Source organism: Salvelinus fontinalis, chromosome 19 (genome assembly GCF_029448725.1).
Source record: "Salvelinus fontinalis isolate EN_2023a chromosome 19, ASM2944872v1, whole genome shotgun sequence".
Taxonomy (NCBI): Eukaryota; Metazoa; Chordata; class Actinopteri; order Salmoniformes; family Salmonidae; genus Salvelinus; species Salvelinus fontinalis.
Genome location: NC_074683.1, coordinates 33,682,455 through 33,826,633, shown reverse-complemented (window position 1 = coordinate 33,826,633; position 144,179 = coordinate 33,682,455). Strand labels below are relative to the sequence as shown.

Genomic DNA, 144,179 nt, shown 5'->3' with positions numbered 1-144,179 from the left:
AAGTCCTATATCGACATAACCTGAAAGGCCGCTCAGCAAGGAAGAAGCAACTCCTCCAAAACCGCAAATAAAAAAGCCAGACTACGATTTGCAACTGCACATGGGGACAAAGATTGTACTTTTTGGAGAAATGTCCTATTTTCTGATGAAACAAAAATAGAACTGTTTGGCCATAATGACCATCGTTATGTTTGGAGGAACAAGGTGGAGGCTTGCAAGCCGAAGAACACCATCCCAACCGTGAAACACGGGGGTGGCAGCGTCATGTTGGGGGGGTGCTTTGCTGCAGGAGGGACTGGTGCACTTCACAAAATCGATGGCATCGTGAGGACTGAAAATTATGTGGATATATTGAAGCAACATCTCAAGACATCAGTCGGGAAGTTAAAGCTTGGTCACAGATGGTTCTTCCAAATGGACAATGACCCTAAGCATACTTCCAAAGTTGTGGCAAAATGGCTTAAGGACATCAAAGTCAAGGTATTGGATTCGCCATCACAAAGCCCTGACCTCAATCATATAGAACATTTGTGGGCAGAACTGAAAAAGCATGAGCAGGCAAGGAGGCCTACAAACCTGATTCAGTTACACCAGCTCTGTCAGGAGGAATGAGTCAAAATTCACCCAACGTATTGGGGGAAGCTTGTGGAAAGCTACCCGAAACGTTTGACCCAAGTTGAACAATTAAAAGGCAATGCTACCAAATACTAATTTAGTGTATGTAAACTTCTGACCCACTGGGAATGTGATGAAATAAATAAATGGTGAAATAAATAATTCTCTCTGCTATTATTCTGACATTTCACATTCTTAAAATAAAGTGATAAGGTGATAAGGTGATCCTAACTGACCTAAGACCTAAGACAGTGAATTTTTACTCGGATTATGTCATTCCCTGACTTTAGATATCTCTGTTTTTCTATATATTTTGGTTAGGTCAGGGTCGACTAGGGTGGGTACGCTAGTTTTGTATGTCTAGGGTTTTTTTATGTCTAGGGTTATTGAATGTCTAGGGGTGTTTTATGTTTAGGGGTTTTGTATGTCTATGTTGGCCTGATATGGTTCCCAATCAGAGACAGCTGTTTATCGTTGTCTCTGATTGGGGATCATATTTAGGTAGCCCTTTTCCTCATTTGTGTTGTGGGATCTGATCTACATTGAGTTGTCTGAGTTCACACATGTAGCGGCATGTTTCCTTTGGTTGTTTTGTTCGGTGAGTTTCAGTTGATTAAAATTATGTGGAACTCTACTCACGCTGCGTCTTGGTCTCATCATTACGACGATCGTGACAGATTAAATTTCAGGAATTGTGAAAAACTGAGTTTAAATGTATTTGGCTAAGGTGTATGTAAACTTCCGACTTCAACTGTAAATGGTGTTACCATAGTCTTGAACTGGCAGGAAAGTTGACTGTACAATCTGCTTCCCGTTATTTAGAGAGAGGCAAGATCTATTTAAAAAAAAAAAAAAATTTGCTTTTTAACTAGTTCATCAGTATGTTTTTAAAACGTTAAATCCTTGTCAATCCAAATGCCCAGAAATGTATAGGTGGGAACCTGATCGATGGGACAACAATTCAATGAATAAATATGTATTCCATATGAAACATTTTTTAGAGAACAACATGTATTTAGTCTTGGCCACATTAAGTACAAGTTTTAAATCAACCTTGGTTTTCTGTAAGGCAACAAAATCAGATTTCAGCTCTAACACCTGGTATAGTTGGGTTAATGGCATACGTAAAAGTATCGTCTGCATGCAGATGAAAATTACAAGTTTTAACAGATAGACCAATATTATTTATGTAAATAGTAAAGAAAACAGATCCCAGTACTGACCCCTGCAGTACACCTTTTGTAATATCCAGGAAACTAGTCTTAACACCATCAGAAATCCCACATTGTGTCCTGTCTGACAGATCCTTCTCAAACCACTTGCAAGAAGTCTGATCCAGGCCTATTTCAGTCAACCTTTGAATGAGAATGTCATGGTCAACAGTATCGAAGGTCTTGGAAAGGTCTCTAAATAAGGCAGCACAATGCTTTTTAGGATCTAAGCAATTTAACACACCATTATAAACAAGTGTAGTAGCAGAAAAGGTGCCAGCTCTAAAACAAGACTGGTTCACATTAAGAATAGAGTGAGAAGTTTAAAAACGTTGTCCAGGAATTGTAAAACTTTGGAAAGGCAAGATCATTTGAAAATTGGACGGTAGTTATCTAAGTCAGAAGGATCTCATCCTTTATGTAGGGGGAGGACGTGCCGGTTTCCAGATCTTAGGGATAACGCCAGAAACAATTGTCAAGTTAACATCACATGTAAGGACCGGCGCTGGAGGTGAGAAGCAGGTATGGGGAGTCAACATTTAATATAGCACAGACATTGAACAGGACAGGACCAGCGTCAGCACCGGGTAACATAACGACATAAAAAAATGTATTCTAAAGCTGGCAACAGAGCTTGGGAACAGACAGATATAGGGGAGGTAATGACACAGGTGATTGAGTCCAGGTGAGTCCAATAACTGCTGATGCCCGTGTCGGGGGAAGGCAGGTGTGCGTAATGATGGTGGCAGGAGTGCGTAATGCTGGGGAACCTGGTGCCTTCGAGCGCCAGGGAGAGGGCACAGGAGCAGGCGTATCAATATAGGTCAATGGTTCAGCAATAAGTGGGGCAGAGAGCTGCATTAAAAAGGGATCAGCACTTATGGATTGTTTTAACATCAATATTTTGCAAAGCACTTAGTACATCATAGACATTTCAAATGTTTGAAATGAAAATTAAGTATGTGAGTCTGTTAGTGCATCATTCTCTACAATCTGTTTTGAGGTGATTAAAGGACTCCCCCTGGTGGAGTTAGATGCATTTTCAGAGACTATCCTTTCAAACAGGTGGCCAGCTGGAGGTTATTAAATGGTTATTAAAAGCACCACATATTTCGATTTTGTCTAGTACTGGACCAGAGACTGTCAACACCTGATGGGGCAAGGAGGGGGGTGGAGTAAAAAAAAAATATTTGACCACTTTCCATGTCCTTGGGAAAATCAAGAGTGAAGAGGAAATTCATCAACTCCTGGAGGACAGTGATCATTAATTGTTCAAAGTAAAAACAACACGTTTCGGTATTTAATCTACATCAAGATTTTTCCCGTTTCACTTCAGTTTACTCCTCAATTCGTGCATCTTGGCTGGAGAGTGAAGTAGTGACAGTGATCACATCCCATTGGGAAAATCAGGATAAAAATGTTTCATTCAAGACCTCTGACTCAAAGATTTTAACCAGTTCCCATGCATAATGTAGGGTATTTCTGGTCTACTGATAAAAAAAAGCATGACAGGTAAATGAACACCTACCAAACGTTTGCCATAAAATTACACACTATGTGTCACAACAGGTGTAAATGTATGGGCCATTATAGTGTTATGACCACATTATGACAGGTTATGACAAGTTATGTCACTTGTTATGACATGTGTTATGACACTGGGTGTCAAGTAAAGTGTTACCAAAATTAACATATAAATTCCTGCTGTATCTTTGAGTTTATACAGGCTGTGAAATCAGGCTTTGAAAACACCAAAACAAACATAAAAGTTCCCTTTAGATAGCTAATAAGCTGGAGCACAGATTTGGTGCATAATTACAGTTTTAATCAAAGTTGTACTAGTAAAAGCCAAGCAGCCCCAACGTGATAAATAGGAACATAGTCTACGTGCGAGAAGTACTTATTACAGAACTGTGACAGAGCAGTTTGCCCAGGCGACTGTAGGCGGGACTGATCAAAGCTTAACACTGCAATTATCTGGTGGGTTCTGTTGGGTTTGGGTTGTGGAGGATATAGAGGCTGTGGAGGCTGGAACAGTACAGTACACCATGTCACCTGCTAGGTGGGGAGATGAAAGTAGTAACATCAGAGGGTTGCACCATGGTTAACACCGTCTCATCCAACCATTCGATCGCGTGCATTCAGTGTGGTTGTGTGTGAGAGTGCATCAGCGTGTAAAATCTGTTTCTGCCTGCTTGAGCCAAAAGAACCAAGAAGAACATGTCCGTTTTAGAAACAGCACAGATGGCATCTGCCTGGGGTCCTTTTCTCCACCTCCACAGGATATTAGTGTTTAGCTCAGGAGGGATCAGGGCTTCTGTAGCATATGTTTCCAATGGGCCTACAATACAGAATAGAGACTAGAGTATTCCACAAATCAACATGTTTGATTTGCATGGCACAGAAACACTGCTATGTGTTTAAACAAAAAAATTGGGTGTGAAATCGAGGTAATACAACATGGTAATGTGCTCACAGACTTGTCACTTGTGTCTGGACTATTTTTCATCATTGAATGTAAGGAGCTTATCTTTCAATTTTGTATACGTTGTCACATATTTCAGTTTCTCAGCTCCGTGTGCTAGAGCTCGTTTTAGGGATGTAAATGCTACGTTGTGCTACATTTTAGCATATCATTGACAGCCATTTTGAGTCTTTGGTTATAGCTGTTTGATTTATTGCATCTTTGAGGACTAAAAGCTCATTAGCAGCTTTAATGCTAGAAAGACTTCCAAACCCCAAGGACATCTAGAAAATGTGAAAACTGTTGCTAACCGGATAGCTTTAAAAGAATATTCAAGTATGTTGTTGTCTAAACCCAAGGTTATTTAGAATCCCAAAAACCACAAATACAGGCAGGAGGTTTTCAATTCTCTTTTTAAAAAGGGGGTTTACAAAATATTAAACGACAGAACAAAACACAAGGACAGGCCCTGGAACACACTCACACCACATTCATGACAGAATTCATCTTTGGCTGGATGCCATCATGGTCCGAGAGCTGTCGTTGTCATGGTCTCGTTCATGGCTCACCGGCTGGGTTCCAGTCAAGAGAGAGAGGAGAAGCTGGATCAATAACATAATCACTCGAAAATGTAGCAGTACTTCACTCACACAAGATTTCCCAAATAGAGTATCAATAAACTGTCTATACATATGTCAGTGCATGTCTCTCTCTCTCTGCTTTCTACCTGCATCCACTACACTAGACTGCTGCTAAGCCGAGCATCACTGGGGCCAGAACACCAGGGGACCCACTGGTCAGCCAAATGCTCAATATAAATTATTATGACAACAGAGAAATAGCACAAAAGCCATTAAAAATAACTGGTCCATGGGCCTCCGGCTGTGTCATATTTCAAAAAGATATATAATTCATGTTATTATTCTTTTTTTTACATTTCAACCATCCCACCCAAATAAAAGACGGCCCGGACCTTCTGTCATTTGACAGAACTGCCAGATGGCCAATCCACCCATGAAAAGGGATGACGGCAGGGAGGATGGCTGTTTATTTCGATAATTGGATTCTCATTTTGTAAGTGCCAAGGAGCTTGCATTTGAATGAAGAGTCAACAAGGCACCATGCAATTGTGCCAGTCTAATTGTTGCTAGGCGAAAGAGAACCCTTGCCAGCCAGAGAACACAATGACAGAGGAAACCTAGGGATGTATCCCAAATGGCACCCTATTTCCTATGGGCCCTGGTCAAAAGTAGTGCACTATGTAGGCAATAGGGTACCATTTGGGATGCAATCAGGGACAATGCTAGTCAGTCACAGAGGAGTCTCTCTCTGAGATCGATAACATTTGTCTCAAAACTTGAGACATATTTTATTGTCCTCAGCACAAGGTGCACCTGTGTAATGATCATCGAATTAATGTGCCACACCTGTCAGATGGATGGATTATCTTGGCAAAGAAGAAATGCTCACTAACAGGGATGTAAGCAAATTTGTGCACAAAAGTTTAGAGAAATGTGCACAATTTTTTTTTGTGCATGTGTGTCACGCCCTGGCCTTTGTTATCTTTGTTTTCTGTAATAGTTTGGTTAGGTCAGGGTGTGACAGGGGGGGATGTTTGTGTGTTTTTGTCTCGTCTTGGGTGGTTGTATGGTATAGGGGGTTTAGGTAGAGTAGATGGGTTTGTGTTTGAGTGTAGGTGTCTATGGTTGCCTGACTGGTTCTCAATCAGAGACAGCTGTCATTCATTGTCTCTGATTGGGAGCCATATTTAAGGCAGCCATAGGCAGTAGGCTTTTGTGGGTAATTGTCTATGTTCTATGTTGCATGTGTGCACTTAGTTCGTTTTAGCTTCACGATCGTTTGTTTATGTTCGTTTAATAAGTGTTTGTTTTTCTTCATTAAAAGAAGATGTCTTTTTTCCACGCTGCGCCTTGGTCCACTCATTCGTCTCATAACGATCGTGACAGAATTACCCACCACAAAGGACCAAGCAGCGTGTTAAGCAGCAGCAGGAGCAACCTACACAGGATTTCTGGACATGGGAGGATGAATTGGATGGTAAGGGACCTTGGGCTCAACCTGGAGAATATCGCCGCCCTCGTGAAGAGCTGGAGGCAGCTAAAGCCGAGAGGCGGAAGTATGAGGCAGCACGGAGGCGAGGCTGGAAGCCTGTTAATCAAGCCCAAAAATTTCTTGGGGGGGGCTACAACGGAGTGTGGCGAAGTCAGGTAGGAGACCTGAGCCAACTCCCTGTACTTACCGTGGAGAGCGAGAGTACGGGCAGACACCGTGTTATGCGGTAGAGCGCATGGTGTCTCCTGTACGTGTGCATAGCCTGGTGCGGTACATACCAGCTCCTCGTATCGGCCGGGCTAGATTAAGTATTGAGCCAGGTGCCATGAAGCCGGCTCAACGCGTCTGGTCTCCAGTGCGTCTCCTTGGGCCGGCATACATGGCACCAGCCTTACGCATGGTGTCCCCGGTTCGCCTACACAGCCCAGTGCAGGTTATTCCACCTCCCCGCACTGGTCGGGCTACGGGAAGCATACAACCAGTTAAGGTTGGGGAGGCTCAGTGCTCAAGGGAGCCAGTACGCCTGCACGGTCCGGTATTTCCGGCGCCACCTCCCCGCCCCAGCCCAGTACCACCAGTGCCTACACCACGCACCAGGCTTCCTCCAGAGCCCTGTTCCTCCTCCACGCACTAGCCCTGTGGTGCGTGTCTCCAGCCCATTACCACCAGTGCCTACACCATGCACCAAGCCTCCTGTGCGTCTCCAGAGTCCTGTGCGTCATGTTGCTGCTCCCCGCAGTAGCCTGAAGGTGCGTGTTGTTAGCCCGGTACCTCCAGTTCCGGTACCACGCACCAGGCCTACAGTGCGCCTCAGCCGGCCAGAGTCTGCCGTCTGCCCAGCGGCGCCTGAACTGCCCGTCTGCCCAATGCCGTCTGAGCTGTCCGTCTGCCAAGCGCCGCCTGCGCTGCCCGTCTGTACTGAGCCTTCAAAGCCGCCCGTCTGTCCTGAGCCTTCAAAGCCGCCCGTCTGTCCTGAGCCTTCAAAGCCGCCCGTCTGTCCTGAGCCTTCAGAGCCGCCCGTCTGTCCTGAGCCTTCAGAGCCGCCCGTCTGTCCTGTGCCTTCAGAGCCGCCCGTCTGTCCTGAGCCTTCAGAGCCGCCCGTCTGTCCTGAGCCTTCAGACCATGACCAGCCAGAGCCGTCATCCAGCCATGACCAGCCAGAGCCGTCATCCAGCCATGACCAGCCAGAGCCGTCATCCAGCCATGACCAGCCAGAGCCGTCATCCAGCCATGACCAGCCAGAGCCGTCATCCAGCCATGACCAGCGAGAGCCGTCAGCCAGCCATGACCTGCCAGAGCCGCCAGTCAGCCATGACCTGCCAGAGCAGCCAGTCAGCCATGACCTGCCAGAGCCGCCAGTCAGCCAGGATCTACCAGAGCCCCCAGTCAGCCAGGATCTACCAGATCCACCAAAGCGGGTATTGACAATGGTGGAGTGGGGGCCACGTCCCGCACCCGAGCCGCCGCCATAATAAGGCCCACCCCGGACCCTCCCCTTCTGTGTCAGGTTTTGCGGCCGGAGTCCGCACCTTTGGGGGGGGGGGGGGGGGGGGGTACTGTCACGCCCTGGCCTTTGTTATCTTTGTTTTCTGTAATAGTTTGGTTAGGTCAGGGTGTGACAGGGGGGATGTTTGTGTGTTCTTGTCTCGTCTTGGGTGGTTGTATGGTATAGGGGGTTTAGGTAGAGTAGATGGGTTTGTGTTTGAGTGTAGGTGTCTATGGTTGCCTGACTGGTTCTCAATCAGAGACAGCTGTCATTCATTGTCTCTGATTGGGAGCCATATTTAAGGCAGCCATAGGTAGTAGGCTTTTGTAGGTAATTGTCTATGTTCTATGTTGCATGTGTGCACTTAGTTCGTTTTAGCTTCACAATCGTTTGTTTTTGTTCATTTATTAAGTGTTTGTTTTTCTTCATTAAAAGAAGATGTCTTTCTTCCACGCTGCGCCTTGGTCCACTCATTCGTCTCATAACGATTGTGACAATGTGGAACATTTCTGGGATCTTTTATTTCAGCTCATGAAACATGGGACCAACACTTTACATATTGCGTTCATATTTTTGTTCAGTGTAAATTGAGGGTTTAAAATTTCTCATACAAAACACAAATACGAATTACAAAAAAACAATACATTAATGCTTGATCCATTTAGTATTTTCTTAGGGCTTGTTCACTTTACACAGCGATCTTGGATGGCCTTGAGCTCAATGAAGAGGAGAGAAGTACAAAAATCTTTGGATGATTAAAGTGACTTTGTAGAGGACACGTGTGGAGTTACGGAGTACAGAAGCATTTCTAACACACATAGCAAATTAAACCTGTAACCTTCAGAAACACAAATGAACCTATAACAAACTATCGGTGGATGATGAAAACAGCAGTACACCGATGGTACCCTTTTCCGTTTATAATCCACTTCTTTTGACCAGGACTTCTTGAATAGGGTGTCATTTCGAAAGCAATCTATATATTAGATGCTATTGAATTTTACTACACTGCTAAATACTGTAAATTATTCTATTTAAGAACTCACAGCATATAATTTCTCTTTGAATGGAGGTATAAACGTATACAATAACACTTTCAATGCCCTTTGCTACAAAATTGCCAATGGCATCTCAAAGCATTAATTGTAGCATACGATGGAAAAGGAACAGGCATGCAACGTTATGCTATGTCATTTTCAAATCTAATTTCACGTTGTGGGTATTACAGAATTTCTATGCTTTCCATGTATGCCCATTAGTTTCAATTATGCAAATTTCTATCAAATTCTACATCAATAATATTCATGCAAGAGAATGTCTATTTAGATGGAAGGTTTCATTTGCAATTATCAGCACGTGTTCACTGTGAGCAGATCTGCAATGTGTGGATAAATTGTTGACAACAGAGCACTATTTTCATGTCATCCAACAAATGTAAACGCTTGGAGTCTGTTAAACGGCGTTGGCACTTGGATTGGAAATGGTGCTATGGTCAGATGACATGAAAATAGAAGTCTTTGGCCACGCACACCAGTGGTGGGTTTGGCGCTGAAAGAATGATGTACAATATGCACAGTAAATAACCCATACAGTGCATTCGGAAAGTTGTCAGACCTCTTCCCTTTTTCCACATTTTGTTACATTACAGCCTTATTCTAAAATTGACAAAAAAAAAGTTATCTTCAATCTACACACAATACCACATAATGACAAAGAGAAAACAGGTTTTTATAAATGTTAGCAAATGTATTACAAAAATAAAAACAGAAATACCTTATTTACATGAGTATTAAAACCCTTTACATGAGACTCAAAATTGAGGGCAGGTGCATCCTTTTTCCATTGATCATCCTTGAGATGTTTCTACAACTTGATTGTAGCCCACCTGTGGTAAATTCAATTGATCGGACATGATTTGGAAAGGCACACACCTGTCTATATAAGGTCCCACAGTTGACAGTGCATGTCAGAGCAAAAAACAAGCCATGAGATTGAAGGTATTGTCAGTAGAGCTCAGAGACAGGATTGTGTCGAGGCACAGATCTTGTACCAAAACATTTCTGTAGCATTGAAGATCCCCAACAACACAGTGGCCTCCATCATTCTTAAATGGAAGAAGTTTGGAAGCACTAAGACTCTTCCTAGAGCTGTCCGCCTGGCCAAACTGAGCAATTAGGGGAGAATGGCCTTAGTCAGGGAGGTGACCAAGAATCAAATCAAATCAAATCCAATTTATTTATATAGCCCTTCTTACATCAGCTGATATATCAAAGTGCTGTACAGAAACCCAGCCTAAAACCACAAACAGCAAGCAATGCAGGTGTAGAAGCACGGTGGCTAGGAAAAACTCCCTAGGAAGGCCAAAACCTAGGAAGAAACCTAGAGAGGAACCAGGCTATGAGGGGTGGCCAGTCCTCTCCTGGCTGTGCCGGGTGGAGATTATAACAGAACATGGCCAAGATGTTCAAATGTTCATAAATGACCAGCATAGTCAAATAATAATAATCACAGTAGTTGTCGAAGGTGCAACAAGCCAGCACCTCAGGAGAAAATGTCAGTTGGCTTATCATAGCCGATCATTGAGAGTATCTCTACCGCTCCTGTTGTCTCTAGAGAGTTGAAAACAGCAGGTCTGGGACAGGTAGCACGTCCGGTGAACAGGTCAGGGTTCCATAGCCGCAGGCAGAACAGTTGAAACTGGAGCAGCAGCACGGCCAGGTGGACTGGGGACAGCAAGGAGTCATCATGCCAGGTAGTCCTGAGGCAAAGGTCCTAGGGCTCAGGTCCTTCGTGAAAGAGAAAGAAAGAAAAAGAGAAACAGGACACTGGATAAGAGTCCTTCACACAGGACACTGGATAAGACAGGAGAAATACTCCAGATATAACAGACTGACCCTAGCCCCCCGACACATGAACTACTGCAGCATAAATACTGGAGACTGAGACAGGAGGGGTCAAGAGGCACTGTGGCCCCATCCGATGATACCCCCGGAAAGGGCTAAACAGGCAGGATATAACCCCACCCACTTTGCCAAAGCACAGCCCTCACACTGCTAGAGGGATATCTCCAACCACCAACCTACCATCCTGAGACAAGGCAGAGTATAGCCCACAAAGATCTCCGCCACGGCACAACCCAAGGGGGGGAGCCAACCCAGACAGGAAGACCACGAAAACCCGATGGTCACCCTGATAGAGCTCCAGAGTTCCTCTGTGGAGATAGGAGAACCTTCCAGAAGGACAACCATCTCTGCAGCACTCTACCAATCAGGCCTTTGTGGTAAAGTTGCCAGACGGAAGCCACTCCTCAGTAAAAAGCACATGACAGGCCGCTTGGAGTTTGCCAAAAGGCACTTAGAGGACTCTCAGACCATGAGAGACAAGATTCTCTGGTCTGATGAAACCAAGATTGAACTCTTTGGCCGGATTGCCAAGTGTCATGTCTGGAGGAAACCTGGCACCATCCCTACGGTGAAGCATGGTGGTGGAAGCATCATGCTGTGGGGATGTTTTTTAGCGGCAGGGATTGGGGAGACTAGTCAGGATCAAGGGAAAGATGAACGGAGAAAAGTACAGAGAGATCCTTGATGAAAACCTGCTCCAGAGCGTTCAATGCCTCAGACTGGGCCGAAGGTTCACCTTCTAAAAGGACAACGAGCACACAGCCAAGACAACGCAGGAGTGGCTTATAGACAAGTCTCTGAATGTCCTTGAGTGGCCCAGCCAGAGCCCGGACTTGAACCCGATCTAATATCTCTGGAGAGAGCTGAAAATAGCTGTGCGGCAATGCTCTCCATCAAACCTGACAGAGCTTGAGATGATCTGCAGAGAAGTGCACTGTACCTACTGTAAAATGTGGTGGCGGTTCTTTGATTTTGCTGGGCTATTTTGCTACCACTGATCCTATTAAGGTCAACGACATTATGAACTTTACCCAGTACCTGACATTTTGCCCAAAACCTGGTTACCTCTAACAGGAAGCTCAAACTTGGCTGCAAGGGAATCTTCCTGCAAGACAATAACCCCAAGCACACATCAAATTCCACAAATAAATTATTAATTGACCACAAAATCAACATTTTGCAATGGCCATCTCTGTAACGGTTGTCGAAGTCGTTCTCCTCCTCAGACGAGGAGGAGCATGGATCGGACCAACACGCAGAGTGGAAAGTGGTCATATTTTAATTAACGTAAACTGAACACTTACACATACAAAAACAACAAACGTGACAAAACCAAAAACAGTCCTGTGTGGTACGAACACTGACACGAGATACAAACACCCACAAAACACACGTGAATCCCAGGCTGCCTAAGATTCTCAATCAGGGACAACGATTGACAGCTGTCTCTGATTGAGAATCATACCCGGCCGAACACAAACATCCCAACATAGAAAATAACACATCGACAACCCATCCAACTCACGCCCTGACCAACTAAATAAACACAAGAAAAAGGAAAAACAGGTCAGGAACGTGACAGTCTCAGTCTCCGGACTTGAACCCTATTGAAAACCTGTGGTTTGAATTGAAGAGGACAGACCATAAATGCAGGGGAAGGATATCAAGGATCTGGGACGATTCTGTATGAAGGATTGGTGTAAAACCCCTTCCAATGTGTCCTCCAATAAAATAATTTAAAATAATCATAAAATAATTTTGAAAAAGGCTCAGTGCCGTTATTCATGCAAGGGGGAGGGTGCTAGAGTATTGAAAACAGGGGTGCCAATCACTTTGACCACTATCTTTTCGAGGAAAAAACAATTTCTCTGAGCAATTGTATTAGTATAAAATAGTATAATTTCCCAATTTTTTTATCATCATCATTTTTTATCAGTCAGAGATAATCTCTTCTGAGTGTGAATCACTGCCTTGCAGTAATGACACTGAACAAAATAACTTCTGCTTAGTGACAATAACCTATAAAAAGCTAAATTTGCACAAAATGAGAATATTACTTGGTAGTCTTCATAGGTGTAATGAAAACAGTTGACCTTGTTGGAATGGTATTAAAGAGGTCTATCTCTCTTGGACAGTGTTATAGTCATACCTGTACCCTAGCAGAAGGACTGTTGCCCATGAATGACCATAACCTTTCTGAGAACATAATTCCCAGAGCAAACATGTTTTTATTTTTCATCCCATCAGCTTTTCCTCTTATATGGCATTATACTGTTGCTCTACATGTTAAGTAATTCATTCATATCAGCCTGGCTAGTGGTGCAATATATTCCAGTGACTCTACTGGAGAATGTTCTGGAATATTTGTTGGGGGTTCTGTGAATGTATGTAACTCAGATGAATTGGCTTACAAAGTGTACCATATGGATAGATCATATTCTTCTAGTTCCTATTAGCTTCCATTGTCAGGCGTATACCAGCAGCTGGCAACAAGAGTAATTCACCATTAGGGTTGCAAAATTCCAGTAACTTTCACAGAATACGCAGGTTTTCCACCTGCTTATTCCCTTGTGATTCTGGGATTATTCCTCTTCCAACCGGGATTTCCGGAAAACCTGGGAATTTTGTCAACCCTAATGGTGGATAACTCTTAATGCCAGCTACCGGTATACACCTGACAAGGGAAGCTAATGGGAGCTAGAATAATATAGTATAGTACAGCTGAGTTACATAAGTAACCAGGAAAGTAACCTGAATTTTGAAACCCTACCCTCCATATATTAATTGTGCTTTGCCAACCTTTGATCTCACATGCACTCTTAGAAAAAAAAGGTGCTCAGTAAAACCATATAGAGTTCTACGGATTGGGTTCTATGGATATAAAGAACCCTTTTATCTTTACCTCCAATCCCGAAAATCAACCCTCAATAGAGCATAATGGGAAATATGATAATGATGGGCGTGGTTTTGAGTGTTTTACTCAACACAGAGTAAAAATGACACAAGCACCCTCAACTCTGGATAATTAACAACAACACAACAACAGCACTGGGGATCTTTTACACCACTGGGTGTTAAGTTAATTTAACTCATGAATCAACACTAGAAATGTTACACTGAAAAACCAACACTAGGCAAAACTGGCAAATTTGCAGTGTACCATTTAATGCAGTACACTGCTGGTTCATACTACCTTCTATTCTCCTGCTCTCTGCTCAATAAAATCACAAAAAATACTAGTTTGAAACACATAATTCTGCCTGCGGTTACGAAACCCCTACCTGTCCCAGACCTGCTGTTTTCAACTCTTTCAACTCTCAACTCATGATCGGCTATGAAAAGCCAACTGAGATTTATTCCTGATTATTATTTGACCATGCTTGTCATTTATGAACATTTTGAAAATCTTGGCTCTCTCTAATTTTCTCCTTCTCTCTTTCTCTCGGAGGACCTGAGCCCTAGGACCATACGTCGGGACTACCGGCCGTGGTGACTCCTTGCTGCCCCCAGTCCGCCTGGCCTTGCTGCTATTCCAGTTTCAACTCTTCTGCCTGCGGTTATGGAACCACTACCTGTCCCAGACCTGCTGTTTTCAACTCTTAATGATCGGCTATGAAAAGCCAACTGAGATTTATTCCTGATTATTATTTGACCATGCTTGTCATTTATGAACATTTTGAAAATCTTGGCTCTCTCTAATTTTCTCCTTCTCTCTTTCTTTCTCTCGGAGGACCTGGGCCCTTGGACCATGCGTCGGGACTGCCGCCCGTGGTGACTCCTTGCTGTCCCCAGTCCGCCTGGCCTTGCTGCTATTCCAGTTTCAGCTGTTCTGCCTGCGGTTATGGAACCGCCACCTGTCCCAGACCTGTTGTTTTTCAACTCTTAATGATCAGCTATGAAAAGCCAACTGAAAATTATTCATGATTATTATTTGACCATGCTTGTCACTTATGAACATTTTTGAACATCTTGGCATAGTTCTGTTATAATCTCCACCCGGCACAGCCAGAAGAGGACTGGCCACCCCTCATAGCCTGGTTCCTCTCTAGGTTTCTTCCTAGGTTTTGGCCTTTCTAGGGAGTTTTTCCTAGCCACCGTGCTTCTACACCTGCATTCTAGCTGTTTGGGGTTTTAGGCTGGGTTTCTGTACAGCACTTCGAGATATTATCTGATGTACGAAGGGCTATATAAAATAAAATTGATTGATTGATTGATTGATAATTCATGGCAAAGATACCAACTATGTCAGTATTGTATATTTACAATTACTAAGGGAATGCTAGATATACAGTGCCTTCGGAAAATATTCATAGGCATATACGGAAAGGTCACAACTTGCAGACTTGTTTACGTGCTGCTGTGCGTTTTGTTGCCAACCTTACTTTGCTACATGACAACTTTACGGTTTTTACTTTTTAATTACCGTTTATATTTTTTATTTTTCCCTCACTCAACTTTTTCACTCCAGACGTTTTATCTGGACATGGTTCGTCAGGACTTCAAACAGCCGAAGCTAAGTAGTAACATTAACATGATGCCTTCTAATTGCAGTCGCTGTACTCATAATATACAGGAGAACGATCGCCTTACGGCGAGGATAGCTGTGCTGCAAGCCCAGCTTCAGACGCAATCGTTAGGCAAGGGTAATTTCAGTGTAGGAAAGGATGAAACAGCGTCTGTGCCACCAGTAAGTACAGATAGTAACACTAGTATAAATCCCCTCGCACGGTCCCCGCAGCCGGACAACTTTCTCATGGCTTCTGGAGGGAAATGCTGTAGGAATGCTCAACCGGTGTCGCTCATTCAGCCGACAGAAACTTTCAACCGGTTCTCCCCATTAAGCAGCGAGTCGAGCCTTCTCTGGTCTCTACTCCTCCCGTTACGGGCTCCATCCTAGCTGGAGGGGTGCTCTCATCTTATCTACGAACATAGACAGGGCTCTAACTCCCCTAGCTCCACAATGAAATAGGGTGCAGGCCAGGCAGCAGGCTGTTAGCCAGCCTGCCAGCTTAGTGGAGTCTGCCACTAGCACAGTCAGTGTAGTCAGCTCAGCTATCCCCATTGAGACCGTGTCTGTGCCTCGACCTAGGTTGGGCAAAACTAAACATGGCGGTGTTCGCCTTAGCAATCTCACTAGAATAAAGACCTCCTCCATTCCTGCCATTATTGAAAGAGATCCTGATACCTCACATCTCAAAATAGAGCTACTTAATGTTAGATCCCTCACTTCCAAGGCAAATACAGTCAATGAACTAATCACTGATCATAATCTTGACGTGATTGACCTGGCTGAAACATGGCTTAAGCCTGATTAATTTACTGTGTTAAGTGAGGCCTCACCTCCTGGTTACACTAGTGACCATATCCCCCGTGCATCCCACAAAGGCGGAGGTGTTAGTAACATTTACGATAGCAAATTTCAATTCACAAAAAAAACAAACGTTTTCGTCTTTTGAGCTTCTATTCATGAAATCTATGCAGCCTACCCAATCACTTTTTATAGCTACTGTTGACAGGCCTCCTGGGCCATATACAGCATTCCTCACTGAGTTCCCTGAATTCCTATCGGACCTTGTAGTGATAGCAGATAATATTCAAATTTTTGGTGACTTTAATATTCACATGGAAAAGTCCACAGACCCACTCCAAAGGGCTTTCGGAGCAATCATCGACTCAGTGGGTTTTGTCCAACATGTCTCTGGACCTACTCACTGCCACAGTCATACTCTGGACCTAGTTTTGTCCCATGGAATAAATGTTGTGGATCTTAATGTTTTTCCTCATAACCCTGGGCTATCGGACCACCATTTTATTACGTTTGCAATCGCAACAAATAATCTGCTCAAACCCCAACCAAGGAGCATCAAAAGTCGTGCTATAAATTCTCAGACAACCCAAAGATTCCTTGATGCCCTTCCAGACTCCCTCTGCCTACCCAAGGACGTCAGAGGACAAAAATCAGTTAACCACCTAACTGAGGAACTCAATTTAACCTTGCACAATACCCTAGATGCAGTTGCACACCTAAAAACTAAAAACATTTGTCATAAGAAACTAGCTCCCTGGTATACAGAAAATACCCAAGCTCTGAAGCAAGCTTCCAGAAAATTGGAACGGAAATGGCGCCACACCAAACTGGAAGTCTTCCGACTAGCTTGGAAAGACAGTACCGTGCAGTATCAAAAAGCCCTCACTGCTGCTCGATCATCCTATTTTTCCAACTTAATTGAGGAAAATAAGAACAATCCGAAATTTCTTTTTGATACTGTCGCAAAGCTAACTAAAAAGCAGCATTCACCAAGAGAGGATGGCTTTCACTTCAGCAGTAATAAATTCATTAACTTTTTTGAGGAAAAGATCATGATCATTAGAAAGCAAATTACGGACTCCCCTTTAACCTGTTGGGGATGGGGGCGCTGTTTAGACTACTTATGCTAATTTGGCTAATTTTTTAAACGGCTTCCCACAAAATCCTTGATCGTACAATATGCATATTATTATTATTATTGGATAGAAAACAGTCTATAGTTTCTATAGGAGTTGAAATTTTGTCTCTAAGTGGAACAGAGCCCATTCTACAGCAATTTCCCTGACATGGAGTCAGATTTGAGAAATGTTGGCCACTGTTCTGAAGTCATTTAAAAGGGCACTGTCGTTGCTATGACTATACGGACACTTCTTACGTCTTCCCCTGGATGCCTTTACGTGATGACGATTCCAACGGGGTCGATTGCGCGTTCACAGGCCCTACAAATGAAAAAACCCTGAAGCTAGTCATTCTTTGGGAGCTGCGTCATGAGCCAAGAGGACACCGGCGCGCACTTGTTCCAAGCGTTAGTTTAGCCTGTTATATTTCTCCGGTCATCTTTTCACTCGTTATAGGAGTTAAAAACATCATAAGGTAGTTAATTTAAAGCGTTTTATAGCAATTTATATCCGTTTAGTGCGATTTTGGGACATTTCTTTTTGCAACGATGTGAAAAGTTGGGCACGCTTTTCAGTTCATCCCGAACGCAGTTGACATTTCCACATGGCAAGAGGACAGCTTTCCACCAAAAGGTGATTTCTCCCAAGAAAGGATCCTTTGCCCAAGATACTGATGGAAGAACAGCTCAAGGTAGGACATTTTTATTATGATAAATCGTGTTTCTGTCGAAACATTTTAGTGGCTTAGGACGCCATGTTTTTTGACGTAGCTTCGCTTGGCGCAAACTGTATTGAAAAGTAAGGATAAATTAAAAAATGTAATAACGCAATTGTATTAAGAATTAAATTGTCTATCAATCCCTGTCCACCCTGTATTTTTTAGTCACGTTTATGAGTATTTATGTATAAGAGTAGATCACTGTCTAAGTGGCGCAAGGACATTTTCTGACCAACTGAGCTACATTTCACATTGTCTAACCATGATTTTGGGGGCTAAATATAAACATTTTCGATCAAACTGTATATGCATGTTGTAATGTGATGTTACAGGAGTGTCATCGGAAGAATTCTGAGAAGGTTAGTGAAAAAATTAATATCTTTTGGCGATGTTGACTTTTATCGCTCACTTTGGCTAGAATCAATGCTGGGCTGCTAATTGCTATGTGCTAAGCTAATATAACGATTTATTGTGTTTTCGCTGTAAGACACTTAGAAAATCTGAAATATTGTCTGTATTCACAGGATCTGTGTCTTTCGATTCGTGTATGCTGTGTATTTTTACGAAATGTTTGATGATTAGTAGTTAGGTAAACACGTTGCTCATTGTAATTATTCTAGTCCATTTGTGATGGTGGGTGCAATTGTAAACTATGAAGTCTACCTGAAATATGCACTTTTTTCTAACAAAACCTATCCCATACCATAAATATGTTATCAGACTGTCATCTAATGAGTTTTTTTGTTGGTTAGGGGCTATAAATATCTTAGTTTAGCCGAATTGGTGATGGCTACTGGTGTTGGTGGACAAATAAAAGATGGTGGATTATGCTAATGTGTTTTTAGGTAATAGATGTACATCTTTACATAGTGTCTTCCCTGTAAAACATTTTAAAAATCGGAAATGTTGACTGGATTCACACGATCTGTGTCTTTCATTAGCTGTATTGGACTTTAATGTGTGAAAGTTAAATATTTTAAAAAAATATTTTTTTTGAATTTCGCGGCACTGGTTTTTCAGTGGGGGGGGGGGGGTGTGCCGCTAGCGCCACGCTGATCCTAGACAGGTTAAATCTGCGTATTCCTCCAAAGCTCAGTTGTCCTGAGTCTGCACAACTCTGCCAGGACCTAGGATCAAGGGAGACACTCAAGTGTTTTAGTACTATATCTCTTGACACAATGATGAAAATAATCATGGCCTCTAAACCTTTAAGCTGCATACTGGACCCTATTCCAAATAAACTACTGAAAGAGCTGCTTCCTGTGCTTGGCCCTCCTATGTTGAACAGAATAATCGGCTCTCTATCCACCGGATGTGTACCAAACTCACGAAAAGTGGCAGTAATAAAGCCTCTCTTGAAAAAGCCAAACCTTGACCCAGAAAATATAAAAACTATCGGCCTACATCGAATCTACATCGAATCTTCCATTCCTCTCAATTTTTTTTGAAAAAGCTGTTGCGTAGCAACTCACTGCCTTCCTGAAGACAAACAATGTATACGAAAGACTGCACTTGTGAAGGTGGTAAATGACCTTTTAATGGCGTCAGACCGAGGCTCTGCATCTGTCCTCGTGCTCCTAGACCTTAGTGCTGCTTTTGATACCATCGATCACCACATTCTTTTGGAGAGATTGGAAACCCAAATTGGTCTACACGGACAAGTTCTGGCCTGGTTTAGATCTTATCTGTCGGAAAGATATCAGTTTGTCTCTGTGAATGGTTTGTCCTCTGACAAATCAACTGTACATTTCGGTGTTCCTCAAGGTTCCGTTTTAGGACCACTATTGTTTTCACTATATATTTTACCTCTTTGGGATGTCATTCGAAAACATAATGTTAACTTTCACTGCTATGCGGATGACACACAGCTGTAAATTTCAATGAAACATGATGTTTCAAAATTGCCCTCGCTAGAAGCTTGTGTTTCAGACATAAGGAAGTGGATGGCTGCAAACTTTCTACTTTAAATTCGGACAAACAGAGATGCTTGTTCTAGGCCCAAAGGAACAAAGAGATCTTCTGTTGAATCTGACAATTCATCTTGATGGTTGTACAGTCGTCTCAAATAAAACTGTGAAGGGCCTCAGCGTATTTATGCTGCAGTATTTATGCTGCAGTAGTTTATTTGTCGGGGGCTAGGGTCAGTCTGTTATATCTGGAGTACTTCTCCTGTCTTATCCAGTGTCCTGTGTGAATTTAAGTATGCTCTCTCTAATTCTCTCTCTCTCTCTTTCTCTCTTTCTTTCTTTCTCTCTTTCTTTCTTTCTCTCTCGGAGGACCTGAGCCCTAGGACCATTGCCTCAGGACTACCTGGCATGATGACTCCTTGCTCTCCCCAGTCCACCTGGCCGTGCTGCCACTCCAGTTTCAACTGTTCTGCCTGCGGCTATGGAACCCTGACCTGTTCACTGGACGTGCTACCTGTCCCAGACCTGCTGTTTTCAACTCTCTAGAGACAACAGGAGCGGTAGAGATACTCTCAATGATCGGCTATGATAAGCCAACTGACATTTACTCCTGAGGTGCTGACTTGTTTCACCCTCGACAACTACTGTGATTATTATTATTTGACCATGCTGGTCATTTATGAACATTTGAACATCTTGGCCATGTTCTGTTATAATCTCCACCCGGCACAGCCAGAAGAGGACTGGCCACCCCTCATAGCCTGGTTCCTCTCTAGGTTTCTTCCTAGGTTTTGGCCTTTCTAGGGAGTTTTTCCTAGCCACCGTGCTTCTACACCTGCATTGCTTGCTGTTTGGGTTTTTTGGCTGGGTTTCTGTACAGCACTTTGATATATCAGCTGATGTAAGAAGGGCTATAAAATGAAATTTAAATACATTTGATTCGATTTGATATTCAGACCCGTTTGCTTTTTCCACATTTTGTTACGTTACTGCCTTATTCTAAAATGGATTAAATTGTTACTTCCCCTCATCAATCTACGCACAATACCCCATAATGACAAAGCAAAAACAGGTTTTTAGAAATTTATGCTAATTTATATATATAATAAAAACTGAAATAGCACATTTACATATTCAGACCCTTTACTCAGTACTTTGTTCAAGCACCTTTGGCATTGATTACAGCCTCGAGTCTTCTTGGGTATGACGCTACAAGCTTGGCACACCTATATTTGGGGAGTTTCTCCCATTCTTCTCTGCATATCCTCTCAAGTTCTGTGAGGTTGAATGGGGAGCATTGCCGCACAGCTATTTTCAGGTTTCTCCAGAGATGTTCGATTGGGTTTAAGTCCAGGCTCTGGCTTGGTCACTCAAGGACATTCAGAAACTTATCCCGAAGCCACTCCAGTGTTGTTTTGGCTGTGTGCTTAGGGTCGGTGTCCTGTTGGAAGGCAAACCTTCGGCCCCAGTCTGAGGTACTGAGCACTCTGTAACAGATTTTGATCTTTGCCTCGATCCTAACTAGTCTCCCAGTCCCTGCCGTTGGAAAACATCCTCACAGCATGATGCTGTCACCACCATGCTTCACCATAGGGATGGTGCCAGGTTTCCTCCAGACGTGACAATTGGCATTAAGGCCAAAGATTTCAATCTTGGTTTCATCAGACCAAAGAAACTTGTTTCTCATGGTCTGAGAGTCTTTAGGTGCCTTTTGGTAAACTCCAAACAGGCTGTCATGTGCCTTTTACTGAGGAGTGGCTTCTGTCTGGCCACTCCACCATAAAGGCCTGATTGGTGAAGTGCTGCAGAGATGGTTGTCCTTCTGGAAGTTTCTCCCATCTCCACAGAGGAATTTGCTCAGTTTGGCCAGGCGGCCAGCTCTACGAAGAGTCTTAGGGGTTCCAAACTTCTTCCATTTAAGAATGATGGAGGCCACTGTGTTCTTTGGGACCTTCAATGTTGCAGACATTTTTTGGTACCCTCCCCAGATCTGTGCCTCGACACAATCCTGTCTCTGAGCTCTATAGACAATTCCTTCAACCTCTTGGCTTGGTTTTTGCTATGACATGCACTGTCAACTGTGGGACCTTATATAGACAGGTGTGTGCCTTTTCAAATCACGCCCAATCAATTGCATTTACCACAGGTGAACTCCAATCAAGTTGTAGAAACGTCTCCAAGGATGATCAATGGAAACAGGATGCACATGAGCACAATTTCGAGTCTCATAGCAAAGATATTTCTGTTTAAAATGTTTAATACATTTGCAAGAATTTCTAAAACCCTGTTTTTACTTCGTCATTATGGGGTGTAGATTGCTGGGAAAAAAACGTAATCAATTTTTAGAATAAAGCTGTAACGTAACAAAATGTGGGAAAATTAATGGGGTCTGAATACTTTCCGAAGGCACTGTATGTACAAATATTCCCATATAAGTTCAAAACTATCGCACACCTGTCTTTTTAAAGTAATCAGATTACTCAAACTCCTGATGTTGAAGTTTAAACATTATTTAAAAGAAATAAAAATATTAAAACAATTAAAAGCTGATTCACAAGGGATCTATGTAGAACCCTTCTTGTCTTCCAAACAATTATCAAATAACCCTTTATTCTAAACACGTTTCTCAGGATGTAACTTTTCTAGGTAGACCTCTTTGCCTTACAAAGAACTCTTGTTTTCCAATAATTTTTCTGATAATTAATCTGATAATCTTGGTCCCTCTGCAAAGAACCCTCTTACATTGAGCATTGGACACAAAGCATTGTATATACTGTAGCCGGCAGTAGCAATCTGTTGTAAGAGCAAAACATCTTACATTGCTCATAAGGGACTTTGGACTTAATTATAGTACTGAATATATATTGTAGCCTACAGTGGAAATGTGTTGTGTGAGCTAACTGAGAATTACAGTGAGGTGGACAATAAGGCAAGCACTCTCTAAGTATAAGGACTCACAGTTATAGCTGCTGCCATATTGCACAAAGGCATACTAAGCAACAATACAAAGGCAAGAACACCTGTTGTCCATGCCTGCATGTACCAATAGCATGTTGAGTAAAATCAATGGAAGCTGACAAGTTATTTTTTAACTCCACACAAGCTAATGAGTACAACCTGTGTTGGTGACTTTTAATGACTTAAATGTAAATGTAAATGTAATGAATATGATTGGGTCAAACTGCCCACACATACACAGACTGGGCAAGGAGTGAGGAGCTAGAGAAGGAGGGAGAGGGATGTTTTCACTTTGGCAGTGTAAGCACGTTTACCCCTTTGAATGTAATTGAATTGAGAGAGGGAGAGAGAGGGGTGGGAGAGAAAGAGAGAGAGAAGAGAGGGAGAGAGAGAGAAGACAGGGTATATGCACACTGCCCATAAAAAGAGGTGGAAACTGAGCTGCACTTCCTAACTTCCTGCCCAATGTATGACCATATTAGAGACACATATTTCCCTCAGATTACAGATCCACAAAGATTTCAAAAACAAACCCAATTTTGATGAACTCCCATATCTATTGGGTGAAATTCCACAGTGTGCCATCACAGCAGCAAGATTTGTGACCTGTTGCCACAACAAAAGGGCAACCAGTGAAGAGCAAACACCATTCTAAATACAACCCATATTTATTTTCTTTTTTGTACTTTAACTATTTTCATATCATTACAACACTGTATATAGACATATGAAATATCTTTATTCTTTTGGAACTTCTGTGAGTGTAATGTTTACTGTTCATTTTTTTTGTTTATTATCTACTTCACTTGCTTTGGCAATGTTAACATATGTGTAACGATGAGCGAAGGGGGGGAACCCAAGAGCGGATTAAGAAGAGGAAGCCGGGATGAACGCACCAAAATGTTTATTGAACACAGAGAAACGGGGAGTGCAGAACCGGGGTAGCTCAGATTAGTTGCAAAAACCAGGAGTGTAGAGTGAGGTTTGGTTGGCTGAGTAGAACAGGAGAACAGATCCTAAAGGAAATCCAGGTAGTGGTGGTGAGAAAATCCAGAGCAAGGTGGTTGGTGGCGAGATGTGGAACAGGAGACAGGAGCCAAAGACAGAGACAGAGACTTTTACCCTCCACAACGTAACCTTCACTCCAAATCAAAACTCCAAACCAAAACCTGATTTTGGACTAAATTACCTGGAAAGATTCTGGAATGATTTTTATTACCAACGATTCTTACTGCCAAGGACCATCCCACAAACTTTCTGACAACCAGCAACCAGGAAAAGAAGTACAACAGAAACCCGAAGATATCATCCAACCTGGAACTGAGTAAGTCATTTTCAGTCTGAAGCTACCTTGAGACACCGTATGTCAACCTGTACAAGAATGGAACAGTCGTGGTGCAAGGCAACTTCATACATTTCCAAAAGGACTTCCACAGAATCAAAGCGAGAGCACAGCAGGAGGAGCTTTCTCTTGGTGACGACTTCCCCACCCCTAGCGAGTCTCATCACACCTCTTCAAACTGTCCTGCAGATGAATATAGGTCCAACAACACACCCAGGTCCAACAACTTCACTGCTCCTCCATCATTGAGAGGGATAAATTCACAGAGCTGGAGAGAGACATCGTGGAGCTCAGAGAGCTAGTCCACACACTCCAGACAGCACAGACACACAAAACAGACCAGACAACACCTCTCCCGCTACAGTACCCAGAGAGCTGAAGGTGGAGATAGACGGCTGTCTGAGAGAGTTGGCTGCCCTCCGATCTGAAGTGAGAGAACTTAAGGAGGAGAGCGAGGAACACATGGCACAGCTGCAGGAGGAGGTGAGATAGCTGAGGTGTGACAATCAACCACTCATGAGAGAGCTAGCCATCCCCCCAGAGAAGCCTACAGAACAGCCCATTTCAGACCTCGACCACATCCTTAACACCACAGCAGGACAGACAAGGAAGAATCCACCAACCCAGGAGAGTCCCCCTCCTTTCACCCCCCATCAGCCCACAGGATAGTCTCCTGACAACACCCCCACACTCACTGAGGACACAAAAGCCAGAGATTGTGCTCCTCATTGACTCAAATGGGAAATACATTGATGAGAGGAAACATTTTCCAAAACTGCAAGTGGGTAAACTCAGGTGTACGAACACCTGGCATCCCCCAGCCACATCATAATACACACAGGCACAAACGACCTGAGAGCCCAGCAGGAAAGGGTGGCCACAGCACTCAGCGGAGTGATTCAAAAAATCTCTTCCACTTTCCCCACGCACAAGTGGTTATCTCCACCTTGCTACCATGAAAATGTGTTCACCCTGCCACCATACAGCGGGTGAATGCAAGCATTTCCCGGGACTATGCCTCAAAACCAAATGTTAACCTGGCCCACCACTCCACATTGGACTCGAACAGCCTTTATGACCAGGTCCACCTCTACAAGGCAGCAGTCCCCACCTTTCCCAGGACCCTGAAGGATATCACCCTCAACCACAGCCCCTCAAACAGGAGCAACAGAGAAACGAGCACCCAGCCCAGACAAGCGAGACACCCTCCCAGACCAGCGAGACACCCTCCCAGACCAGCGAGACACCCTCCCAGACCAGCAAGACACCCTCCCAGACCAGCGAGACATCCTCCCAGAACTGCGAGACCCCCCCCCGGAGGATCTGCACCGAGAGGATGCACATCAAGAGGACCTACACCAAGACCACAGCACCACCAGCCACATTCCCACCCCAACCAGTCGACCCATCCCCCAACAAACTCTAGCCACACCCTATATAGGCCACCCCAGATCAGACATATGCCCCTTCTGCCCCCCTTCTGCCCCCCGCCCCTGCAGCAAGGACCTCAACATGACAGCCGCACAAATGCCCAGGCTGTGAGCAGACCAGCAGGACCAACCCGCACTAATACACCCGCCCAAGCACCATCCTGCGACCTAAGAGGTATGTATCAGATTCTCTATATGCTCTGCTCACACCTACTGTAATGGTCCGAGTCTAAACCACAGGAAAACAACACTAGACACTAAGGAACACAAAGCTTTTACTATCTCATCTTGGAAAATACAAGGTCTGAGGTCATCTGCCTTTGGACTAAAGAGCAGGAACCCAGACTTCATCAAATAATTTGGAAATACAGACATTGTCATCCTACAAGAAACATGGTATAGAGGAGATGGACCTGATTTCTCTCTAGGTTACAGAGAGCTGGTAGTCCCGTCCACCAAACTACCAGGTGTGAAACAGGGAAGAGACTATGCTAATTCGCTAATGAGTAGACCACTCTATTAAACTAGTCAAAACAGGAACATTTTACATCTGGCTAGAAATGAATAAGGAAATTATCTCTACAGAGAAAAATGTCCTCATGTGTGCTACCTATATTCCCCCAATAGAATCTCCATACTTTAATGATGACAGCTTCTCCATCCTATCAGGGGTGATCAACCATTTCCAGGCCCAGAGACATGTACTAGTCTGTGGCGACCTAAATGCCAGAAGTGGACAAGAACTTGACACTCTTAGCACACAGGGGGGACAAACACCTACCTGGAGGTGACAGCATTCCCTCCTCCATACGTCCCCCTAGACACAACTATGACAAAACAACCAACAAAAAAGGTTCACAACTCCTGCAGCTCTGTCACACGCGCGCGGGGTCTGTACATAGTCAATGGTAGGCTTTGATGGGACTCTTTCGGTAGGTACACTTACAGCTCATCCCTTGGCAGTGGTACTGTAGATTACTTTATCACTGACCTCCATAAAGAGTCTCTCAGAGCGTTCACAGTCAGTCCACTGACACCTCTATCAGATCACAGCAAAATCACAGTCTACTTGAACAGAGCAATACTCAATCTTGAGGCATCAAAGCCAGAGGAACTGCATAATGTTAAGGAATGCTATAGATGCAAGGAAAGTAGTGTAGAAAACTACCCCAAAAACAATTACCCAACAACTAATTCAATCCCTTTTAGACAACTTCCTTAGATTAAACATTTCTGTATATAGACATATGCCATTTGAAATGTTTTAATGTAATTTTTTGTTGTTGTTTATTTCACTTTTGTTTATTATCCACTTCACTTGCTTTGGCAAAGTTAACATATGTTCCCCATGCCAATAAAGCCCTTTGAATTGAAGTGAGAAAGACAGAGAGAGCATTTATCTTTGTTCAAACGAGTCAGTGGACATTGATGATATTGTAGCCTACAGTGGCAATCTCTTGTGTGAGCTACCTGAGAATTACAGTGAGGTGGACAATAAGGCAAGCATAATGTAAGTATAATGACTCACAGGTATAGCTTCTGCCATATTGCACAGAGGCATACTAAGCAACAAGACAAAGGCAAGAACACATGGTATAAAACTGCAGTGTTGGGGAGTAGTGGTGGTAGTTGAACTCAATTCAAATCTTGGTAGTGTTTTTAAGGGTGGAAAAGGGTGGTGGTTGGGTAGCGGGCATATGCTTTTTTCCAAAATTGTTATATTGTTATACAAGCAAAGAATCCTTACTTTACGAGGCCTTTATTCCAAAATATATATTTTTTGCCAACTACTGGAACTACACACTACTTTTGTGCAAAATTAAGATACGGGTGAAGTAGGCCAGAACATCGTTTTTGTATTTAATATGCTAAATTACACCTTCTGTTACCATATGATGCCAAAGTGACCTGTTCTTGCTATTCTGTGTCTATGACATTACAGATTTAACTAAGATAATTTTTCACGAAGTAGTTTGCATATAGTGAACTACTATTTCAGTTATTTTAGCTAAATAAACTATATTTTTATTAAGGGTGTTTTTAGCGTATCTTAACTTTTTCCAGTGTGATGTTATATTGGCTTGCTAAACTCCATTTTCAGCGTAGCTTCCCCAAAACTGTGAGTTGAGCTCAACCCAATGGAATGGACGGTTCTGATCTGACAAGCCTCACAGTAGGCTTTGAATTCAATGTGCTCAGGATCGGAAAATGAGAAATATTACATTGCTCAGTGGTGGAAAAAGTACCCAATTTTCATAATTGAGTAAAAGTAAAGATACCTTAACAGAAAATGACTGAAGTAAAAGTGAAAGTCACCCAGTAAAATACTACTTGAGTAAAAGTCTAACAGTATTTGGTTTTAAATATACTTAAGTATCAAAAATACATGTAATTGCTAAAATATACAAAAATATCAAAAGTAAAAGTATAAATAATTTCACATTCCTTATATTAGGGAAATCAGACACCACAATTTTTAAAAATATTTTATTTTATTTAAGGATAGCCAGGGGCACACACCAACACTTAGACATAATTTACAAACAAAGCACTTGTGTTTGGTGAGTCCACCAGATCAGAGGCAGTAGGGATGTTCTCTTGATAAGTGTGTGAATTGGACCATTTTTCTGTCCTGCTAAGCATTCGAAATGTAACAAGTACTTTTGGGTTTCAGGGAAAATGTATGAGGTAAAAAGTACAGTATTTTCATTAGGAATGTAGTGGAGTAAAAGTAAAAGTTGTCAAAAATATAAATAATAAAGTCAAGTACAGATACCCCCAAAACGACTTAAGTAGTACTTTAAATAATTTTTACTTAAGTGCATTACACCACTGACAATGCTAGGGATTACCATTGTGTAATTGTATGTAAGTACATATATTGTCCAGAATAGAATATGAAGTGAAGTGCAGTTGCATTGATTGAGTTGAGAGGATTGATGATTAGAGCTTTAGGGTGACTGATGCTTTAGCGGGTATTCTCAAACTGGGGTACGCGCAATGCTGTCGGGGGTACGCCAAATATGTGATTCACATTTTTTTATATATATTTAAAAAATACATTTACCATTTTTTATTTTTTTTACTTTCAAATTTTCAAACAGTCCATTTAGATTTTCCAACGGGGCTACACATATGAATTAGTTTTTTTTCTTGCCTGAGTAGCCTCGTTTCACTGCCAAAAATCTAATTTGAACATCTAGTGTTCAGCGAAATAACAACACAATGTCAAATACAGTTAGCCTAGTCAAATAATTAACATCCAATCACATTAACCGTTACTCTCTCGCGGGAATTCCACTAACGGTCCGTATGTAGCCAAACGTAGCTGCTGCTCATTCCGTTTGCTCAAAAATGTATTAACGGTTAAAGAAAGTAAGGCCCGGCATCTAGGATTACAGGGAATCTCCGTAACTATATTCAATGTGCGGGACAAAATTGAGGCTATGATTAAGAAGTTGGAGCTCTTCTCTGTCTGCATTATTAACAAGGACAACACACAGGTCTTTCCATCATTGTATGAATTTTTTTTGTGTGCAAATGAATTCAAGCTTACGCACAATGTCAAATGTGATATTGCGAAGCACCTGAGTGAGTTGGGTGTGCAATTACCCAGGTACTTTCCCGAAACGGATGACACAAAAAACTGGATTCATTATCCCTTTCATTCCCTGCCTCCAGCCCACTTACTGATATCTGAACTGATATCTGAAATTGCAACAAGTGGTTCTGTGAAAATTGAATTTAATCAGAAGCTACTGCCAGATTTCTGGATTGGGCTGCGCTCAGAGTATCCTGCCTTGGCAAATCACTCTGTTATTAAGATACTGATGTCCTTTGCAACCACATACCTATGTGAGAGTGGATTCTCGGCCCCCACTAGCATGAAAACTAAATACAGGCGCAGACTGTGTGTGGAAAATGATTTAAGACTGAGACTCTCTCCAATACAACCCAACATTGCAGAGTTATGGGCATCCTTTCAAGCACACCCTTCTCATTACCCTGTGGTGAGTTATTCACAATTTTAAATATGTAAGATGGCTAAATAAAGAGCAAAATTATTGATTATTATTATATTATTATTTGTGCCCTGGTCCTATAAGAGCTCTTTGTCACTTCCCACGAGTCGGGTTGTGACAAAAACTCACATTTATACTTATGTTGAATAAATGTATCGCATAGTGTGTGTGTGTGTGGTAGGCTTCCAATGATGGAAAAAAAACTATATTTGAGACTGCGCTGACCCTGGTGCTAGAGTGGGTACGCAGCTGGAGGTGTGGCAACTACTGGGGGAACTGATGCTTTAGGGTGACTGATGCTTTAGGGTGACTGATGCTTTAGGGTGACTGATGCTTTAGGGTGACTGATGCTTTGGGTGACTGATGCTTTAGGGTGACTGATGCTTTAGGGTGACTGATGCTTTAGGGTGACTGATGCTTTAGGGTGACTGATGCTTTAGGGTGACTGATGCTTTAGGGTGACTGATGCTTTTGGGTGACTGATGCTTTAGGGTGACTGATGCTTTAGGGTGACTGATGCTTTAGGGTGACTGATGCTTTAGGGTGACTGATGCTTTAGGGTGACTGATGCTTGTGCTTTCACACTCACACTGTGCTGATGATAAACGTCTTACAGACAACATCTGTGGATTTCAGGACAAGTTTATTCTGTTCTTTTACCATCAGATGGAAGATGGAACAGAATCAAAAGAGAACCCCCTCTCACACACCCTTTGGAGACAGCAGTAACACAGACTGTGTGTTTTCCTGTGCGATTATTGATGTTTCACTTTCCTCTTCTTATCCTGCCTCCAACCCAGGTCATGAATAGGTTCCCGACTTCCTGCTCTGCACATTATGTTTCTGAAGAAACAAGTAGTGGTGCCAAGTGTTATATTTGAATTAGAATTGATAATTGGATGCTGGGAGGGCGCCATGACAACAAGATCTCATAGTTTCCCCTTAGGAATTAGACATATTATGAATGACGTCTATTTTCTGACACATTCATTCGCATGAACAACTCAAAGGTTAAAAGAGTTTAGGCATCCATTCCCAGTGGTTAAGGTTAGGGCTATGGTTTGGTAGAGGCTTTGAAAACCAACCGACCTCATACCATCAAGCATCATCAAGTATTCTCACAGCTTGCTAGAGCATTGTGAACTGTGGTGGCACAGTAGTCTGAGCAACGCGCTTTGGATCCAAGAATCCTGAGTTTTGCGCCCAGTGCTGGTCAATCTTTTTTATAAAATGTTTTGTTAAGTGCCGAGGAATCGGAAATATTTACGTTCTCTGAACCAAATGTCAAATGTCCAAAATCGACCAGGAAAAGGATGGTTTAGTACGATGCGCACACATACACATGCATGTATGGAAGCACTCAACTGCACACATGCACACACACCACACACAGAAGCTCACACACAAGTGTGCACACACACAGTTCAACGATTGAGTAGCTTCTGTTCAGAGTCTGCTTGCACTAATTACCACCTGTTGTACATGCCTGCAGTGAGGAGCTAGATGGGGAGGGAGAGGAATGTTTTTGTTCTGGCAATGTTAGCACATGTTTACCCCTTTGAATTTTATTTAATTGAGAGGGGGGGGGGGAGAGAGAGAGAGGTGGGGGTAAGAGAGAGAGTGAGCGAAAGAGAGGTGAGGGAGAGCGAGAGAAAGAGGGGGGGGAGAGAGAGTTGGGGTGAGAGAGAGTGGGGGAGAGAGAGAGGGGTGTAGAGAAAGATAGAGAGAGAGCGAGATAGGGAAAGAGATAGTGGGGGAGAGAGAGTGAGGGAGAGAGAGGGGGAGGGGAGAGAGGTCATCTTGTCATGACATCGGGCGTGTTTCCCCCACTCGGTTGAAGAATTATATTTTTTTCTGTATTTCTAGGGCACCATCGTCCAAATGTCGTGTCTGTCCTTCTAACGAAGTTTCAGCACCATGGATAGCTCCTCACCCTCTTCAGCAGTGCAAAACGAGGACAGAGAAGAAAAGTACGCAACGCAAACGGTCCTTGAAAATAAAAGTTTCTGAACTATTTCCTTAGTCAAGACTTGCTATAAAGTGTGTTTCTACTTATGATAAATTATAAAAGAGTGACAAAATCTCAACTTCTGTGCAGTCAAACCTGGAGAGTGATTAGTGTATTAGGTGGAGTTTCGTGTCAGGCTGTGTAGCGCTGTTGGTTTCCTGTTCAATAATTTGAATGCTGAAATAACTGTGTGCACTGAACGGACAAGGGCTGACTGTGGAAATGAAAGAAGAGAAACTGGTATTTTCCCGAACCACCAAAAGATCCCCGCGCTCTATAGTTTAGTTGTATCAACAGCACGTACCTTTTCAAGTCTTCACCGAGCTTGGCGAGGACCGGGAATTCGCGCCCTTCTCTCTAAAAGTGTAGACATTCGGATACAGACACAGCAACTGGAATGGGTGTTTAAACTTGTTCTGAGACGTCGTGGCAGGGTGTATATGCTATGTAGCCTACTGTATGGAAGAAGAAATGTGTGTTATGGATAAGGAATACTTTTTCATGTGTTTGCAGGCGCTCTCTGGACCTTTTCCTAGTTTTGCGCTTGTGTCACCTGCGCGGGAAATTGATATTTTATGAACCTTTTAACTTAAAAAAAAGAAAAAGATTTTACAGTCATAATCGAAACAAGTCTGATATTTAACATGTTTATTAATACGGGAATGGTGAACCTGATGACGACCATGCAAGTCGGAATGGCAAATCATTTTTAACCTAAGTACTAATATTGAGTTTCAAACACCAGATAGCCAACGCTTTTTTTACCAACAGCTATGAGAAAAACTGCCATGTTTGGAGGTATGGTGAAGTGGATCTTATGGAACTTGGTCTCATTCCTCCTGTGGTGGACTTTTGTTGACGCACAGGTAAGAAACAAAGCTTAGGCCAAATTGTTCAGCGGTGTTGGAAATATGACATAACATTTTGTTTTAGCAGCAGGGGTGGAGGGTTCTGTACTATCCCCAGAATCTTTATTTTTTTATCACAAAAGTATTACACCGGGCCTTTACTAGTAATGTATTAGTGGAACAATATAGCCATTTGTAGCTTTGTTGTTTAGATTTTGTTTTGATGAGTGCATTATGTTTAAAATAGTATAAATTACCAAAGTTGAACATTGAGTAAAAAATAAAATCAGCTGTGGGAAATCATATTTAGACTTTCATAATGAATCGATTATTTAACCCTGTGAGACCCAAGCATAGATCCAAATGAAGGGGGGAATGAATTACCCTTCAGAAATACTTATTATAGGACTCTGAATATGACAATTCTGGAAACATTGCAAAAATGCCACATTGGGCTTCAATGGTCCTGTAGGGATAATATGTGGTAAGAAAACTGTGCAATTCTATTAAAATCACATCAAAATGGATGAAAAGCATTTACATATGATGGAAAATATTGTCTGTTGGTATATAAATCTGAAATGAAGTTTTGTTGTGCCTGAAATGTCCAAATTGATCAACACGACCAATACTTATTTTGTATTTTGCAATCAAAAGCATATATTTTTAAAAGGTTAAACTATTTTGTAGGTTTTCTATATTTAATTGTAGTAATATTTGGTTGTCCTTCTGGCTGAATTTGTAGAGTTAACCTCCTATCTTACTTCTTTGCTATTAAAGGAATGTTCGTCAATGGAGGTATTCTGACCTCCTAAACCACACCTTTAAACTGTAAATAAACATATATATATACACTACCGTTCAAAAGTTTGGGGTCACTTAGAAATGTCCTTGTTTTTGAAAGAAAATCTATTTTTTTGTCCATTAAATTAACATCAAATTGATCAGAAATACAGTGCAGACATTGTTAATGTTGAAAATGACTATTGTAGCTCGAAATGGCAGATATTTTATGGAATGTCTACATAGGCGTACAGAGGCAAATTATCGGCAAACCATCACTCCTATGTTCCAATGGCACGTTGTGTTAGCTAATCCAAGTTTATCATTTTAAAAGGCTAATTGATCATTAGAAAACCCTTTTGCAATTATGTTAGCACAGCTGAACATTTTTGTGCTGATTAAAGAAGCAATAAAACTGGCCTTCTTTAGACTAGTTGAGTATCTGGAGCATCAGCATTTGTGGGTTTGATTACAGGCTCAAAATGGCCAGAAACAAAGAACTTTCTTCTGAAACACGTCGGCCTATTCTTGTTCTGAGAAATGAAGGCTATTCCATGCGAGAAATTGCCAAGAAACGGAAGATCTCGTACCACGCTCTGTGCTACTCCCTTCAGTATTGGTTTCTCAGGGGGGATGTTTTTACCCAGTTTACAGTACCTGCATGTGCAGCAGATCTAAATCACTGACATGCCGTGACTAACATTTTCCCCTTCCCTGAGACCTAGAAAATGTTGTTCTTAGCCCGCATCCACTGATGACAGATTTCGTATTGTATAAATGAGATGACAAATGGACTGAATTCATCATTTTAATCCTGTGAGACTCAATGTTGTAAAAATGCAACATTTCCTAAACTGCATCCTGTACATGTCCGAAACTCAAAAATCATGCCGAACACTACATAGTTCATCTCTAGATGTACCTGTTAGTAGTATTTGTTCTGTGTCAGTATTATTATTGTGGCGTCAGTAGGAAGCTTCTAAAACATTACAGACCTGTCCACATATCAAAGACCACGCTGGTCCCAAACACAGGCATATGGTGTAAGTCATTCATGCAAGTACATGACTTGAAATAAACCAAGTAGAAAAAAAGAAATTGAGAAAGAAACATTTTGAGCCAGAGCTAGAGATAGTTTTGTAAGTGTTGCAAAAACTTAACATTGGGCTTAAAGGGTTGAGAAACTGAGACACTGGGACACATTCGTATTAATAGACAAATTAGAGAGATTGTTTTCCTTCTAAATTCTGCAAATATGGATAACCAAGTACTTCAAGAGTAACTTTGAAGCCCCCTCTACACATCAAAAGAACAAATATTCATAACATGACCATTGTGACGCCCTGGCTATAGAGAGGGTTTTTTATTCTCTATTTTGGTCAGGCCAGGGTGTGACTAGGGTGGGCAGTCTATGTTCTTTTTTCTAGGTTATTGGTTTTCTATGTGTTTGGCCTGGTGTGGTTTCCAATCAGAGGCAATTGTCTATCTTTGTCTCTGATTGGGAGCCATATTTAGGTAGCCTGTTTTCCATCGTGTGTTGTGGGTGATTGTTTTCTGTTTAGTGTATGTTCACCTGGCAGAACTGTTTCATTTTCATTTTTTCATCGTTGTTGTTTTGTGCAGTGTTCAGTTTTAATTAAATATGACGAACACTTACCACGCTGCATTTTGGTCCTCTTCTCCTTCCACCAATGAGAATCGTTACAACCAGGTGAATTGTTAAATCCAGGAAACAGGTTAAAGAAGGATTTTTAAACCTTGATCAAATTGAGATTGTGTATGGGTGCCAGAGCGTGAACGGGCAAGACAAAGTAATACTAAAATCATTCCATTCAATCTGCTCATCAATGGAGGTTCTTGGTCCCCATGCTCCCCCATGCCCCCCCACCCCCCCAATTCAGCTCCAGGCATTGATGGACAAATATCAGTTAAATTTTTCATGAATCGGTTTGCAATTCAAAGGAATACAGTACGTAAGTTATGCATGTGGACCATGTAATATTGAAAAATGTTGTTCTGTGCAAGGACATGCACCGTCTAAATATTGATTCACATGGCAACGTGAAGCACATTCATAATCTTACTTTGAAAAGATATACAACCAGGAACTAAAATGTAAAAGTTTTCAACTCCTTCCTGTACTTTAGGCTACTTCAGGATTGCAACAGGGCTGACACATAGACAAACTTAGAAGAGGTTTGTTTTTCCGTAAGGGACAAATATAACAACAGACCGAGCTAATAATAAAAAAAAGTTAATATCCTTAACAATGTTTAGTATTTTCAGTGGGATTTGAAAGGGAAGCATTAATTCAACTGAACAACATTACATTCTCCTCCTCTTCCTCCTCCTCCTAGTTCTCTGGTCTCAAGTTCTTCACCATAATACACAGCATGTTTCTTATCAACAGGAAGATAAGGGGGAAAGAAACGCACAAACAACAACATCATTAAACTCTTCTGTGGAATCCTCATTAGGTAGTTCAATGTGCACTACTTACTTATTTGTTAATCAGAGCTAAGATCTACAATAACACTCTATAGTCCATGAAGAAGACTATTTGAAGAACCATCTGAAAATAATTGCTTGCTCTTCTGGCCTGCAGTCTGGTAATTTACTTTGGAAGTGCTGAAATTCTGCGGCAACTATGATAGAAATAATGCATATCGTCACTGGCTGATGTCCAAAACTGAACATTTTCAGGAATTTGAAAAAAATGACCATATTTTCCCATGAATGAACATGAAACATTTTTGAATACATTTTCTTGGTCCTAGAGTCATGAAATGTTCAGAGTACACTTAGGAGACTTACTGTTACTGTTTTTAGTAAAAAAATGTTTGCTATGAGGTTTTCATCAGACAACAACGATATGCATTATTCACAGTTCCTCAGGTGTGATGTGGGTGCATTATTCACAGTTCCTCAGGTGTGATGTGGGTGCATTATTCACAGTTCCTCAGGTGTGATGTGGGTGCATTATTCACAGTTCCTCAGCTGTGATGTGGGTGCATTATTCACAGTTCCTCAGGTGTGATGTGGGTGCATTATTCACAGTTCCTCAGCTGTGATGTGGGTGCATTATTCACAGTTCCTCAGGTGTGATGTGGGTGCATTATTCACAGTTCCTCAGGTGTGATGTGGGTGCATTATTCACAGTTCCTCAGGTGTGATGTGGGTGCATTATTCACAGTTCCTCAGGTGTGATGTGGGTGCATTATTCACAGTTCCTCAGGTGTGATGTGGGTGCATTATTCACAGTTCCTCAGGTGTGATGTGGGTGCATTATTCACAGTTCCTCAGGTGTGATGTGGGTGCATTATTCACAGTTCCTCAGGTGTGATGTGGGTGCATTATTCACAGTTCCTCAGGTGTGATGTGGGTGCATTATTCACAGTTCCTCAGGTGTGATGTGGGTGCATTATTCACAGTTCCTCAGGTGTGATGTGGGTGCATTATTCACAGTTCCTCAGGTGTGATGTGGGTGCATTATTCACAGTTCCTCAGGTGTGATGTGGGTGCATTATTCACAGTTCCTCAGGTGTGATGTGGGTGCATTATTCACAGTTCCTCAGGTTTGATGTGGGTGCATTATTCACAGTTCCTCAGGTGTGATGTGGGTGCATTATTCACAGTTCCTCAGGTGTGATGTGGGTGCATTATTCACAGTTCCTCAGGTGTGATGTGGGTGCATTATTCACAGTTCCTCAGGTGTGATGTGGGTGCATTATTCACAGTTCCTCAGCTGTGATGTGGGTGCATTATTCACAGTTCCACAGCTGTGATGTGGGTGCATTATTCTTCATGAAGCTTGCATAAAAACATTTTTATTTTTAATGTGTAGCATTTGTTATCTCTTTACATTGTGATATGTCTTTCATTACTTGTAAATCAGGTTAGAAAAAATATGTGACAAATCTTCAAGTCTCTGTGTGAAATAAGATGGTAATCAGATCATAGCAGATAAAAGTTATCACTCCTGAACTCTAGCATAGCCTGTAATGTATTGACCTGTTTAAAGAGCGATTCCATTTCAGTGGCTGAATTCAACCTTTCCCCACCCAAGCTAGGAGTGCTATGATGCAATAATTAGGTTGAGTTTTGACACAAGTGACCTCTACCAAGACACAAAGTTGTTGTTTTGCTAAAATTCCTCTTTAAACTGTTAAACTCCCACTGCTTGTTGCCTGCAGGGTGGATCTGAGGAGAGCCTGACAGCAGAGGAGCAGATGTACATTCTTTATGACATTAAACTCCAGTGCCACCAGAACCTCTCCACCCGCAACCCAGCCGGTAATACAACATCAAACATGCCCTAACATGCCCTATGTCTGTGACACTGTATTGCTTCCGCTACTGTATAGGCAAACATACAGCAAAGTAAGTAAGTGTGAAGTAAGTATGAATTGCTGTTGATAAGAGCGTCTGCTAGATTACTAAAATGTTAAAATTAAATAAAAAGATACTTCATACTCCAGTGTAACCAGAATCTCTGCATCCACAAACCTGCAGGTAATGACAACATAAAGACTGGCACCTCAGACATGTCATGATACTTGTTACTTTTATCTCTTATTCTTATCCATATTTTTTGAAACTGCACTGTCGGTTGGGGCTCGTAAGTAAGCATTTCACCTGTTGTATTCGGCGCATGTGACTAATAACATTTGATTTGATTTGACTCTGTGGTACTGCCTAAGATATAGCTAGGTAGACCTCTGTAAGTAGCCGTACAAGTGTGATAAACTTTCCTGAAGGTGTGGGGGACTCAGATCACTTCCTGCATTTCAACACATGTTGCTACGGCGCAGAAAGAAACATTTGCAGTTTTATCATTCTACTCTACACATTTTGTCATGAGGCTGAGAGAAACATTTGCAGTTTTATCATTCTACTCTACACATTTTGTCATGAGGCTGAGAGAAAATGTTGCAGTTTTAAGGCAAATTTCTTGCAATTCTACACTTTTTGACAATTGGCAGGGGGAAAAAATGCTGTTTTATAGCGCATCAAATCAAATGTTATTTGTCACATGCGCCGAATACAACAGGTGTAGACCTTCCCGTGAAATGCTTACTTACAAGCCCTTAACCAACAATGTAGTTCAAGAAAGAGTTAAGAAAATATTTTCTAAATAAACTAAAGTAAAAAATAATATAAAGTAACACAATAAAATAACAATAACGAGGCTATATACAGGGGGTAACGGTACAGAGTCAATGTGCGGTGGTAAAGGTTAGTCGAGGTAATTTGTACAGTTGAAGTCGGAAGTTTACATGCACCTTAGCAAAATACATTTAAACTCCTGACATTCCTGACATTTAATCCTAGTAAAAATTCCCTGTCTTAGGTCAGTTAGGATCACCACTTTATTTTAAGAATGTGAAATGTCAGAATAATAGTAGAGAGAGTGATTTCTTTTCGCTTTTTTTTCTTTCATCACATTCCCAGTGTGGGTCAGAAGTTTACATACACTCAATTAGTATTTGGTAATATTGCCTTTATATTGTTTATCTTGGGTCAAACATTTCAGGTAGCCTTCCACAAGCTTCCCACAATAAGTTGGGTGAATTTTGACCCATTCCTCCTGACAGAGCTGGTGTAACTGAATCAGGTTTGTAGGCCTCCTTGCTCGCACACGCTTTTTCAGTTCTGCCCACACATTTTCTATGGGATTGAGGTCAGGGCTTTGTGATGGCCACTCCAATACCCTGACTTTGTTGTCCTTAAGCCATTTTGCCAAAACTTTGGAAGTATGCTTGGGGTCATTGTCCATTTGGAAGACCCATTTGCAACCAAGCTTTAACTTCCTGACTGATGTCTTGAGATGTTGCTTCAATATATCCACATAATTTTCCTACCTCAAGATGCCATCTATTTTGTGAAGTGCACCAGTCACTCCTACAGCAAAGCACCCCCACAAAATGACGCTGCCAGCCCCGTGCTTCACGGTTGGGATGGTGTTCTTCAGCTTGCAAGCCTCCCCCTCTTTTCCTCCAAACATAAGGATGGCCATTATGGTCAAACAGTTCTATTTTTGTTTCATCAGACCAGAGGACACTTCCCCTGTCACGTTCCTGACCTGTTTTCCTTTGTTATGTATTTGTTTTAGTTGGTCAGGGCGTGAGTTGGGTGGGTTGGTCTAGGTTTGTTTTTCTATGTTGGGATTTTTGTGTTTGGCCTGGTATGATTCTCAATCCGAGACAGGTGTGTATCGTTTGTCCCTGATTGAGAGTCATACTAAGGCAGCCAGGGTTTCACTGGTGTTTTGTGGGTGTTTGTTTCCTGTGTCAGTGTTTGGGCCACACAGGACTGTTTTCATGTTAGTCACGTTTGTAGAGTTTCGTAATTTGTAGTGTTTGTTGTTTGTTCATTAAAGCATGAATACCTACTACTCCGCATCTTGGTCCAATCCATGCTTCTCCTCGTCTGAGGAGGAGAACGACTACGACAGCCTTAACATCCCCAAAAAGTACGATCTTTATCCCCATGTGCAGTTGCAAACCGTGGTCTGGCTTTTTTATGGCGGTTTTGGAGCAGTGGCTTCTTCCTTGCTGAGCGGACTTTCAGGTTATGTCGATATAGGGACTCGTTTTACTGTGGATACAGATACTTTTGTACCTGTTTCCTCCAGCAACTTCACAAGGTCCTTTGCTGTTGTTCTGGGATTGATTTGCACTTCTCGCACCAAAGTACATTCATCTCAAGGAGACAGAACGCGTCTTTTTCCTGAACGGAACGACGGCTGCATGGTCCCATGTGTTTATACTTGCATACTATTGTTTGTTCAGATGAACGTGGCGTTTGGAAATTGCTCCCAAGGATGAACCAGACTTGTGGAGGTCTACCATTTTTTTCTGAGGTCTTGGCTGATTTCTTTTGATTTTCCCATGTTGTCAGAGGCACTGAGTGTGAAGGTAGACCTTGAAATATATCCACAGGTACACCTCCAATTGACTCAAATGATGTCATTTAGCCTATCAGAAGCTTCTAAAGCCATGACATCATTGTAACGTTCGTCGTCTAAAGATGAGGAATCATCGGACCAAAGCGTGTTCATGTTAATTTGTTCAAACAGAACAGTAAACAAAATAACAAAGAGAACGAATGAAACGAAACAGTCCTGTCTGGTGCAGCAACACAAAACAGAAAACAACTACCCACAAAACACAGGTGGGAAAAGGCTACCTAAGTATGGTTCTCAATCAGAGACAACGATAGACAGCTGCCTCTGATTGAGAACCACACCCGGGCAAACACACAGAAATAGAAACCTAGAACACAAAACATAGAATGCCCACCCCAACTCATGCCCTGACCAAACCAAAAGAGAGACATAAAAAGGATCTCTAAGGTCAGGGCGTGACAATCATTTTCTATAATTTTCCAAGCTGTTTAAAGGCACAGTGTATGTAAACTTCTGACCCACTGGAATTGTGATACACTGAATTATAAGTGAAATAATCTGTCTGAAAACAATTGTTGGAAAAATTACTTGCGTCATGCACAAAGTATATGTCCTAACCGACTTGCCAAAACTACAGTTTGTTAACAAGAAATTTGTGGACTGGTTGAAAAACGAGTTTTAATGACTCCAACCTAAGTGCATGTACATTTCCGACTTCAACTGTAGGTCTGGGTAAAATTACTATGCATAGATAATAGACAGTGCGTAGCAGCAATGTTAAAACAATTGGGGGGGGTGTCAATGTAAATAGTCCTGGTGGCCATTTTATTAATTGTTCAGCAGTCTTATTGCTTGGGGGTAGAAGCTGTTAAGGAGCATTTTGGTCCCAGACTTGGCAGAGAGAACAATCTATGACTTGGGTGACTGGAGTCCTTGACAATTTTTTGGGACTTCCTCAAACACCGCCTGGTATATAGGTCCTAGATGGCAGGAAGCTTGGCCCCAGTGATGTACTGGGCCGTAAGCACTACGATCTGTAGCGCCTTAAAACCTGTTTGGGGTGCAAGCCCGACCTCGGACCGAAAATGACACCCCTGCAGAGCGCGAAATTCAAAATCTATTTTTTAAAAATATTTAACTTTTACACATTAACAAGTCCAATACAGCATTTGAAAGATAAACATCTTGTCAAACCAGCCAACATGTCCGATTTTTTAAATGTTTTACAGAGAAAACACCACATATATTTATGTTAGCTCACCACCAAATACAAAAGTGGACAGACACGTATGAATTATGATTATGAAGTATGAATTATGATTGAAGTAGCATGCACAACCAACCGAAATAAACTAAAACCAACCTAAAGAGCCCAGAAAAAACGACCTCAGATGACAGTCATATAACATGTTACACAATAAATCTATGTTTTGTTCATAAAAAGTGCATATTTTAGCTATAAATCAGTTTTACATTGATGCTACCCAAAAATGCTAATACATAGCTACAGTCTGAATCCAGCCGGGAGTAGCCAGAGAAAATACATACACCAACGTCGGCTACTAATTACACCTCATAAAACATTTCAGAAAAACATATGGTGGATAACTAATGAAAGACAGATATCTTGTGAATACAGACAACATTTCCGATTTTTGAAGTGTTTTACAGCGAAAACACAATATATCGTTATATTAGCTAACATCATAAGCTAGCATAAGGCAGCATTGATTCTAGTCAAGCGCTAGCCTAGCATAGTTAGCAGAGTTAGCATTCAACAGTTCGACATATATATGAAAAAGCATCCCAAATTGGGTCTTATCTTTCTTGGTACTCCATCAGAATGTTGTAACGGGGTCCAATGTCCAGTAGAGTCTTTAGTTGGGTTCCAGAACGAATGATTTCCCTCTTTGGTTAGCTAGCACGGTAGCATTGCTGCGCCAGAAAGCGTTTCTTCAAAAAATTCTTCCGTCGTTTCACATCTAAAGTCCAGAATAAATTGCAATAATATAATTAAAGTATATTGAAAAAACATACTTTAGGATGATTTTGTGACATGTAGCAAATAATATCGTAGTCAGGCATCATATTCAACGTTATCTACCTTGTTCCAGAAGCCGAGATCAAATTATCCTTCGCGCCCGGATTTTTATTTTAACTGCGCAGGTCTCACAAGAAGTTCTGTTATTCAGTCCAGGGACGAGATATTCGACCCCTTTCAATTCTCACTTCCGCATTACAGTCTGAAGAACGCCTCTGACGTGTTTATATGGTCCCAAGTCAAATGGCCTTTTATAGAGAAGGTCTTAAAGAGACACATCGCATTTTGGGAAACTCAATTCGGCTGGGAAAATGGCTGTAAAAATATTTCTGTTCGACTTAGAGAAACAATTCAAACCTTTTTAGAAACTACAGACTGTTATCTATCCAACAGTAGTAAATATATGCATATTGGAAAATAAAAAGTTTCTTAGGAGGCCGTTTGAAAATGTGCACACATTTTCCAGTTTTTTCAATATTCAGCGTGCAGCCATAACAGGTTTAAGGTCAGATGGCCAGTCGCCATACCAGGCAATAATGCAACCGGTCAGGATACTCTCGATGGTGCAGCTGTAGAACTTTTTGAGGATCTGGGGACTCATGCCAAATCTTTTCAGTCTCCTGAGGGGGAAAATGTGTTGTCATGCCTTCTTCACGGCTGTCTTGGTGTTTGGACCATGATAGTTCGTTGGTGATGTGGACACCAAGGAACTTGGAACTCTTGACCCACTCCACTATAGCCCCGTCGATGTTAATGGGGGCCTGTTCAGCCCGCCTTTTCCTGTAGTGCACGATCAGTTCTTTTGTCTTGCTCACATTGAGGGAGAGGTTGTTGTCCTGGCACCACACTGCCAGGTCTCTTACCTTCTCCCTATAGGCTGTCTCATCGTTGTCAGTGATCAGGCCTACCACTGTGGTGTCATCAGCAAACTTAATGATGGTGTTGGAGTCGTGTTTGGACACGTAGTCATAGGTGTTCCTATTGTCGAGGTGGGGAAGGGCAGTGTGGGATGCGATTGAGATTACCACGGCTATGGATCTTTTGGGGCAGTATGGGTCTAGGGTTTCTGGGATGATGGTGTTGATGTGAGCCGTAGCACATGTGAGCGCTACGGGGTTGTAATCATCAGGTTACCTTCTCTTCCTTAGTTAAATAAAAAATAAAAAATTATGTTGACCTGTTTAGAGGTCTTGCGCGCATCGGCTACGGAGAGTGTGATCACAGAGTCGTCCGGAACAGCTGGTGCTGTCATGCATGCTTCAGTGTTGCTTGCATCGAAGCGAGCATAAAAGGCATTTAGCTCTTCTGGTAGGCTCGCGTCACTGGGCAGCTCGCGGCTGGGTTTCCCTTTGTAGTTCGTAATAGTTTTCAAGCCCTGCCACATCCGACGAGTGTCGGAGCCGGTGTAGCAGGATTCAATCTTAAAACTTCTTATGGCTGCAGCCCGACACCGGTACACTTATGACAACATCCAGCTCAAGCGCAGGGCGCGAAATTCAAAAAATATTTTTTTTAAAATATTTAACTTTCACACATTAACAAGTCCAAGACACCAGATGAAAGGTGCACATCTTGTGAATCAAGCCAACATGTCCGATTTTTAAAACGTTTTACAGGGAAGACACAATATGTAAATCTAATAGCTAATCACGTTAGCAAAAGACACCAATATTCTTACTCCATCAGTTTATGACTCCATCAGTAGCTATCACAAATTCGGCCAAATAAAGATAAAAATAGCCACTAACCAAGAAACAACCTCATCAGATGACAGTCTGATAACGTACTCAAGAATTGAGTACGACGCCGTTTGAAATGGGCACATATAATCTGGCTACTCAATACGCCCCCTGCAGCCATAACAGGTTAATCCTGTATTGACACCTTTCCTGTTTGATGGTTCGTCTGAGGGCATAGCTGGATTTCTTATAAGCGTTCGTATTAGTGTCCCGTTCCTTGAAAGAGGCAGCTCTTGCCTTTAGCTCAATGCAGATGTTGCCTATAATCCAGGGCTTCTGGTTGGGATATGTACGTATGGTCACTGTGGGGACGACGTCGGTGATGCATTTATTGATGAAGCCGGTGACTGAGGTGAAATACTCCTCAATGCCATTGGATGAATCCCAGAACATATTCCAGTCTGTGCTACCAAAACAGTCCTGTAGCATAGCATCTGACCACTTCCGTATTGAGCTAGTCACTGGTACTTCCTGCTTTAGTTTTTGCTTGTAAGCAGGGATCAGGCGGAGAGAATTATGGTCAGATTTGCCAAATGCAGGGCGAGGGAGAGCTTTGTATGCGTCTCTGTTTGTGGAGTAAAGGTGGTCTAGAGTTTTTTTTCCTCTGGTTGCACATGTGAAAAGCTGGTAGAAATGAGGTAAAATGGATTTAAGTTTGCTTGCATTAAATTCCCCGGCCACTAGCAGTGTCGCTTCTGGATGAGCATTTTATTGTTTGCTTATGGCCTTATAGAGCTCGTTGAGTGTGGTCTTGGTTCCAGAATCTGTTTGTGGTGGTAAATAGATGGCTACAAATAATATAGATGAGAACTCTCTTGGTAGATAGTGTTCTACAGCTGCACCATCGAGAGCATCCTGACTGGTTGCATCACCGCCTGGTGTGGCAACTTCTCAGCATCCAGCTACAAGACGCTACAGAGAGTCGTGCGTATGGCCCAGTACATCACTGAGGCCAAGCTTCCTGTCAGCCAGGACCTCTATATCAGGAAGTGTCAGAGGAAGGCCCTAAAATGTGTTAAAGACTCAAGCCACCCGTGTCATAGACTGTTCTCTCTGCTACCACACGGCAAGCGGTACTAGAGTGACAAGTCTTGGTCCAAAGCGCTCCTTAACAGCTTCTACCTCCAAGCCATAAGACTGCTGAACAATTAATCAAATGACCACCCGGACTATTTACATTAACACCCCCTGCTCCATTTGTTTTTACACTGCTGCTACGCGTTGTCTATTATCTATGCATAGTCACCGTACCCGTATCTGCATGTACATATTTCTTCAATTACCTCAACTAACCTGTACCCCCGCACATTGACACGGTACGGGTACCCCCTGTATATAGCCTCGTTATTGTTATTTTGTTGTGTTACTTTCTTTTTACATGAGTATATTTTGTAAATATTTTCTCAATGGTTATTTTTCTTAAAACTGAGTTGTTGGTTAAGGGCTTGTAAGTAAGCATTTCACAGTAAGGTTGTATTCGGCGCATGTGACAAATAGCATTTTATTTGATTATGTTCCAGAATTAGAATACAAGTAAAGGACATAATAAATCAGTCTGTACACGCAAATTAGAGTGATGACAACGTAGTGAATGCAATTCGAATCATACAGATGACAGAGAATCCTCGCACTACGGTCTTAATCATGCTTGAGGGGAGGCATAGTTCCTAGATGAAACCCACTGACCCTCAGCCTTAGCCCATCCCAATTCCTGCATCATCTTGGTCTTATTGCCTTGTTGATTCATCAGCACTCATTTCTGTAGCTTTCCTCAGTGTAAATTTGTGCGAGATTAGAGCTACAGAATGTTGCTGCAGAATGGGAACAACAAGGTGAAACTCTCTGAATAGTTTCCCTGGCAGCCTCTAATGGGTTGACCTGGCAACCCAAAACTGTAGTTGGCACACCATTGTCTGGCTGCCCGGAAGGACAATTTGGATTGGTTTGACTCACTTTGACACACTTCCATGGATTCTCTGCTGATGACAGAACAGAACAAATAGACTCAGTTGACAGCTGCTAGAATTAAGATAATGTTACAATGTTATATTCATAATTCATTTCATTCAATATGAAAAGTTATTCGTAGTGGCATATTTAAAACAACAGATTTTTTTTTTAACTCTCAGGAAACCAAGACATGTTTCTTTGAATCTGTTCCTGTGTTTTCAGGGGCCAGTGGATCAGGCAATTTAACAGTTCAGAAATCAGTGACAGTAGAGGACATATCTCTGAACTCAAACTCTCCAAATTTACAATGTTTTATTACATATTTCTCCTCCTCTCTCCTACCCTCCCCTCCCTTCCTCTGGCTTTTTTTCATTCACTCAGCCGAAGGTCATACTACATTTTGTTTCATTAATGATTGATGAACCTGTGAGGTAATGAATGTAGACACATGCTATCCCGGTTTGAATCTAAGATGAGTCTCACCTTCACCTATGTATCAATGCCTGTCTGCTGGTGGGATGTAAGGGAAATTCATAGAGGAGCACTAGGTTCTCTTAAAGGCATGCACGTCACTTCTGCTAATGTAAGGTCAAGGTGAAGAAGACATAGTGTACTGGGAATAAACTGTACATGCTCTGGATGTACTGTAACCTAACATCCCACTGACTTCATTAATTGGGATATTCACGTGATAATGCCTGAGAAGCCGGTGTTTGGAGGATATATTGGCATGAGTGTTGTCAGGCCCTGGACGAAGTAGACGGCCGGAAAACCGTGCCAGTATATCCTCCAAACACCGGCTTCGAGGGCATTATCACTTTTATACAAATGGTTACCAACATATTCAAATAATGATTGACCAATTTTCATGAAAACTTTATTTTTATGAATTTATTCATACTATTTCATCCTTCCACAAGATACAGCCCCGACACAAATCTAGAGATGCTACCCAAGCCGGCTGGTCGTTCGTTTTATCGATTCGGTTGCCAGAGATGTGACCCAGTAGTTCGTTGTAAATGTTCCATTGCCATACTAGCTGACAACATTCTTATCCCTTGGTTGCTAGCTAGCCGACTACGGCTAACTTACAGTCAAGGTCAAACAGTGCAGCCAGAATAACAGCAAAGTAGCTGCATTTGCATTTGTTTAAGTTGTTTTCTAGTGACATTTATTGGGATACATCCATAACAATGAGCTACTGATACACAATTTCACCTGGCATGGAAAATGTGCCCACTCGTCAGGACACTATTGTTTAGAGAAGAGGAGCTAGCCAACAACACAGCTAACACAATCACTTCAAACTGAACCTGGAAAGACTGCAAACTAGCTGCATTTAGTTTCATTTTACCTGTTTTCTATTACATTTCTTTGTATACTGTATATCAATAACAATGAATCCGCTTTCATGATTTCGACTGACTGAGAAAGTTGCCTATGATCAAGCTATAAAATTATCCAAAGTGTAAAATGCTGTCTTCAAGTGTCAATATAGTAGAACCTCAAAGTTAGGAACATTTCAATATTCGAACATCCTCCATTCCCAACGTATTCCTACTGTATCTCTGAGGTCCTGCACCGGTCACACACTGTAGTTGAAAAGAGTGTTCTGCCTCTCCTCTAGATGACCTCTGCCCCCCTGGTTGGGATGGCCTTCTCTGCTGGCCTCAGGGTTACCCAGCAGCTGTCACCAAGGTCCCCTGCCCCAGCTACATCTTCGACTTCAACCACAAAGGTAGGTGACAGCCCACTCTGTATGCATGGCAGAACAGGTTCCAGGTTCCCCATAGAAATATCATTTGAACACAACATCTCTGTGTTGTTCTCTTTTACCTGTGTATGGTTGATACATAGCTAGTTTATATTAATACTTGGATGATGTATTGTCTAATCCAAGTACACAGATAAAGTATTATGACAAACAACTCTGTCTGCATGGGAGAATGGGTTCCCGTTTACCAATGTAGGATTGATATAGTGCATTTTTAGTGGATTTATAGTGACTTTAGAAATGTGAATTATGTACTGCCTCACTTGAGGTGCCAAGTGAAACCAAGTAAGCTACAGAGATACAGTATGTTGATTTGTTGATATATATTACAGGTCATGCCTACAGGAAGTGTGACATCAATGGGTCGTGGGTGTTTGTGGAGAGCCTGAACAGGACGTGGCCTAACTACTCAGAGTGTCTGGGCCCTGGGTTCTTGAAGCCAAGCAACGAGAGGGTAAAAGTGAGTACTGTTCTGTAGCTACGGCAGCTGCCTTATCCCCACATATACAGGAAACCCTACAATGCCACTGTATATATTGTATTGTCTTTTAGCAGATGGTTTTATCCAAAGCCAGTTATCCATACAGTATATGATATATTTAGCATATGTGGATCAACCCTGATGTTGTCATTCTCACTCCCACTGAGCAACTGGGTCAATTACATGGCTGTTTCAGCTAGTAACATCTGTTAGGGAAGCTTTACAGTAATACAGATGTAGGATCTTAATTTGAGCCAGTTTGCTGCACCAGGAAATGAATCCTGCAACAACAGGAAATGTGAATTATTATATGTATTATAATTAATGGACATTTTCTATTAGGGCAAATCAAGTCTGTGGAAAAGTGGAAATTACAAGTGGAAATTACAAACTTTAGAAGCCTTTATAAAAGTCAAATACACTACAAGTTAGCATTTCCTGCTGTGCAAGAAAATTCTCAGCAACAAAAGAGTGATCCAATTAAGATCCTACATCTGTACCTACAGTACCTCTATCCTTCTCCCAGCAGGACTTCTTTGAGCGTCTGTATGTCATGTACACCGTAGGCTACGCTGTGTCCTTCAGCTCTCTACTAGTGGCTATCTTCATCATCGGATACTTTAGGTGAGTGTGTGTGTGTGTGTGTGTGTGTGTGTGTGTGTGTGTGTGTGTGTGTGTGTGTGTGTGTGTGTGTGTGTGTGTGTGTGTGTGTGTGTGTGTGTGTGTGTGTGTGTGTGTGTGTGTGTGTGTGTGTGTGTGTGTGTGTGTGTGTGTGTGTGTGTGTGTGTGTGTGTGTGTGTGTGTGTGTGTGTGTGTGTGTGTGTGTGTGCGCCTGCCTGTGTGCATACTTGCGTGCGTGCATGCGCATGTCTTTCTGAAGGAGTGTGAGAGGCTTCCAGTAATAATCAATAGATGAAAACAGACATAGGCCTAATGGGAGTTTGGCTCAGGCAAATGAGAACTAGGAAAGCCAGTGTGGAAATAGCAGTTTCCTGGCTGTGCACTGCAGAGTGTGAAAATACATTTGGCAACATGGAAATGCAGAGTAATCTGAAATGAAAGCAAATGAGTTGAAAAAAAAACAAATACTCCAAACATTGAGAGGAGGGATATTAAAGTAAAGAATAAAGATTTTAAGCTTAGTCAATAAGTCTTTTCGATAGGGTTTCTGAGAAAGTGAGTATGTTTCAAGGCCAACAAACAATAAGCAAAATAGAAAGACCTGGCAGCAGTACTGGATAAGCTTTAGTCCGTCATTAAATTGTCTCATCAGGCATATTGAATGATGCAGAAATGACGGGTTGGTTGTTTAGCAACAAAAACAAGTCTGATGAAACCACGATTGAACTCTATGGCCTGAATGCCAAGAGTCACGTCTAGAGAAAACCTGGCACCATCCCTACGGTGAGGCATGGTGGTGGCAGCATCATGCTGTGGGGATGTTTTTCAGCGGCAGGGACTGGGGAGACTAGTCAGGATCAAGGGAAAGATGAACGGAGCAAAGTACAGAGAGATCCTTGATGAAAACCTGCTCCAGAGCGCTAAGTACCTCAGACTGGGGCGAAGATTCACCTCAAACAGGACAATGACCCTAAGCACACAGCCAAGACAACGTAGGAGTGGCTTTGGGACAAGTCTCCGAATGTCCTTGAGTGGCCCAGCAAGAGCCCGGACTTGAACCCGATCGAACATCTCTGGAGAGACGTAAAAATAGCTTAGCAGTGACGCTCCCCATCCAACCTGACAGAGCTTGAGAGCATCTGCAGAGTAGAATGGGAGAAACTCCTCAAATACAGGTGTGCCAAGCTTGTAGTATCATCCCCAAGAAGACTCAAGGCTGTAAACGTAAAGAGTCTGAATACTTATGTAAATGTAATATTTCAGTTGTTTTTTCTAAAATTCTAAACCCTGTTTATGATTTGTCATTATGGGTTATTGTTTGTAGATTGATGAGGGGAAAAAAACAATTTAGAATAAGACTGTAATATAACAAAATGTGGGAAAAGTCAAGGGGTCTAAATTCTTTCCGGATACACTGTATATTTCAACTCCAAATGTTTATTGACGCATAAATACATTCGCACAATGAGCACTTGTTGTCTCTCAAATATATTGTTACAGCTGTTGGTTAACTAGCTAGTAAATTTTTGCCATATTAGCATAGACATGACATCAGTCAAAACACCTCAAAGCAAGACATGGTATAAATAACAAGATACAACGAGCTGAAACGAGCCACCTACGATTCCCCACATGGCAGCTTCTTGTCACTGTTGCTATCTATCTGACCGTTCAGAATCATAACAACGCAGGCCTTCTGGCTACATCGAGGCGTGGGGATCATTTTTGTGATGTTATCAGATAAATATGAAACTCTCTGGATGAACAGACTCAAGAGAAATAGTATATAATGATAATAATATTAGTCATCGACCCTGTGCTTCAAAACAAGACCATGTTTACTCCTCCAGAAGTTGATGTTTTCTACTCCAAGCAGAAACCACCACAACATTCACTTCAATGTGTTCCTTATGGGTAGGTCTTGTTCCCACTCCAAACCCAAACAGAGAGGAAGCAGTGAGCATCAGAGGATTTATGTTACATTTGGCTGAGTAGGAAGAAGAATTTTATTTGACGTATTTAACTAGGCAAGTCAGTTGAGAACATGTTCTTATTTACAATGACGGTCTACACCACCCAAACAACGCTGGGCCACTTGTGCACCGCCCTATGGGACTCCCAATCACGGCCGGTTGTGATACAGCCTGGATTCGAACCAGGGTGTCTGTAGTGACACCTCAAGCACTGAAATGCAGTGCCTTAGACCGCTGCACCACTCGGGAGCCCAAGGATACTTTGGTCAAGTGCAGTTGAAGAATATTCATCTCCGATGTACTGGTGTTGTCAACTCTCTCTCTCCTCTTAAATCAAATCAAGTTGCAAATGAGAACTTGTTCTCAACTAGCCTACCTGGTTAAATAAACTTTTTTTTTAAATAAAAAAAAAATGGTCGCGTACATAGTTTATCAGATGCTATAGTGGGTGCAGCAAAATGCTTATGTTACTAGCTCCTAACAATGCTGTCACGTTCCTGACCTTATTTCCTTGGTTTAGTCTGTGTTTAGTTGGTCAGGACGTAAGCTGGGTGGGCATTCTATGTTTGTGTTTCTATGTTGGGTTTGTTGTTTGGCCTAATATGGTTCTCAATCAGAGGCAGGTGTTTGTCATTGTCTCTGATTGGGAACCATATTAAGGTAGCCTGTTTGCACTGTTGGGTTGTGGGTGATTGTTTCCTGTATTTGTGTTCTGCACCAGATAGGACTGTTTTCGGTTTTCACATTTTATTGTTTTGTTGCTTGTAGTGTTCACGTTATTATCTTTATTAAATCATGTTGAACACTAGCCACGTTGCGTTTTGGTCCTCTCCTTCATCCCAGGAAGAAAGCCGTTACAGAATCACCAACCACAAAAGGAGCAGCGTGGTAACGGGCAGCAGCAGCGTACTCAGGACTTCTGGACATGGGAGGAAATTCTGGACAGTAAGGGACCCCGGGTTCAAGCTGGAGAGTATCGCCGCCCTCGTGTAGAGCTGGAGGCAGCTAAAGCCGAGAGGCGGTGGTATGAGGAGGCAGCACGGAAGCGAGGCTGGAAGCCTGAGAGTCAGACCCAAAAATGTCTTGGGGGGCGGGTAAAGGGGAGTGTGGCGAAGTCAGGTAGGAGACCTGCCCCAACTTCCCGGGCTTACCGTGGAGAGCGAGAGTACGGGCAGACACCGTGGTATGCAGAAGAGCGCACGGTGTCTCCTGTACGTGTGCATAGCCCGGTGCGGTACATCCCAGCTCCACGTATCGGCCGGGCTAGAGTGGGCATCGAGCCAGGTGCCATGAAGCCGGCTCAACGCATCTGGTCTCCAGTCCGTCTCCTCGGGCCGGTGTACATGGCACCAGCCTTACGCATGGTGTCCCCGGTTCGCCAGCACAGCCCAGTGCGGGCTATTCCACCTCGCGGCACTGGCCTGGCTACGGGGAGCATTCAACCAGGTAAGGTTGGGCAAGCTCGGTGCTCAAGTGCTCCAGTACGCCTTCACGGTCCGATATATCCGGTGCCACCTCCTCGCCCCAGCCCAGTACCACCGGTGCCAACACCACGCACCAGGCTTCCTGTGCGTCTCCAGAGCCCTGTTCCTCCTCCACGCACTCGCCCTGTGGTGCGTGTCTCCAGCCCGGTACCACCAGTTCCGGCATCACGCACCAAGCCTCCTGTGCGTCTCCAGAGGCCAGAGTCTGCTGTCTGCCCAGCGCCGTCTGCCCAGCGGGTCAGACGGGCAGTGCAGGTCTTTTGCCAAATGGTCTTTTGGTCTTTTGCCAAATGAAATCAAATATTTTGCCAATAAGCTCATGTAACCCAATATTTCAAGCTGTGAAACCAGGACTAAGAAGATGTATTGTTTGTTTGCCACATGCCATGTGATTCGCTATGTAGCTACTGTTAGCCTGCTACTGCTTTGGTCTTCCATGACACTTTCTACTACACCCCATTTATTGCCATTAATTGTTAACTGCTGCTACACTATGTTTATGCAGAGCTTTATTCATTCATAGGCTTATCAAATTTGCATATTATCATTGAATATTGTCTGTTGTTATTTGTACTTTGTATCCCTTTAGAGAAACCAAACGTACCTGTTACGTATCCTACATAACCAACCAGCTGGTTACTGAGCCATGTCACTGTTTACACATCAAGACACTTCAAGATTGTAATCAAACCCATCTGAATGATATGTTCTATGCGCTGTATCACCTTTCTCCTCTGAGTACACAAAGACTCTTAACTGAACTACATCTCTGCCTCTGGTCCTGCTCTTATTGGAGTCCCACTGAAGATGAGCACCACCATAAACCGTCATTCAGTTACATTGGTCCTTTGAGCCTTCTGTGACATGGCAGAGCAGCAAAGAAACACAGCAACATTCTCATCGTCAGATGATCCCATTACAGGACGTGATCTCAGAAACCCATGGATACGATATCATTACAATATCAACAACAACCTGTGGCAGCACATGCCTAACCTCTACAACCAGCATCCACAGTTTACCTGACTCCCCAAGCAAGAGAGCAGGTGCAGAGTACCAGCACCATGGAGCTGCAGCCCATTGAAGAGCAGGTCGAGCCTGCAGCCCCCCCTCGACCAACTATCCCCTTTGCTCAGGTCCTCTGCCCCCACGCTGCACAGGCAAAGAAAATTCACTACCCTCGATTACATTGTATCACGCGTAGGGAACCTAATTGCCCAGACCACTGCCGTGGCCTCCCAACTCGGTGAGGCGGTTGGGTCCATGCACCCGTATCAAGCCTGTTCAGTAAGGTCCAGGTCCCCACAGTTCTACCCCAACCTCCTCACAACACACCCAGTACAACGAACTATCCCACACCCAGCTCATGGATAGGACAAATGACACTGCTGCCCAAGTTTCAGTCCCTCTACCGCTAACATAACGCCATGGAAAGCCGCTACAGAGGCCACCATGACCACGCAGACCTACACTGCCACAATCCCTGCCGCAGACAGTAGTTTCAAGTAGGCAGTCAGCCGAAAGTCTCTACCAGCAGGATGGAGATGTGACCACGCACTCTCCCTTGATGCTGTTAACTCCACCAAACCAGCCATGGACTGGAGGGAACACCCGGAGCAACCAGTTTTCCAACTACCGACTCAGGCTCAGTCTGCATCACAACAGTCATTATCCACTGTTCCGGGCTATTCTGGTCTACCAACTGTTCAGACTCAGTCCTCCGACCAACCCTCCATCAGCTGCTCTATCCTATTTAACTGACCAAACGTGGACTGCACCTGCCCAGCCAGGTTATCCTCCATGGACCTCTCCTCTCCAGCCGACTTATCAGCTGCCACCTGCTGCACCTCTCCGTCCAGCTCACCTGCCTGAATCTGCTGCACCGTCAGCCTATCCACCAGCCTATTCGCTCCAGCAACCGTACCTGCAACCAGTACCAAGGCTTCCCAATCTAGTCCACAACAGTGAAGTGAGTTCACAGACCTCAAGATGACACTGGACTACCTCTTGAATCCTCATATAGAACTCTCAGAACTCTACAAGCACAGCGTCCTCATGGAGCACCTGATACTGGATGAGGCCAAGCTGATAACCCAAGCATGTTGACACTACCAGCAGCCTTACACTGCAGCTATGCAGGCTTTGCAGATACAATACGGACAACCACACCAACTGGCACAGAGGGAGTTCACTGCGATCCTCAACGCCCCTGATGTTAGTGGAGATTCCAAGGCCTTCCAGAGCTTCACCCTCAGAGTAGACCTCCTGGTAAGCCTGTTGAAATCCCTTGAAGGTCCCCAAGAAATGGAGCTGTTATGGACAGGCCACATAGACCGAGTGCTGCTCCCGAGGCAGGCACTACAGGGAAAGCTTTGTGGAGCACCTACCTGCAACCTGACAGACCTCTCTGACTGGCTCAAGACCAAGGCCGAAGCACAGCTGCTCTCCTCCAAGATGGCACAGCCTCACCAAACAAAAAGCCACAAAGCCCTCAAAGGGAACGATCATCACATCCAAGGCCAAAAAGTCAACCTGTCACCACCATTTAGCATTGCTCTGTCCAGTCCAGAGCTAGAGACAGCCAGGTTGGCAATACTCCCAACATCCAGACATCCACTGTCTCAAGGAACCACTTCAAATGTCTGTGCCTCTTTTCCCAGTGTCAAGCACTATTATTCTCAGTGCACATAGATAGTGAAGCAGACGCCAGAACAGATCGAAAACCCGGATCGAAAACGGAAAGCTTTGCCTGAAGTATGGTCATAACAACCATGGGCCCAATGCATGCACCCTGAGGAAGCCATGTGGGAAAGCCATGTGGGAAAGTACATCTCAACGTCCTTCAAGTTGTAGCCAAGCCAAGCCCCAGTGTCCTGTTTGTCACCCCTCTAGACAGAGTCTACCTTACCCACTCCAATCAGAACGAACGAGCATGTCACTCATGCTAAGGAGTGGCCAGAAGTCCCTGAGTATGTACACCATTTTAGATGACGGAGCAGAGTGGACAATCATCCTCCCCGCAGCGGTTAGACCCCTCGACCTCGAAGGCCAGGAAGAGTCATTAGCCCTGCGGACAAATCGCCACGACGCTGCACATCTTACTGGTTCCTCAGTAGACTTCCAAGTACAATGCTCTCAAAGCTCTCAAAGTATTCACCCCCCTTGCCGTTTTTCCATTACAACCTGTCATTTAAATTTATTTTTATTTGGATTTCATGTAATAGACATACACAAAATAGTTAAAATTGGTGAAGTGAAATAAAACTTGTTTAAAAATGTAATTAAAAAAAATAAAAACGGAAAAGTGGTGCATTCATGTGTATTCACCCCCTTTGCTATGAAGCCCCTAAATAAGATCTGGTGCAACCAATTACCTTCAGAAGTCACATAATTAGTTAAATAAAGTCCACCTGTGTGCAATCTAAGTGTCACATGATCTGTCACATGATCTCAGTATACAGTTGAAGTCGGAAGTTTACATATACTTAGGTTGGAGTCATTAAAACTCATTTTTCAACCACTCCACTTAACATTTTAGTCATTTAGCAGACGCTCTTATCCAGAGCGGCTTACAGTAGAGTGCATACGTTTATAATTATTTTTTTTATTTTTTTTTTTACATTTCATTACATTTTTTTACATACTGAGACAAGGATATCCCTACCGGCCAAACCCTCCCTAACCCGGACGACGCTACGCCAATTGTGTGTCGCCCCACGGACCTCCTGGTTGCGGCCAGCTGCGACAGAGCCTGGGCGCAAACCCAGAGACTCTGGTGGCGCAGCTAGCACTGCGATGCAGTGCCCTAGACCACTGCCCCACCCGGGAGGCAAACTGTAGTTAACAAACTGTAGTTTTGGCAAGTCGGTTAGGACATCTACTTTGTGCATGACACAAGTCATTTTTCCAACAATTGTTTTACAGACATTATTTCACTTGTAATTCACTGCATCACAATTCCAGTAGGTGAGAAGTTTACATACACTAAGTTGACTGTGCCTTTAAACAGCTTGGAAAATTCCAGAAAATGATGTCATGGCTTTAGAAGCTTCTGATAGGCTAATTGACATCATTTGAATCAATTGGAGATTTACCTGTGGAAGTATTTCAAGGCCTACCTTCAAACTCACTGCCTCTTTGCTTGACATCATGGGAAAATAAAAAGAAATCAGCCAAGACCTCAGAAAAAGAAGTGTAGACCTCCACAAGTCTGGTTCATCCTTGGGAGCAATTTTCAAACGCCTGAAGGTACCACGTTCATCTGTACAAACAATAGTACGCAAGTATAAACACCATGGGACCACACAGCCGTCATGCCGCTCAGGAAGGAGACACGTTCTGTCTCCTAGAGATGAACATACTTTGGTGCGAGAAGTGCAAATCAATCCCAGAACAACAGCAAAGAACCTTGTGAAGATGCTGGAGGAAACAGGTACAAAAGTATCTATATCCACAGTAAAACGAGTCCTATATCGACATAACCTGAAAGTCCGCTCAGCAAGGGAGAAGCCACTGCTCCAAAACCGCAATAAAAAAGCCAGACTATGGTTTACAACTGCACATGGGGACAAAGATCATACTTTTTGGAGAAATGTCATCTGGCCTGATGAAACAAAAATAGAACTGTTTGGCCATAATGACCATTGTTATGTTTGGAGGAAAAAGGGGGAAGCTTGCAAGCCGAAGAACACCATCCCAACCGTGAAGCACGGGGGTGGCAGCATGTTGTGAGGTTGCTTTTCTGCAGGAGGAACAGGTGCACTTCACAAAATAGATGATATCATGAGGCAGGAAAATTATGTGGATATATTGAAGCAACATCTCAAGACATCAGTCGGAAAGTTAAAGCTTGATCGCAAATTGGTCTTCCAAATGGACAATGACACCAAGCATACTTCCAAAGTTGTGACAAAATGGCTTAAGGACCACAAAGTCAAGCTATTGGAGTGGCCATCACAAAGCCCTGACCTCAATCGTATAGAAAATGTGTGGGCAGAACTGATAAAGCGTGTGCGAGCAAGGAGGCCTACAAACCTGACTCAGTTATACCAGCTCTGTCAGGAGGAATGGGCCAAAATTCCCCCAACTTATTGTGGGAAGCTCGTGGAAGGCTACCCGAAATGTTTGACCCAAGTTAAACAATCTAAAGGCAATGCTACCAAATACTAAATGGGTGTATGTAAACTTCTGACCCACTGGGAATGTGATGAAAGAAGTAAAGGCTGAAATAAATCATTCTCTCTACTATTATTCTAACATTTCAAATTCTTAAAATAAATGTATTTGGCTAAGTTGTATGTAACATCCCTGTTTTGCATGTTATTTTGACATTAATGTGTCACATATCAGTTTGCAAACTGTGTAAAAGAAACATCTGACACTCCTGAACGTATAGCACTACCGCCATCGCTAAGATTCAGAGTCCTAGGTATACCAAGGGATTTATGAAGCCATTTTAAAGACAGAATAACACAATACAAAATGAACATGTGCTACTTACAGCATATGCAGGCGAAGGTGTTTTAGTGTAATCATTAGAGCCATATTTCATTCAGAATCCAATTGATTCACAAGAACAGTCTTTACATGCATTAATGTTGTACACAATTCGGGAAAAACTTCCTTTCATTTACAAAATTCAAATTTACAGCTGATTTAACATCCTTTTTTAAAACCATTTTATTTCACATCCATCAAATGATATGGCAGCCATATTGGATTTTGTACGCCATATTGGATTTGCGGCAAAATAGAAAGATCATTTGTGATGCCACCCTGACTATGCATTTTTGTCAGGCGGGACCATACAGCACTGCATAAAAATACATTTGACTTAAAAGTTGTCTATTGGACAGCTACTAAAAAGTGAAGTTTACATTCATCATAAATACTCATAGTTTATATTTCCGTATTTTGTATCTGTGGGTTTACAGGTCTATATTTTCAAGTTGCATGACAATCTCCTAATGCTATTTGTTTGTGTATGTTGGGCAGACAATTGACTACTTGTATTCCACATTTTAGCAACATGGTTGTGTTTTGTTATACCTCGGCTAGGGATGTCTTAAAATGTTTGTGGCCTTGTCATTAGCCTATTAGCTTTGTCTGATGTGTAAGGCCAGTGCTTTAGCCCTGAGTACACTAGAGAGAGGGAGCACACAGCGTGGGAGACGTCTCTTTATTAAGAGCCGTTTCAGAGGAATGAATAGACTCTTTCTCCAGTTAATGTATTAATGGAGCTTTTGAACAGAGAACACTCAGGGATTGACTCTACAGTCCCCAGAATCATTGTGAGTGGGTGGCTTGGAAAGAGTATCTTGACAACTTCAGAGTAAATTTGTAATGTTCTCCTCATCTAGCCTAATAGTCCTCCAAGCTCAAATAACGGGCACTTAGCAGTTGTTTTTTAATAGATAATTAGATTTTCACCAACACATTTTGTAATTAAGGAAATTTGATTCCCTTGGGCAAAGCGTAACCAATTTGGTCTAATATCCAGCTAAATTGTGTGAGACTTCTGGAGATGGTTAGAGTCTATGAGAGCAGCCTGTCCTAGAGTCAATCCTCAAAGAAGGACACTAACATGCTGACCGAACCGCATGCGTGCGTGCGTCATCGTGCGCATATTGATTTTGTCCCCCCACACCAGATGCGATCAGGTCACACAGGTTGAAAAGTCAAAGCAAACTCTGAACCAACTATATTCATTTGGGGACAGATCGAAAAATATTAGACATTTATGGCAATAGCTAGCTAGCTTGCTGTTGCTAGCAAATTTTTATTGGGATGTAAACATTGGGTTGTTATTTTACCTGAAATGCACAAGGTCCTCTACTCCGACAAATAATCCACAGATAAAAGGGTAACGTTAAACCGAGTTAGTTTCTAGTAATCTCTCCTCCTTCTAGCTTCTTCTTTGGACTTTATATGGCGGTTGGCAACCAACTTTAAGGTGCATTACCACAACCAACTGGAGTGTGGACTTCAGTTCCTCTTTCAATCACTCACTTGGGTATGTGCTCCTAAAAACCAATGAGGAGATGGCACGTGGGTACCTGCTCCCAAAAACCAATGAGGAGATGGGAGAGGCAGGACTTGCAGTGCGTTGGGCGTCACTGTAATGATGGAGAGAGTCAGAAGCAGGTGCGTTTTAAAACAACGAAACCAAGAACATGACCCTAACATAAGGCAGAACGCCGATACACAAGAACAATATCAACTGGTGAGTGAACATGGGAGAGTGATGTATAAAGGGGAGGAGATGATGAAGGTAAGGAAGTCCAGGTGTGAATCATAATGATTAACAGGTGGACGTAATATGAGTGCCAGGTGTACGTAATGACGAATCCCAGGACCGGTTTTTAGTACTCTGGTGACGTTGTACGCCGGAGGGGAAGAGTAGGAGTAGACGTGACAGTCACAAATAGAACCAAGTTCTATTTTAGCGCCTTGACGCGCACGAGCAGTGTGGGTGCAATGATTGAATAACATGTATGTGTATATTTGTTTAGCAACGCTCGAGCACATGACACGAGCGGTGTGGTCAGCATCTTATGGGTGTTTTTGATTGGTTACTTAGTTGCAAATTGGAGTTTTCAGCAAAACTGCAGAACATTGTGCACAATAGGAAATGTGATTGCCCTGGGCAAAAAGTAAGCGATTTGGTCTTACACAGTTGTGTGGAAGACCATTATGCCCCGTTCATATCTAACAGCCAAGACGATGGTTTAAAATCTCGGCCTTAAGAAATGAGACAAACTACTAAACGATGTCCGCTCACACGTGGAAATTCTGTTAACATCATTTAAAAAATCCCCATTAAAAAAAACGTCAGTTTAAGATAGAGATATCTTTTGCATTGGATGCTTCTCAATCCACCGCATCACCCTATGTTGCACTTCCGCATATGCAGTGAATGGTGACAAAGATAAAGCGATGTTTGTCAGTTCATGAGTCATCCTGAAAATCAGTCTATTCACAAAATCGTTTGTAACGTCTGAAACTATTAAAACCCCTCAATGGAAAGATTAGACTCTCGCGAACACGACAGTGTTCTATGTTTTGCTCTATGACTCCCACAAGCTTCTTGGGACTTGTCTGTAGTCAGTACAGCCGATCTGCCAATTTCTGTCTGTAGCGTCTGAACAGTTTGGGCTACACACTAATATGACGCCTCTGTTGAAAGGTGAGACTCTCTAAGACGCCCACAGGCCTCACAGGATTCGTCTGAAGTTCCCCCGGTAGCAGCTGAATAAGTGAATGGAAGTATACATGCAGACTGTTTAGTGGGAAAAATAAGGGGTTAAATACATGTCCCCAATTTTTTTTCTCCTGATCTTCTTCTGGTAAGATTGCGCCAACAGATATGGCAGCTCTGCTTTTAGCTCCTAAGCATCTTTGCAGTATTTTGTTTTTGGGTGTGTTATTTCTTGCATTATTAGCCCAGAAATCTTTTCGTATTACTACATACACCCGGAAAGAACCTTTGGATATCAGAGCGGCGGTAACTCACCAGCATTACGACCAGGATTATGACTTTCCCGAATTGGATCCTGTGTTGTACCCCCCAGGACAATTTAACTTATTCCAGAGGCTGCTCCAAAACACCGCCGGCGGAGAAGCGGTATTTGGAGTGGACTTCTAGTCCGACTCAGGTGTGCACACCATCCACCGCTTCCGAGTGTATTACTTTCTAATGTTCAGTCTCTGGATAATAAAGTAGACGAGTTCAGGGTGAGGATCTCCTTCCAAAGATACATCAAATCAAATCAAATCAAATGTATTTCAAATAAATTTACAATCAGGGATTGTAACGTACTCTGTTTCACGGAAACATGGCTCTAATGGGATATATTGTGCCGTCTATTCAGCCATCTGGGTTCTCAGTACATTGCACAGACAGGGATAAAGAACTCTCCGGGAAGAAGAAAGGTGGGGATGTATGTTTGATGATTAACCACTCATGGTGTGATTATGATAGCATACAGAAATTCAAGTCCTTTTGTTCACCCGACCTAAAATACCGACCTATTACCTCCCAAGATAAATCTTTTTGGTTATAGTCACAGCCATGTATAATCCACCTCAAGCCGATACCACGATGGCCCTCAAAGAACTACACTGGAATTTATGCAAACTGGAAAAAACAAATCCTTTATTGTAGTTGGGGATTTTAACAAAGCAAATTTGAGGAATACGCTACCGAAGTTCTACCAACACTGACCGTACAGTAGTACTCGAGTTGGTAAAACATTGGACCACTGCTACTCAACTTTTTTTAAATGCCTACAAGGCCCTCCCCCGCCCTCCATTCGGAAAATCTGATCACGACTCCATTTTGCTCCTCCCTTCCTATAGGCAGAAACTCAAACAGGAAGTACCCGTGCTAAGGTCTATTCAACGCTGGTCTGACCTATCGGAATCCATGCTTTGAGATTGTTTTGATCATGCGGACTGGATATGTTCCAGGTATCCTCAGAAGAACAACGACGAATACATGGATACGGTGACTGAGTTCATCAGGAAGTGTATAGGAGATGTTGTACCCACTGTGACTATTAAAACCTACCCATACCAGAAACCGTGGGTAAATGGCAGCATTCGCGCAAAACTGAAAGCGCGAACCACCGCATTTAACCATGGCAAGGTGACTGGGAATATGACCTTATACAAACAGTCTAATTATTCCCTCCGTAAGGAAATCAAACAGGCAAAACATCAGTACAGAGACAAAGTGGGGGACGAGACCCGTAATACACAATATACAAAACACACAGCACAGAAGCTGAAACAACGCATAGGTACTCACACGACCAACGGACATGGGAACAATAACCGACAAGGACAATGAGGAATAGAGGGGGAAAACTACCTGCCCTCCAGGACACCTACAGCACCCGATGTCACAGGAAGGCCAAAAAGGTAATCAAGGACTGTTAAGCGGAGCAAGAGCAGACTCTGATGAGCAAACAGGGATGAATGAACCAAAATATTTATTGTTACACAGAGAGATATGGAGTACAGATCCCAGGAAGCTCAGATGAGTTGCAGAAAAGCCAGATGTGGAGACTGAGGTTGGAGTTAGCTGAGTAGAACAGGGTAAACAGGTCCTGAGGGGAATCCAAGGTAGTGGTGGTGAGACAATCCAGAGTAAGGTGGTTGGGTGGTGAGATGTGGAACAGGAGACAGGAGCCAGAGACAGAGCGGTAACTGCAATGAGAGGATAAAAGGTGTCAGGCATGGAAACAGGCACAGGATCTTGAATAATCATAAATGGCTAAAATAATGAACTGACTGAGCAGAGATTACGATCTGGGAGAGTGGAAGTGGCATGACTGAGTATTTGTAGAGGTCTTGATTATGGAACGAGTTGCAGCTGGTAGGGATCTGCTCTGACTCCAGCACACCTGTCTCCAACCACACAATCACACAGAGAGGGAGAGGGAGAGAGAGAGATGTACAGGGGGAGTAACTGCAGGTCAAGAAGACACCGGATGAACACTAGAGGGCGTAGCAGGAGCAGATGTGACAAGGAAGTCAACAACCCGAGCCACGGCCTGTTCACCCCGCTATCATCCAGAAGACGAGGCCAGTACAGGTGCATCAAAGCTGGGACTGAGAGACTGAAAAACAGCTTTTATCTTAAGGTCATCGGACTGTTAAATAGCCATCACTAGCCGGCTTCCACCCGGTTACGCAACCCTGCACCTTGGAGGCTGCTGCCTTATATACATAGACTTGGAATCACTGGCCACTTTAATAATGGAACACTAGTCACTTTAATCTCATATGTATGTATATACTGTATTCTATTCTAGTGTATTTTAGTCACTCCAACATTGCTCGGTCTAATAACTATATATATTTTTTAAATTCCATTATTTTACTTTTAGATTTGTGTGTATTGTTGTGAATCATGTTTAGATACTACTGCACTGTTACAGCTAGGAACACAAGCATTTCGCTACACCCGCAATAACATCTGCTAAATATGTATATGTGATCAATAAAATTCGATTTAATTTGATTTGATTATCTTTCAGACATAGGACAGACACTTCAGAACAAACTTTTTGCGGGGCTATCTGTTCCATGTAGTGAATCTGTTATTCAATGTGGGTTTTTTTTATACTTCAATGAGTTTTACAATTCAAGATCAAATAGCAAAATGATCCTTGGTATAACCTTCTTAAAACAATTCCACATAGCTTAGCAGACCACCCCTCCCCTTCCCCCAGCCTAGACAGGGCTTAGACTGTAGAGGGGTCATAACATGGTTATAACAGAATCTTATGGTTTAAAACCAGCGCGCCTCTGATCAGAATATCGGCCACCTGCTGGGTGTGTTAGTGCTCACACAGCAGGTGGTTGCTAACACAACGCGGCCACATGCTGCTTATAGAAGTTTATATTTTCAGTGTGTCTCAGCTATTAGAGATGTTAACATTTCCTGGTCCTCTGTTTCCTGTCAGGCGTCTCCACTGTACCAGGAACTACATCCACATCCACCTGTTTGTCTCCTTCATGCTCCGAGCTGTCAGCATCTTCGTCAAGGACCGGGTGGTGCACACCAGCGCCGGCCTGCAGGAGTTTGATGCCGTGCTCATGGATAACGTCAAGACTGTGGCCATGGCACCGCTGGATAACTCTCAGTATGTGAGTAGTAGTAGCGCTGCACCTCTTGCCTGCACCTCCCACTCTTGCTCTCCTCCACTTCTCTGTGCCTCTACTCCTTCACTCCTGCCCTCCTTCACTCCTTCTCCCCAAGAATCCCAATAATCCCTGCTCTTCCATGAATAAATAAAACAGTGACCTGCACACACAATTGCTCCATTAGACACCTTGAATTAGGCTAGTGAATGCAACTGTGTGTGCGGGTCCTACTTCATTTCTACACATTTTCTTCGGTCCAGCACCCCTGTGATGTGCCCTTGAAAAATACAGATTAGACTTCCATGACTCATGGAAGCTCTTGGGAGAGGCTGAGGATGCCCTCTCATTTTTGGGGTTCTGTTTGCACGTTTTGACACTTTCTTCCCCTGTGATGGGAGTAGTACTGGTTTCAAGCTTCTTGTTGCCAGGCATCTTTATGACAAGCGTCCTTTTGCATCATGGTGGACACATAATTGTCCACGCTCGGATCCCCTTTTACCTTTATTTAAGTAGGCAAATCAGTTAAGAACAATTTTTTTTTTTTTACAATGATGGCCTACCCTCCCTTATTTGTTCCCCACTAATTGGTCTTTTGACCAATCGCAGCAGAACTTTTCACATCAGAACATTTTCAGAGCTGATCTGTTCAAAAGATCAATTAGTGAAAAAATATGATAATTGGGCTGCCTGTCTAAACGCAGCCAAAGCCATGCATGCTGATGCACTGGAAAAGCTCATTAGACTGGCTGAGCTCAGTATCCCGAGGCTATAGTCTCCACTCACATGTCTGTGGTTTCCATTCAATATCAAGCTAAATTTCAACTCTATAACTAGAGCCGCGTCCAGCTCTGAAAAAGCTCTGTAAGTCTGACTGTTCCCTTACTGCAACCTCCTCTGCTCTGTAATGACTGAATAATCAGAGATACACACACTGAACATGTGAGGGAGGATAGACCACTGGGAGCACTAGATTAGCACTATAGCCTGCTAGCCAGCGGAAATAGGCTTCACAGGCATCACACAGAAAATGTATTTTTTTTATCAGGGAAAGCTGGTTCAAATAATTCAAAGCTATGCAGACTGGAATGTTTTACTTTAAAGGGATAGTTCGAGATTTTGGTAACTAAGCCTTTTATCTACTAGAGTCAGATGGATACCATTCGTGGATACCATTTTTATGCTACCTGTTCCTAGCTGTTCCTACCAGTCATTGTGCTAACGCTAGTTAGCGTTGGCTCACCAAACTAAGTTCCTTCATACTGGACGCAGAGACATAAAAAAAGGTATCCACAAGTTCCTCTGACTCTGGGGAAGTAGATAAAGGGCTTCGCTGCCAAAACCTCGAACCATCCCTTTAACCTCTTCCCTTTTTATGTAGTTGTTCCTCAGGAACATTTAGAATGGTTTGTGCTTCTTACTGTACTGTCTTTTGTTTTCTGTTTTGCTTTAAAGAGGGGCTAAACTGATCCTCGGTTTCAATCCTCCTCATTAGGAAATGCCACTGAAACTGAGATTTTGGTCTTGGACGTGTGCTTTGATGTGGGTATACATTCACTCTGCCAAAATGGTATACAGTTAGTCACTCACCTTTCTAGTTCATTTGAAACAGTCTAACTAGGTCTGGAAGTAGCTTAGGTTTGCTAGCAAGCTAGCAAACTTAATTCGCCAATTACTGTAGCTTCAGCCGGCCTGTGTACAGTACTACCATGGCAAAGTTGGCTTGGCTATGGATCAGTGGGGTTAGTTAGGGACCGTCAGCAAATGACACAATGTAAATTTGAAAACATTTTCATGTTGCATATCTTTTAATTCTCTTTTTGCTGCTTTCAATATTTGCATATAGATTTCTACAATTTATAGTTGGTTTGAAATTTATTAGAAAGTACTTAAAATTTTAAAATGTGAAAATATGGTCCTATATTGTGTCAATGAATTTACTTAATTTACTGATGGTCCCAAACTAGCCCCAAAGGAATATCCAAAGTCAAATCAAATGTACCACAGTCAGTCTGCATTCTGCAGCTACGGGCATTACGTTCAGGTTTCATGCAGCTGCGCTCTGAAGGTATGATTACTTGGGGGCTGACAGCTCTGGGCATATGGGCAGGATTGAAATAAATCCAACCCAAGGAAAACTGTTACATATCCTAGATTCCTTATGTCTTGCAAATCTTTATTTTGGACGATACTGACTTTAGGACCAAAATTATCCTATTTACACTTTGTAGTACATTTTGGCACTAGAATAAATGCTTCTGACTCATATAGATGACACATATGCCTTAAGGCTTTAAGACAGCCTTAAGACAGCCTTAAGGCTGTCTGTTACATGCTTACTGAGAGCTGCCACAGAACAAGACGTATGTACACAGTCGTTGGTCTCTCAGGTGCGAGACACCAGCTGAACCTTTATGGTTCAGGTCGCAGTGCTTTTGCTCAGAGCTTGCCCCAAAAAAGTAGTGCCAATGCGATGTGCATCTTTTTTTTAAATACTTGTATGCTTTTTGTTTTATGAGTGATTTAATGTGCAATGCTGCAGCCCTCTTGAGATAAGATGATGTTTTCAGTGAATTAGCTGCGTGATTTAATCTCTGACTGAATTGTGAGTGGGCTTCTGCCTGTGAGACTTCAAAGTAGGAAGTTCGTCAAAGCATACTGACTGACCTGATGATCAGAATCCGCTAAATCTAGCCAATTAGTTACAGCTCACCAAATGTGAGTGTTCTTCCTCCTGCCTCTTCTCTTCATCCTGATCCTTCTCTTCCTTCTTCTCTTCCTCCTCTTCATACCCTGTTTTCCACTTCAAGGCTCCTGGATGGGTTGCAAAATATATATATATTTTCTCCTTCAGATGCCATGTGCGATGTTCACCTGATTGGTGAGGAGAGAGTTGACTGAAAGCTTTAAACATACTGTAGCTTTAGGGTTCTTTCAAAGGTGGATGGATGACTATGTGGACACAAACTAAATGGAACATACTATTATTGGAACATATTATACAGTATAATGCAGTATAGTGCATTCGAAAGTATTCAGACGCCTTGACTTTTTCCAAATGTTATTACGTTCCAGCCATATTCTAAAATGGATTAAATTGTTTTTTTCTCTCATCAATCTACACACAGTACCCCATAATGACAAAGCAAAAATAGATTTTTTGAATTTTTTGCTAATTTATACAAAAATAATAAAGGGAAATATAATTTGCATAAGTATTCAGTATAAGAGTGGGACACACAAAGTGGGAGGGCAGAGACAATAAATATCTTAATCTTGCGTTTCACTGTTGGGAGTAACCTGAGGATGTCCTTCGAACTGATCTTCAGTACAATGGGGCAAATTCCTCATTCCCCATAGCTAAATGTGGTGATGAAAGAGGTGCCAGAGCTTCAAAGTCAGGGTTTCGGGATATTATAACATGGTCTCTAGTAGCACTTTCAGCAGATACAGAGGGAACAGAGAAAAGAAGCAAGAGAAAGGGAGTAAGAGAGTCAGTCACAGAAAGAGAGGGAGATGGTGACTGAGTGATCCAGTGGTGGCAAAAGTACCCAATTGTCATACTTGAGTAAAAGTAAAGATGCCTTAATAGAAAATGACTCAAGTGAAAGTCAGTAAAATAAAATACTACTTGAGTAAAAGTAAAAAACTATACATCATTTAAAATTCCTTATATTAAGCAAACCAGATGGCGCCATTTTGTAGTTTTTATTTTATTTATGGATAGACAGGGGCACACTCCATCCCTCAGACATCATTTACAAACGAAGCATGTGTGTTTAGTGAGTCTGCCAGATCAGAGGCAGTAGGGATGACCAGGGAAATTCTCTTGATAAGTGTGTGAGTTGGACCATTTTTATGTCCCGCTAACCATTCAAAATGTAACGAGTACTTTTGGGTGTCAAGGAAAATGTATGTCGTAAAAAGTAAATGATTTTCTTTAGGAATGTAGTGAAGTAAAATTAAAAGTTGTCAAAAATATAAATGGTAAAGTAAAGTACAGATACCCCAAAAAACAACGTATGTAGTACATCAAAGTATTTTTACTTAAGGGCTTTACGCCACTGGGTTCTATTGTGTGAGTGGAGGCAGGGTTACTCCCAAAGGCGCTGTGTCACCTTGTGGACTGACTGCACCACTATATATATATACAGTACCAGTCATTAGTTTGGACACACCTACTCATTCAAGGGTTTTTCTTTATTTTTACTATTTTATACATTATAGAATAATAGTGAAGACATCAAAACTATGAAATAACACATATGGAATCATGTAGTAACCAAAAAAGTGTTAAACAATATATTTTATATTTGAGATTAGCCACGCTTTGCCTTGATGACAGCTTTGCACACTGTTGGTATTATCTCATCCAGCTTCATGAGGAATGCTTTTCCAACAGTCTTGAAGGAGCACTTGTTGGCTGATTTTCCTTCACTCTGTGGTCCAACTCATCCCAAACCATCTCAATTTGGTTGAGTTCAGGTGATTGTGGAGGCCAGCTCATCTGATGCAGCACTTCATCACTCTCCTTCTTGGTCAAATAGCCCTTACACAGCCTGAAGGTGTGTTTTGGGTCATTGTCCTGTTGAAAAACAAATTATAGTCCCACTAAGTGCAAACCAGATGGGGTGGAGTATCACTGCAGAATGCTGTGGAAGCCATGCTGGTTAAGTGCGCCTTCAATTCCAAATAAATCACAGACAGTGTTACCAGCAAAGCACCATCACACCTCCTCCTCTATGCTTCAAGGTGGGAACCACACATGCAGAGATCATCCATTCACCTACTCTGTGTCTCAAAAAGCTACGGCGGTTGGAACCAAAAATCTCAAATTTGGACTCATCAGGCCTTTGGACAGATTTCCACCAGTCTAATGTCCATTGCTTGTGTTTCTTGGCCCAAGCAAGTCTCATCTTCTTAGTTAGTGCTTTATTTCCAGCAATTTGGCCATGAAGGCCTGATTCATGCAGTCTCCTTTGAACAGTTGATGTTGGGATGAGTCTGTTACTTGAATTCTGTGAAGCATTTATTTGGGCTGCAATTTCTGAGGCTGGTAACTCTAATGAACTTATCCTCTACAGAAGAGGTAGCTCTGTGTCTTCCTTTCCTGTGGCGGTCCTCATGAGAGCCAATTTAATAATATCGCTTGATGGTTTTTGCAACTGCACTTGAAGAACCCCTCAAAGTTATTGAAATGTTCCAGATTGACTGACCTTCATGTCTTAGAGTAATGATGGACTGTCGTTTCTCTTTGCTTATTTGAGCTGTTCTTGCCATAATATGGACTTGGTCGTTTACCAAATAGGGCCATCTTCTGTACACCAACCCTACCTTGTCACAACACAACTGATTGGCTCAAACTCATTAAGAAGGAAAGAAATTCCACAAATTAACTTTTAACAAGGCACACCTGTTAATTGAAATACATTCCAGGTGACTACCTCATGAAGCTGTTTGAGAGAATGACAAGGGTTTGCAAAGCTGTCATCAAGGCAAAGGGTGGCTACTTTGAAGAATCTCAAATATAAAATATATTTTGTTTAACACTTTTTTGGTTACTACATGATTCCATATGTGTTATTTCATAGTTTTGATGTCTTCACTATTATTCTACAATGTAGAAAATAGTATAAAGAAAGAAAAACCCTTGAATGAGCAGGTGTGTGCAAACCTTTGATTTGTACTGTATAAATATAGTTAATATATATGTGTGTGTGTGTATATTTGTATGTGGGTGTGTATATACATATTCTTCTATTTTTTTTCTATATCATTCATTTACTCTTCAACATCATATGCATAATAGCTGTGTAAAAGGTTAGCTAATGCATAGCTTTCAACTGGTCTACATGTAAGTGACATAGCTTTCAACTGTTCTACATGTAGGTGACATAGCTTTCAACTGTTCTACATGTAGGTGACATATGTCTCAACTGTTCTACATGTAAGTGACATAGCTTTCAACTGTTCTATATGTAGGTGACATAGCTTTCAACTGTTCTACACGTAGGTGACATAGGTCTCAATTGTTTTACATGTTAGTGACATAGCTTCAACTGTTCTACATACATTTACATTTACATTTAAGTCATTTAGCAGACGCTCTTATCCAGAGCGACTTACAAATTGGTGCATTCACCTTATGACATCCAGTGGAACAGCCACTTTACAATAGTGCATCTAAATCTTTTAAGGGGGGGGGGGGGCAGAAGGATTGCTTTATCTTATCCTATCCTAGGTATTCCTTGAAGAGGTGGGGTTTCAGGTGTCTCCGGAAGGTGGTGATTGACTCCGCTGTCCTGGCGTCGTGAGGGAGTTTGTTCCACCATTGGGGTGCCAGAGCAGCGAACAGTTTTGACTGGGCTGAGCGGGAACTGTACTTCCTCAGTGGTAGGGAGGCGAGCAGGCCAGAGGTGGATGAACGCAGTGCCCTTGTTTGGGTGTAGGGCCTGATCAGAGCCTGAAGGTACTGAGGTGCCGTTCCCCTCACAGCTCCGTAGGCAAGCACCATGGTCTTGTAGCGGATGCGAGCTTCAACTGGAAGCCAGTGGAGAGAGCGGAGGAGCGGGGTGACGTGAGAGAACTTGGGAAGGTTGAACACCAGACGGGCTGCGGCGTTCTGGATGAGTTGTAGGGGTTTAATGGCACAGGCAGGGAGCCCAGCCAACAGCGAGTTGCAGTAATCCAGACGGGAGATGACAAGTGCCTGGATTAGGACCTGCGCCGCTTCCTGTGTGAGGCAGGGTCGTACTCTGCGGATGTTGTGGAGCATGAACCTACAGGAACGGGCCACCGCCTTGATGTTAGTTGAGAACGACAGGGTGTTGTCCAGGATCACGCCAAGGTTCTTAGCGCTCTGGGAGGAGGACACAATGGAGTTGTCAACCGTGATGGCGAGATCATGGAACGGGCAGTCCTTCCCCGGGAGGAAGAGCAGCTCCGTCTTGCCGAGGTTCAGCTTGAGGTGGTGATCCGTCATCCACACTGATATGTCTGCCAGACATGCAGAGATGCGATTCGCCACCTGGTCATCAGAAGGGGGAAAGGAGAAGATTAATTGTGTGTCGTCTGCATAGCAATGATAGGAGAGACCATGTGAGGTTATGACAGAGCCAAGTGACTTGGTGTATAGCGAGAATAGGAGAGGGCCTAGAACAGAGCCCTGGGGGACACCAGTGGTGAGAGCGCGTGGTGAGGAGACAGATTCTCGCCACGCCACCTGGTAGGAGCGACCTGTCAGGTAGGACGCAATCCAAGCGTGGGCCGCGCCGGAGATGCCCAACTCGGAGAGGGTGGAGAGGAGGATCTGATGGTTCACAGTATCGAAGGCAGCCGATAGGTCTAGAAGGATGAGAGCAGAGGAGAGAGAGTTAGCTTTAGCAGTGCGGAGCGCCTCCGTGATACAGAGAAGAGCAGTCTCAGTTGAGTGACTAGTCTTGAAACCTGACTGATTTGGATCAAGAAGGTCATTCTGAGAGAGATAGCAGGAGAGCTGGCCAAGGATGGCACGTTCAAGAGTTTTGGAGAGAAAAGAAAGAAGGGATACTGGTCTGTAGTTGTTGACATCGGAGGGATCGAGTGTAGGTTTTTTCAGAAGGGGTGCAACTCTCGCTCTCTTGAAGACAGAAGGGACGTAGCCAGCGGTCAAGGATGAGTTGATGAGCGAGGTGAGGTAAGGGAGAAGGTCTCCGGAAATGGTCTGGAGAAGAGAGGAGGGGATAGGGTCAAGCGGGCAGGTTGTTGGGCGGCCGGCCGTCACAAGACGCGAGATTTCATCTGGAGAGAGAGGGGAGAAAGAGGTCAGAGCACAGGGTAGGGCAGTGTGAGCAGAACCAGCGGTGTCGTTTGACTTAGCAAACGAGGATCGGATGTCGTCGACCTTCTTTTCGAAATGGTTGACGAAGGTGACATGTACATGTAGGTGACATAGGTCTCAACTGTTTTACATGTTAGTGACATAGCTTCAACTGTTCTACATGTAGGTAACATAGCTTTCAACTGTTCTACATGTAGGTGACATAGGTCTCAACTGTTCTACATGTAGGTGACATAGGTCTCAACTGTTTTACATGTTAGTGACATAGATCTCAACTGTTTTACATGTTAGTGACATAGCTTTCAACTGTTCTACATGTAGGTGACATAGGTCTCAACTGTTCTACATGTAGGTGACATAGGTCGCAACTGTTCTACATGTAGGTGACATAGGTCTCAACTGTTCTACATGTAGGTGACATAGCTGAACACAGTATGGAGCCTCCTGTTCTTTGAGCTGCTGTAGTGTTGATCACCTCAAGTTTAGCTAATAGGCTGATTAAAACACCCCGAGTGCATCTTACAGCATGGAGTTAAGATCAATATGACTAGTGCTTGTCAAGGCTTCTGGGAATCCCCTGGCACATTTGATCTACTCAACCACATCCAATACACACCCATGCTGATGTGTGAACGTCTACAGAAGGTAAATTGTTTCATGAGTCTCCTAATGCAAATGGATAATACCATCTAATTGGTCAAAGCAGCTCCTTTTAATATGAGAGTTAAAAGTATCACTAAGACCTAAGGTTCGCATCACATCAATGCTCTCTGTTGTGTTGTAAATAGCCAATAAGGTTATCAACCTCAGTCATTGCAAGTTTACACAGCATTTTTTTTTCTCTCAGTTTGAAGATACACTGTGTAAAGTTTACACTTCACAGTGTAAAGTTGGTAAACAAGGACCTTGGTTCAGCATCACAAAGGGATCCAGAGTTCATTATTAAAGGGGAGTAGCCTGCAATTCAAATCATGAACAGTTATTTACAAATCAGATCCCCAAAGCCAGTAGTGTAGAAAGAAACTCAGTCAAAGCTTGGCAATAATGAGCAATACTAATGTCTCTCTTTCTTTTCTAATGGCTTGGCATGACTAAATGTGGACTAGAAGGGAAGCCGTTTAGAGAAATATCACATTGTAAAGTCGTTGTCTCAAGCTGTGATGGATGTGTCTACAGTGTTTCTTGGATGCTGTTATTTCCATTTCGACTCCCATTTCCACTTAGGCTGGAAATGGGAGTGTTGTGTCCCCATAATTATTTGTCGTCAGTTATGAAAAGCATCTGCTATCTCCCTCCCGCTTGTCTCTCAACATCTGAGATAGCATGGGTCTCCCTGGAACCAGAACCACTTACCTCTTTAGAAAGACAAGAACTTGAACAGAGACTTTGATTAAATACCTGCTGTGAGAATAAATCATTTGGGGGGGTGGGGGGGGGGGGGGGGGTGATTGTGAAAGACAGTGAAACCCTGGGGCAATTCCGAAGCTTTAACAAGGTTCTATATTGTCATTTTCTTACTAATCAATATTTTTTCTCGCTTGTTTTTGATTTCTCTCCCTTCCCCCTCTCTCTCCTCTCCCCTCCCCCTTTCTCCCTTCTCTCTCTCTCTCTATTTCACTCTCTCTTGCTCTCTCTCTCTCCAGATTGGGTGTAAGGTGACAGTGTTGCTGTTCATCTACTTCCTGGCCACTAATTACTACTGGATCCTGGTAGAGGGCCTGTACCTCCACAGCCTCATCTTCATGGCCTTCCTCTCAGACACCAAGTACCTGTGGGGCTTCACCCTCATCGGATGGGGTGAGTGTGTGTGTCGAGATTTCCATTTTCATTTCACTACAGATTATTTTCATTGAGATTAAAACTATTTGGTTACAAAGACCTGTGTGTGATGATGTCATTATAGGGCCGCAGACTTTATGGGATTGGATTGGGCTGGTGTGCATTCTAAAAACAAATTTAGTGTCCAAATCGTTGTTTATTTCATCAAGAGCTTTGGTAATAATGCTATCAATATTTATAAAGGTGGCCAAAGTACATGTTTGTTATCTAAATTAGATTTTCATCCATGTTTGCTGTGCTAGCAGCCAGTACACAATGATAATGCACTGATACCTGGGGTGTTTCTCAATATGCATGCTACCGGGCTCCACACTCTCATGCTCCAAGAGCATTCTCCGAGGGCGTTCTTGTGAGGACGCGAGTGTGGAAAACGTATAAAACATTACATTTGAGAAGCTCTCGCACTTCCCCTACTGTATTACCTCCCACTCCCCCTACTGTATTACCTCACGCTGCATCTCCCCATTCACTGAACCTTCTTCCAGTCAGGACAATGGCAACAATATAGACAAAAAAAGCAAACATTTTACTTCTTAATTATCAGCTAGATATATGTGAATCCTTATACTCTAGCTAGCTAGTTAAACAGGCAAACATTACCTAAAACAAATGTTATGCAAGGTACAGTAGATGTCAATTCTACTTAGGTAGCTAGCTAACAATTCTTCGTGGCTAGCTAGCTAGACAGTTACCCATTTACTGAACCTTTCTATTTCTAGCCAGGACAATGTTGACAGAGACAAAACAGGATAAACACTCCATAATTATTTGCTAGCTATTTGTGAATCGTAATAATGTAGCTAACCAGATAGTTTAACAGTCAAAAATGACCTAAATCCAATGTTATCCAATGTAGATTTCAATTCTTCGTTGGTAGCTAGCTAACAATTATTCGTGGCTGTCTGGCTAGCTAACCGTAGTAAGTAGCTAGCCAGTTAGCTCTATTGACTTACTATTGGCTTGCGACCTACAGTGGAAATTATAGGCAGGTAACCATGCCAAAATTAACACGAGTATTTGTTAACGTATCAAGATAAAATATTGTAGTCAGGCAACATATTAGATGTGAATGGGCAACATTTCAATTCAAAGGGCGGGGTGTGTTTTCTCACGCTTCAGCTCAAATAATGGCCGCCATTAATTTCAATTTTAAAAGTGGTTGTGTCATTTCTTTGCATACTTTTCTTTGAAGCTTACATCGATACATGCTTCAAAACACGTACAAATGGAGTACTTATTCGAGAAGTGCCCTCCATGCTCCATTTCGCATATTTTGATTTGGACTTATACTCTGACCCTCGAAGCACGGTAGTATGCATTTTGAGAAACACCCCTGCTCTGTCCAGCACAAACAATTTATCAACGACAGCAGGCTTTAGACCAGGGGTCTCTAACAGGTCAATCGTAAGCTACCAGTAGCTCGCAGCCCACATGTGAGTAGCCTCCAAACAATTCTGAAAGTTCATGCAATTTTCACGTGTTCCACCACAAACTGTCATTAACAAATCTCACAAGTATCAGACACAGCAAGCTCCCAGCTACTATGTAATCAACACACCATTGACATAATCCCACCCCTGGTTAGCCACTATCGGCTTAAAAAGCCAAACCTAAACAATATCTGCCAATTAATTTCCAGCAATATTTCCCCTGTCTGTCTGTGTGGTCCGCGCGTTTGTCTATCACTCTTTGTGTAGCCATTTGATATGATAACCTTCTTGTTGTTTGAAATAAATACTTTACCCCAAACCTTATCAATTACATTTTAACTGCAAAGTAGGCTTACCTGACAGAAGTACACTACCGGTCGAAGGTTTTACAACACCTACTCATTCAAGGGTTTTTCTTTATTTTTACTATTTTCTACGTTGTAGAATAATAGTGAAGACATCAAAACTATGAAATAACACATATGGAATCATGTAGTAACCAAAAAAGTGTTAAACAAATCAAAATATATTTATATTTGAGATTCTTCAAAGTAGCCAGCCTTTGTCTTGATGACAGCTTTGCACACTCTTGACATTCTCTCAACCAGCTGCATGAGGTTGTCACCTGGAATGCACTTCAATTAAAAGGTGTGCCTTCCTAAAAGTTAATTTGTGGAATTTCTTTCCTCTTAATGAGTTTGAACTAATCAGTTGTGTTGTGACAAGGTAGAGGTGGTATACAGAAGATAGCCCTATTTGGTAAAAGACCAAGTCCATAATATGAAAAGAACAGTTCAAATAAGCAAAGAGAAATGACAGTCCAGGGCCTCCCGGGTGGCGCAGTGGTCTAGAGCACTGTATCACAGTGCTAGCTGCGCCACCAGAGTCTCTGGGTTCGCGCCCAGGCTCTGTCGCAGCCGGCCGTGACCGGGAGGTCCATGGGGCGACGCACAATTGGCTTAGCGTCGTCCGGGTTAGGGAGGGTTTGGCCGGTAGGGATATCCTTGTCTCATCGCGCTCCAGCGACTCCTGTGGCGGGCCGGGCGCAGTGCGCGCTAACCAAGGGGGCCAGGTACACGGTGTTTCCTCCGACACATTGGTGCGGCTGGCTTCCGGGTTGGAGGCGCTCTGTGTTAAGAAGCAGTGCGGCTTGGTTGGGTTGTGCTTCGGAGGACGCATGGCTTTCGACCTTCGTCTCTCCCGAGCCCGTACGGGAGTTGTAGCGATGAGACAAGATAGTAATTACTAGCGATTGGATACCACGAAAATTGGGTGGGGATACAGAAAAGGGGATACAATTTAAAAATAAATAAAAAAAATAAAATAAAAATAAATGACAGTCCATCATTGCTATAAGACATGAAGGTCAGTCAATATGGAAAATGTAAATAACTTTGGAAGTTTCTTCAAGTGCAGTCGCAAAAACCCTCAAGCACTATGATGAAACTGGCTTTCATGAGGACCACCACAAGAAAAGAAGACCCAGAGTTACCTCTGCTGCAGAGGATAAGTTCATTAAAGTTACCAGCCCAAATCAATGCTTCACAGAGTTCAAGTAGCAGACACATCTTAACATCAACTGTTTAGAGGAGACTGTGTGATTCAGGGTTTCATTGTCGATTTGCTGCAAAGATACAACTACTAAGGACATCAATAATAAGAAGAGACTTGCTTTGGTCAAGAGACACGAGCAATGGACATTAGACCGGTAGAAATTTGTTCTTTGGTCTGGAGTCCAAATATGAGATTTTTGGTTCCAACTGCCGTGTCTTTGTGAGGGTGAACGGAAGATATCCACATGTTTATTTCCCACCGTAAAGCATGGAGGAGGAAGTGTTATGGTGTGGGGGTGCTTTGCTGGTGAGACTGTCTGTGATTTATTTAGAATTCAAGGCACACTTAACCAGGATGGCTACCACAGCATTCCGCAGCAATACACCATCCCATCTGGTTTGCGCTTAGTGGGACTATCATTTGTTTTTCAACATGACAATGACCCAAAACACACCACCAGGCTGTGTAAGGGCTAAGTTACCAAGAAGGAGAGTGATGGAGTGCTGCATCAGATGACCTGGCCTCCACAATCCCCCAACCGCAACTAAATTCAGATGGTTTGGGATGAGTTGGACCACAGAGTGAAGGAAAATCAACCAACAAGTGCTCAGAATATGTGGGGACTCCTTCAAGACTGTTGGAATGGCATTCCAGGTGAAGCTGGTTGAGTGAATGCCAAGAGTGTGCAAAGCTGTCATCAAGGCTATCAGCCTATTTCTTTATTAAAAGAAGATGCATTCAAATCACGCTGCGCTTTGGTCTCATCGCTTTAACGAACGTGACAAAGGCAAATGGTGGCTATTTGAAGAATCTTAAATATAAAATATATTTTGATTTGTTTAACACTTTTTTGGTTACTACATGATTCCATATGCGTTATTTTATAGTTATGATGTCTTCACTATTATTCTACAATGTAGAAAATAGTAAAAAATAAAGAAAATCCCTTGAATGAGTAGGTGTTTTAAAACTTTTGACCGGTAGTGTATATCATTAGTAAGTATATTATTTCTGTCAATTATTTGTTATTTGCAAACGTTGCCATGAAAGACTGGCACATTAGACAGCACATTCCTCATGCACTAGATGCGCAATGAAAGGGTCAGATGCACAATTAAAGACAAATTACACTCAAAAATCTAAATGTGTTAGTTTTCTTCCAGACCCCCCATAAATGTGGTTTCAGCTTTGACATGGACTCAGAACATACAATTTCATTGTTTCTCTATCCTAATTTGGGAAAATATCACAGAATTTGGTGGAAAAAATCACAGATTTCATAGGGCCCCTCTTAGAGTTGTTTATTTACCATTATTTTTACCATATTGACATAAAACATACTGCACTACTTTCTCTAGTACACTAAGGACCTGGGAAAGAGCTGCGGTGAAGAGTTGCAGTGGAGAAGAAAAGAATGCGCCTATTTAATGTCTAGAAAAAAATTGTAGCTCACGACATGTTTCATTGTTTTTTTAAAGTAGCTCTCATGCAAGAAAAAGTTGGGGACCCCTGCTTCAGACAGAGTTAATTGAACCACACTTGAACCACACAGCCCACCATGATGTCCAGTTATCAAACAACCCTGCAAAGAACGTGTGTATGTTTGCCACCTGCTGATGATACGTACTCATTCCATAGATTCCAAATGAGTCCCCAGTACTATAGGATCACCAACCATTATCTCCTCTATTGGTGTAAAGGTCTGACTCCATTTTAAGGGCTAAAACCATACTGGGTAGAGTTCATTGAGACAGCACGATAGTGGTTCTACCACAGGGTTTCAGGTGTGTTGCTCAGGTAGGTGTGTTGTGGGGGCAGGAACTGGCATCTACAGGTGGCAACAGTGATGTTTGTTATTTGGCTTGACCTCCCTTTCCGTCTGTCTCCCGTTGCTGATTGAATACGAGACTAGGACATTTGTTGGACGTTGTCTGGTTCTTCTTAAGAACTAATATTAATTTATATTTCTTTAAAACATGTATTAAATCATTATTTGGTTCTTCATCAGAACAAATGTTCCTTTTGTCCTTTGAACCACTTTACTGTAAGACCCACAGGGTAGATGTAAAAATAAAAATAAACACTAAGCCATTGAGACGGTGGCCAATATGTAATCCTTACTTTCATGATCCTAGAAACCACTTAACTGTATGACCCAAAAGGAGACATTATATGACACTTCAATGCTGTTCTTAACCCCTTTAGTCAGGTGACATGATCGAAACTCAAGGTATGCCACTGTCCCTGCAGGGAGACAAATCTACCGCCACCGTAAAACAAAGCAGTGTCCCCGCAAGGAGACACATCTACCATCACCGTACAACAATAAACTGTGTCCGCAGGTAGACAAATCTACCATCACCGTACAACAGTAAACTGTGTCCGCAGGTAGACAAATCTACCATCACTGTATTATAGTAGTCTCTGCTCACAGCCACTGTATTATAGTAGCCTCTTCTCACAGCAGCTGTATTATAGTAGCCTCTGCTCACAGCCGCTGTATTAGAGTAGTCTCTTCTCACAGCAGCTGTATTATAGTAGTATCTTCTCACAGCAGCTGTATTATAGTAGTATCTTCTCACAGCCGCTGTATTATAGTAGTATCTTCTCACAGCCGCTGTATTAGAGTAGTCTCTTCTCACAGCAGCTGTATTATAGTAGTATCTTCTCACAGCAGCTGTATTATAGTAGTATCTTCTCACAGCCGCTGTATTATAGTAGTATCTTCTCACAGCCACTGTATTAGAGTAGTCTCTTCTCACAGCAGCTGTATTATAGTAGTATCTTCTCACAGCAGCTGTATTATAGTAGTATCTTCTCACAGCCGCTGTATTATAGTAGTATCTTCTCACAGCCACTGTATTGGAGTAGTCTCTTCTCACAGCCGCTGTATTAGAGTAGTCTCTGCTCACAGCCACTGTATTATAGTAGTCTCTTCTCACAGCAGCTGTATTATAGAAGTCTCTGCTCACAGCCACTGTATTATAGTAGTCTCTTCTCACAGCAGCTGTATTATAGTAGTCTCTGCTCACAGCCACTGTATTATAGTAGTATCTTCTCACAGCCGCTGTATTATAGTAGCCTCTGCTCAGAGCAGCTGTATTATAGTAGTCTCTTCTCACAGCCGCTGTATTGGAGTAGTCTCTTCTCACAGCCACTGTATTGGAGTAGTATCTTCTCACAGCCGCTGTATTATAGTAGTATCTTCTCACAGCCGCTGTATTGGAGTAGTATCTTCTCACAGCCGCTGTATTGGAGTAGTCTCTTCTCACAGCCACTGTATTATAGTAGTCTCTGCTCACAGCCGCTGTATTGGAGTAGTCTCTTCTCACAGCCGCTGTATTATAGTAGTCTCTTCTCACAGCCACTGTATTATAGTAGTATCTTCTCACAGCCACTGTATTGGAGTAGTCTCTTCTCACAGCCGCTGTATTATAGTAGTATCTTCTCACAGCCGCTGTATTGGAGTAGTCTCTTCTCACAGCCGCTGTATTATAGTAGTATCTTCTCACAGCCGCTGTATTATAGTAGTATCTTCTCACAGCCACTGTATTGGAGTAGTCTCTTCTCACAGCCGCTGTATTGGAGTAGTCTCTTCTCACAGCCGCTGTATTATAGTAGTATCTTCTCACAGCCGCTGTATTATAGTAGTATCTTCTCACAGCCACTGTATTGGAGTAGTCTCTGCTCACAGCCACTGTATTATAGTAGCCTCTTCTCACAGCCGCTGTATTAGAGTAGTCTCTGCTCACAGCCACTGTATTAGAGTAGTCTCTTCTCACAGCCGCTGTATTGGAGTAGTCTCTGCTCACAGCCGCTGTATTAGAGTAGTCTCTTCTCACAGCCGCTGTATTGGAGTAGTCTCTTCTCACAGCCACTGTATTATAGTAGTATCTTCTCACAGCCACTGTATTGGAGTAGTCTCTTCTCACAGCCGCTGTATTATAGTAGTATCTTCTCACAGCCGCTGTATTGGAGTAGTCTCTTCTCACAGCCGCTGTATTAGAGTAGTCTCTGCTCACAGCCACTGTATTAGAGTAGTCTCTTCTCACAGCCGCTGTATTGGAGTAGTCTCTGCTCACAGCCGCTGTATTAGAGTAGTCTCTTCTCACAGCCGCTGTATTGGAGTAGTCTCTTCTCACAGCCGCTGTATTGGAGTAGTCTCTTCTCACAGCCACTGTATTAGAGTAGTATCTTCTCACAGCCACTGTATTAGAGTAGTCTCTTCTCACAGCCGCTGTATTGGAGTAGTCTCTTCTCACAGCCACTGTATTAGAGTAGTCTCTTCTCACAGCCACTGTATTAGAGTAGTCTCTCCTCACAGCCACTGTATTAGAGGCACATTCAGAGAACAATCATCAATAGCATCTGCCCCAATCCTCTTACAATCACTTCTCTTCCCCACTCGGCCTCACAGTGACTCTTGCTTGTATGTTTTGATACTTCCTCTCCCTCTTATGGTAAATTTTTTTTTTTTCATGCCCCATCCTCGTTTGATGTGTTCTCCCTGTTAGGGAGCAGGGCCCACAACAGAAATGTTTGAAATGTAGATGTAAAAATAACTATTTTTTCTCAGACGAAAGGAGCTGTTTGTTGACGAGCGCAGGCATGCTGGCAAGCAGACAGGCACACACACACACACACACACACACACACACACACACACACACACACACACACACACACACACACACACACACACACACACACACACACACACACACTTACTTAGACACAAACCATCATTTCTATCACAGTCAATCAATGTGATTTTGTCTCTTTGGTTAAGCCACTCAGCCGAGACAGAAAATTACAACTGCGATCCATGTCAATCCAGAGAACCATGTAATTACATTTATGTGAATTAAATATGAGTATGTCGGAGTAAACAGGTTGTTATGTTGGAACTGTCATATTCAGCAGAGTGGTTTGTTTTCTTGTTTAAAGTAAAAACATGCAAATGTGTTTTCTTATGCAGTATACCAACATTAAAGTTGTCCTCTGAAAATGTTATCTCCCTTATGTGCAATGGTTTTACACCCGCAAACACAGTAAAATATATATATATATATGTATATACAGTTGAAGTCGGAAGTTTACATACACCTTTGCCAAATACATTTAAACTCAGTTTTAAATGTATTTGGCAAAGGTGTGAATTATAAATGAAATAATCTGTCTGTCAACAATTGTTGGAAAAATTACTTGTGTCATGCACAAAGTAGATGTCCTAACTGACTTCCCAAAACCACAGTTTGTTAACAAGAAATTTGTGGAGTGGTTGAAAAATGAGTTTTAATGACTCCAACCTAAGTGTATGTAAACTTCCAACTTCAACTGTATATATCACAGTAATATATAATTTATGGACAACAAACATTGCAAATTTTTATACTGCTCAGCTATCAATTTGTGCTTTGTTTTTGTACACCAATCTATGATGACTAATGTGTATACAAGTATATATAAATAGATATACACTGCTCAAAAAAATAAAGGGAACACTTACACAACACAATGTAACTCCAAGTCAATCACACTTCTGTGAAATCAAACTGTCCACTTAGGAAGCAACACTGATTGACAATAAATTTCACATGCTGTTGTGCAAATGGAATAGACAAAAGGTGGAAATTATAGGCAATTAGCAAGACACCCCCAATAAAGGAATGGTTCTGCAGGTGGTGACCACAGACCACTTCTCAGTTCCTATGCTTCCTGGCTGATGTTTTGGTCACTTTTGAATGCTGGCGGTGCTCTCACTCTAGTGGTAGCATGAGACGGAGTCTACAACCCACACAAGTGGCTCAGGTAGTGCAGCTCATCCAGGATGGCACATCAATGCCAACTGTGGCAAAAAGGTTTGCTGTGTCTGTCAGCGTAGTGTCCAGAGCATGCAGGCGCTACCAGGTGACAGGCCAGTACATCAGGAGACGTGGAGGAGGCCGTAGGAGGGCAACAACCCAGCAGCAGGACCGCTACCTCCGCCTTTGTGCAAGGAGGTGCACTGCCAGCGCCCTGCAAAATGACCTCCAGCAGGCCACAAATGTGCAAGTGTTCCCATTATTTTTTTGAGCAGTGTATATATATATTATACAGTACCAGTCAAAAGTTTGGACACTAATCATTCAAGGGTTTTTCTTTATTTTTACTATTTTATACATTATTGAATAATAGTGAAGACATCAAAACTATGAAATAACACATATGGAATCATGTAGTAACCAAAAAAGTGTTAAACAAATCAAAATATATTTTAGATTCTTCAAAGTAGCCACCCTTTGCCTTGATGAAAGCTTTGCACACTCTTGGCATTCTCTCAACCAGCTTCATGAGGTAGTCACCTGGAATTCATTTTAATGAACAGGTGTGCCTTGTTAGAAGTTAATTTGTGGAATTTATTTTCTTCTTAATGCGTTTAAGCCAATCAGTTGTGACAAGGTAGGGGTTGTATACAGAAGATGGCCCTATTTGGTAAAATACCAAGGCCATATTATGGCGAGAACAGCTCAAATAAGCAAAGAGAAACGACAGTCCATCATTACCTTAAGACATGAAGGTCAGTCAATCCGAAACATTTCAAGAACTTTGAAAGTTTCTTCAAGTGCAGTCGCAAAAAACCTCAAGCGCTATGATGAAACTGAATCTCATGAGGACCGCCACAGGAAAGGAAGACCCAGAGTTACCTCTGCTGCAGAGGATAAGTTCATTAGAGTTAACTGCACCTCAGATTGCAGCCCAAATAAATGCTTCACAGAGTTAAAGTAACAGACACATCATCTCAACATCAACTGTTCAGAGGAGACTGCGTGAATCAGGACTTCTTCGTCAAATTACTGCAAAGATACCGCTACTAAAGGACACCAATAAGAAGAAGAGACTTGCTTGGGCCAAGAAACACGAGCAATGGACATTAGGGCGGTGGAAATCTGTCCTTTTGATCTAATTTAAAATGTTTGGTTCCAACAGCCGTGTCTTTGTGAGACACAGAGTAGATGATCGCAGCATGTGTGGTTCCTACCGTAAAGCATGGAGGAAGTGTGATGGTGTCAAATCAAATCAAATTTTTTGTCACATACACATGGTTAGCAGATGTTAATGCGAGTGTAGCAAAATGCTTGTGCTTCTAGTTCCGACAGTGCAGTAATACCTAACAAGTAATCTAACACATTCACAACGACTACCTTATACAGACAATGTAACGGGGTAGAATAAATACAGATATTTGTACATATAAATATATGGATGCGCGATGGCCGTGTGGCATAGGCAAAATACAATAGATGGTATAAAATACTGTATATACAGTACATATGAGATGAGTAATGTAGGATATGTAAACATTATTAAAGTGCCATTATTTAAAGTGATGAGAATCTATTTATTAAAGTGGCCAGTGATTTGAGTCTGTATGTTGGCAGCAGCCTCTCTATGTTAGTGGTGGCTGTTTAACAGTCTGATGACCTTGAGATAGAAGCTGTTTTTCTGTCTTTCCGTCCCAGCTTTGATGCACCTGTACTGACCTCGCCTTCTGGATGATAGCAGGGTGAACAGGCAGTGGCTCAGATCGTTGCTATTTTTGGCCTTCCTGTGACATCGGGTGGTGTAGGTGTCCTGGAGGGCAGGTAGTTTGCCCCCGTTGATGCGTTGTGCAGACCGCACAACCTTCTGGAGAGCCTTGCGTTTGAGGGCGGAGCAGTTGCCGTACCAGGCGGTGATACAGCCCGACAGGATGCTCTCGATTGTGCATCTGTAGAGGTTTATGCATCAAGCCAAATTTCTTTAGCCTCCTGAGTTTGAAGAGGCGCTGTTGTGCCTTCTTCACCACGCTGTATGTGTGGGTGGACCATTTCAGTTTGTCCGTGATGTGTACGCCGAGGAACTTAAAACTTTCCACCTTCTCCACTACTGTCCCGTTGATGTGGATGGTGGGTGCTCCCTCTGCTGTTTCCTGAAGTCCACGATCATCTCCTTTGTTTTGTTGATGTTGAGTGAGAGGTTATTTTCCTGACACCACACTCCGAGTTTAGAGTTGAGTTTCTTCACTCATATTTTCAGCTCTATTGGGGAGAGAGCCACGTCTGTTGATTACGATTCACAACTTCCTGCTTTGTAGCTAGCTGACTCTTAAAAACACCTTTTAGCAAAAGTAAATCAACCCACTCAATTATCCTGCTTTCAAAGTTCATGCTGTCTCAGAGAGCTATTTCTGGATTGAACAACTCATGTTTTGTCTAACTAGCCTGTTCCTGTGCTATTGCAGCTCTTATTAGTGGGGTGTTACATAGGAACAGACAAATGCAACAACATAGTTCTGAAAAAAGGAATAACAAAAATAACACCAATTCAATAGAAAACAAGCAATTAAGTCATTGCGTTATGTTAGGGCCTGGTGCTCTATTTAATTAGTGTTTAGAACATTTGTAGGAAGCTGCTGTTCTTTTCATCATTCCAATTCCAGGTGTTCCAGCTCTGTTCGTGGCAGCATGGGCAGTTGTCCGGGCAACACTAGCAGACGGAAGGTGAGTGAGAACCTAGTCCATATTCAATATGCAGATGCTTTATGTATAAATATCTAATAGCTATCCCCAATTATCTGCTCACCAGATGGAATCCTCCAGCTATGGCCCTCTCAAGCACCTTGTCATGCCTCCTTTATCACCCCCTGCTCTTCATAATTATGCTCAGTATAAATATGGATTTATGTAGAATGACCGTATCAAGAGCACCATCTCTCCTCCTCCAGTTAATTGGGATTCAAAACATTAAGCTATTCAACATCATGAATACATTTAAATTAGGCTGTGGCTGCGGATCCAATTTTTCCTGGACTTTTTTTCTCCAGACTAAAGATCCCGAAGCTCCTGAGCATGTGCGGATCACGTTCTGCGCATGTGTTTCTTTACCTCTACTTAACTTTACTCACATATTTCTACATGAAGCAATTTAAAATAACATAACCATAGTGAATAGATTTAAGCTACCTCCGTTTCATAGCTTATTAGATCATTATATGGGTCTGAGCAATTTTACCAGCATAATCTTTTGGATCAATCAAAAGACTGTTGATTTTATGATGTTCAGTGCCTTCGGAAAGTGTTCAGACCCCTTGACTTTTCCCAAATTTTATTACGTTACAGCCTTACTCTAAAATGGATTAAAAAATAAATAAATCCTCAGCAATCTACACACAATACCCCATAATGACAAAGCAAAAACACATTTTAGAAAATGTTTCAAATGTATTAACATATTAAACAGAAATTCCTTATTTATAATAGTATTCAGACCCTTTGCTATGAGACTTGAAATTGAGCTCAGGTGCATCCTGTTTCCATTAATCATCCTTGATCTACAACTTGATTGGAGTCCACCTGTGGTAAATTCAATTGATTGGACATGATTTGGAAAGGCGCACACCTGTCTATACAAGGTCCCACAGTTGACAGTGCATGTCAGAGCAAAAACCAAGCCATGAGGTCAAAGGAATTGTCCGTAGAGCTCAGAGACAGGATTGTGTTGATGCACAGATCTGGGAAAGGGTACCAAAAAATGTCTGCAGCATTGAAGGTCCCCAAGAACACAGTGGTCTCCATCATTCTTAAATGAAACAAGTTTGGAACCACCAAGGCTCTTCCTAGAGCTGGCCGCCCGGCCAAACTGAGCAATCGGTTGAGAAGGGCCTTGGTCAGGGAGGTGACCATGAACCCAATGGTCACTCTGACAGAGCTCTAGAGTTCCTCTGTGGAGATGGGAGAAACTTCCAGAAGGACAACCATCTCTGCAGCACTCCACCAGTCAGGCCTTTATGGTAGAGTGGCCAGACAGAAGACACTCCTCAGTAAAATGCACATGACAGCCCTCTAAAGACTCTCAGACCATGAGAAACAAGATTCTCTGGTGTGATTAAACCAAGATTGAACTATATGGCCTGAATGCCAAGCGTCACGTTTGGAGGAAACCTGGCACCATCACTGCGGTAAAGAATGATGGGGGCAGCATCATGGTGTGGAGATGTTTTTCAGCGGCAGGCACTGAGAGACTAGTCAGGATCGAAGCAAAAATGAACGGAGAAAAGTATAGAGAGATCCTTGATGAAAACCTGCTCAAGAGAGCTCAGGACCTCAGACTGGGGCGAAGGTTCACCTTCCAACAGGACAACGACCCTAAGCACACAGCCAAGACGATGCAGGAGTGGTTTCGGGACAAGTCTCTGAATGTCCTTGAGTGGCCCAGCCAGAGCCCGGACTTGAACCCGATCTAACATCTCTGGAGAGACCAGAAAATAGCTGTGCAGCAACGCTCCCCATCCAACCTGACAGAGCTTGAGAGGATCTGCAGAGAAGAATGTGAGAAACTCCCCAAATACAGTTGTGCCAAGCTTGTAGTGTCATACCCAAGAAGACTCAATGCTGCAATCAGGTCTGAATACTTATGTAAATGTGATATTTCAGTTTTTTATTCGTAATACATTTGCAAAAATATCTAAAAACCTATTTTGGCTTTGTCATTATGGGTTATTATGTGTAAATTGATCAGGGGGGGAAAACAATTTAATCAATTTTAGAATAAGGTTGTAACCTAACAAAATGTGGAAAAAGTCAAGGGGTCTGAATACTCTGGAGGAATTGTAAGTCATCACATGTACAGTACCAGACCAATCTGCTGGCTAGGTAACATGGTTATTTTGAATATGGGTATTAAGTACTTGGTAATGGTAGTGACTTGACTTCCTATTAGTGTCTTGTACTATGCACTGGAGGCAGCAGCTGGTCTCTCATGCACCAAAACACTGTACGGATAAACAAAGGTAGACGGGGGACACTTACTCTCCTCTCAGGGATGATTTGGTGGGTTGCCTTGTGATGATTTTGGGGATGATTTGGTCGGTTGCCTGTTGAATCTGGTGCTGAATAGTTGTTCCCAGGGTTTCTTTCATCAGGTATTCAGGATGGGTACACTGTGTGAAAGCCTGAATGGTGAGACCCTGTGCTTGCTTGCAGCTCTCTCTTTTCTCTCTCTCTCTCTTTCTATTGGGCCTTCTCTACAGTATTCCATTAAGCTACCTTTAAGTGTTTTTCCTCAATTATCCTCTCACCTTAAGAGAGAGCCAGCATTTGTAGAAAGAGCCAGCATTTGTAGAAAGAGCCAGCATTTGTAGAAAGAGCCAGAGTTTGGAGAAAGAGCCAGAGTTTGGAGAAAGAGCCAGAGTTTGGAGAAAGAGCCAGAGTTTGGAGAAAGAGCCAGCGGTTGGAGAAAGAGACAGAGTTTGGAGAAAGAGACAGCTTTGTCAGATGTAGCATTTATCAGATGTAGCATTTATCAGATGTAGCATTTGTCAGATGTAGCATTGTCAGATGTAGCATTATCAGATGTAGCATTATCAGATGTAGCAATATCAGATGTAGCATTATCAGATGTAGTCAGATGTAGCATTATCAGATGTAGTCAGATGTAGCATTATGTACATAACAAGTTTTAACACTACATTAAGGAATCATCAGTCATGGACAACTCCCTCCATGGTAAACTCTCTCCATTTGGGACACACTGCTGTGCAAATCACACACTTCTTAAAGACTAGTGCATAAAACACATTATATGCAAGCACTGAATACTGACCTCCATTGCCTGCACATTCAAATTATGGCTAGCTGTCATACCTAAATGTGGCAGATCCTTGGAGGGAAAATGTGACTATTGCAGACTCTCTTTCCTCCAACGGGTTCCTATCTAACCTCCCAAATCATGTTAACAGAATCTCCATCCAGAATCTCCCTCGGTTCCCAGGAGGAATCCGTCTCTTTGGATGGGTATTCTATTTTCAGAGCTGCTCGCTTTGCAAAGCATGAAATAAACACCCATAACTGGATTAAGTGTGCTCAAATAGAGGGTAACAAATCTTGCTCAAATACTGACTGAATAAACAAAACAAATTCACACAATGAATGGGTAGGCAGGCATAGCCTTTGCCATTGGCCCTGATGGACCTCAGTGGATGTTGCTTTCGCTGCCCTGTCTGCCACTGTAATGAATAGGGAGGATCTCTCTTTCGCTGCCCTGTCTGTCACTGTAATGAATAGGGAGGGTCTCTCTTTCGCTGCCCTGTCTGTCACTGTAATGAATAGGGAGAGAGCATCTCTTTCGCTGCCCTGTCTGTCACTGTAATGAATAGGGAGGGTCTCTCTTTCGCTGCCCTGTCTGTCACTGTAATGAATAGGGAGGGTCTCTCTTTAGCTGCCCTGTCTGTCACTGTAATGAATAGGGAGGGTCTCTCTTTAGCTGCCCTGTCTGTCACTGTAATGAATAGGGAGAGAGTAACTCTTTAGCTGCCCTGTCTGTCACTGTAATGAATAGGGAGGGTCTCTCTTTTGCTGCCCTGTCTGTCACTGTAATGAATAGGGAGAGAGTATCTCTTTCGCTGCCCTGTCTGTCACTGTAATGAATAGGGAGGGTCTCTCTTTAGCTGCCCTGTCTGTCACTGTAATGAATAGGGAGAGAGTATCTCTTCCGCTGCCCTGTCTGTCACTGTAATGAATAGGGAGGGTCTCTCTTTAGCTGCCCTGTCTGTCACTGTAATGAATAGGGAGAGAGTATCTCTTCCGCTGCCCTGTCTGTCACTGTAATGAATAGGGAGGGTCTCTCTTTAGCTGCCCTGTCTGTCACTGTAATGAATAGGGAGAGAGTATCTCTTCCGCTGCCCTGTCTGTCACTGTAATGAATAGGGAGGGTCTCTCTTTAGCTGCCCTGTCTGTCACTGTAATGAATAGGGAGAGAGTATCTCTTCCGCTGCCCTGTCTGTCACTGTAATGAATAGGGAGGGTCTCTCTTTCGCTGCCCTGTCTGTCACTGTAATGAATAGGGAGAGAGCATCTCTTTCGCTGCCCTGTCTGTCACTGTAATGAATAGGGAGGGTCTCTCTTTAGCTGCCCTGTCTGTCACTGTAATGAATAGGGAGGGTCTCTCTTTAGCTGCCCTGTCTGTCACTGTAATGAATAGGGAGGGTCTCTCTTTAGCTGCCCTGTCTGTCACTGTAATGAATAGGGAGGATCTCTCTTTCGCTGCCCTCTCTGTCACTGTAATGAATAGGGAGAGTCTCTCTTTAGCTGCCCTGTCTGTCACTGTCATGAATAGGGAGGGTCTCTCTTTTGCTGCCCTGTCTGTCACTGTAATGAATAGGGAGAGAGTATCTCTTTCGCTGCCTTGTCTGTCACTGTAATGAATAGGGAGGATCTCTCTTTAGCTGCCCTGTCTGTCACTGTAATGAATAGGGAGAGAGTATCTCTTCCGCTGCCCTGTCTGTCACTGTAATGAATAGGGAGGATCTCTCTTTAGCTGCCCTGTCTGTCACTGTAATGAATAGGGAGAGAGTATCTCTTCCGCTGCCCTGTCTGTCACTGTAATGAATAGGGAGGGTCTCTCTTTAGCTGCCCTGTCTGTCACTGTAATGAATAGGGAGAGAGTATCTCTTAAGCTGCCCTGTCTGTCACTGTAATGAATAGGGAGGGTCTCTCTTTAGCTGCCCTGTCTGTCACTGTAATGAATAGGGAGAGAGCATCTCTTCCGCTGCCCTGTCTGTCACTGTAATGAATAGGGAGGATCTCTCTTTCGCTGCCCTCTCTGTCACTGTAATGAATAGGGAGAGAGCATCTCTTTCGCTGCCCTGTCTGTCACTGTAATGAATAGGGAGGGTCTCTCTTTAGCTGCCCTGTCTGTCACTGTAATGAATAGGGAGGATCTCTTTAGCTGCCCTGTCTGTCACTGTAATGAATAGGGAGGGTCTCTCTTTAGCTGCCCTGTCTGTCACTGTAATGAATAGGGAGAGTCTCTCTTTAGCTGCCCTGTCTGTCACTGTAATGAATAGGGAGAGAGTATCTCTTTAGCTGCCCTGTCTGTCACTGTAATGAATAGGGAGGGTCTCTCTTTAGCTGCCCTGTCTGTCACTGTAATGAATAGGGAGAGAGTATCTCTTTAGCTGCCCTGTCTGTCACTGTAATGAATAGGGAGGGTCTCTCTTTAGCTGCCCTGTCTGTCACTGTAATGAATAGGGAGAGAGTATCTCTTTAGCTGCCCTGTCTGTCACTGTAATGAATAGGGAGGATCTCTCTTTAGCTGCCCTGTCTGTCACTGTAATGAATAGGGAGAGAGCATCTCTTTTGCTGCCCTGTCTGTCACTGTAATGAATAGGGAGGGTCTCTCTTTAGCTGCCCTGTCTGTCACTGTAATGAATAGGGAGGGTCTCTCTTTTGCTGCCCTGTCTGTCACTGTAATGAATAGGGAGGGTCTCTCTTTAGCTGCCCTGTCTGTCACTGTAATGAATAGGGAGGATCTCTCTTTCGCTGCCCTGTCTGTCACTGTAATGAATGGGGAGAGAGTATCTCTTTAGCTGCCCTGTCTGTCACTGTAATGAATAGGGAGAGTCTCTCTTTAGCTGCCCTGTCTGTCACTGAAATGAATAGGGAGAGAGTATCTCTTCCGCTGCCCTGTCTGTCACTGTAATGAATAGGGAGGGTCTCTCTTTAGCTGCCCTGTCTGTCACTGTAATGAATAGGGAGGGTCTCTCTTTTGCTGCCCTGTCTGTCACTGTAATGAATAGGGAGGGTCTCTCTTTTGCTGCCCTGTCTGTCACTGTAATTAATAGGGAGGATCTCTCTTTTGCTGCCCTGTCTGTCACTGTAATGAATAGGGAGGATCTCTCTTTCGCTGCCCTGTCTGTCACTGTAATGAATAGGGAGAGAGTATCTCTTTAGCTGCCCTGTCTGTCACTGTAATGAATAGGGAGGATCTCTCTTTAGCTGCCCTGTCTGTCACTGTAATGAATAGGGAGGGTCTCTCTTTTGCTGCCCTGTCTGTCACTGTAATGAATAGGGAGGGTCACTCTTTAGCTGCCCTGTCTGTCACTGTAATGAATAGGGAGAGAGCATCTCTTTCGCTGCCCTGTCTGTCACTGTAATGAATAGGGAGAGAGCATCTCTTTCGCTGCCTTGTCTGTCACTGTAATGAATAGGGAGAGAGTATCTCTTTAGCTGCCCTGTCTGTCACTGTAATGAATAGGGAGAGTCTCTCTTTAGCTGCCCTGTCTGTCACTGTAATGAATAGGGAGAGAGTATCTCTTTAGCTGCCCTGTCTGTCACTGTAATGAATAGGGAGAGTCTCTCTTTAGCTGCCCTGTCTGTCACTGTAATGAATAGGGAGAGTCTCTCTTTAGCTGCCCTGTCTGTCACTGTAATGAATAGGGAGAGAGTATCTCTTTAGCTGCCCTGTCTGTCACTGTAATGAATAGGGAGAGAGTATCTCTTTAGCTGCCCTGTCTGTCACTGTAATGAATAGGGAGGGTCTCTCTTTAGCTGCCCTGTCTGTCACTGTAATGAATAGGGAGGATCTCTCTTTCGCTGCCCTGTCTGTCACTGTAATGAATAGGGAGAGAGTATCTCTTTAGCTGCCCTGTCTGTCACTGTAATGAATAGGGAGAGTCTCTCTTTAGCTGCCCTGTCTGTCACTGTAATGAATAGGGAGAGAGTATCTCTTCCGCTGCCCTGTCTGTCACTGTAATGAATAGGGAGGGTCTCTCTTTAGCTGCCCTGTCTGTCACTGTAATGAATAGGGAGGGTCTCTCTTTTGCTGCCCTGTCTGTCACTGTAATGAATAGGGAGGGTCTCTCTTTTGCTGCCCTGTCTGTCACTGTAATTAATAGGGAGGATCTCTCTTTTGCTGCCCTGTCTGTCACTGTAATGAATAGGGAGGATCTCTCTTTCGCTGCCCTGTCTGTCACTGTAATGAATAGGGAGAGAGTATCTCTTTAGCTGCCCTGTCTGTCACTGTAATGAATAGGGAGGATCTCTCTTTAGCTGCCCTGTCTGTCACTGTAATGAATAGGGAGGGTCTCTCTTTTGCTGCCCTGTCTGTCACTGTAATGAATAGGGAGGGTCACTCTTTAGCTGCCCTGTCTGTCACTGTAATGAATAGGGAGAGAGCATCTCTTTCGCTGCCCTGTCTGTCACTGTAATGAATAGGGAGAGAGCATCTCTTTCGCTGCCTTGTCTGTCACTGTAATGAATAGGGAGAGAGTATCTCTTTAGCTGCCCTGTCTGTCACTGTAATGAATAGGGAGAGTCTCTCTTTAGCTGCCCTGTCTGTCACTGTAATGAATAGGGAGAGAGTATCTCTTTAGCTGCCCTGTCTGTCACTGTAATGAATAGGGAGAGTCTCTCTTTAGCTGCCCTGTCTGTCACTGTAATGAATAGGGAGAGTCTCTCTTTAGCTGCCCTGTCTGTCACTGTAATGAATAGGGAGAGAGTATCTCTTTAGCTGCCCTGTCTGTCACTGTAATGAATAGGGAGAGAGTATCTCTTTAGCTGCCCTGTCTGTCACTGTAATGAATAGGGAGAGTCTCTCTTTAGCTGCCCTGTCTGTCACTGTAATGAATAGGGAGAGAGTATCTCTTTAGCTGCCCTGTCTGTCACTGTAATGAATAGGGAGAGAGTATCTCTTAAGCTGCCCTGTCTGTCACTGTAATGAATAGGGAGAGAGTATCTCTTTAGCTGCCCTGTCTGTCACTGTAATGAATAGGGAGAGTCTCTCTTTAGCTGCCCTGTCTGTCACTGTAATGAATAGGGAGAGTCTCTCTTTAGCTGCCCTGTCTGTCACTGTAATGAATAGGGAGAGAGTATCTCTTTAGCTGCCCTGTCTGTCACTGTAATGAATAGGGAGGGTCTCTCTTTAGCTGCCCTGTCTGTCACTGTAATGAATAGGGAGAGAGCATCTCTTTTGCTGCCCTGTCTGTCACTGTAATGAATAGGGAGGGTCTCTCTTTAGCTGCCCTGTCTGTCACTGTAATGAATAGGGAGGGTCTCTCTTTTGCTGCCCTGTCTGTCACTGTAATGAATAGGGAGGGTCTCTCTTTAGCTGCCCTGTCTGTCACTGTAATGAATAGGGAGGGTCTCTCTTTAGCTGCCCTGTCTGTCACTGTAATGAATAGGGAGGATCTCTCTTTCGCTGCCCTGTCTGTCACTGTAATGAATAGGGAGGATCTCTCTTTAGCTGCCCTGTCTGTCACTGTAATGAATAGGGAGAGAGTATCTCTTTAGCTGCCCTCTCTGTCACTGTAATGAATAGGGAGGATCTCTCTTTAGCTGCCCTGTCTGTCACTGTAATGAATAGGGAGGGTCTCTCTTTCGCTGCCCTGTCTGTCACTGTAATGAATAGGGAGGATCTCTCTTTAGCTGCCCTGTCTGTCACTGTAATGAATAGGGAGGATCTCTCTTTCGCTGCCCTGTCTGTCACTGTAATGAATAGGGAGGGTCTCTCTTTAGCTGCCCTGTCTGTCACTGTAATGAATAGGGAGAGAGCATCTCTTTCGCTGCCCTGTCTGTCACTGTAATGAATAGGGAGAGAGCATCTCTTTCGCTGCCCTGTCTGTCACTGTAATGAATAGGGAGGGTCTCTCTTTAGCTGCCCTGTCTGTCACTGTAATGAATAGGGAGGGTCTCTCTTTCGCTGCCCTGTCTGTCACTGTAATGAATAGGGAGAGAGTATCTCTTTAGCTGCCCTGTCTGTCACTGTAATGAATAGGGAGAGTCTCTCTTTAGCTGCCCTGTCTGTCACTGTAATGAATAGGGAGAGAGTATCTCTTCCGCTGCCCTGTCTGTCACTGTAATGAATAGGGAGGGTCTCTCTTTAGCTGCCCTGTCTGTCACTGTAATGAATAGGGAGGGTCTCTCTTTTGCTGCCCTGTCTGTCACTGTAATGAATAGGGAGGGTCTCTCTTTTGCTGCCCTGTCTGTCACTGTAATTAATAGGGAGGATCTCTCTTTTGCTGCCCTGTCTGTCACTGTAATGAATAGGGAGGATCTCTCTTTCGCTGCCCTGTCTGTCACTGTAATGAATAGGGAGAGAGTATCTCTTTAGCTGCCCTGTCTGTCACTGTAATGAATAGGGAGAGTCTCTCTTTAGCTGCCCTGTCTGTCACTGTAATGAATAGGGAGGGTCTCTCTTTTGCTGCCCTGTCTGTCACTGTAATGAATAGGGAGGGTCTCTCTTTAGCTGCCCTGTCTGTCACTGTAATGAATAGGGAGAGAGCATCTCTTTCGCTGCCCTGTCTGTCACTGTAATGAATAGGGAGAGAGCATCTCTTTTGCTGCCCTGTCTGTCACTGTAATGAATAGGGAGAGTCTCTCTTTAGCTGCCTTGTCTGTCACTGTAATGAATAGGGAGAGTCTCTCTTTCGCTGCCCTGTCTGTCACTGTAATGAATAGGGAGGATCTCTCTTTAGCTGCCCTGTCTGTCACTGTAATGAATAGGGAGGATCTCTCTTTAGCTGCCCTGTCTGTCACTGTAATGAATAGGGAGAGAGTATCTCTTTAGCTGCCCTGTCTGTCACTGTAATGAATAGGGAGGGTCTCTCTTTCGCTGCCCTGTCTGTCACTGTAATGAATAGGGAGAGAGTATCTCTTTAGCTGCCCTGTCTGTCACTGTAATGAATAGGGAGAGTCTCTCTTTAGCTGCCCTGTCTGTCACTGTAATGAATAGGGAGAGAGTATCTCTTCCGCTGCCCTGTCTGTCACTGTAATGAATAGGGAGGGTCTCTCTTTAGCTGCCCTGTCTGTCACTGTAATGAATAGGGAGAGAGTATCTCTTAAGCTGCCCTGTCTGTCACTGTAATGAATAGGGAGGGTCTCTCTTTAGCTGCCCTGTCTGTCACTGTAATGAATAGGGAGAGAGCATCTCTTCCGCTGCCCTGTCTGTCACTGTAATGAATAGGGAGGATCTCTCTTTCGCTGCCCTCTCTGTCACTGTAATGAATAGGGAGAGAGCATCTCTTTCGCTGCCCTGTCTGTCACTGTAATGAATAGGGAGGGTCTCTCTTTAGCTGCCCTGTCTGTCACTGTAATGAATAGGGAGGATCTCTTTAGCTGCCCTGTCTGTCACTGTAATGAATAGGGAGGGTCTCTCTTTAGCTGCCCTGTCTGTCACTGTAATGAATAGGGAGAGTCTCTCTTTAGCTGCCCTGTCTGTCACTGTAATGAATAGGGAGAGAGTATCTCTTTAGCTGCCCTGTCTGTCACTGTAATGAATAGGGAGGGTCTCTCTTTAGCTGCCCTGTCTGTCACTGTAATGAATAGGGAGAGAGTATCTCTTTAGCTGCCCTGTCTGTCACTGTAATGAATAGGGAGGGTCTCTCTTTAGCTGCCCTGTCTGTCACTGTAATGAATAGGGAGAGAGTATCTCTTTAGCTGCCCTGTCTGTCACTGTAATGAATAGGGAGGATCTCTCTTTAGCTGCCCTGTCTGTCACTGTAATGAATAGGGAGAGAGCATCTCTTTTGCTGCCCTGTCTGTCACTGTAATGAATAGGGAGGGTCTCTCTTTAGCTGCCCTGTCTGTCACTGTAATGAATAGGGAGGGTCTCTCTTTTGCTGCCCTGTCTGTCACTGTAATGAATAGGGAGGGTCTCTCTTTAGCTGCCCTGTCTGTCACTGTAATGAATAGGGAGGATCTCTCTTTCGCTGCCCTGTCTGTCACTGTAATGAATGGGGAGAGAGTATCTCTTTAGCTGCCCTGTCTGTCACTGTAATGAATAGGGAGAGTCTCTCTTTAGCTGCCCTGTCTGTCACTGTAATGAATAGGGAGAGAGTATCTCTTCCGCTGCCCTGTCTGTCACTGTAATGAATAGGGAGGGTCTCTCTTTAGCTGCCCTGTCTGTCACTGTAATGAATAGGGAGGGTCTCTCTTTTGCTGCCCTGTCTGTCACTGTAATGAATAGGGAGGGTCTCTCTTTTGCTGCCCTGTCTGTCACTGTAATTAATAGGGAGGATCTCTCTTTTGCTGCCCTGTCTGTCACTGTAATGAATAGGGAGGATCTCTCTTTCGCTGCCCTGTCTGTCACTGTAATGAATAGGGAGAGAGTATCTCTTTAGCTGCCCTGTCTGTCACTGTAATGAATAGGGAGGATCTCTCTTTAGCTGCCCTGTCTGTCACTGTAATGAATAGGGAGGGTCTCTCTTTTGCTGCCCTGTCTGTCACTGTAATGAATAGGGAGGGTCACTCTTTAGCTGCCCTGTCTGTCACTGTAATGAATAGGGAGAGAGCATCTCTTTCGCTGCCCTGTCTGTCACTGTAATGAATAGGGAGAGAGCATCTCTTTCGCTGCCTTGTCTGTCACTGTAATGAATAGGGAGAGAGTATCTCTTTAGCTGCCCTGTCTGTCACTGTAATGAATAGGGAGAGTCTCTCTTTAGCTGCCCTGTCTGTCACTGTAATGAATAGGGAGAGAGTATCTCTTTAGCTGCCCTGTCTGTCACTGTAATGAATAGGGAGAGTCTCTCTTTAGCTGCCCTGTCTGTCACTGTAATGAATAGGGAGAGTCTCTCTTTAGCTGCCCTGTCTGTCACTGTAATGAATAGGGAGAGAGTATCTCTTTAGCTGCCCTGTCTGTCACTGTAATGAATAGGGAGAGAGTATCTCTTTAGCTGCCCTGTCTGTCACTGTAATGAATAGGGAGGGTCTCTCTTTAGCTGCCCTGTCTGTCACTGTAATGAATAGGGAGGATCTCTCTTTCGCTGCCCTGTCTGTCACTGTAATGAATAGGGAGAGAGTATCTCTTTAGCTGCCCTGTCTGTCACTGTAATGAATAGGGAGAGTCTCTCTTTAGCTGCCCTGTCTGTCACTGTAATGAATAGGGAGAGAGTATCTCTTCCGCTGCCCTGTCTGTCACTGTAATGAATAGGGAGGGTCTCTCTTTAGCTGCCCTGTCTGTCACTGTAATGAATAGGGAGGGTCTCTCTTTTGCTGCCCTGTCTGTCACTGTAATGAATAGGGAGGGTCTCTCTTTTGCTGCCCTGTCTGTCACTGTAATTAATAGGGAGGATCTCTCTTTTGCTGCCCTGTCTGTCACTGTAATGAATAGGGAGGATCTCTCTTTCGCTGCCCTGTCTGTCACTGTAATGAATAGGGAGAGAGTATCTCTTTAGCTGCCCTGTCTGTCACTGTAATGAATAGGGAGGATCTCTCTTTAGCTGCCCTGTCTGTCACTGTAATGAATAGGGAGGGTCTCTCTTTTGCTGCCCTGTCTGTCACTGTAATGAATAGGGAGGGTCACTCTTTAGCTGCCCTGTCTGTCACTGTAATGAATAGGGAGAGAGCATCTCTTTCGCTGCCCTGTCTGTCACTGTAATGAATAGGGAGAGAGCATCTCTTTCGCTGCCTTGTCTGTCACTGTAATGAATAGGGAGAGAGTATCTCTTTAGCTGCCCTGTCTGTCACTGTAACGAATAGGGAGAGTCTCTCTTTAGCTGCCCTGTCTGTCACTGTAATGAATAGGGAGAGAGTATCTCTTTAGCTGCCCTGTCTGTCACTGTAATGAATAGGGAGAGTCTCTCTTTAGCTGCCCTGTCTGTCACTGTAATGAATAGGGAGAGTCTCTCTTTAGCTGCCCTGTCTGTCACTGTAATGAATAGGGAGAGAGTATCTCTTTAGCTGCCCTGTCTGTCACTGTAATGAATAGGGAGAGAGTATCTCTTTAGCTGCCCTGTCTGTCACTGTAATGAATAGGGAGAGTCTCTCTTTAGCTGCCCTGTCTGTCACTGTAATGAATAGGGAGAGAGTATCTCTTTAGCTGCCCTGTCTGTCACTGTAATGAATAGGGAGAGAGTATCTCTTAAGCTGCCCTGTCTGTCACTGTAATGAATAGGGAGAGAGTATCTCTTTAGCTGCCCTGTCTGTCACTGTAATGAATAGGGAGAGTCTCTCTTTAGCTGCCCTGTCTGTCACTGTAATGAATAGGGAGAGTCTCTCTTTAGCTGCCCTGTCTGTCACTGTAATGAATAGGGAGAGAGTATCTCTTTAGCTGCCCTGTCTGTCACTGTAATGAATAGGGAGGGTCTCTCTTTAGCTGCCCTGTCTGTCACTGTAATGAATAGGGAGAGAGCATCTCTTTTGCTGCCCTGTCTGTCACTGTAATGAATAGGGAGGGTCTCTCTTTAGCTGCCCTGTCTGTCACTGTAATGAATAGGGAGGGTCTCTCTTTTGCTGCCCTGTCTGTCACTGTAATGAATAGGGAGGGTCTCTCTTTAGCTGCCCTGTCTGTCACTGTAATGAATAGGGAGGGTCTCTCTTTAGCTGCCCTGTCTGTCACTGTAATGAATAGGGAGGATCTCTCTTTCGCTGCCCTGTCTGTCACTGTAATGAATAGGGAGGATCTCTCTTTAGCTGCCCTGTCTGTCACTGTAATGAATAGGGAGAGAGTATCTCTTTAGCTGCCCTCTCTGTCACTGTAATGAATAGGGAGGATCTCTCTTTAGCTGCCCTGTCTGTCACTGTAATGAATAGGGAGGGTCTCTCTTTCGCTGCCCTGTCTGTCACTGTAATGAATAGGGAGGATCTCTCTTTAGCTGCCCTGTCTGTCACTGTAATGAATAGGGAGGATCTCTCTTTCGCTGCCCTGTCTGTCACTGTAATGAATAGGGAGGGTCTCTCTTTAGCTGCCCTGTCTGTCACTGTAATGAATAGGGAGAGAGCATCTCTTTCGCTGCCCTGTCTGTCACTGTAATGAATAGGGAGAGAGCATCTCTTTCGCTGCCCTGTCTGTCACTGTAATGAATAGGGAGGGTCTCTCTTTAGCTGCCCTGTCTGTCACTGTAATGAATAGGGAGGGTCTCTCTTTCGCTGCCCTGTCTGTCACTGTAATGAATAGGGAGAGAGTATCTCTTTAGCTGCCCTGTCTGTCACTGTAATGAATAGGGAGAGTCTCTCTTTAGCTGCCCTGTCTGTCACTGTAATGAATAGGGAGAGAGTATCTCTTCCGCTGCCCTGTCTGTCACTGTAATGAATAGGGAGGGTCTCTCTTTAGCTGCCCTGTCTGTCACTGTAATGAATAGGGAGGGTCTCTCTTTTGCTGCCCTGTCTGTCACTGTAATGAATAGGGAGGGTCTCTCTTTTGCTGCCCTGTCTGTCACTGTAATTAATAGGGAGGATCTCTCTTTTGCTGCCCTGTCTGTCACTGTAATGAATAGGGAGGATCTCTCTTTCGCTGCCCTGTCTGTCACTGTAATGAATAGGGAGAGAGTATCTCTTTAGCTGCCCTGTCTGTCACTGTAATGAATAGGGAGAGTCTCTCTTTAGCTGCCCTGTCTGTCACTGTAATGAATAGGGAGGGTCTCTCTTTTGCTGCCCTGTCTGTCACTGTAATGAATAGGGAGGGTCTCTCTTTAGCTGCCCTGTCTGTCACTGTAATGAATAGGGAGAGAGCATCTCTTTCGCTGCCCTGTCTGTCACTGTAATGAATAGGGAGAGAGCATCTCTTTTGCTGCCCTGTCTGTCACTGTAATGAATAGGGAGAGTCTCTCTTTAGCTGCCTTGTCTGTCACTGTAATGAATAGGGAGAGTCTCTCTTTCGCTGCCCTGTCTGTCACTGTAATGAATAGGGAGGATCTCTCTTTAGCTGCCCTGTCTGTCACTGTAATGAATAGGGAGGATCTCTCTTTAGCTGCCCTGTCTGTCACTGTAATGAATAGGGAGAGAGTATCTCTTTAGCTGCCCTGTCTGTCACTGTAATGAATAGGGAGGGTCTCTCTTTCGCTGCCCTGTCTGTCACTGTAATGAATAGGGAGAGAGTATCTCTTTAGCTGCCCTGTCTGTCACTGTAATGAATAGGGAGAGTCTCTCTTTAGCTGCCCTGTCTGTCACTGTAATGAATAGGGAGAGAGTATCTCTTCCGCTGCCCTGTCTGTCACTGTAATGAATAGGGAGGGTCTCTCTTTAGCTGCCCTGTCTGTCACTGTAATGAATAGGGAGAGAGTATCTCTTCCGCTGCCCTGTCTGTCACTGTAATGAATAGGGAGGGTCTCTCTTTAGCTGCCCTGTCTGTCACTGTAATGAATAGGGAGGGTCTCTCTTTAGCTGCCCTGTCTGTCACTGTAATGAATAGGGAGGGTCTCTCTTTTGCTGCCCTGTCTGTCACTGTAATGAATAGGGAGGGTCTCTCTTTAGCTGCCCTGTCTGTCACTGTAATGAATAGGGAGAGAGTATCTCTTCCGCTGCCCTGTCTGTCACTGTAATGAATAGGGAGGGTCTCTCTTTAGCTGCCCTGTCTGTCACTGTAATGAATAGGGAGGGTCTCTCTTTAGCTGCCCTGTCTGTCACTGTAATGAATAGGGAGGGTCTCTCTTTTGCTGCCCTGTCTGTCACTGTAATGAATAGGGAGGGTCTCTCTTTTGCTGCCCTGTCTGTCACTGTAATTAATAGGGAGGATCTCTCTTTTGCTGCCCTGTCTGTCACTGTAATGAATAGGGAGGATCTCTCTTTCGCTGCCCTGTCTGTCACTGTAATGAATAGGGAGAGAGTATCTCTTTAGCTGCCCTGTCTGTCACTGTAATGAATAGGGAGAGTCTCTCTTTAGCTGCCCTGTCTGTCACTGTAATGAATAGGGAGGGTCTCTCTTTTGCTGCCCTGTCTGTCACTGTAATGAATAGGGAGGGTCTCTCTTTAGCTGCCCTGTCTGTCACTGTAATGAATAGGGAGAGAGTATCTCTTTAGCTGCCCTGTCTGTCACTGTAATGAATAGGGAGGGTCTCTCTTTTGCTGCCCTGTCTGTCACTGTAATGAATAGGGAGAGATCATCTCTTTTGCTGCCCTGTCTGTCACTGTAATGAATAGGGAGAGAGTATCTCTTTAGCTGCCCTGTCTGTCACTGTAATGAATAGGGAGAGTCTCTCTTTAGCTGCCCTGTCTGTCACTGTAATGAATAGGGAGGGTCTCTCTTTAGCTGCTCTGTCTGTCACTGTAATGAATAGGGAGAGTCTCTCTTTCGCTGCCCTGTCTGTCACTGTCATGCATAGGGAGGGTCTCTCTTTAGCTGCTCTGTCTGTCACTGTAATGAATAGGGAGAGTCTCTAAATGGAGTTCATTATCCTGTCCAGGGAATGATCGACTCTCTCTCTCTCTCTCTCTCTCTCTCTCTCTCTCTCTCTCTCTCTCTCTCTCTCTCTCTCTCTCTCTCTCTCTCTCTCTCTCTCTCTCTCACTGCATTTCTCTTCCTTCACCTCTTTTGCTCCCTCCGTCCATCCACTTCTCTTTCCATGTCTTTGTTTTGATACTTCACACCCTCCAACTTTATTCCTCCTTGTTTGCCTTTCTTCAACCATCTATTTTCCTCTTCTTCTTTTCTCTCAATTATTCTAGGTGCTGGGAGTTAAGTGCTGGGAACATTAAGTGGATATACCAAGTCCCCATTCTGACAGCCATTGGGGTAAGGCAGAGTAATGCTTTGCTTGCTGCCTCCAGTCTGTCTGTGTCTCAGAGTTGGTGTAGGATGATACGCTGCCTCACAGAAAAATAGATCAAGTTTTCCCCTTCACTTTAAGCTGTTTCATAACACAGCTGATCACTTCTGTGGCAGGGACACAGACAGATATCAGAGCAGGAAAGGAAAACTCAATTCATATGATAATTGCTCTTTGTCTCTCTCTCCTACTCATATGTGCATGTGCGTGTGCTTGTGCATGCATGTGTCTGTGTATGTATGTTTGTGCGTGAATATGCTTATCTGAGGATTCCATGAATTATGTACCAGTCAACACCCACAATCGAAGGTTTAATAATATCATTACCGGAAAAATAGCAACAACATTTTCACTAATATGTACAGTACCAGTCAAAGTTTTGGACACACCTACTCATTCAAGGGTAGAGTGTTCAAAGCTGTCATCATGGCAAAGGGTGACTACTTTGAAGATTCTCAAATATAAAATATATTTTGATTTGTTTAACAGTTTTTTGGTTACTACATGACTCCATATGTGTTGTTTCATAGTAATGATGGCTTCACTATTATTCTACAATGTAGAAAATTGTAAAGAAATAATGATAAGCCCTTGAATGAGTAGGTGTGTCCAAACGTTTGGCTGGTTCTGTACATCCAGAGTGTTAAGCAGCATCTAATGAAAGACAGGGACAACATGAGTTCAGAAGTCTTCTAATGGCCTTGGTTACCATGTTACCATGGCGAACACCAGAGGCCAGAGAGGCGGGAGATGTAGTACGAGGATGGAAAGTGTGCAACTCAATATTAGGAAGGTGTTACTAATGTTTTGTACACTCTGTGTATTACGATAGGTTACTGAAGGCATGTGCATATCATAATGATTAGTTACTGAAGGCATGTGCATATCATGATGATTAGTTACTGAAGGCATGTGCATATCATGATGATTAGTTACTGAAGGCATGTGCATATCATGATGATTAGTTACTGAAGGCATGTGCATATCATGATGATTAGTTACTGAAGGCATGTGCATATCATGATGATTAGTTACTGAAGGCATGTGCATATCATAATGATTAGTTACTGAAGGAATGTGCATATCATGATGATTAGTTACTGAAGGCATGTGTGTATCATGATGATTAGTTACTGAAGGCATGTGCGTATCATGATGGTTAGTTACTGAAGGCATGTGCATATCATGATGATTAGTTACTGAAGGCATGTGCATATCATGATGATTAGTTACTGAAGGCATGTGCATATCATGATGATTAGTTACTGAAGGCATGTGCATATCATGATGATGATTAGTTACTGAAGGCATGTGCATATCATAATGATTAGTTACTGAAGGCATGTGCATATCATGATGATTAGTAAGTGTTGTCTGTTCATTTGATTCACGGATCCATTACTGATCCATTACTCTGTTATTACTACCATATGATGTTACCACTACTGTATACACAAATCCTTGGGAGAAAATATTGACACCCGACGACGTCTATCCACTGCCTCATTATTATCTAGTTCAGATGACCTACTTTTTTGTCAGTGATGTGATTTAAGATTTGACGTGAACTCAGAGCATCCATTTTAGTTGTTTATGAGTAATTGTTATACTGAGAGTAAAAAAACTATCTAAACCAGGAAAAATAAAACTGATAAAACAAAATTTGGAAAAATACAAAATATAATTTTATCAGGCCTGTCATGCCAAATACTGTTTATTAACCATAATATTACCAGGTACAGTATATTGACAGAAAACACATCTCTTCTATACCAAGGACCCGGGGAAGAGTTTCAGGGTAGAGGAGAATAATGTGCCTATTTGAAAGACATAAATAAAATGTGCAGCTGGCGACGTTTAATTTCTTTTCATGCTAGAAAAGGTTGTAGACCCCTGCTCTAGATCTTAGAGGGACCCATTTTAGCATTCATCATTTTATGAAACCGCTCAGCGTGTGGGTTTTTGGGAGCTTTAAAGATTAGACACACAGACCCGCCTACTGAGACCCATCACCAAGCTAAGTTTTCAGAAGCTGATGGAAGACAGACAGTATGAATGTCTGCTTCTTATTGTTTATGGGTTTCTGTTGCATGACTGAAATCAGATAATGTTGTGGACAATAGTAGAAAATTGCACGGTGTCAAAATATTTTGATTGAGATTAAATATTCAACTCTGCCCCCAGCTGCCTTTGTGTGTGTGTTAACTCTGGAAATGTGAGAGATAGCAACTGGTATGGAAGCACACTTATCTTGGGTCGTTCCACCAATTCGGCGCCTTTTGAGAAGTGTAACTTGATTTCACCTAATTTTAACATCCTGTCATAAATAGCACATGTTCAACTTCATAAACACATTTTCCCACCTTGAGGTTAAGTAGAAAATGTTATAGTAAGTGCCTATTAAGTGCTGGGTTGACTGTAACAGGATTGACCATAAATGGGTTGACCATAACAGGATGATTTCATATTAAATCAGTCATAAATCTGCTTGTGACAGGGGAATGGAAGCTTATTGTGTGGCTCAAGGAGCACAATTGAATGCAAAAAAAGACAACTGTTAAAACATTTCTAGCCTGTTGGCAGTTTATTTTTGCATGGGCTATGTCTCAATCCTGGGCATCCACCTCTGTCGGCTTTCCGCATCTGCAGTGGAAGGTGGCCAAGCTACAGTGGTGTTTGTCACACCATGAGACACCCGGAAAATCGGTCTTCTCACGAAGACAGTTTGACCACACCATGGACAGCTGACTCTCATGAACAACATCGTCCAAACATTTTGGGCTACAAACTAATCAACTCGGTCGCAGAGCATTTCGTATTATTCTGTATGTAAATCCGAGACACTACATTTAAGATGATATGTTAAGTTTCATATGGTATGTATTCATTTGTGGATATCCATCACCCCTTTTATATGATAAGTTATGAATTACAATTTGTATTATATGTTATGTTACAATATGTTCCGAATTTAGTAAAATTTTAGCTAGGTGGCTAACGAAAGCTAGCTGGCTAAAGTTAGCTAGGCTAGAGGTTAGGGTTAGGAGTTAGGGTTAAGCTTAGGGCCAGCAGAAGGGTTAGGGCTAGGGGAGGGGTTAGCTAACATGCTAAGTAGTTACAAAGTAGCTAAAAGGTAGTTGAAAAGTTGCAAATTGTCTAAAAATCTAAAGTTGTCCCTGATGAGATTCGAACTTCCAACCACCCTACTGTCTTTTTTCTTTATCCCCAATTTTGTGGTATCCAATTGGTAGTTACAGTCTTGTCCCATCGCTACAACTCCCGTACAGACTCGGGAGAGGCAAAGGTCCAGAGCCGTGCGTCCTCAAAAACACAACCCAGCCAATTCACACTGCTTCTAAACCCGGAAGCCAGCCGCACCAATGTGTTGGAGGAAACACCGTACACCTGGCGACTTGCCAAACTCTCTCCTAACCCGGACGACGCTGGGCCAATTGTGCGCCTCCCCATGTGTCTCCCAGTCACGAACCAGGATCTCTAGTGGCACAGCTAGCAACTGTGATGCAGTGCATTAGACCACTGCGCCACTCAGGAGGCCACTACTTCTGTTTTTGCCTTAAATAACCATCTGTCTTAACCACTTCAAATGTAACATATCATACTAATTTGAGTGTCCCGGATTTATACAGTATGTACTATGTTACGTCTAGTCTATGAGACCAGGCTGAACTAATATGACCCTGTAAAAAGGGAAGGCTCTCACGAACACAATGGTGTTCTCCGTTTTGCTCTACGACCCCCCACAAGTATCACGACCCCCACAAGTGTCACGGGGCTCATCTGAAGGTAACCCACACAAATGAATGGAAGTATGGAGGTAGTCTTGTGCCAACAAAAACAAGAAGTTAAATGTGTCCAAAAAAAACAAAAATACTTCCTGATCTTTCTTATGTCTCCTAGATGTAGGACACACACTTCAAAACCTTACTCCTTATGATTTTTGGGACTGTCTTTTTGCCCTTTATGAATGTGTTATTGAGTACATTTCTATGGGCTATAGTAGTAAAGGCCAAATTTATAATTTTTTTATATACATAAAGTCTTCTTAAAATTCAAAATCAAATAGCTAAATGATCCCTGGTATGAGTGACTATCTTAAAACAAGGAGCTTTCCTCTCCTCAGCTCTGTTCCTTTTGGGTCAGAGCCTTGAGGGAATGTGTATAATTACACTGATTTGGGTCTGAGACCGCAAGAAAATTGGAGGGAATGTGTACAATAACACTGATTTCATATGGAGGAGTATGATGAAGTCATTGGGATCTGAGGAGGATCTGAATCCATAAGTTAGGTGGGATGAATAAGATGTGAGGGTTGAGTCGCAATTGGCACCCTATTCCCTTTTAAATAGGGTGCCATTTAAGGATGCACCCAGAAACTCTGGCTAGAAGGTTAGAAGGAACTCTGAGGTTGAGATTGGTAGTAAGATCATATCTGTTTTGATAGACGTCTGGGTCTGTAAGATTTCCATCCAACGATGCAGTTAGGCTAATCAGCAGATTTACGCTCATTTAATTATGGTCCATAGAGAAGACTTAGTTGAATATTTAGTAAAATATTTGGATGAGTTGAATATTTGAATGAAAGTCAGTTACCTACTGGCCAGCTCTCCAGAATGGGATTTGGAAAACCTTGTTCCAGAATCTGAAGACTGTCGTGGTTTTGTGAGAATGGGCTTTCAAAGACTTATCATTGAGCTTATCATTGAGTTTTCTTGTCAGATGTCACAAGTCACATATTTACTCCTCATGAATGGGATGTCTTTCAGTGATATGGTTGAGATTACAAAATTAAAATACCATCCATAGCAATTCTGTTCCCACTGCAATGGATGGCACAATAACCAATCACTCTGAGGTGAGACTACCTTTTTTTAACGTATTCTGCATTCATATTGATGGGGTGGCAGGTAGCCTAGTGGTTAGAGCATTGGGCCAGTAACCGAAAGGTTGCTGGATCGAATCCCTGAACTGACAAGGTAAAAATCTGTGGTTCTGCCCCTGAGCAAGGCAGTTAACCCACTGTTCCTCGGGCGCCGAAGACGTGGATATTAATTATGGCAGCCCCTGCACCTCTCTGATTCAGAGGGGTTGGGTTAAATGCGGAAGGCGTTCAGTTGTGTAACTGACTATTGATGTGTTTTTTTGTGTTCATATTGTTGTGGTTTTAATGTATTCATATTGTCATGGTTTTAATGTATTCTGTATTCATCGTCATGGTTTTAATCTATTCTGTATTCACTGTCATGGTTTTAATGTATTCCGTATTCATTGTCATGGTTTTAATGAATTCTGTATTCATTGTCATGGTTTTAATGTATTCTGTATTCATTGTCATGGTTTTAATGTATTCCGTATTCATTGTCATGGTTTTAATTAATTCTGTATTCATGTTGTCATGGTTTCCTCATACAAAATGTCAGGTTGTTTAATGGATGTTGAGTTCCATTAGGAGCCCCATTCTAAGAGCCCTCTGTCAGAATGAAAGCCTAAATACGTAAACGTTCAATTTGCATTTTTCTAATTAATTCATTATACTGAGGCAAAAGGCATTCAACTGATTGCCACACGTTTCAAAATTAATACTTTTCATCATGCCATTTTCACCTGTCGCTGAGGTGTTCCTCAGAGAGAATCGATCATTCATCATGAACGGAACAATGACCTGATTCTGTATATGAGTCAGGCAAAATGATGAGTTTGGAATCGAATACTCTCTCAATATGCGGAACCCTCCTTGTACCCTATTTCAAAGCCTGTAATCTCTTATTTATTTATTATATTATATTTGGAGTTCTTTAACTCGTACTTGTACTGAATTGCTTGATGCACTGATATACCATGGTAGATAGAACCTGTGTTTTCATATGTTCAGGCACTGTATGGTCTATCATCAGGGTTCGTGAGTAACTGATTACATGTAATGGATTACTTTCTTTCTTAACCGTAATCAGTTATGTTACCAGTGAAAAATATTGTAATAAGAATACAGATACCTTCGAAAAACTAGATGATTACTTCTTGGATTACTTTTAATTAAGAAATAATTTTTGCAGAAAAATATGTTAAGAAACATTTCTAATGACATTCAATTCAACATTTAAATAAGGTGCAAATGTAAGTTTGTTCCATCATGACACAGCAAATGCATTTTATGGATCGTTTTTGTCCTCTTCTTATGCCTCTTAAGGGGAAAGTAACTGAAAGTAATCAGATTACATTACTGAATTTTGATTACAGTTATGGACAGGTTACTGGTTGCAATTTTGGACATGTAACTGTAACTGATTACATTTAGAAAGTAACCTACCCAACGCTATATCATGTATCAACATGCTTCAATGCCCCCTGACAGTCAAGCCCATGTTATCTCTCAATGGATTGTAAAGAGATATTAAGTGCTAAGAAGATGGGCTTTTGAGATAGAATTGAGAGGAGATTAGAGAAGTGACGAGATTAAAGAAATGAGGGAATATGTTTCAAGCAGAGGGCTTGTACTCTCTGCAATCAAGTGTCTATTATCTCTGGTTCAGCTAATTAGAATTTTTTCCAATTGTCTTCTCAGCTGAATTTTATCCTTTTTGTGAACATTGTACGAGTGCTGGCAACAAAGATCAGGGAGACCAACGCAGGGAGATACGACACAAGAAAACAGTACAGGTGGGTAAAAAGATGGCAAAAGATTTCTGTGAGGACCCACTAGTTATTTGAATGTCTATTGATCACGCGGAAAGTCAACTGTAGTAAGGCATTTTACCTTTTTTTCTGCTGTAGAGTTGAACACTGTTGATTAGAAAGCACTCATAATTTCAGAAGGTTATAGACAAACTATATTCACAACTATATTCAGACTGCTTTGCCTCTTGTGCTGTTACCTTCTGTACTTCCTTTAATGTTCCCTTTTAACAATGACTTGATATGGGTGTACATTTTGTCTTGAGTGTGAAATCTCTTGCCACTAGCTTAGAATTTATGTTCGGTCTGAAATCTCCTCTGCTTCGTTATCGTTCCAAAGTGGGATGAAACATCATAAAACATACACAAAAGCACATATTAGTTGCTATTATTTTCTATCTGCAATTACCCATGATGCTACTGAACAACATCCATAGTGGATGTTGAAAGCCTCTGTAATGATAGGGCTGCGTGTTGGGGAGGTTAGAGTTCTTCCGAGGTTCATTCAGAGGGTGCGTCTCAAATCTCACCCCTAGTGTTCCCTATATAGTGCACTACTTTTGAATACGGCCCATAGGGCTCTGGTCTAAAGTAGTGCACTATAATGTGAATAGAGTGCCATAAGGGACTGATCCAGAGTGTTTCCACCAGGGTCGAAGCCCCACGTCACTCTGCTAGGCTTAATAACAGTTATACAACGCATACACACACACACACACAGGCACACACATGCACATTCGTACACACACACACACCGGCATCTGAGTCACCTTACAGACACCAGTGTCTGAGTCACCTTACAGACCAGGAGAACATTACCCTGCAGGAGACTGTCAACCCTGCTGTGGGCATCAGTCGTGTTCACTGGACTGTAGCATGAATGATGATGACAGATATGAGGGAGGCACGCTCCCATCTTAACTAAATGTGCCATTTACACACCATTTACACCATTTCTGACGTCTGCCTACAGGCCTTTTATAAATGCTTTATAATTACCGGCAGGTTTCGTTGCTTATTGGCATTTTCACTGGTGGATCGGGAGATTGTTTAGATAGATAATTAATACAGATCAGATCTGAGGGGAAGAACCACAGACCCCTTTGGCGAGGAAAGCAGCATTTTGCAAATGTGGCATGACTAATGGCCATCTGTGACATGTGAGACCCTGTTTACTAAACAGGGAGTTGTTGGTAAGTGTCGATGTCATGGCTGAATCCACTGCGACCTTCAGTCTTTCTGTGTGTGACAAAAACAACTACATTGAAGTCTGACTGCGCAGAATTACTGATCACCTTCCATCCCAAATAACGACCTATTATGAGATAAAGATTCAGCATCTTGTCTTGTCTTGCTCAAACTGATCCTCTCCAACCTGTTGCTTGTGTCTGTACCCACAGGAAGTTGGCTAAGTCCACCCTGGTGCTGGTGCTGGTGTTTGGGGTCCACTACATTGTGTTTGTGGGGATGCCTCACACCTTCCAGGGCCTCAGCTGGGAGGTCAGGATGTACTTCGAGCTCTTCTTCAACTCCTTCCAGGTAACTGGTTATTCATACCATCTTTTTGAAAATTAGGTACAGATGTAGAACCTTCATTTGAGCCAGTTTCCTATAGCAGGGAAATAGTCCTGCAGCAACAGGAAATGTGAATTATTATGTGGATTATAATTACATTTACATTTTTGTAGGGATTGATAGATTTTTCATTAAGGCAAATCAAGATAGAATTTTCATAGTGGAAATTACCAACTTTAGAAGCCTTTTTAAAACTCAAATAGACTGCAAGTTTTACATTCTCAGCAACAAAAGAGTGATCCAATTAAGATGCTACATCTGCAGTCATTTCTTCGCAACTTGAGGGAGAACTTTACTTTCCAACACTGTTTGAACTTTATCCCCTAAACATCATGTCTCACCTGAGGGAAGTTAGGCTCTTTGTGGCCATAGTCCCACCAACATCCATCAAAAAAACAAGCAATGAAATTACGATTTGCTTCATCAATCTTACCTTTATCTATCTCCACAGACCAGTGACATTATTAGCCTATTCAAAACTCTGACATAAGCTTTGGGAGAGATGGTCAATACAACTGATTGCTACTGTACTTCCTACATTATCATTTTCCTCCTCATTATCATCTTCCTCCTTAGCACAAACTGTCCCCCACAGTCTAAACCTGGATACAGTACCTGCAGGAAAATTTGGAAAATGAGCCAAATTTTGCCTCCAGAAAACATCTCTACTAGAGATCCTTCTACTGAGAAGGTCATAGCAATAGATGACCCTTACTCCCTGGAGAGAGGAGAGCAATCTACTAGGAACAATAACAGAGAGGCTGCTATAGTGCACTCCAGTAGCAACACTTCCAATGACCCTGGCCCACAGGTAATGGGAAGGGCTGCTCTTAATGTGCTCTGAATCATACAATCAGTTGTAACAGTGGTGCCAATACCATATGTGTCCCACTCTCTTTTGGAGCCCATAGTCACATACTATACTGTTGATTATTTTCACATCAAATCAACTTTTATTTGTCACATGCGCTGAATACAACAGGTGTAGACCTTACCGTGAAATGCTTACTCACAAGCCCTCAACCAACAATGCTGTTCAAGAAATAAAGTTAAGAAAATATTTACTAGATTTTTTATATTTTTTATAAATCAAATCAATCAAAAAGTAACACAAGAAATGTACATAACAATATCGAGGCTTTATACAGGGGGTACAGGTTAGTCAAGGTCATTTGCAAAGTGACTATGTACAGTAGGGCTGCCCAACGCTCTTCCTGGAGATCTACCGTCCTGTGGGTTTTCAGTCCAACCCTCTTCCTGAAGATCTACTGTCGTGTGGGTTTTCAGTCCAACCCTCTTCCTGGAGATTTGCCGTCCTTTGGGTTTTCAGTCCAACCAACTTCCTGGAGATCTACCGTCCTTTTGGGTTTTAGTCCAACCCTCTTCCTGGAGATCTACCGTCCTCTGGGTTTTCAGTCCAACCCTCTACCTAGAGATCTACCGTCCTGTGGGTTTTCAGTCCAACCCTCTTCCTGGAGATCTACCGTCCTCTGGGTTTTCAGTCCAACCCTCTTCCTGGAGATCTACCGTCCTGTGGGTTTTCAGTCCAACGCTCTTCCTGGAGATCTACCGTCCTGTGGGTTTTCAGTCCAATCCTCTTCCTGGAGATCTGCCGTCCTTTTGGTTTTTCAGTCCAACCAACTTCCTGGAGATCTACTGTCATTTTGGGTTTTAGTCCAACCCTCTTCCTGGATATCTACCGTCCTCTGGGTTTTCAGTCCAACCCTCTACCTAGAGATCTACCGTCCTGTGGGTTTTCAGTCCAACCCTCTTCCTAGAGATCTACCGTCCTCTGGGTTTTCAGTCCAACCCTCTACCTAGAGATCTACTGTCCTGTGGGTTTTCAGTCCAACCCTCTTCCTGGAGATCTACTGTCCTGTGGGTTTTCAGTTACAACCCTCTTCCTGGAGATCTACCGTCCTGTGGGGTTTCAGTCCAACCCTCTTCCTGGAGATCTGTCGTCCTTTTGGTTTTTAGTCCAATCCTCTTCCTGGAGATCTACCGTCCTGTGGGTTTTCAGTCCAACCCTCTTCCTGGAGATCTACCGTCCTGTGGGTTTTCAGTCCAACCAACTTCCTGGAAGATCTACTGTCCTGTGGGTTTTCAGTCCAACCCTCTACCTAGAGATCTACCGTCCTGTGGGTTTTCAGTTCAACTCTCTTCCTGGAGATCTACCGTCCTGTGGGTTTTCAGTCCAACCAACTTCCTGGAGATCTACCGTCCTGTGGGTTTTCAGTCCAACCAACTTCCTGTTGATCTACCGTCTTTTTGGGTTTTCAGTCCAACCCTCTTCCTGGAGATCTACCGTCCTGTGGGTTTTCAGTCCAATCCTCTTCCTGGAGATCTGCCGTCCTTTTGGTTTTCAGTCCAACCCTCTTCCTGGAGAGCTACCATCCTGTGGTTTTTCAGTCCAAACCTAATTTAACACACCTGATTCTACTAATTACCTGCTCAACAAGACTTTAACTAGCTGAATCAGATATGCTAAATTAGGGTTAGATCTCCAGGAAGAGTGTTGGGCAGCCCGGATGTACAGCATAGATAACAAACAGTATCCACTGTAAAGGGATGGTGTTTACTATGTTCGGTAGGCCTAGCTCATAATAGTTAGTAAAATCAAGGTTAGTGCATGTGACCCATCATTACCTTTATAACTGTGTTCTATGCTGTTTTCCTAATGAATTAACTGATGTGGCAGAATAAGCCACTATATTCTGAAAGAGGTACCCCACCCGTTGAAGCCAAATCGTTAAATTGAATGAGGTTTTTGGGGGGGAGGGGATGTACACAATTTGAATTCCACATGAGAACCCTCTCACCCCTCAAAATTGAAAGTGTCTCTGAAAGCTGATAAAACAGTATTCAATGAAATGAAGTAGGATCCAGTTTTAAAATAAAGCTTTAAAGTAGTAACAAATAAAAAGACTTTGGGACAGGAGTTAAGCAGTGAAAGCTACTTTGCTCTGTAGAATTCGCTCTGTAGCGTTCACTCTGTACAGTTCACTCAGACTGGTGTGGTTTGACAGGGTCTGCTACAGTTCAGAGACTGAGCCTCAGGCAGGTTGGAAGATTCCCTGCATCCTGGCACTTTCCCTTCATCTCCCTGTCTAACTGAGTCTAGCCGAGGCCAATAAAGACAGGGAAGGTCCTTCTCCGGACCAAGGGCTTGTGACAGATCATGTTCACTCTCAGTCAGTCATGAGAGCCTTTTGTTTAGTCAGTTGATCATAGCTGAGCCAGACAGTGTAATAGTGTGTAGGACACCGTGTTAGTAGATCACCACCAAACAATTTATTATCATTCTACTAATATAACATTTCAGCTTCAAATCAGATTTTTATCATTTTGAATTGATTGATTAAAGGGGATAGAGACAACCAACTGTTATTCAAAAGAGCTACTCTGACTGACAGCTGGCCTATCAGAAACCTCTTATAAGCTGATCATCGTATCTTAGACTCGTTGTTGTTGCTTTAATAGTTGTTCTGACAGAAATAACAAAGATTTTTCTTACGAAGTTTGACTAGCCACGCAAAATGCATCACTGTGTTGACTACAATAGTGGTTGTAATGTATCGAACTTTCATCTGTGGTGTTTAATTGTCTTCCTATGGAATTACCCAGAGGACAACAGCTTTCCTCGTGGTTTGTGTTTCCACGTTTGTTTCAAATGCGTTTTGTAATGTGTTTGCCTCCCGTTGTCTCCAGTTAGCAAAAGGAATTCCTTCATATTCTGTCTGTTTCTGCACGTACATCATGGTTGTATTCCTCCAAGGCATTATTCAGTTTCTACATGTACATCATTGCTGTATTCCCCCAAGATATTATTCTGTTTCTACATGTACATCATAGCTGTATTCCCCCAAGGCATTATTCTGTTTCTACATGTACATCATAGCTGTATTCCCCCAAGGCATTATTCAGTTTCTACATGTACATCATAGCTGTATTCCTCCAAGGCATCATTCAGTTTCTACATGTACATCATAGCTGTATTCCCCCAAGGCATTATTCAGTTTCTACATGTCCATCATAGCTGTATTCCCCCAAGGCATCATTAATTTTCTACATGTACATCATAGCTGTATTCCCCCAAGGCATTATTCAGTTTCTACATGTACATCCTAGCTGTATTCCCCCAAGGCATTATTCAGTTTCTACATATCCATCATAACTGTATTCCCCTAAGGCATTATTCAGTTTCTACATGTCCATCATAGCTGTATTCCCCCAAGGCCTTATTCAGTTTCTACATGTACATCATAGCTGTATTCCTCCAAGGCATTATTCAGTTTCTACATGTACATCATAGCTGTATTCCCCCAAGGCATTATTCAGTTTCTACATGTACATCCTAGCTGTATTCCCCCAAGGCATCATTCAGTTTATACATGTACATCATAGCTGTATTCCCCCAAGGCATTATTCAGTTTCTAAATGTACATCATAGCTGTATTCCCCCAAGGCATTATTCAGTTTCTAAATGTACATCATAGCTGTATTCCTCCAAGGCATTATTCAGTTTCTACATGTACATCATAGCTGTATTCCCCCAAGGCATTATTCAGTTTCTACATGTACATCCTAGCTGTATTCCCCCAAGGCATCATTCAGTTTATACATGTACATCATAGCTGTATTCCCCCAAGGCATTATTCAGTTTCTACATGTACATCATAGCTGTATTCCCCCAAGGCATTATTCAGTTTCTACATGTACATCATAGCTGTATTCCCCCAAGGAGTTATTCAGTTTCTACATGTACATCCTAGTTGTATTCCTCCAAGGAGTTATTCTTCATATAGCACAGTGTATAGTGGGGATAATTTTCATACAAACATTATAGCTATGTGTTTTATGTACACAGTTTACATCTCCACTTTTTTGCGTGAACATATGAGTCACCATCACTGAATAATATGACAGTTTGACTCATTGTGTATCTTTGTTTGCCAGCTGAAGGAGGTGATACGATAAAGGAGTGAGAACAACACCATGTCTAGTCACATGCCTGATTTAGCTCAGTCAAAGAGAGTCAGCACCATAGATCTGCAACCTTTCCATAGTGCAACAGGGTGCTGCTGCTTGCACAAAGACAGGCAGGAGTGGATGAATGGGGAATATTTGAAAGAGAGAAGAACAGATATAATGGTCTGTAAGATATAGCTGAAGTGATGCCAATCAATGCATGACCTTTTCATATAGAGTAATAAGGATTTGAGGAATAAAGGTTGAAAAATGAATATGAATTATATCAAAACAGACATTCATAAGCCATATCAGTAAATATGTGTTACGTTGAAGAGACAGAGAATGAAGGAGAGAAGGGTACAGATGTAGGATCTTAATTTGAGCCAGTTTGCTACAGAATGGAAATTATCCTGCAGAAAAAGGAAATGTTAATTATTATGTGGATTATAATTAATGAACATTTTTGTTGGGGTTGATATATTTTTTGTTAGGCTAAATCAAGTCTGATGTTTTAATGTGGAAATTACAAACTTTAGAAGCCTTTTTAAACCATTAATAAACTACAATCTGTACTTTTTCCCCCTGGGATATGTCACCAGATTGACAAAGTTTTCGCAATGCTATAAACCTTCCACTGCTTTAGAGTATGAATTGGAATTGAATAGCATCTGCAACACAAAAATAAACTCCTCTTTTCTATTACACTGGTTCTCAACTCTTCTGTCTCTTCCAGGGCTTCTTTGTATCCATCATCTACTGCTACTGCAATGGAGAGGTGAGTGTGGATGATTCTACACTCTCTGTAAGTTGTCTAACTTCAACCAGAGAGGATGAGGCTAAGCAAGAGGGCTGAATCTGCCCCAAAATCTATCTGTTCGAAAATAAAGGGAAAGGGAAAGGGGGATACCTAGTCAGTTGTACAACTGAATGTATTCAACTGAAATTAGTCTTCCGCATTTAACCCAACCCCTCTGAATCAGAGAGGTGCGAGGGACTGCCTTAATCGTTGTCCACGTCATCGGCGCCTAAAGCATTTTGTATGAAGGTGATTGGGAAAGTGTAACGCTCATTCCTTCGACGATAAACGCGAATCCGACCATCACCCCCGGTGAGACAAAACCGTGACTCGTCAGAGAAGAGCACTTTTTGCCTGTCCTGTCTGTTCCAGCGACGGTGGGTCTGTGCCCATAGGCGACGTTCTGTACCTGTCCCGCAGGTGTGATGTTCGGATGTACCAATCCTGTGCAGGTGTTGTTACACGTGGTCTGCCACTGCGAGGACGATCAGCTGTCCGTCCTGTCTCCCTGTAGCGCTGTCTTAGGCATCTCACATTACGGACATTGCAATTTATTGCCCTGGCCACATCTGCAGTCCTCATGCCTCCTTGCAGCATGCCTAAGGCACGTTCACTCATGAGCAGGGACCCTGGGCATCTCTCTTCTGGTGTTTTTCAGAGTCAGTAGAAAGGCCTCTTTAGTGTCCTAAGATTTCATAACTGTGACCTTAATTGCCTACCGTCTGTAAGCTGTTAGTGTCTTAATGACCGTTCCACAGGTGCATGTTCATTAATTGTTTATGGTTCATTGAACAAGCATGGGAAACAGTGTTTAAACTCTTTACAATGAAGATCTGTGAAGTTATTTGGGTTTTTACGAATTATCTTTGAAAGACAGGGTCCTAAAAAAGGGAAGTTTCTTTTTTGCTGAGTTTATATAGCAACTAATGAGTGTGTGACTGTGACCAATGCTAACTACTACCACTGTGGTGGGTGTAGGCAGACAGGAAGTGAAGCGAAACGAGATGCTTGACTCCACCCCAAAATCTGACCCTGCGAAAAATACAGTGAGAAGCAGACCAAGTAGGGATTTGTTTTGGTATGGAGTGGCTGCGGATTTTACTTTTCTGGAACTTCCCGATAGCTAAAGGTCCCGAAGCTTCTGCTCTGCTAGTAGAGAACAGGCTACTCTGGCAAATGGCACTCAATAAATTTAGATCAAAGCTGAATCAATGTCTGCAATCAATGTCTGTCAATGAAAGTGTTCAACATAAAATAATCGAATATCTTAGCATAGTAGAACATTATTGTAAGACATTTCTTATGACATTTTAGGATTGTTGTGCGAATGGTCACATTTTTCTGTCATGTGGCCAAAACTCAACAGCGCGTTTCGTGGAAGTTTCGTAATGTTTAGGTTGTTACGAGTGTACTGATATACGGTGCATTCAGAAAGTACTCAGACCCCTTGACTTTTTACACATTTTGTTACATTACAACCTTATTCTAAAATTGATTAAATTATTTATTTTCCCCCTCATCAATCTACACATAATACCCTATAATGACAAAATGTGTAAAATAATAAATACTGAAATATCACATTTACATAAATATTCAGACACTTTACTCAGTACTCTTTTGAAACAGCTTTGGCAGCGATTACAGCCTTGAGTCTTCTTGGGTATGACGCTACAAGCTTGGCACACCTGTATTTGGGGCGTTTCTCCCATTCTTCTCTGCAGATCCTCTCAAGCTCTGTCAGGTTGGATGGGGAGCATCGCTGCACAGCTATTTTCAGGTCTCTCCAGAAATGTTATATCGGGTTCAAGTCCGGGCTCTGGCTGGGCCACTCAAGACATTCAGAGACTTGGCCCGAAACCACGCCTGCGTTGTCTTGGCTGTGTGCTTAGGTTCATTGTCCTGTTGGAAGGTGATCCTTCGCCCCAGTCTGAGGTCCTGAGCACTCTGGAGCAGGTTTTCATCAATGATCTCTCTGTACTTTGCTCCGTTCATCTTTCCCTCGATCATGACTAGTCTCCCAGTCATTGCCGCTGAAAAACATCCCCACAGCATGATGCTGCCACCACCATGCTTCACCGTAGGAATGGTGCCAGGTTTCCTCCAGATGCGACACTTGGCATTGTCCTTCTGGAAGGTTCTCCCATCTCCACAGAGGAACTCTGGAGCTCTGTCAGAAAGTCTTGGTGGTTCCCAACTTCTTCCATTCCAGAATGTTGGAGGCCACTGTGTTCTTGGGGACTGTCAATGCTGCAGAAATGTTTTTGTTTCCTCTTCCCTCGACACTATCATGTCTCGGAGCTCTACGGACAATTCCTTTGACCTCATGGCTTGGTTTTTTCTCTGACATGCACTGTCAACTGTGGGACCTTGTATAGGCAGTTGTGTGCCTTTCCAAATCATGTCCAACCAATTGAATTTACCACAGGTGGACTCCAATCAAGTTGTAAAAACATCTCAAGGATGATCAATGGAAACAGGATCCACCTGAGCTCAATTTCGAGTCTCTTAGCGAAGGGTCTGAATACTTATGTAGAGTAAATAAGGTATTTCTGTTTTTTGTCTTTATGGGTATTGTGTGTAGATTGATGAGGAAGAACATTTATTTAATATGTTTTAGAATAAGTCTGTAACGTAACAAAATGTGGAAAAGGGGAAGTGGTTTGAATAATTTCCGAAAGCACTGTAAGTGGACACATGTGTCAATCTGGCAACTTTGAATAAAGGTTGTGCCTGTTGTTCACACGCGTATCTGCCCCCTCTACATTTTTTCCCGTTGTAACAGCAGTCAGTCCAGTATCTTCTCAGTATACAGAATAGATGGTCTTTCCTTCAGCACAAGACACTTCAGGTTGAGAGTCTGTAACGAATATGAATAGAAAAACATTCTTTTTAATGGGCATCAGTATTTGGCATCTTTCAGAATCTACCATTAGCACCAGTGCCATCAGTTGTCAGTTTCATTTACCTTGCTCACTACACCAAAGGCCTCCTTTCACCCTTAGTTGTTCCCCTCTTTTCTGCTCCATGCGCCTCTGTAATGTACTGTAACTGACTAGCCTATGCAAAAAAACAAACCCATTGATATATATGCTGCAATAACTCTTCTGTGTGGTTGCCAGTACAAGCAATATTACTCTCAGTACATGTCGCAAGTGTACCTCAGTTTATATTTTGTTTTTATTGCTACTATGGTGTGTTTCGTGTGAATGCTTTGAAAGTAAATGTGTATATCTACATGTTACCTCTTGGTGTGTTGGGGGAGAAAAGATAAGCCATTCTAGTTAAATTTGTCTTTTGTTTCTGTTAGTCTTTAGTGACATGGATAGAAGTACAGTCTGCTGTCATTCTGATCTAAGAATATTACTCCTGCTTATTATGAAGAAAAAATACATCTGTTTAACTTTAAACTAAAGGTGTGTTTAGAATGATTTTTGTTGTATTAATGCTATTTAATCTCTCCTCAGACTAATATTATTCTGTTTGTCCTGTGGCTACCTTTGCCACTGTTCCACCCCTTGTGTATTGCGCTGTCATGGTGTATTTGTAGAAATACAGTGTTTTCAGGAAAGCATTAAAATAGAAAGTCCATTATCCGGTAAAATAACAGTAACAAACAAGAAATAGGTCATCCAGAATATTTCAAATAATCATCATCAGAAAGCCACAAAAATCACCTGAAAACGTTCCAGTATTGGATTGCTAAGGTATCCATGGAAACATACAGAATGAGCTAGAGGTTATGCTGTTCTGTGTGTTGGCCATAGGCTCCTACAAGGCTTAGATGTCTGTTATTTTGACATAAGAAAAACCAGGGCTAAGATTCACCCTTTTCCTCTTTTCTCTCTTTCTCACCATCATCCTCCCCCAACCACCTGACCTCAACCCTCTTCCTCCCCCAACCACCCCACCTCAACCCTCTTCCTCCACCAACCACCCCACCTCAACCCTCTTCCTCCCTCAACCTCCCCACCCTACCTCAACCCTCTTCTTCCCCCAACCACCCCACCTCAACCCTCAACCACCCCACCTTCCTCCCTCAACCGCCCCACTCTACCTCAACCCTCTTCTTCCCCCGACTACCCCACCTCAACCCTCTTCCTCCCCTAACAACCTCCTCTCCACCTCTCCTCATCTCCTCCAAAGGTCCAAACAGAGATCAAAAATACATGGACTCGTTGGAACCTGGCGTTGGACTGGAAGGTTCCGGTGGTGTGTGGCCGTTACCGCTACGGCTCAGTGCTCACCGGGCTCAACAACAGCACCAGCAGCCAGTCTCAGATGGCTGGGGGCGGCCCCGCCATCCGATCAACCACCCTCTTCTCCAGCCGTGTCTACCGTAGCAACGGACCCCCGACTCTGTCCACCCACGCCACCCTGCCTGGCTACGTCATCAGTAACTCAGACCCAGACAGCGTCCACCCCTCCATCCCTGAGGAACCAGAGGAGGACAGTGCCAAGCAGGTGGATGACATCTCTCTGAAGGAGACGATGCCTGTCCTCAATAATAGTACGACCGCAGATGATGATGAGGAGACGTTGTAGACATGGGGAGAGACGGGAGGTTTTTCTGAATGTGACTGAGCTGGGAAAAACAACAGGCCTTTGGGATAGAGACCAAAGACTACTGGTCCCTAGACATGGGACCACATGTACATTCATACAGATTATTGGCACAGGTACATGTAAAGACACACACACACACACAAATGCCACATAAAAAACTGACAAATAAGAAAAGATACGTCTCATCTTTGTACGTCTCATCTTTGTACATACATGCCAATTGATTGACATTTTCTTGCAAAAAAAAAGCATTGCTTTGTCTATAAACAATCTCGGGCCAAGGATCCATGTTTTCTGCCAAACTCTCCCCAGCCATTGACACTCAGACATCCATCCTCCAGGGGAGGTCTACAGTCAGTTCTAAGGGCTATAGGAGCTGGACGGCATCATGTGTTGGTCTGTGCAAAGTACTTTTTCTTTCAATCCAAAATGATATGTGACTGACTGACAGATGTCTAAATGCCAAAAGTATTGTGATTGCCCCCTTAAGCTGAGGTTTATCCAGTCTAGAAAAATACATTAAAAAAGCTCATTTCTATCAGTGACTGGCTTGTTTGTTGGCTTAAAATGATATTACAGTCACGTCTCAGTGATATTTGTTGTTCGCTTATCTGTTTACTTGTGATAAATGTTATTTCACTGCTCCCCGTTCCCGACTCTTTCTGTCTTTTAGAGTTACTGTCACTCATACAGAGGGAGGATACAGATGTAGGATCTTAATTTGATCACCCTGTGGCAGGAGAACATTCCTGAAATATAGGACATTTTACACTTGTAGTGTATTTGAGGTTTAAAAAGGCTTATGAATTTTGTACTTTCCACTTTGGAATGTCTGACTTAATTTTCCCTTACGAGATTTTTTTAAAATTATAATCCACATAATTAATCCACATAATTCACATTTCCTGTTGCTGCAGGATTGTTTTTATACTGTAGCAAACTGGCTCAAATTAAGACCCTACATCTGTAATTCAGTCCACATTGTAGACAGCTCTTCTCCCTTAGGTCTGCATTTACTGTCATTCTGTCAGACAAGGGTCTAATCTAATCAAACCGTTACTGTATTTCTACAGTTTAGGCTATTCAAGTCTAGTTCTTGGATGCTCTTTTAGTGATGGTTGAGTCCAGAGGAGGCTGATGTAAGGAGCTAAAGGAAGGCAGACTCATTGTAATGGCTGGAATGGAATAAATGGAACACTATCATAAAAATCAAACATATGGAAACCACATGTTTGACTCCATTCCATTGATTGCGTTCCAGACATTACAATGAGCCCGTCCTCCTACTGCTCATTCCTACTGTCCTCCACTGGTTGATTCCTATATGCAGAAGATGGCGCCGACCGAGATGGCTGCCTCGCTTCGCGTTCCTTGGAAAATATGCAGTATTTTGTTTTTTTATGTGTTATTTCTTACATCGGTACCCCAGGTAATCTTAGGTTTCATTACATACAGTCGGGAGGAACTACTGAATATACGATTAACGTCAACTCACCATCGTTATAACCAGGAATATGACTTTACCGAAACGGATCCAGTGTTTTGCCTTCCACCCAATACAATGGATCTGATCCCAGCCGGGGACCCTATGCGACGCCGTAAAAGGGGCAAACGTAGCGGTCTCCTGGTCAGGCTTCGGAGACGGGCACATCGCGCTCCACTCCCTAGCATACTACTCGCCAATGTCCAGTCTCTTGACAATAAGGTTGATGAAATCCGAGCACGGGTAGCATTCCAGAGAGACATCAGGGATTGCAACGTGCTCTGCTTCACGGAAACATGGCTAACTCAAGAGACGCTAACGGAGTCGGTGCAGCCAGCTGGTTTCTTCATGCATCGCGCCGACAGAAACAAACATCTTTCTGGTAAGAAGAGGGGCGGGGGGGTATGCCTTATGATTAACGAGACGTGGTGTGATCATCATAACAACACACAGGAACTCAAGTCATTCTGTTCACCTGATCTAGAACTCCTCACAATCAAATGTCGACCGCATTATCTACCAAGGGAATTCTCTTCGATCATAATCACAGCCGTATATATTCCCCCCCAAGCAGACACATCGATGGCCCTGAAGGAACTCTATCTGACTCTTTGTAAACTGGAAACCACACACCCTGAGGCTGCATTCATCGTAGCTGGGGATTTTAACAAGGCTAATCTAAAAACAAAACTCAAAACAAAACCGAAATTCTATCAGCACATCGATTGTGCTACCAGGGCTGGAAAAACCCTAGATCATTGTTATACTAATTTCCGCGACGCATATAAGGACCTCCCCCGCCCCCCTTTCGGAAAAGCTGACCACGACTCCATTTTGTTGATTCCAGCCTACAAACAGAAACTAAAACAACAAGCTCCAGCGCTCAGGTTTGTTCAACGCTGGTCCGACCAATCTGATTCCACGCTTCAAGACTGCTTCGATCACGCGGATTGGAATATGTTCCGCATTGCGTCCAACAACAATATTGACGAATATGCTGATTCGGTGAGCGAGTTCATTAGGAAGTGCATTGACAATGTCGTACCCACAGCAACGATTAAAACATTCCCAAACCAGAAACCGTGGATTGACGGCAGCATTCGCGTGAAACTGAAAGCGCGAACCACTGCTTTTAACCAGGGCAAGGTGACCGGAAGCATGACCGAATACAAACAGTGTAGCTATTCTCTCCGCAAGGCAATCAAACAGGCTAAGTCCCAGTACAGAGACAAAATCGAGTCGCAATTCAACAGCTCAGACACAAGAGGTATGTGGCAGGGTCTACAGTCAATCACGGATTACAAAAAGAAAACCAGCCCCGTCGCGGACCAGGATGTCTTGCTCCCAGACAGGCTAAACAACTTTTTTGCCCGCTTTGAGGACAATACAGTGCCACTGACACGGCCCCCTACCAAAACCTGCGGGCTCTCCTTCACTGCAGCCGAGGTGAGTAAAACATTTAAACGTGTTAACCCTCGCAAGGCTGCAGGCCCAGACGGCATTCCCAGCCGCGTCCTCAGAGCATGCGCAGACCAGCTGGCTGGTGTGTTTACGGACATATTCAATCAATCCTTATCCCAGTCTGCTGTTCCCACATGCTTCAAGAGGGGCACCATTGTTCCTGTTCCCAAGAAAGCTAAGGTAACTGAGCTAAACGACTACCGCCCCGTAGCACTCACTTCCGTCATCATGAAGTGCTTTGAGAGACTAGTCAAGGACCATATCACCTCCACCCTACCGGACACCCTAGACCCACTCCAATTTGCTTACCGACCCAATAGGTCCACAGACGACGCAATCGCAACCACACTGCACACTGCCCTAACCCATCTGGACAAGAGGAATACCCATGTGAGAATGCTGTTCATCGATTACAGCTCAGCATTTAACACCATAGTACCCTCCAAACTCGTCATCAAGCTCGAGACCCTGGGTCTCGACCCCGCCCTGTGCAACTGGGTCCTGGACTTCCTGATGGGCCGCCCCCAGGTGGTGAGGGTAGGTAACAACATCTCCACCCCGCTGATCCTCAACACTGGGGCCCCACAAGGGTGCGTTCTGAGCCCTCTCCTGTACTCCCTGTTCACCCACGACTGCGTGGCCATGCACGCCTCCAACTCAATCATCAAGTTTGCGGATGACACTACAGTGGTAGGCTTGATTACCAACAACGACGAGACAGCCTACAGGGAGGAGGTGAGGGCCCTCGGAGTGTGGTGTCAGGAAAATAACCTCACACTCAACGTCAACAAAACAAAGGAGATGATTGTGGACTTCAGGAAACAGCAGAGGGAGCACCCCCCTATCCACATCGACGGGTCAGTAGTGGAGAAGGTGGAACGTTTTAAGTTCCTCGGTGTACACATCACGGACAAACTGAATTGGTCCACCCACACAGACAGCGTCGTGAAGAAGGCGCAGCAGCGCCTCTTCAACCTCAGGAGGCTGAAGAAATTCGGCTTGTCACCAAAAGCACTCACAAACTTCTACAGATGCACAATCGAGAGCACCGCCTGGTACGGCAACTGCTCCGCCCACAACCGTAAGGCTCTCCAGAGGGTAGTGAGGTCTGCAGAACGCATCACCGGGGGCAAACTACCTGCCCTCCAGGACACCTACACCACCCGATGTCACAGGAAGGCCATAAAGATCATCAAGGACAACAACCACCCAAGCCACTGCCTGTTCACCCCGCTATCATCCAGAAGGCGAGGTCAGTACAGGTGCATCAAAGCAGGGACCGAGAGACTGAAAAACAGCTTCTATCTCAAGGCCATCAGACTGTTAAACAGCCACCACTAACATTTAGCGGCCGCTGCCAACATACTGACTCAACTCCAGCCACTTTAAAAATGGGAATTGATGGAAATTATGTAAAAATGTACCACTAGCCACTTTAAACAATGCCACTTAATATAATGTTTACATACCCTACATTACCCATCTCATATGTATATACTGTACTCTATATCATCTACTGCATCTTGCCATCTTTATGTAATACATGTACCACTAGCCACTTTAAACTATGCCACTTTATGTTTGCATACCCTACAGTACTCATCTCATATGTATATACCGTACTCTATACCATCTACTGCATCTTGCCTATGCCGTTCTGTACCACCACTCATTCATATATCTTTATGTACATATTCTTTATCCCTTTACACTTGTGTGTGTATAAGGTAGTAGTTGTGGAATTGTTAGGTTAGATTACTTGTTGGTTATTACTGCATTGTCGGAACTAGAAGCACAAGCATTTTGCTACACTCGCATTAACATCTGCTAACCATGTGTATGTGACTAATAAAATTTGATTTGATTTGATTTGAAATATAGATATGATCCTAAATTCTACTGTCATGTTTGTTAGTCTATATATGCATGGGCACATCCCCATGTATCTTCCGTTTAGTCAACCAAAAACTATTCTAGTTCTTGTAAAGCCATTTTAGTCGAAGTTTAGTCAAATAAATATGGCCCTCAATGTAACAGAGGGCCAGGAGAACCCCAAAGGATCAATACTGGTAGTTAGGTAAAGGCCTGTTGAGGCCATACATCCTGACAGAATCAAAAGGTTAAACATAACAGGTGAGAAAATGGAAAAAGATGAATGAAAGGACATTTTATCCTAGTTTTCATTTAACACTGACATTAATCTTATGGGAAAAAAACATGTGAATTTCACGTGAACACGTCAAGTGTTCCAAAAATGTTCTTCATGTGTTCACGTGATCCTATGTGAAGTTAATGTGATAACGTGACAACATGTAAAGCAACGTGATAACATGAATTTCAAATATGAAATTTCATGTTAAATTATGTGATTTTCCACATGTGAAATCATATGTTTATTATGTAAGGCTAGGTATGCCACATCCACAAATGTCTCGTAATTTTTTATATATGCAGTGAATTAGTCCACAAATCCTGAAAAATAGGCTGCGATCAGCTGGATAAAAATATATTTAAAGTGTATGCACTTGGGTATAATCAGGTAGGGGTGATGTTGAATAGGGTAGAGGGCGAGAACTGGATCCAGAGTAGAGGACCATTAACAAGCCATGCTCCATTCAAATTGCTCTTATAATGGCCTGTATTTCTGTGCCAGGCTGCCAGCGCATTTAGCCAAACCCTCCCTACCCCATTGATCCAGCACCACTGTGGCACCTCTAACATCATGGGTTGTGGTGGTGAAATAGTAATGTCCCAGCCCCCAAGAGGTGTGATTAGTGGGACAATGGATGGAGTCCTCTATAGAAAGTTACAGGTTCCGGTTGGAATTAATTGCATGGAATTAACGGAAAGACTAAAAAGCCAAACAGCTCTGACTTTATGGAAAAATACATCTGAAAGAGCACCTTTTACCTCTAAGCTTAAACGTTGTTCAGTTTGTTAAATGTTCAGGGGTAAAATGAGAATAGTGAATAAGTCTGATTGGGACAAAAAGCAGAGTGAGGTCTTGTTAAGACAAGTTCCCTTTGATCAAGAAAGAATCCATACTACCTAACATTTGGCAAAAAGCTGTCAAAAGTATGGGAAAAGATGAGCAGCAAAATATGTGTTTAAAATATGTATATAATTTACATATACAGTGGGGCAAAAAAGTATTTAGTCAGCCACCAATTGTGCAAGTTCTCCCACTTAAAAAGATGAGAGAGGCCTGTAATTTTCATCATAGGCACACTTCAACTATGACAGACAAAATGAGAAAAAAAAATCCAGAAAATCACATTGTAGGATTCTTAATGAATTTATTTGCAAATTATGGTGGAAAATAAGTATTTGGTCAATAACAAAAGTTTATCTCAATACTTTGTTTTATACCCTTTGTTGGCAATGACAGAGGTCAAACGTTTTCTGTAAGTCTTCACAAGGCTTTCACACACTGTTGCTGGTATTTTGGCCCATTCCTCCATGCAGATCTCCTCTAGAGCAGTGATGTTTTGGGGCTGTTGCTGGGCAACACGGACTTTCAACTCCCTCCAAAGATTTTCTATGGGGTTGAGATCTGGAGACTGGCTAGGCCCCTCCAGGACCTTGAAATGCTTCTTACGAAGCCACTCCTTCGTTGCCCGGGCGGTGTGTTTGGGATCATTGTCATGCTGAAAGACCCAGCCACGTTTCATATTCAATGCCCTTGCTGATGGAAGGAGGTTTTCACTCAAAATCTCACGATACATGGCCCCATTCATTCTTTCCTTTACACGGATCAGTCGTCCTGGTCCCTTTGCAGAAAAACAGCCCCAAAGCATGATGTTTCCACCCCCATGCTTCACAGTAGGTATGGGGTTCTTTGGATGCAACTCAGCATTCTTTGTCCTCCAAACACGACGAGTTGAGTTTTTACCAAAAAGTTACATTTTGGTTTCATCTGTCCATATGACATTCTCCCAATCTTCTTCTGGATCATCCAAATGCTCTCTAGCAAACTTCAGACGGGCCTGGACATGCACTGGCTTAAGCAGGGGGACACGTCTGGCACTGCAGGATTTGAGTCCCTGGCGGGGTAGTGTGTTACTGATGGTAGGCTTTGTTACTTTGGTCCCAGCTCTCTGCAGGTCATTCACTAGGTCCCCCCGTGTGGTTCTGGGATTTTTGCTCACTGTTCTTGTGATCATTTTGACCCCACGGGGTGAGATCTTGCGTGGAGCCCCAGATCGAGGGAGATTATCAGTGGTCTTGTATGTCTTCCATTTCCTAATAATTGTTCCCACAGTTGATTTCTTCAAACCAAGCTGCTTACCTATTGCAGATTCAGTCTTCCCAGCCTGGTGCAGGACTACAATTTGTTTCTGGTGTCCTTTGACAGCTCTTTGGTCTTGGCCATAGTGGAGTTTGGAGTGTGACTTTGAGGTTGTGGACAGGTGTCTTTTATACTGATAACAAGTTCAAACAGGTGCCATTAATACAGGTAATGAGTGGAGGACAGAGGAGCCTCTTAAACAAGAAGTTACAGGTCTGTGAGAGCCAGAAATCTTGTTTGTTTGTCGGTGACCAAATACTTATTTTCCACCATAATTTGCAAACAAATTCAGTAAAAATCCTACAATGTGATTTTCTTGATTTTTCTTTCTCATTTTGTCTGTCATAGTTGAAGTATACCTATGATGAAAATTGCAGGCGTCTCTCATCTTTTTAAGTGGGAGAACTTGCACAATTGGTGGCTGACTAAATACTTTTTTGCCCCAATGTACATGATTTTCACAACATCAAAAAAAAAAAAAAAATGTCATCAAATTCTGCTGAACATCATGCAGCACCAGCATCAACACAGAGCTCACCTCTCTCTCTGTCACCAGCATCAACACAGAGCTCACCTCTCTCTCTGTCACCAGCATCAACACAGAGAGCTCACCTCTCTCTTCGTCACCAGCATCAACACAGAGCTCACCTCTCTCTCTGTCACCAGCATCAACACAGAGCTCACCTCTCTCTCTGTCACCAGCATCAACACAGAGCTCACCTCTCTCTCTGTCACCAGCATCAACACAGAGACCTCACCTCTCTCTTCGTCACCAGCATCAACACAGAGAGCTCATCTCTCTCTCCGTCACCAGCATCAACACAGAGAGCTCATCTCTCTCTCCGTCACCAGCATCAACACAGAGAGCTCACGTCTCTCTCTGTCACCAACATCAACACAGAGAGCTCACCTCTAACTCCATCACCAGCATCAACACAGAGAGCTTACTTTTCTCTCTGTCACCAGTATCAACACAGAGAGCTCACTTCTCTCTCTGACACCAGCATCAACAAAGAAAGCTCACCTCTCTCTCCGTCACCAGCATCAACACAGAGCTCACCTCTCTCTCCGTCACCAGCATCAACACAGAGAGCTCACTTCTCTCTCCGTACCAGCATCAACACAGATACCTCACTTCTCTCTCCATCACCAGCATCAACACAGAGAGCTCATTACTCTCTCTATCACCAGCATCAACACAGAGAGCTCACTTCTCTCTCTGTCACCAGCATAAACACAGAGAGCTCACATCTCTCTCTGTCACCAGCATCAACACAGAGAGCTCACATCTCTCTCTGTCACCAGCATCAACACAGTACACATAGAGAGCTCACCTCTCTCTCTGTCAAGCCTGTTTTGATGAGCTCGGATCCAACGGATCTGACTCCCTGGAAAGTGGGGGCTGATTGCACTGATGAGAGATGAAAGAAGGAGAAAGAATGAGAAATAAGGAGAGGGATAGGGAAATGGGGGATATACTCTTAGGCAGGTAGGAGTCGTCCTCCTCCCTCATCTCTCTCTCAATTAAGAGCTTAATTGGGAACCTGTCTTCTCCTGTCTGCTGCTGTGTATGAGACACACATGGCACAAAGGAGTCACTTGGAGACATGTGGAGTGGCCAGGGCTAAGACACCGACTTTCCTATCATTCTGTTCTCACTATACCGCAGTGGCCCATTAGTAGGGAGACTGTATGATGTCTGAAGCTTGTTAGAGCGACTCTCCGACAAATAACTTTAAGCAGCCTAGCAATTCTCAATTGTTATGAATATGCAGATGTTACGTATCACGTCCCAAACACTTAGAAGAAATGGTTCCATGAGGGTTCTGTGGCTGTCCCCAAAAGAGAGACCTTTTTGGGAACCAGGTAGTACCCTTTTGGGTTCCATGTAGAACCCTCTGTGGAAAGGGTTGTACATGGAACTCAAAAGAGTTCTACCCGGAACCAAAAAGGTTTCTTCAAAGGGTTCTCCTATGGGGACAGCCAAAGAACACTTTTAGGTTCTAGATAGTTTCTAAGAGTGCAGTGTTGCAGCACTGCAGCCAATGTATGTATTAATGTGTTGTGTTATTCCTCAAGTTGGGTTCTGTTTATTAAGGTTTATTAACTTCTCATGTACATGTGGTTCACTGTAGGTATGTATGTATGTATGTATGTATGTATGTATGTATGTATGTATGTATGTATGTATGTATGTATGTATGTATGTATGTACATTACCGGTCAAAAGTATGGAACACACCTTCTCATTCTAGGGTTTTTCTTTATTTGTACTATTTTCTACATTGTGGAATAATAGTGAAGACATCAAAACTATGAAATAACACATATGTTAAAAGTTCATTTGCGTTTGAGCCAATCAGTTGTGTTGTGACAAGGTTGGGGTGGTATACAGAAGATAGCCCTATTTGGTAAAAGACCAAGTCCATATTATGGCAAGAACAGCTCAAATAAGCAAATAAGCAAAGCGAAACAACAGTCCATAATTACTTTAAGACATGAAGGTCAGTCAATGAGGAAAATATCAAGAACTTTGAAAGTTTCTTCAAGTGTAGTCGCAAAAACCATCAAGCACTATGATGAAACTGGCTCTCATGTGGACCGCCACAGGAAAGGAAGACCGAGAGTTACCTCTGCTGCAGAGGATACGTTCATTAGAGTTAACTGCACCTCAGAGTGCAGCCCAAATAAATGCTTCACAGAGTTCAAGTAACAGACAACTGTTCAGAGGAGACTGCGTGAATCAGGTTGAATTGCTGCAAAGAAACCACTACTAAAAGACACCAATAACAAGAAGAGACTTGCTTCGGCCAAGAAACACGAGCAATGGACATTAGACCGGTGGAAATCTGTCCTGTGGTCTGATATGTCCAAATTTGAGATTTTTGGTTCCAACCGTTTTGTCTTTGTGAGACACAGTGCAGGTGAACGGATTATCTCGGCATGTGTGGTTCCCACCGTGAAGCATGGAGGAGGATGTGTGATGGTGTGGGGGTAATTTGCTGGTGACACTGTCTGTGATTTATTTAGAAGTTAAGGCACACTTAACCAGCATGGCTACCACAGCATTCTGCAACGATACGCTATCCCCTCTGGTTTGCGCTTGGTGAGACTATTATTTGTTTTTCAACAGGACAATGACCCAAAACACACCTCCAGGCTGTGTAAGGACTATGTGAACAAGAAGGAGAGTGATGGAGTGCTGCATCAGATAACCTGGCCTCAACCCAATTGAGATGGTTTGGGATGAGTTGGACAGCAAAGTGAAGGAAAAGCAACCAACAAATGTCATTACAGCACCGGAGAAACCTTACTGTGTATATAAAGCCACTGTGAAAACATACCTTTGATGGTCCTTATGATCCATTTCAACCGGATGATGTGTTAAATTCCCTCTGTAAAAGAATCTCTGTAAATCCCCTCTGTAAAAGAATCTCTGTAAATCCCCTCTGTAAAAGAATCTCTGTAAATCCCCTCTGTAAAATCATCTCTGTAAATCCCCTCTGTAAAATCATCTCTGTAAGTCCCCTCTGTAAAATCATCTCTGTAAGTCCTCTCTGTAAGTCCCCTCTGTAAAATCATCTCTGTAAGTCCTCTCTGTAAGTCCCCTCTGTAAAAATCATCTCTGTAAATCCTCTCTGTAAGTCCCCTCTGTAAAATCATCTCTGTAAATCCTCTCTGTAAGTCCCCTCTGTAAAATCATCTCTGTAGGTCCCCTCTGTAAAATCATCTCTGTAAGTCCCCTCTGCAAAATCATCTCTGTAAATCCTCTCTGTATGTCCCCTCTGTAAAATCATCTCTGAAAATCCTCTCTGTAAGTCCTCTCTGTAAAATCATCTCTGTAAGTCCTCTCTGTAAGTCCTCTCTGTAAAATCATCTCTGTAAATCCTCTCTGTAAGTCATCTCTGTAAATCATCTCTGTAAGTCCTCTCTGTATGTCCCCTCTGTAAAATCATCTCTGTAAATCCTCTCTGTAAGTCCCCTCTGTAAAATCATCTCTGTAAATCCTCTCTGTAAGTCCCCTCTGTAAAATCATCTCTGTAAATCCTCTCTGTAAGTCCTCTCTGTAAAATCATCTCTGTAAATCCTCTCTGTAAGTCCTCTCTGTAAAATCCTCTCTGTAAGTCCTCTCTGTAAAATCATCTCTGTAAATCCTCTCTGTAAGTCCCCTCTGTAAAATCATCTCTGTAAGTCCTCTCTGTAAGTCCCCTCTGTAAAATCATCTCTGTAAATCATCTCTGTAAGTCCCCTCTGTAAAATCATCTCTGTAAATCCTCTCTGTAAGTCCTCTCTGTAAAATCATCTCTGTAAGTCCTCTCTGTAAGTCCCCTCTGTAAAATCATCTCTGTAAATCCTCTCTGTAAGTCCCCTCTGTAAAATCCTCTCTGTAAGTCCCCTCTGTAAAATCATCTCTGTAAGTCCTCTCTGTAAGTCCCCTCTGTAAAATCATCTCTGTAAGTCCTCTCTGTAAGTCCCCTCTGTAAAATCATCTCTGTAAATCCTCTCTGTAAGTCCCCTCTGTAAAATCATCTTTGACTTCTCAACTCTGTGTCAATGTGATCTCCTCCCTATTATTTTCCTTCTTAGCCAAACACCAGTTGAAAAGATGCTGTCCTTATTCTGTTTTTTCCTTCCCTCCCACATGGTCAGTCTAATTAGGCGACGGGCACTGTGTTAAATTAGTGTTGGTTTAAACTGTGAAACTTCAAAAAGACGACACAGCGCTTCCCCGATTTGATGTGCCTAAATTAAAATTGGAGGGAAGCCCTCACTAAAGCAATTCATATCTTAATTATTCATATCATTGATCACCATTTGTAAGACCCAGCTGACCCTCAAACATGTCTGTCTGCAGTCTCCAGATGGACATGGCTCAAAAAGCACATGAAGAAACTCCTGCCAACTTCTGACAAGATGATAAGAAAGTTTATTTAAGTGTGAGGGAGTGTGTTTGTGTGCGTGTATTGTTGTATTTACCAATGATGTGTGGGCTTGATGCTTTATTGTTGTAAGAGTATTTATACATAAAGTACATACAACCCGCTATAGCCTGTGGTCCTTTCAGCTTAGCCAATCAGCAGCCAGTGTGCTTTGCTCCGTTGCTCCTGAAAGCTGCTAAGAGTTCTATGATGGCAGCCCATTATAAACTATTTCTCTTCGTCTTCTAAGATGTCTTCCCACCTAGATGCCCTTGACCTCAAACAAACACTTCACAACAAATAGCCTAACTTCAAGTAACTCCAGAGGGAAGGAGATTTATTTGATGGATAATTGAATGGAGAGAACATAAGGTATGGTAGAGAGTAACAAGATTTTCGATGCATACTTTGACAAAGGAGCATCTTGAGAAATGTATAACTGTGAAGAAGGGATGCTGATATTCTGTACATTTTCTCTTCACATACAAAGAAGGCTAACAGTCATAAAGTGCTATTTTACAGAAACACATGTAACCGGTGTGAAATGGCTAGCTAGCTAGCGGGGTACGCGCTAATAGCGTTTCAATCAATGACGTCATTTGCTCTGAGACCTTGAAGTAGTTGTTTCCCTTGCTCTGCAAGGGCCTTGGCTTTTGTGGAGCCATGGGCAGCGGTGCATCGAGGGTGTCAGTTGTTGATGTGTGCAGAGGATCTCTGGTTCGAGTCCAGGTAGGGGCGAGGAGAGGGATGGAAGGAAAACTGTTACTCACGTATAGACAGTGAGTGACTGAGTGAAGAAAAAACAACACATATTTTTAGCTCAAAGATATGCTGGGGTTTCCGGTCATCTTCTTAATCACCCAACTCTGATTGACAGCACAGTCTTGAAGAGAAATATCAAAATGTGACAACAGAAACTTTTAGATTGTCCACCAAGGAATGGCCACCCATGAAAACATTTGAAACCAGTGTTAGGTTCTTATTTTTCAGAGTAAATAACCCACAGACACTAGAGAAGATTGAACCAAGTTGAATTCTTCCCAAAGGTTCTGTACAGCTGTAATCAGACAACCCAACATTTGTCCCATCCAGATATTTATATCCCACTTAAGACACTCCTCCTTCTCTCCAATCCTTCTTATGGTTTAACAGGAAAAGAGTAACAAGATCCCAAACCCGTATTACTCCCTTCAGGTGACCTGTCTTTACATCCTGACCTCAACCCCTCCTTCACCTAATCCACAGATGTCCATCTGTCTTTCCTGTATTAACACGGTGCTCTGCTCCCGTCCCCCAACACATTCCAACACATTCCACAGCTATCTGTCCTTCTACAGAGAACCCTTAACTTTCTCCTTTGAATCTATCTATCATTTATTTAATATCTCAATGTTCAAAATGTCGAACCCAACACCAGCGAGACAAGCATGTAACATGAAACATGTAGCCTAGGTGGCCTATAGATCTCATCTGGACCCTAACCATCTTCCAGTCTTCAGTAGGTTCATGGAGTTTGCCAAATTTACTGTACTGGTACTAGAGTAACACTTGTACTAGCGTTCATTAGGTCCATCCTAAGACCACTTGAATCAACAAACATCAGAAGTGTCCTGGTCAGTCGTTGATGATACTGTAAGGTGAGGTGTCTGGATTCAAGGGTCTGTCTGGTCCCTGTGTCTGTCTGGTATCTGTGTCCGTCTGGTCTCTGTGTCTGTCTGGACCTGCCTGGTCGATGTTAAAAACATTTTTGAAGTCATTGGCAGCTTTAGAAACAGCATTCACATATACAGACAACCGAAGACTAAGGTGAGACAACACAAACTTCTGCATCTCACTCTCACCAGCAAACAGATCACTGTTGGGAGCACATCAGAGTTACTGAACATTGTTCTATTGTTCTATTTTCTAGTAAAAGCCTTATGGCTCAGGGAATTCTGACAGGTTTATCTGAAGACGTAGACAGCTATTCAATTGCTGGACAGAAATGTCTCTGGAAGGTTCTGCGTTTTGATTAACAATACTTTGTAGAAGCGCCTTTGGCAAAGATTAGACCTGTGAGTCTTTCTGAGTAAGTATCTAAGAGCTTTCCACACCTGGATAGTGCAACATTTTCCCATTATTCTTTCCAAAATTCTTCAAGCTCTGTCAAATTGGTTGTTGATCATTGCTAGACAACCATTTTCAGGTCGTGCCATAGATTTTCAAGTAGATTAAAGTCAAAACTGTAACTCGGCCACTCAGGAACATTCACTGTCTTCTTGGTAAGCAACTCCAGTGTAGATTTGGCCTTGTGTTCTAAGTTATTGTCCTGCTGAAAGGTGAATTCATCTCCCAGTGCCTGGTGGAAAGCAGACTGAACCAGATTTTCCTCTAGGATTTTGCCTGTGCTTAGCTCCATTCTGTTTCTTTTTTTATCCTGAAAAACTCCTTAGTCCTTAACGATTACAAGCATAACATGATGCAACCACCACTATGCTTGTAAATATGGAGAGTGGTACTCAGTAATGTATTGTATTGCATTTTCCCTGAGCGTGACATTTTGTATTCAGGAGAAAAAGTGAATTGCTTTGCCACATTTTTTTTGCAGCATTACTTCAGCGCCTTGTTGCAAACAGATTGCAAATTTTGGAATATTTTTATTCCGTACAGGCTTCCTTCTTTTCACTTTGTCAGTTTGGTTAGTATTGTGGAGTAACTACAATGTTGTTGATCCTTCTTCAGTTTTCTCCTATTACAGCCATTAATTAAACTGTGTAACTGGTCAAACACCTGAGCGGTTTCCTTCCTCTTCAGCAACTGAGTTAAGAAAGCCCCTGTATCTTTATAGTTACTGAGTGTATTGATATGCCATCCAAAGTGTAATTAATAACTTCACCATGCTCAAAGGGATATTCAATGTCTGCTTTTTTACCCATCTCCCAATAAGTACCTTTCTTTGTGAGGCATTGGAAAACCTCCCTGGTCTTTCTGGTTGAATCTGTGATTGAAATGCACTGCTTGACTGAGGGACCTTACAGATAATTCTAAACTCAGTAAAAAAACAAACATCCTTTTTTCAGGACCCTGTCTTTCAAAGATAATTCGTAAAAATATAAATAACTTCACAGATCTTCATTGTAAAGGGTTTAAACACTGTTTCCCATGCTTGTTCAATGAACCATAAGTAATTAACGAACATGCACCTGTGGAACAGTCGTTAAGACACTAACAGCTTACAGACGGTAGGCAATTAAGGTCACAGTTCTGGAAACTTAAGACACTAAAGAGGCCTTTCTACTGACTCTGAAAAACACCAAAAGAAAGATGCCCAGGGTCCCTGGTCATCTGCGTGAACGTGCCTTAGACATGCTGCAAGGAGGCATGAGGACTGCAGACTGACAGGTACAGGATGGCAACAACAACTGCCCGAGTTACACCAGGAACGCACAATCCCTCCATCAGTGCTCAGACTGTCCGCAATAGGCTGAAAGAGGCTGGACTGAGGGCTTGTAGGCCTGTTGTAAGGCATCTCCTCTCCAGACATCACCGGCAACAACGTCGCCTATGGGCACAAATCGCTGGACCAGACAGGACTGGCAAAAAGTGCTCTACACTGATGAGTCGCGGGTTTGTCTCACCAGGGGTGATGGTCGGATTCGGGTTTATCGTCAAAGGAATGAGCGTTACACTGAGGCCTGTACTTTGGAGCGGGATCAATTTGGAGGTGGAGGGTCTTCATGGTCTGGGGCGGTGTGTCACAGCATCATTGGACTGAGCTTGTTGTCATTGCAGGCTCTCAACGCTGTGCGTTACAGGAAAGACATCCTCCTCCCACATGTGGCACCCTTCCTGCAGGATCATCCTGACATGACCCTCCAGCATGACAATGCCACCAGCCATACTGTTCTGTGCGTGATTTCCCACAAAACAGGAATGTCAGTGTTCTGCCATGGCCACCGAAGAGCCCGGTTCTCAATCCCATTGAGCACGTCTGGGACCTGTTGGATCGGAGGGTGAGGGCTAGGGCCATTCCCCTCAGAAATGTCCGGGAACTTGCAGGTGCCTTGGTGGAAGAGTGGGGTAACATCTCACAGCAATATCTAGCAAATCTGGTGCAGTCCATGAGGAGGAGATGCGCTGCAGTATATAATGCAACTGGTGGCCACACCAGATGCTGACTGTTACCTTTGACCCCCCCCCCTTTGCTCTAGGACACATTATTCCATTTCTGTTAGTCACGTCTGTGGAACTTGTTCAGTTTATGTCTCAAATATTCCAAATATTTATTTAGGCTTGCCATGACAACGGGGTTGTATAGTTATTACCTCAAAACATTTCAGCTTTTCATTTTCTATTAATTTGTAACATTTTAAAAAGCATAATTCCACTTTGACATTATAGGATATTGTGTGTTGGCCAGTGACATACAATCTCAATGTAATCCATTTTAAATTAAGGCTGTAACAACAAAATTTGTAAAAAGTCAAGGGGTGTGAATACTTTCTGAAGGCACTGTGTTGTGAAGAGACATTGTGGATATATATTGTGGAGAGATATTTTGACTGATAGAAGTGCAGTGTGTGTAATGTCAGATAGTAGAGTAAGCTGAAGACATCTTTGATGAAAATATTTTCAAATGTAACTAAATTGTCAGTTTGTTGGCACATTTCTGGGTGACTGTGTAATACATTTTCTATGAAAGCCGTTGGGTTCTATGTTTGATTTATAAGTCAGGATCCTCATTTTCACAGGATAGTCACACCCAGGAAGCTGTCTACACTGTGCAAAATAAATTATTTCTTATCTTGAAAACATGCAATTGAAATTAATTGAGAAGGTACTTTTACATAGGACCTCTTCGAAAGCATTCCCATGGGTCTTTCAGGACCAGCAGAAACAAACAAGACAGATTGTTGAGATGTAAACATAGATTGTTGAGATGTAAACATAGATTGTTGAGATGTAAACATAGATTGCTGAGTTATAAACATAGATTGTTGAGGTGTAAACATAGATTGTTGAGATGTAAACATAGATTGTTGAGATGTAAACATAGATTGTTGAGATGTAAACATAGATTGTTGAGATGTAAACATAGGTTGTTGAGATGTCAACATAGATTGCTGAGATGTCAACATAGATTGTTGAGATGTCAACATAGATTGCTGAGATGTCAACATAGATTGTTGAGATGTCAACATAGATTGCTGAGATGTAAACATAGATTGTTGAGATGTAAACATAGATTGCTGGAGCAACGAACCGCCCTTGCTGTCTCTGCCTGGCCGGTTCCCCTCTCTCCACTGGGATTCTCTGCCTCTAACCCTATTACAGAGGCTGAGTCACTGGCTTACTGGTGCTCTTTCATGCCGTCCCTAGGAGGGGTGCATCACTTGAGTGGGTTGAGTCACTGACGTGATCTTCCTGTCTCGGTTGGCGCCCCCCCTTGGGTTGTGCCGTGGCGGAGATCTTTGTGGGCTATACTCGGCCTTGTCTCAGGATGGTAAGTTGGTGGTTGAAGATATCCCTCTAGTGGTATGGGGGCTGTGCTTTGGCAAAGTGGGTGGGGTTATATCCTTCCTGTTTGGCCCTGTCCGGGGGTATCATCGGATGGGGCCACAATGCTCTCCTGACCCCTCCTTTCTCATCCTCCAGTATTTTTGCTGCAGTAGTTGATGTGTCGGGGTGCTAGGGTCTGTTTGTTATATCTGGAGTTCTTCTCCTGTCTTATCCGGTGTCCTGTGTGAATTTAATTATGCTCTCTCTAATTCTCTCTTTCTCTCTTTCTTTCTCTCTCTCGGAGGACCTGAGCCCTAGGACCATGCCTCAGGACTACCTGGCATGATGACTCCTTGCTGTCCCTAGTCCACCTGGCCATGCTGCTGCTCCAGTTTTAACTGTTCTGCCTGCGGCTATGGAACCCTGACCTGTTCACCGGACGTGCTACCTGTCCCAGACCTGCTGTTTTCAACTCTCTAGAGACCGCAGGAGCGGTCGAGATACTCTTAATGATCGGCTATGAAAATCCAACTGACATTTACTTCTGAGGTGCTGACTTGCTGCACCCTCGACAACTACTGTGATTATTATTATTTGACCATGCTGGTCATTTATGAACATTTGAACATCTTGGCCATGTTCTGTTATAATCTCCACCCGGCACAGCCAGAAGAGGACTGGCCACACCTCATAGCCTGGTTCCTCTCTAGGTTTCTTCCTACGTTTTGGCCTTTCTAGGGAGTTTTTCCTAGCCACCGTGCTTCTACACCTGCATTGCTTGCTGTTTGGGGTTTTAGGCTGGGTTTCTGTACAGCACTTTGAGATATCAGCTGATGTACGAAGGGCTATATAAATACATTTGATTTGATTTGATTTGATGTGAACATAAATTGTTGCGATGTAAACATAGATTGCTGAGATGTGAACATAGATTGTTGAGATGTAAAGATAGATAGATAGATTATAGAAAAATAGATTGTTGAGATGTAAACATAGATTGCTGAGATTGAACATAGATTGTTGAGATGTAAAGATAGATAGATAGATTATAGAAAAATAGATTGTTGAGATGTGAACATAAATTGTTGAGATGTGAACATAGATTGATGAGATGTAAAGATAGATAGATAGATTATAGAAAAATAGATTGTTGAGATGTAAACATAGATTGCTGAGATTGAACATAGATTGTTGAGATGTGAACATAGATTGTTGAGATGTAAACATAGACTGTTGAGATGTAAACATGGATTGTTGAGATGTAAACATATATTGCTGAGATGTAAACATGGATTATTGAGATGTAAATATAGATATATAGATTATAGAAAAATAGATTGTTGAGATGTAAACATAGATTTCTGAGATGTGAACATAGATTGTTAAAATGTAAAAATAGATTGCTGAGATATAAACATAGATTGTTGAGATGTAAACATAGGTTGTTGAGATGTAAACATAGATAGATAGATTATAGAAAAATAGATTGTTGAGATGTGAACATAGATTGCTAAGATGTAAACATGGATTGTTGAGATGTAAACATAGATTGCTAAGATGTAAACATGGATTGTTGAGATGTAAATATAGATTGTTGAGATGTAAACATAGATAGATAGATTATAGAAAAATAGATTGTTGAGATGTAAACATAGATTACTGAGATGTAAACATAGATTGTTGAGATGTAAACATAGATTGTTGAGATGTAAACATGGATTGTTGAGATGTAAACATGGATTGTTGAGATGTAAACATAGATTGTTGAGATGTAAACATGGATTGTTGAGATGTAAACATAGATTGTTGAGATGTAAACATGGATTGTTGAGATGTAAACATAGATTGTTGAGATGTAAACATAGATTGTTGAGATGTAAACATAGATTGTTGAGATGTAAACATAGATTGTTGAGATGTAAACATGGATTGTTGAGATGTAAACATGGATTGTTGAGATGTAAACATAGATTGTTGAGATGTAAACATAACCATTACATTTCAGTCAAGAGTGCACTTGGCATACTGACAATACAATTGCGACAATTGCGTTTATAATACCACTTCATATTCTACTGTATGAAACTAGTGTAGTGTAGAATGGGAGACATTACATACAATTACCATGTGTTTTTCTCCTTAAACGGTCGACATATGGCCAACATATGTGTGTGATTAGAGAGGCCCTCCACTATGCCTACTATAGCAATCACAATTCCCTCTCGTCACACCACCAAAAAAGGACCCTATTCATATTCAAGCATCCTCTCTCATCCCCTTTTACATGGAACATATTACACACATAAACACACAATGTCATTTACATGCCATTCAAGCATGTTTTCAACCCATTGGACATGTATTGAAAATAAAATGGTCACAAAGCCATGCTGACGCAAATGGAAACGCCTGCCATCTAGAGAACTAATCAGGAGGTCAATTAGCTGGTTCTTGGAAACAGAAAAACAACCATGCTGACATAAGGTAAGACTATCATGACAATCAATCTTTAAAGGGCCATATTCATCTCCAACTCTAACAACAACAGCCACTTACGGAGGCCCCCAAAGTGTAGCTGCAGGAGGCAGAATGAAAACCATCTGCTCCTCTATTGGAAGACAGGAGAGACAACATCAACCTCCTGGGTTGCATCCCAAATGGGACACTATTCCCTTTTATAATGCACTACTTTTGACGGGAGTCCTTTTGAGCCCTGATCAACAGTAGTGCACTATAAAGAAGTGTCTCTAGGATTTTGGGTGATAATTATTTGTGGTTGAAAATGGCCGATATTTCTTCTGCAATTCTGACATTTTTCATGGCAATGTGCAATAATTTTGTCAAATTTATCGCAGAAATGCACTGACAAGGGAAAATCCTTGTTGACGTGTGGTTTGATTTTAACCATATTATGCGGTAAATGTGTGGTGATTAGTTGAAAATGCGAGCCTTCTTTTTGTACTGCTGTGATAGGTCCGTTTTATGCTCTAACATTGGGATTATCTTACCGTTTTATGTGGAAGTAGTGCGGTGATTGGTCAAATTTGCAACCCCCCGCATAATTAGCAGGTGAATTGTTGATTTTCTAAAAGTGCTGCGATCGCAGAATCACTAGTTGGAATCCTGGAGGGACTGATGAAGGGAAAAGGGTGTCATTTGGTACACAGACCTTGTTTCATGATGTGTCTGTTATGTCACAGATGGAAAAGCAACGAGTGGTCTCGAACTTCCTGATGAGAACAGGCTACACAGGTAGTGTTGAGCACAGGGTAGCTATTCATTAACGGAGAAAGGAGCTGAGGGATTGTATTCTATTGTATCCTCTGCCCAGGCCAAAATCATCCTGGACCCGTATTCAGAAAGCGTCTCAGAGAAAGAGTGTTGATCTAGAACACTGCTTTACACTATGCACTGAGAGATGAATCATGAATAACTTATGCACACTCATGCATGAACCGAAGCATCAGGGGTGAGTGCTTAGTCCCCTCCTGTAATCCATATTCAACCATGACTGACGCAGACAAACTCAGTCCCTGGAGTGGAAGGACACGTCTATCCTTTCCTCTCCTACAGATGAAGGATCCTCATTTCTGTTGCTGAGAATATGTTCCTGCACAGCAGGAAATGTAAACTTGTAATATATTTCAGTTTTAAAAAGGCTTCTAAATTTTGTCATTTCAGACTTAATTTGCCCTAACAAAAAATGTATCAACCCCTACAAAAATGTATATTCATTATAATCCACATAATCATTTCCATTTCCTGTTACTGCATGACTATTTTCCTGCTGTAGCAAACATGTTGATACCCCCGAGACTCTCCTCTCCGTGAACCTTGTGTCTGAGTATAGTTATCATCACCTCCCCTGCTAAGACTATACGTATGTAGAGACAGACTGACAGGTATGATGAGATAGATAGAGGAACAGGTATGATGAGATAGAGGAACAGGTATGATAGTTAGAGGAACAGGTATGACAAGTTAGATAGAGGAACAGGTATGATCGATAGAGGAACAGGTAGGATGAGTTAGATAGAGGAACAGGTATGACGAGTTAGATAGAGGAACAGGTATGATAGTTAGAGGAACAGGTAGGATAGTTAGAGGAACAGGTATGATGAGACAGATAGAGGAACAGGTATGACAAGTTAGATAGAGGAACAGGTATGATCGATAGAGGAACAGGTATTTTATTTATTTTATTTATTTTATTTAACCTTTATTTAACCAGGTAGGCAAATTGAGAACACGTTCTCATTTACAATTGCGACCTGGCCAAGATAAAGCAAAGCAGTTCGACACATACAACAACACATAGTTGCACATGGAGTAAAACAAACATACAGTCAATAATACAGTGAAAAATAAGTCTATATACAATGTGAGCAAGTGAGGTGAGATAAGGGAGGTGAAGGCAAATAAAATATATATATAAATAAAAATATAAAAAAAGGCCATGGTGGCGAAGTAAATACAATATAGCAAGTAAAAAAACAAAACACTGGAATGGTTGGTTTGCAGTGGAAGAAGGTGCAAAGTAGAGATAGAAATAATGTGGTGCAAAGGAGCAAAATAAATAAATACAGTAGGTAAAGAGGTAGTTGTTTGGGCTAAATTATAGATGGGCTATGTACAGGTGCAGTAATCTATGAGCTGCTCTGAAAGCTGGTGCTTAAAGCTAGTGAGGGAGATAAGTGTTTCCAGTTTCAGAGATTTTTGTAGTTCGTTCCAGTCATTGGCAGCAGAGAACTGGAAGGAGAGGCGGCCAAAGTAAGAATTGGTTTTGGGGGTGACCAGAGAGATATACCTGCTGGAGCGCGTGCTACAGGTAGGTGCTGCTATGGTGACCAGCGAGCTGAGATAAGGGGGGACTTTACCTAGCAGGGTTTTGTAGATGACCTGGAGCCAGTGGGTTTGGCGACGAGGTATGATGAGTTAGATAGAGGAACAGGTATGATAGTTAGAGGAACAGGTATGATGAGACAGATAGGGGAACATGTATGACGAGTTAGATAGAGGAACAGGTATGATGAGTTAGATAGAGGAACAGGTATGACGAGTTAGATAGAGGAACAGGTATGATAGTTAGAGGAACATGTATGATGAGATAGATAGAGGAACAGATATGATGAGATAGATAGAGGAACAGATATGACGAGTTAGATAGAGGAACAGGTATGATGAGTTAGATAGAGGAACAGATATGATGAGATAGACGAACAGGTATACATCTCTGTATACATCAATGATGATGCTCTTGCTGCTGGTGATTCTCTGATCCATCTCTACGCAGACGACACCATTCTGTTTGGCCCTTCTTTGGACACTGTGTTAACAAACCTCCAGAAGAGCTTCAATGCCATACAACACTCCTTCCATGGCCTCCAACTGCTCTTAAATGCAAGTAAAACTAAATACATGCTCTTCAACAGTTCGCTACAAGCCCGCCCGTCTAGCATCACTACTTTGGATGGTTCTGACTTAGAATATGTGGACAACTACAAATACCCAGGTGTCTGGTTAGACTGTAAACTCTCCTTCCAGACTCACATTAAGCATCTCCAATCCAAAATTAAATCTAGAATAGCTTCCTATTTTGCAACAAAGCTGCCAAACATACCCTCGTAAAACTGACTATCCTACCTGTCCTTGACTTCGGCGATGTCATTTACAAAATAGCCTCCAACTCTACTCAGCAAATTGGATGTAGTCTATCACAGTGCCATCCGTTTTGTCACCAAAGCCCCATATACTACCCACCACTGCGACCTGTATGCTCTTGTTGGCTGGCCAACGCTTCATATTCATCGCCAAACCCACTGGTGCCAGGTCATCTATAAGTCTTTGCTAGGTAAAGCCCCGCCTTATTTCAGCTCACTGGTCACCATAACAGCACCCACCCGTAGCACACGCTCCAGCAGGTATATTTCACTGGTCATCCCCAAACCCAACTCCTCATTTGGCCGCCTTTGCTTCCAGTTTTCTGCTGCCAATGACTGGAACGACTGCAAAAATCACTGAAGCTGGAGTCTTATATCGCCCTCACTAACTTTAAGCATCAGCTGTCAGAGCAGCTTACCGATCACTGCACCTGTACACAGCCCATCTGTAAATAACCCACCCAACTACCTCATCTCCGTATTGTTTTATTTTCTTCTTTGCACCCCAGTATGTCTACTTGCGCATTCATTTTCTGCACATCTATCACTCCCGTGTTTAAT

General features: G+C 42.8%; 1 protein-coding gene across 4 annotated transcripts; it reads left to right on the top strand.

Moving 5' to 3' along the window:
• The first annotated feature begins 31,332 nt into the window (after nt 1-31,332).
• LOC129816649 (parathyroid hormone 2 receptor-like) lies at nt 31,333-120,973 on the top strand. Of its 4 annotated transcripts, XM_055871390.1 has the most exons (14): nt 31,334-31,525; nt 32,335-32,429; nt 37,388-37,487; nt 47,459-47,569; nt 47,938-48,065; nt 48,613-48,710; nt 63,636-63,819; nt 73,276-73,429; nt 84,917-84,977; nt 101,631-101,697; nt 108,312-108,406; nt 109,822-109,960; nt 115,701-115,742; nt 119,910-120,973. In XM_055871390.1, the coding sequence occupies exons 2-14, from the start codon at nt 32,337-32,339 to the stop codon at nt 120,306-120,308; spliced, it is 1,671 nt and encodes a 556-aa protein (XP_055727365.1). In that variant the 5' UTR covers nt 31,334-31,525; nt 32,335-32,336; the 3' UTR covers nt 120,309-120,973. The 4 variants fall into 4 exon arrangements, with proteins under 4 accessions (XP_055727368.1, XP_055727365.1, XP_055727367.1 ...); XM_055871392.1 differs by having other exon boundaries at nt 31,334-32,429; nt 48,616-48,710; XM_055871389.1 differs by having other exon boundaries at nt 31,334-32,429.
• Nucleotides 120,974-144,179: the final 23,206 nt, after the last annotated feature.

Bases quoted from the DNA above. Each gene is read 5' to 3' on its own strand.
- LOC129816649 (XM_055871390.1), top strand. From the start codon at position 32,337: ATGAGAAAAACTGCCATGTTTGGAGGTATGGTGAAGTGGATCTTATGG. The intron at 84,978-101,630 runs GTGAGTGAGAAC...CAATTATTCTAG, and splicing joins GCAACACTAGCAGACGGAAG to GTGCTGGGAGTTAAGTGCTG. The intron at 108,407-109,821 runs GTGGGTAAAAAG...CTGTACCCACAG, and splicing joins GACACAAGAAAACAGTACAG to GAAGTTGGCTAAGTCCACCC.